General features: G+C 33.9%; 1 protein-coding gene across 1 annotated transcript; it reads right to left on the bottom strand.

Moving 5' to 3' along the window:
• Positions 1-56,728: 56,728 nt before the first annotated feature.
• On the bottom strand, positions 56,729-117,898 carry LOC141552878 (uncharacterized protein C3orf38 homolog). The gene is given in 3 exon segments (XM_074284807.1): positions 56,729-57,389; positions 57,392-57,521; positions 117,850-117,898. Coding segments are annotated over 3 exon segments (840 nt in total).
• Positions 117,899-144,179: the final 26,281 nt, after the last annotated feature.

Here is a 144,179-nt window from a genome sequence, read left to right as displayed (position 1 = left end):
ACTCTAAGCAAGATGGTTAAGCAAAGTCTGAATTTGTAATTCTACCACTTATCTTTTTTTGTGAATCTTTTCCTCATTTTGGCATCTTTAAAAATGCCACTGAGATCACTCTGTACTAAAAGAACCAGATGTTGAAACAGATTGTTATTATCATCCTCATCCTCATCAACCTCATCAAACTTTTATCAGCCTTATGAACTTCTACATCAACTTCATAATCATTTTCAATTTACTTCTTGCCTTTGAGTTTCCTTTACGATTTTAAAAACAATTTCATTTACATATTCTTAATTCTCCAAAACAATCCTGTGTAAGGTAGATAGGAATAGTATACTTCAATTTCCTCAAATGATAAAAATGAAAAGTCAGAGTGATTTAGTGGCTTGTCCAAGATCACATAGCTAATAAATATCAATTTCAGGTCTCAGTTCAAAGATTTCTGAGTATGGTTGAACAAAGATTGAATTGGAGTCAGAAGACTTACATTGAATCTTGAACTCTAGCACTTACTGCTTTTGTGACATTGCCCAATAATGTAATTTTGGGGGCTTTAATTTTCATATTTGTAAACTGGAGGACTGAGATTTTAATAGATTATTTCCAAAGTCCTTTAAACTCTAAAGTAGAGCACATTTTGAGAATATTGTAAAGGTTGAACTAAAAGCATTGGTAACTAATTGACTATATAAAAGGTAGTGAGAGTAAAAAAGTTGAGGAGGACACTGAAATTTTGATTGGAGGTCATTTGGAGGTTGATGATGCCATCAAGATCAATAAAGAAAAGGAAGTAGAGCCATAATTGGCAGAGTAAAGGCAGGTCTTGCCTGAGTTCTCTTTCCAAACCCTCAAAATACCTTTAAATAATGACTCTAAGCAAATTCTAGAGTAGCAGAATCTACAAAATGACAGAGTGAGACAATTTTCCATTCCACCACTTATAAGATTAGCAGGAGAGGTCTGAAGCAAGGATAAAAGTGGATGTGCAATCCAGTGCAGACCATGCCAGCACAGAGCACCCCCAGAAAACCAAGAGTAAGTCTCAGGTTGAGTGAATTAGTGGCAGCAGTGGCAGTTTCTAGAACTCTCAACCTTCAAGGGAAGAAATGTATATTTAATGAAATAGAGAACTTTCAAGCACTCTTGCTGAAAAGACCAGAGATGAATAGTTAATTTGACTTTCAAATACAAGACTCAAGAGAAGAATTAAAAAGGTAAATAGGAAAGAAAAATCATAAGGGACTTAAGGTTGAACTGTTTACATGGGAAGATGTTACTTGTAATTCATAAGAACTCTTTCATTATTAGGGCAATTAGAAGGAGGATATATAAGCAGAGGGCACAGGTGTGAATTGAATATGAAGGGATAATATCTAAAAAACAAAATTAAGGGATGAGAGAGGAAGCATTGGCAGAAAGGAAAATAGAGAGGTAAAATGGAATAAATTATCTCACACAAAAGAGACAAATGGGAAGAAGGTAAAGAGCAGTGAGTGAAATCTTACTCTCATCAGAATTGGTTCAAACAAAGAATAACATGAACATTCAGTTAGGTATAGAAATCTGTCTTAGAGGAAAATAGAAAGGGAAAAGGATAAAGGAATGGAGGGAAGTGATAGAAAGGAAGGCAAATTGGGGAGATGATGGGAAGATTAGGGAGATGGTAGTCAGAGGCAAAACAGTTGAGGAGGAACAGGGTAAAAGAAGAGAGAATAGAATAAATAAATGGTAGGAAATGTAATTAGGAACAGTAATCACAAAAAAATTGCAGGGAGTTTCTTTGCTAAAAGCCTCATTTCTCAAACATATAGAAAACTAAATTAAATTTATAAAAAATAAAGTAAGAACCCTTCATCAATTGATAAATGATCAAAGATAATGGAGTTTTCATATGAAATAATCAAAGCTAATTATAACCATATTTTTTAAAAAAGCTCCAACTCACTTTTGATTGGAGAAATGCAAATTAAAACAGCTCCAAAGTACTATCTCACAACTACTATATTGACTAATAGGACAGAAATGAAAAATGACAAATGATGGAAGAATGTGAGAAAAAAGAGACCTTGATACATTGTTTGTGGAGCTGTGAAGGTCTATTCTTTGCACAGCTATTAAATTGAGGTTCCAAAAGTACTGTCCTCAAGACACTTAAGTGGCTTCTTCTTGCCTTCAGGATAAATAAAGAATTCCTTTTTTGCTATCGAAAGTCCTATTCAATCTCATTTTAGTTATAGTGTTCCAGGAACACTTATGTTGTTGTTGTTTTTGAGTTTTGTTCAACTCTTCAAAATCCCATTTAGGGTTTTCTTGGTAAAGATACTGGAATGGTTTGTCATTTCTTTCTCCAGCTTATTTTACAAATGAGGAAACTGAGATAAACAGGATTAAATGATTGGTCCAGGATCACAGTGTTAGTGAGTTTGAGATTAGATCTGAACTTGGGTTTTCCTTATTATAGGCCCAACACATTATCCACTAAACCACCTAGCTATCTCCAATGTTGCCATTCTGTGTTGCAGCCCAACTGGCATGTTTGCTGTTCCCCATATAAAGCACTGTATCACCTGTCTTTATGCCTTTGCAGAGGCTGCCCTTCATTCCTGCAATATATTATCTCTCTTTTACTTTCTCTTATTTTCAAAAGTCTGTTCATGCCTTCTTCTATAGGAAAAGTAACCTGATACTCTCAGTTGCTGGTGTGTTCCCAGTTATTTTGTACATATTGTGTATATACTTTTCTATGTACACATTATTTTATCTCCTTATTCCCTTCCTCTAATCCCAGGGAAAAAAGGAATGAAAGAAGGGTATTTTAATTTTTTCTCTTTGTATTTTTAGTGACTATCTCACTATTTGCCACATAATAGGTTCTTTAATAAATGTTTGTTCAGTGAATGAATAAATGAATGTCTTTTGAATTATCATCCATGTTGAAGTTTCTTTACTAATATTTGTTATACTAGTATCCTTTACCAATATCTGATTATATTAACTGTTAGAAATAAAAATAAATAAATAAATGACTGAATCAAATTCAGGGGTCCGGTACAATTTGAATTCTTTCCCACTGGTCTAGAACCAAGTCCCTTTAATCACAAGAGGTCCATTTTCTCTAGGATAAACCACATTAAATTGTTAAAAGTTACTTATACCATACTTCAGAAAGTTCCTAAGAGGCCTCAAATCTCACAAAGTATTAGAAAGCTGCAGGTTTATTTATTTATTTTTTTCTTCTCACAGGGAATGACTTGCTTCTAGCTAGAGATATGCTAAGCCATTTGAAAATCATTTAATTTGGTATTCCTTGCTCAGTCAGCTCCTCATGTGAAAGCGATACACACAATGGCTGCCACATAAGGAAAAATTTTGAAGATGTCTTATTGTAGATATAATGAGTGCTTGACCTTGCCTGTTTTAAACAGAATATTTTAGAATCTTCCTTCAATAAAAAATCATTTAATGTTAGGAATTCAAATGACTTTGAAACATTTTGGGTTATCCAAAATATTGTTGGAATTTGTTATTTTGTAGAGTCATAATGATGTGGTGCTAGTGGTAGAAAATTGGGGTGGAGAATTCCCTCTGGTCAGAGATGCAGGTCCAATGTGAAAGAATTCACAAACCCAAAATCAGAATGGCAGAAAAGGAAAATTTATTGGCACTGAGAAGCCAGCTTTGCTAGGAAGACAAACTTCTAAGTGGCAAGATGTAGAGGGCTGAAACTTTGAATAGGTGTACTTGAATCAGAAAATGGAGCACTTAAGGCTAATTACCTATTCAGTATAAGACAATAACTATATTAGCATATGTTTGGATAAATAGCTCTTCTCACAGTTGATGCTAGCTGAATGTTTGGTGTTGAATCTTAGGCAAGGGTTAGAGGGAGGAGGGATAGAGGCCAGAGGCACTTTACAACAGGATGAGGAGGAGAAAAGTTGGTGACTTTGGACTCCAGAATCCAGGATACATCATTGGGAAGCCTCGTGGTAGTTTGTCCATCTCCTTCACTTCTCCCCCTAAAGACCAAGGACTTTTACTTATCCTGATTCTGGCTGACCTTGAGGCCTCCAGGGAGCTAGCCTGGACTTCACATTTTGGTGACCAGCATGTGAGCCAAGGACCATAATTTCACTGAAAAATTCCCTGTGATTAGGCAATAGAGTGATTATTTTAAGAGATGAACAGGGAACTTTGTTAAGAGCTAGACTAGTAAGTCTCATTTTTTAGATGAAAAGATTCTCCCCCACCCCCACCCCCACACCCAATCCCACCCTGGGAAAGATCTACAGGAAGCATACTCAGACTAATAAAGAGACAAGGTTTCATTGTAACTTGGGAGCAGATTGATGGACTCGTGGATACATTAGAATCGATATCCCCTTGGTTCATTAAGGAAGAAGAAATAGAGGCAGATAATTGGAAACTAGTAGGAGATCAATGATGTGAATATTACAATGATAAAGGTTCTGATTCAATATCTAAGGAAACATTCTCTCTATATATATATATATATATATATAAAACCTAATACAATTGGCCTTAAAGAATCCTGCAAGTTCTAGAAAAAAGAAAAGTTTTAAGAACAGCCAGATGAGGAAATGTGAGGAGAAAGAGGAAGAGAAGGGAGAGGTTAATGAAAATCTCACTGGAGCACATGGGGAGTTAAGTGAACTAAAAGAATGTGATTTTTACTCTCATAGCCCAGCTTCAACTCCACCTACACCCAAGCGGTTCTTGACCCTCCCCCATCAACATCACCTTACTGGTGGAGGGAGGAGGAGAAGTGGTAGGGGCAGTGATACTACCAGCACCTCCCCCAGCAATCACCCTCTCTTATGACTCAATTACAAAAGGCACTTAAAGCCAAAGAGGAAAGGCAGTATACAGCTGATATGAGAATAGAAATGTATCCTGTGATTGAACAGCTTGACTCTTCAGGTCAAGAAAGGAGAAGATACACTCCTTTTAATCTAGAAATCATCAAAGATCTGAAAAAGGTTTGCACTCTTGATGGGGCTACATCAACTTATGTTAAGATTTTATTACAGAATTTGGCTTATGAAATTTAACTCCCAGTGACTACAAATCTACAGCAAGGATATGCTTAGAACCTGGACAAAACTTGTTGTGGCTTTCTGAATATAGTGAAATTTGTAGGATACAAGCCCAACGAAATTGGCAAACTGGAGTTAATACTCCAATCACCTGTAACCAACTAACAGGTGTAGGTTCCTATGCAGATACTTCAGCACAGATTAATTACCCCAGAGAAGCATATGAGCAAATTGCTGTTGCTGCTATCAAAGTATGGGGTTTTCTCCCAGGTAAACAGGACAGAGGAGAGGCCTTTACAGAAAATAGCACAAGGACAAAATGAACAGTTTGCTGACATCTGCAGATATCTGTCAAACAGACTATTGGTGAAAATGTAGCAACAGAAATATGATAAGGCAACTTGCTAAAGAAATTGCTAATAAGGTTTGTAAAAGAATGATACTAGGGCTACACAAGGATGTTCCTTCAGAGGAGATTATAAGACACTGTGCCACAATGGGCACAAATACCTTTTATAGCCAGGCTATGAAGCAGATTTCCCAAGATCTGAACATGGGAAAACAGAGTCCCTTTTGGCATGGGACTTCCAGAGAGACTCTTCAATGCTTTCAATATGGTAATGTAGGGCATCTGAAAGCTCAATGTTGGCATACAGAGAGAGTGAGGGAACAGGGTGGGAGAAGAAGAACAAAAACCCCATGTCCAAAATGCAACAGAGGCTTCCATTGGGCATCTGAATGTAGACTGATTCAGGGAAATGGGATGGGGGTCCAGCCCCAGGGCCCAAGGCAAAAAATACTTGGGGCACGATGGCAGCCAATGCTACACCCAGAGAGTCTTTAGAAGTTCAATACCCAGACATGACTAATCAGATAAGAAGCAATCTGGTGGAGAAAGGGATTATATAATCAATCAGTCAGCAAGCAATCAGATGGGAGAAAGGGGTTACAATTGGGGAGAACAGAATTGTATGCAGCTGGGGCTACTGAGATACCCCTTATAGAGGTGAAATCTGTTTCTCTCCAGCCTATGGATCCCTTGCCTCCAGGCACAGTAGGCTTAACCATTTCATCTCCTGAGGGTACTTACTAAACAGTGTTCATCCATACACTAATGTGGGAAACTGGGGAATGTGTAGATAATATCCCAGTCACTAATACACTAATACAGGATCAATAGCAGCTGAAGTTAGTGCTACCACTTTGAAATGGACATTTGAAGGCAAAACAAGAGTTTTTACTCCTTTTATAATTGAAAAAAATTCCCATCAATCTGTGGGGAAGAGACATCTTACAACAGTTAGGATTACAAATGAATACTTCGGTTTAATAGGCAGGACTGCTGTTGAAGGCCAATCAACACTCTCACTTATTACTATTCAATGGAAAACTGATACATCAGTGTGGATAGAACAGTAGCCCTTGACTATTGATGAAATTCAGGCCTTATTAGATATAGTACAAGAGCAACTTGACCAAAGGCACTTACAACCTCTAAGTCCTTGGAATTCCCCTGTATTTGTTGTAAGAAAGAAATCTGGAAAATGGAGGATGTTGAGTGATTTAAGAAAAATAAATGAACAGATGGAAACTATGGGAACTCTTCAGCCTGGACTTCCATCTCCTATTCAATTGCCTAGAGAATGGCCTCTTTGGGTTATAGACATTAAGGACTGTTTCTATTCTATCGCTCTAGATAAGGAGGATATGAAAAGATTTGCCTTTTCAGTGCCCAGCATTAACTTAGTTGAGCATTATAAAAGATATGAATGGACAGTTTTGCCACAGGGAATGAAAAATAGCCCTAATATATATCAAATGTATGTTGCTACTACTTTTACTCCAGTAAGAAAAGCATTTCCAAAAGTAATGTTATTAAATTACATGGATGATATATTGGGAGTGCACTTGAGGAACAAATGTTAGAAGCATGTCTACAAAAGACCATAGAAATACTAAGGAATTACAAATTGCATATAGCTACAGAAAAATTCAAAGACATGCTCCTTTTCAATATTTAGGTGCTTACAGTACAAAATCTTTCCTTAAGAACAGAGAAACTAAACAACTTAAATGACTTTCAGAAATTGATAGGAGATATTCAATGTATGCTTTCAGTGCTGGACTTAACTACCTATCAATTGCAACCATTATATACCATTTTAGAGAGAGACAGTGCTTTAAACTCACCATGCCAGTTTACAAAAGAAGCTCAAGAGACTTTGAAAGAAGTTGAACTGGCTTTATCCAATGTGGTTGAAAGAGTCACTCAAAAACCCTTGGAAATATCAACTTTTTTTACAAAAGAAGCACCCACAGCAGTCTTTAATCAAGGAGACTGTGTGATAGAGTGGGTGAACCTCCCAGCAAAATCAGAACAAAACCTTATTCCTTACCCAGTGCTTGTGGCTAGAATTTTATTAAAGGCCATTAAGCAAGCAGTACTATTATCTGGGATAAGACCTGACAAGATATACACATTTTGTACCAATGCACAAATTAATGTATGCTGTGAAACCATCCCAGAGTGGCAAATTTTATTAGCCACGGCTCCAAATTTTACACACAGGTCTCCTGAATATTACAAAATTGGCAATGGATTCTTGAAGAAAATGTTTCCGGGGGGCGGAGCCAAGATGGCGGAGAAGAAACACACGACTCAGTGAACGTCCTCACTCCCTCACAACCAATTAGATAAATTAAGTCTCAGAATTAGCTCAGGACTGATAGATACCACAAGGACTGGAAGCACGACTTACCAGCTGAAGAGAATCTGGAGTTTCAACAGGAAAGGTCAGTTCTCAGGGGAGGAATAAGAAAGACCAGCACAGACGGTGGGGTAGGGGCACACTGCGCCCATTGCGCTGGGAGGGGTTCTGGGATCAGAGAAGCCACTGAGGTAAAGGAATCTGGCACAGGCTGTTAGCTCTTCTCTGCTAATTATTTAGCAGTTCAGAAGAGAAAGCCAAAATATTTTAAAACTCAGATTAGATTCCCCCCCCCCCACCCTGGGGGTGACTCAGGCACAGATCTCGGCACCAGGGGGTGTGGCCTCAGCTACCTCCTGAGAATAGTTAAGAGACTGACAAGTGGGTGGATACGGCCCAAGGCAACACACACTGCCTAGTTTAGCTGGAGGGAGTGGAACTCAGCTCCAGGAAGTCCCAGAGAAGCGGAACCTTTGAACTAGGGACCGCGGTTTCTGGCAGACACTTCCAGTTTGAGCGCAGGGGCTTCTCACGTCACCTGCTGCAAACACCCACTCCCCACCCGGACACATAGCCTGGGCTTCCTGCAGTCTTCACTATTCTACGCCCTCGAAGCACAATAGTGCTAATCACCTCTGGGGCGCTTCCAGGGAGGGGGTGGGGAACTCTCTCCCAGAGCTCTATCTTAGCTAAGGCCCAGGAGCCGCTGCATCCATCCGGTCTGGGAGGAAGCTGGTAAAGAAGTAAATAATTTCCTACCCCAGGGTCAGACCCCAAAAGATTTTTTTTAAGTATGAGCAAAAAAGCTAGAAAAACTATAGATTCCTTCTATACAGAGAAAGAGCGGGTATCCAACCCCGAGGAAGTTAACAGCAAAGATTCAGAAGATAACAACCTAAAGGGGAACGATTCCTGCCCCCCATCACATAACTCTCTCCTAGAAGAAGCTCTTAAAAAATTGAGGGAGATCGAAGAAAAATGGGGAAAGGAAAGGGAAGTTATGATAGAGAATAACAACGTCCTGAAATTGGAGTTGGAAAAAATAAAGAATTCACAGGAGATGCAGGGAAACAAAATTAGTGAATTAGAAAAGGTTAAAAAAACACAGGAAAGTAGGATTTCTGAATTGGAAAAGATAAAAAAGTCTCAAGAAAATAGAATTTCTGAATTGGAAAAAGAAAATAATTCTCAAAAAAAAAAAATTAGGGAAATGGAAAAAAATTCAATAGAGCAAAATAACTCATTTAAAAACGAAATTGGGCATTTACAAAAAGAACTAAAAACTGTGAAAGAAGAAAATAACTCCTTAAAAGTCAGGATGGAACAAATAGAAATGAATGATTCACAGAGAACCCAAGAATCAGTCAAACAAAACAAAAAAAATGAGAAGCTGGAGAACAACGTCAAATACTTACTGGGAAAATCTATAGACCTGGAAAATAGATCTAGGAGAGATAATCTGCGGATTATTGGACTTCCAGAGGACTATGACCAAAAGAAGAGCCTAGATTCTATTTTACAGGAAATTATCAAAGAGAACTGTCCAGAGATAATAGAAACAGAAGGGAAAGTAGATGTGGAAAGAATTCATCGAACTCCTTCTGAAATAGACCCTAAAAAAAGAACACCACGGAATATTGTGGCTAAGCTGCAGAATTACCACACAAAGGAGAAAATCCTGCAAGCAGCTAGAAAAAAACAATTTAAATACCAAGGTGCCACAATAAGGGTCACCCAAGATCTGGCTGCCTCCACATTAAAAGATAGAAGGGCCTGGAACCTGATATTCCGAAAGGCAAAAGATCAAGGACTGCAACCAAGAATGAACTACCCAGCTAAGTTTAGCATCTTTTTCCATGGAAGAAGATGGTCATTCAATGAAACAGAGGAATTCTATATGTTTCTAAGAAAAAAACCAGACTTAAACAAAAAATTTGATCTACATCCACAAGACTGAAGAGAAACAGAAAAAGGTACACAGAACCCTTGAGAACTGTAACTCTGTTGTGGGTATATAAAAAATACTCAAGGATAATTTGATTTTACTGATATAAAAGAAAAAAAGGGGGGTGTAGTAAAGGGAAGGAGGTCGGTTCAGAAAAAGGGGAAGGAGTGATAAAAAGAGGGAAACTACATCCCAGGAAGAGACATAGAAAATACACCATATCTGAGGGAACTTAGTGAGGGGGAGAATCATTGTGTGAATCTTACTCTCATCAGAAGAGGCTCAAAGAGTAAATAATTAACATATTTGTTTTTCAGAGAATTTTCTCTCACCTCATTAAAAGGGGGGAGAGGAAAAGGGAAAAGGAAAAGGAGAATAAGTGAAGGGACTTGGAGGGAGGGGGGAGGGATCCAAAAAAAAAAAAGAGGGAGGGTTGTGCGGCACAAGGGGGGTCTGTAAATTAAATATCGGGGAGGGGGATCAGGGGGGTCAAGGGAAAAAAGCATAAGCTGGGGATAATACGATGGCAGGAAATACAGAATTAGTAATTTTAACTGTAAATGTAAATGGGATGAACGATCCCATCAAACGGAGACGGATAGTAGATTGGATCAAAAAGCAGAACCCTACAATATGTTGCCTACAGGAAACACACTTAAAGCAGGGAGATACATACAGAGTAAAGGTAAAAGGTTGGAACAGAGCCTATTATGCTTCAGGTAAAGCCAAAAAAGCAGGGGTAGCTATCCTTATCTCAGATCAAGCAAAAGCAGAAGTAGATCTTGTTAAAAAAGATAAGGAAGGAAACTATATCCTGCTGAAAGGTAGCATAAATAATGAAGCCATATCAATACTAAACATATATGCACCAAGTGGTATAGCATCTAACTTTCTAAAGGAAAAGTTAGGAGAACTGCAAGAAGAAATAGACAGTAAAACTATAATAGTGGGAGATCTCAACCTTGCACTCTCAGATTTAGACAAATCAAACCACAAAACAAACAAGAAAGAAATTAAAAAAGTAAATAGAACATTAGAAAAACTAGGTATGATAGACCTTTGGAGAAAACTGAATGGCAATAGGAAGGAATATACTTTCTTCTCAGCAGTTCATGGATCCTATACAAAAATTGACCATATACTAGGACATAAAGATCTCAAAATTAAATGTAGGAAGGCAGAAATAATAAATGCCTTCTTCTCAGATCACAATGCAATAAAAGCTACATTCAGTAAAAAGTTAGGGGTAAATAGACCAAAAAGTAATTGGAAACTGAATAATCTCATCTTAAAGAATGACTGGGTGAAAGAGCAAATTATAGAAACAATTAATAATTTCACCCAAGATAATGATAATGATGAGACATCATATCAAAATCTTTGGGATGCAGCTAAAGCAGTAATAAGGGGAAATTTTATATCTTTAGAGGCTTATTTGAAGAAAATTGAGAAAGAGAAGATTAACGAATTGGGCTTACAACTTAAAAGGCTAGAAAAAGACCAAATTATAAACCCCCAACCAAAAATTAAACTCGAAATACAAAAATTAAAAGGAGAAATCAATAAAATTGAAAGTAAAAAAACTATTGAATTAATAAATAAAACCAAGAGTTGGTTTTATGAAAAAGCCAATAAAATAGATAAACCTTTGGTAAATTTGATCAAAAAAAAGAAAGAGGAAAATCAAATTGATAGTCTTACAAATGAAAAGGGTGATCTTTCCACCAATGAAGAGGAAATTAGAGAAATAATAAGGAGTTACTTTGCCCAACTTTATGCCAATAAATTTGATAACTTAAGTGAAATGGATGACTTCCTCCAAAAATATAGGCTCCCTAGATTAACAGAGGAGGAGATAAATTGCTTAAATAGTCCCATTTCAGAAAAAGAAATAGAACAAGCTATTAATCAACTCCCCAGGAAAAAATCCCCAGGGCCAGATGGATTCACATGTGAATTCTACCAAACATTTAAAGAACAATTAGCCCCAATGTTATATAAATTATTTGAAAAAATAGGGGATGAAGGAGTCCTACCAAACTCCTTTTATGACACAGACATGGTACTGATACCTAAACCTGGTAGATCGAAAACTGAGAAAGAAAATTATAGACCAATCTCCTTAATGAATATTGATGCTAAAATCTTAAATAAGATATTAGCAAAAAGACTTCAGAAAATCATCTCCAAGATAATACACTATGATCAAGTAGGATTTATTCCAGGAATGCAGGGCTGGTTTAATATTAGGAAAACTATTAATATAATTGACCATATTAATAATCAAATTAATAAGAACCATATGATCATCTCAATAGATGCAGAAAAAGCATTTGACAAAATCCAACATCCATTCCTACTAAAAACTCTTGAGAGTATAGGAATAAATGGATTATTCCTTAGAATAATCAGGAGTATATATTTAAGACCGTCAGTAAGCATAATATGCAATAGAAATAAACTGCAACCTTTCCCAGTAAGATCAGGAGTGAAACAAGGTTGCCCACTATCACCATTACTATTCAATATAGTACTAGAAACGCTAGCCTCGGCAATAAGAGCCGAGAAAGAGATTCAAGGAATTAGAGTAGGAAATGAGGAAATTAAACTATCACTTTTTGCAGATGACATGATGGTATACTTAGAGAACCCCAAAGACTCTGCTAAAAAGCTACTAGAAATAATTCAAAATTTCAGCAAAGTGGCAGGATACAAAATAAATCCACATAAATCCTCGGCATTTTTATATATCACTAACAAAATGCAACAGCAAGAGATACAAAGAGAAATTCCATTCCAAACAAATGTTGAGAGTATAAAATATTTGGGAATCCATCTACCAAAGAAAAGTCAGGAATTATATGAGAAAAATTACAAAACACTTGCCACAAAAATAAAATCAGATTTAAATAATTGGAAAGACATTCAATGCTCTTGGATAGGCCGAGCGAATATAATAAAGATGACAATACTCCCCAAACTACTCTATTTATTTAGTGCTATACCAATCAGACTCCCAAGAAACTATTTCAATGACCTAGAAAAAATAACAACAAAATTCATATGGAAGAATAAAAGGTCGAGAATTACAAGGGAACTAATGAAAAAAAACTCAGAGGAAGGTGGTCTAAGTGTACCTGATCTAAAGCTATATTATATAGCAGCAGTCACCAAAACCATTTGGTATTGGCTAAGAAATAGACCGGTAGATCAGTGGAACAGATTAGATACAAAGGACAAAAAAGGGTACAGCAACCTAATCTTTGACAAACCCAAAGATTCCAACATTAGGGATAAAAATTCATTATTCGGAAAAAACTGTTGGGAAAACTGGAAATTAATATGGCAGAAATTAGATATGGATCCACACTTAACACCATATACCAAGATAAGATCAAAATGGGTCCATGATTTAGGCATAAAGAGGGAGATAATAAATAGATTAGAGGAACAGAGGATAATCTACCTCTCAGACTTGTGGAGGAGGAAGGAATTTATGACCAGAGGAGAACTAGAGATCATTATTGATCACAAAATAGAAGATTTTGATTACATCAATCTAAAAAGTTTCTGTACAAATAATACTAATGCAAACAAGATTAGAAGGGAAGTAACAAATTGGGAAAATATTTTTAAAAACAAAGGTTCTGACAAAGGTCTCATTTCCAAAATATATAGAGAACTGACCCTAATTTATAAGAAACCGAACCATTCTCCAATTGATAAATGGTCAAAGGATATGAACAGACAATTCTCAGAGGAAGAAATTGAAACTATATCCACTCACATGAAAGAGTGTTCCAAATCACTACTGATCAGAGAAATGCAAATTAAGACCACTCTGAGATACCACTACACACCTGTCAGATTGGCTAAGATGACAGGAACAAATAATGATAAATGTTGGAGGGGATGTGGGGAAATTGGGACACTAATACATTGCTGGTGGAGTTGTGAAAGAATCCAGCCATTCTGGAGAGCAATCTGGAATTATGCCCAAAAAGTTATCAAACTGTGCATACCCTTTGACCCAGCAGCGCTACTACTGGGATTATATCCCAAAGAAATACTAAAGAGCGGAAAGAAACATATATGTGCCAAAATGTTTGTGGCAGCTCTTTTTGTTGTAGCTAGAAACTGGAAGATGAATGGATGTCCATCAGTTGGAGAATGGTTGGGTAAATTGTGGTATATGAAGGTTATGGAATATTATTGCTCTGTAAGAAATGACCAGCAGGAGGAATACAGAGAGGGTTGGAGAGACTTAAATCAACTGATGCTGAGTGAAATGAGCAGAACCAGAAGATCACTGTATACTTCAACAACAATACTGTATGAGGATGTATTCTGATGGAAGTGGAAATCTTCAACATAAAGAAGATCCAACTCACTTCCAGTTGATCAATGATGGACAGAAATAACTATACCCAGAGAAGGAACACTGGGAAGCGAATGTAAATTGTTAGCACTAATATCTGTCTGCCTAGGTTGCATGTACCTTCGGATTCTAATGTTTATTGTGCAACAAGAAAATGATATTCACACACATGTATTGTACTTAGATTATATTGTAACACATGTAAAATGTATGGTATTGCCTGTCGTCGGGGGGAGGGAATAGAGGGAGGGGGGGCAATTTGGAAAAATGAATACAAGGGATAATATTATAAAATATATATATAATAAAAATAAAAAAAAAAACTGAAAAAAAAAAAAAAGAAAAAAAAAAAAGAAAATGTTTCCAAAATTCCTCTTAAAGGACCAACTATCTTTACAGATGCATCCAAACATAATATTTGTGCTGTATACTCTTGTGACTTAAGTATAAAGTAGTCAGAACTCCTTTCCACTCAGTAGAATGAATTGTATGTAATCATTCTAGTTCTTACTTATCATCTAGGAGATGTAAATATAATATCTGTTTTGACCTGTTCAGTAGGTGTGGTACAAAGAATTGCCACAGCCCAAATAAAATTTTGTAGCCTCTAATATATATCAGCTCTTTAAGGAACTTCAAGAGCAAGTGAGAAAGCATCCGAGTAAGATTTATATCTTGCGTGTCCTTCTTATAGTGGACTTCCAGGTCCCATTTTTGATGGTAATTCAAAGGCAGATAGCCTTCTAACTATGTTGGCCAAAGCTCCTTTATTTCAGGAAGCCCAAGAATCTCATTCTAAATATCATCAGGCTGCTAGAGCTTTACATTTGCAATTTGGGATAACAAAAGAGGAAGCTAGGAGCACAATAAAAGCCTGTCCAGCTTGCCTTCCTTTCCATCCTCCTACGCTCCCTCCATGGAAGAACCCTTGTGTTTTGAGATCTAATGAAATTTAGCAAATGGATGAGACCCATTATAAATCTTTTGGTCATCTGTCTTTTACCCATGCTGTAGTAGACACCTTTTCAGGATTCACTTTTGCAATACCAGCAGCAAAAGAAATAGCCTAAGTAGTCACTGAATTCCTTATACAAGCTTTTGTAATTATGGGTATCACAAGCAATAAAAACAGACAATGGACCTGCATATACTTCTAAACATTTTACACACCACTGGCATACCCTTTAATCCTCAAAGACAGATAATAGTAGAGAGGAGAAACAGAGACATTAAGACACTCCTCCAAAAAAAAAATGGGAGCTACAGATAACCCTAGAGAACTTCTAAAAATAGCTGTTTATACTATTAACTTCTTGATTTTTGACAAAGATGCACTGGCTCTAGCACTCAAGTTTTGTAACCCACAGGAAGGGCAATGTTCAGTGCAGCAGCTCCACTATTTTTAGATAATCGCCAGGTGATGTGGAGAGATCCAGAAAGTAGTGAATGGAAGGGACCAGATAAGTTAACTGCTTGGGGGAGAGGATTTGCTTGTATCTCTATAGATGGAGAAGGAGTCAAATGGGTGCCAATGAGTTGTATTCACCTTGTCCATCAGACAGAGACAGAGCAGACTCTTGAAACCAAGGAGAAGACCCAAGAAACATTGGGTGGTCCATCGCTGATTGTGCCCAGCTCTGAAAGAGCATAGCAGTTATAGCCATTGACTCATGGACATTAAAAATTGTTAATGAGACTGATCCAGGACTTCAAAATCCTCAGGAATCATTGAATTCTCTGAGACATGATAAGATTATTGTAAGACTTGAAAACCTTCAGGAATCATTGGATTCTCTGAGATATGATAAGATTATTGTAGGACTTGAATGCCCTCAGGAATTATTGGATTTTCTGAGAAATGATAAAACTGTTGCAGGACTTCAAAATCTGCAAGAACCATTGCATTCCCTAATACATAAAAAAACTGTTGCAGTACTTCAAAAACTTTCAGGGATCATGAGACATGGAGTAATGGACAATAGATTGGTTTTCTATGTCTCTTGGCTGCCTAAAGAGGCGTATGTGTGATTGTTGTTTTCCTACCCTCCTTCTAGGACTTTGGAAAATCTTTTACAATACCATGCTGATTTATATTGTTTGTCATCTCACCGCTTGTATGTACTATTCATGTTTGTTACATCACATTGAGCCTGTACCGGTTGTGGGGAAAGTCATTGCTGCTAGCCTGTGCTTTATTGCTATGTGCTTGTGTAATACCTCCCATGCTGTGGGTTTGTGTATACTTGGTTCTAGTAAGACCCTTCAGCTCAGAAACCTGCTAACAATATCTGGCTTGACTCCCCACTTCCCTTTGGTGTTTTTCTCTCTTCCTGAAAGAAGGGCATGGGAGGGCATGATAATTTCCCTTTTAGTGCTTTCACTTCCCTTCCTTAGAAGTTGGGGGGCATGATCACCTCCTTTTGGGGGTTTTCAACTCCCAGAGAAGTCAGGGAGGGGATGACCACCTGTGTTCTAAAAACAAAAGAAAGCAGAAGATGTAGAGGGCTCAAACTTTGAATAGGTGCACTTGAATAGGACAACTGAGCTATCTATTATCTAAATGCCCAGAATAGAGAGGTAAAATGTTTTGTTTGAAGAATAGCAAGGAGACTAATGACATTGGACTTCAGAGAACATGGAAGGGAGTAAGGTATAATAAAAGACTGGAAATTGAAGATGAGGCCAGATTAAAGAGAACTTTGAACATCAGAGAGATAATTTTATGTTTGACCCTGAAAGTGATAGGAAGCTACTGGTAATGATTGACTAGAAGGACTAGCATAGTCAAACCTAAACTCCCAATTCTCCTAGCAGTAGTTTTCCTTACTCTTTGAAGGTAAATTGCTAGGCTACATGCAATTTTGAAAAAGACCTAATATCGTAGGACCCTATGGCCTCCTACAACCATTTGCTGATGCTGTAAAACTATTTACCAAAGAACCCCTCTGCCCCCTAACCTCTTCCATTTTAATATTCATTCTTGCCCCTATCTTAGCCCTCTCTATTGCCCTAACAATTTGAACCCCACTACCTATGCCCAATACACTTCTAGACCTAAATCTAGGACAGCAAGACAAATTTGACAATTGAATAGAAAATGGATTGGAGTGAGGAAGGAAGATCAACCAGGACTATTGCCTAGTCCAAATAAGAAGTAATGATAGCCTGTATCAGAGTGTTAGAAATGTCAGAGGAAAGAAAGGGAACTATAAGGGAGATGTTATGGAGGTAATAACAGCAACAACAACAAAAGAACTTGGAATAGAATAAATATGAAAAGGGGAATTGAGAATAATATGACAGTTAGCTTATTTTTGCCGTAACTTGGATGTTGGAAGAGGAGAGGATTATGGAAAGGAAATGGTTCCAGTTTTATATCTATTTAGTTTAAAATATCTATGATACATCCAATTGGAGGTGTGCTATAGGCAGTTAGAGATATGAGAATGAAAGTCAAGAGTGAGGTTATACTTGGACATATAGATCTGAAAATCATCTCTAAAGATATGATTATTGAGTCCATGGAAACTAATGAGATCAAAAAGGGAAATAGTATAGTGAAAGAAGAGATGAGAGTCTGGAATGCTGACCTGGTAATGATCCAGAAAAAGTGACAGAAGAGTAGTCATACATATGAAGAGGAAAACCAGTAAAATGAAGTACCATTAAAATTTTTAGAGAAGAAAGTATCAAGGAAGAACAGCATAATAAATAATGTCAAAGACTAAAGAGGTAAAAAGAATGGGGATTGGTAAGAGTTGATAATTAAGAGGTCATTTGTAACTTTAGGGAGAACAGTTTCCGTTGAATCATCATTTGAAAGACATCCATAAAATTTTAAAAAAGAAGGGAGAAAAATAGTGAAGATATTAATTGTAGATGGCTTTATCTAGACATTTTTGCAGAGATGCAGAGAGATATAGGATGACAACTAGCACCAAAAGAAGGGAAGAAAACAGATTTTTTTTTTAAATCATGAGGAAATATGTATATATTTGTAGATAGATAAGAAACAAACAGTAGCCAGGGAGAGATTTAAGATAAGTTAGAATGGGGATAAGGAAGGTACAATCTTTTAAAGATGTGCATGAAGAGCCTGTTTTCACTAGAAGAAGGTACATCTTTCTTTATTCATTTTTAAATAGCTTATTTTATTTTTAAAACTTTTATCTTCAAAACATATGACAAATAATTTTTCAACATTGACCCTTGCATAGCACTATGTTTCATATTTTCCCCTCCTTCCTTTCACCCTCTCCCTTAGATGGCAAACAATCTAATATATGTTATACATGTTAAAATATATGTTACATCCAATATTTGCAAACATATTCATACAATTCTCTTGTTGCATAAGAAAAATCAAGATCAAAAAGGAAAGAAAATGAATAAAAAAAACCCCAAAATGCAAGTGAATAACAACAAAAAGAGTATGTTATGTTGTGATTCATATTCTGATCCTACAGTTCTCTCTCTGGCTCTCTTCATCACAAAATCATTGGAACTGGCATTAATCATCTTATTGTTGGAAAGAGTCATGTTCATCAGAATTTATAGTCCTATAATACTGATGCTGCTATGTACAATGACGTCCTGGTCCTGCTCATTTCACTTAGCATCAATTAATGTAAGTCTCTTCAGGCCTCTCTAAAATCATGTTCCTGATTGTTTCTTATAGAACAATAATATTCCATAACATTCATATACATACCATCTCTTATTTAGCCATTCTCTAACTGATGGGCATCCACTCAGTTTCCAGTTTCTTGCCACTACTAAAAAGGATACCACAAACATTTTTGCACATATGGGTCCCTTTCCTTCCTAATTTAAGATCCTGTTGGGATATAGGCCCAAGAGAAGCACTGTTGGATAAAAGGGTATGCATAGTTTAATAACTTTTTGATCATAGTTCCAAATTGCTTTCCAGAATGGTTGAATGTGTTCACAGTTTCACCAACAATGTGTCAATGTCCCGGTTTTCCCACATTCCCTCCCAACAGTTGTCATTATTTTCCCATCATCTTAGCCAATCTGAGAGGTGTGTAGTAATATCTCAGAGTTGTCTTAATTTGCATTTCTCTGATCAATAGTGATTTAGATTTTTATATGATTAGAAATGGTTTTAATTTTTTCATCTATAAATTGTTGATTCATATCCTTTGACCATTTATCAATTGGAGAATGGCTTGAATTCTTATAAATCTGAGTCAGTTCTCTGTATATATTTTTAGAAATGAGGCCTTATTCAGAACTCTTAAATATAAATGTTTTCCCAATTTATCGCTTCCCTTCTAATCTTGTCTGCATTAGTTTTGTTTGTAGAAAACTTTTTTAACTTAATATAATCAAAATTATTTATTTGATACTTAATTATGAATTCTAGTTCTTCTTTGGACACAAATTCCTTCCTTCTCCACAGATCTAAGGGGTAAACTATCCTATATTTTTCTAATATGCTTATAATATCACTCTTTATGTCTAAATCATGAACCCATTTTGACCTTATGGTATGTGGTGTTAGGTGTGGGTCAATGCCTAGTTTCTTCTATACTAGTATCCAATTTTCCCAGCACTTTTTGTCAAATAGTGAGTTCTTATCCCAAAAGTTGGGGTCTTTGGGTTTGTCAAACACTAGATTGCTATAGTCAATGATTATTTTATCCTATGATCCTAGCCTATTTCACTGATTGACCTCTCTATTTCTTAGCCAGTAGCAAATAGTTTGATGATTGCTACTTTATAACAGAGTTTTAGGTCTGGCACAGCTAGGCCACCTTCATTGACAATTTTTTTTTTCATTAATTCCATTGAATTTTGTCCTTCCAAATGAACTTTATTTTTATTTTTCCTAGGTCTGTAAAATAATTTCTTGGGAGTTTAATAGATATGGTACTAAATAAGTAGATTGATTTAGGTAGTATTATCATTTTTATTATATTTGCTCAACCTACCCATAAGCAGTTGATATTTTTCCAACTGATTAGATCTGACTTTATTTGGGTGGAAAGCATTTTGTAGTTGTGTTCATATAGTTCTTGACTTCCCCTTGGCAGATAAATTCCCAAATATTTTATACTATTAACAGTTATTTTGATTGAAATTTCTTTTTGTATCTCTTGCTATTGAACTTTTTTGGTAATACATAAACATACTAATGAATTATGTGGATTTATTTTGTATACTGAAACTTTGCTAAAGTTATGAATTATTTCTAGTAGTTTTTAGTTGATTCTCTAGATCTACTAGGTATATATAAGTATATATCATATCATCTGCAGAGTGATAATTTGGTTTCCCCATTACCTACTCTAATTCCTTTAATTTATTTTTCTTCTCTTATTGCCAAAGCTAACATTTCTAATACAATATTCAATAGTAATGTTGATAGTCTGCAACCTTGTTTCACTCCTGATCTTATTGGGAATGATTCTATTTTGTCCCCATTACATATGAAGCTCGCTGATGGTTTTAAATAGATGCTACTGATCATTTTAAGGAAAAATTCATTTATTCCTCTACTCTCTAATTTTTTTTTAAAATAGGAATGGGTGTTGGATTTTATCAAATGCTTTTCCTGCTTCTATTGAGATAATCATATGATTTTTGTTAGTTTGATTTTGATATAGTTAATTATACTAATAGTTTTCCTAATATTGAACCAACCATTACTGGTATAAATCGTACTTGGTCATAGTATATTACTCTGAGGATGACTTTCTGTAATCTTGTTGATAATATTTTATTTAAGATTTTTGCATCAATATTCATTAGGGAAATTGGTCTATAATTTTCTTTCTCTGTTTAAACCACCCTATTTGGTTTAGCTATAAGCACCATATCTGTGTCATAAAAAGAATTTGATAGGACCACCTGGTTAAGGAATATGGGAGCGCCAAAAAGTTCTTAAATTTGAATTAGTGCCCACAAACTAGAACTACTTAGCCATAAGATCTGTTTTTTAATTTAAAATTAAAAAAATTATTTTATTTTATTTTTTACAAAAATTTTATGCATAGATAATTTTCCAGCATTGACAATTGCAAAACCTTTTTCCCCTCCTTCCCCCCACCCCTTCCCCCAGATGGCAGGTTGACCAATACATGTTAAATATGTTAAAGTATAAGTTAAATACATATATGTATACATGTACAAACAATTATTTTTCTGTACAAAAAGAATTGGATTTTGAAACAGTGTACAATTAGCTTGTGAAGGAAATAAAAAATGTAGGCAGACAAAAATATAGGGATTGGGAATTCTATGTAGTGGTTCATTGTCAACTCCCAGAGTTTTTTCGCTGGGTGTAGCTGGTTCAGTTCATTACTGCTCTATTGGAACTGAATTGGCTCATCTCATTGTTGGAGAGGGCCTCGTCCATCAGAATTGATCATCATATATAGTATTGTTGTTGAAGTATATAATGATCTCCTGGTCCTGCTCATTTCACTCAGCATCAGTTCATGTAAGTCTTTCCAGGCGTTTCTGAAATCATCCTGTTGGTCATTTTTTACAGAACAATAATATTCCATAGTATGCATATACCACAATTTATTCAGCCACTTTTGGCCACAAGATCTTAAATATAAATGACTTTAAATGGCTTAACGGTTTGGAATGAACTTAAAAACTTCTTTCTATGAATAAAACTTTTTTTGTAGTTTATCTTTTTATTTCCACTTAAGCATTTTAAATTACTTTTCTGTTGCCTGGAATTGTAGGTTGTTTCAATATGGCCGTTATTAACAATTCAATGATGCAAAAGGACTTTCAAAATCAAAATGATGCAAAAAATATAAGACAGAAATACAAGATGGTGAAATAGAAATAACATTGTGAGGAATTAAAAATCTGGGTGTAAAAATGGGCTCTTGGAATTGCCCAGAGATCCAGAATATCAGAGTTCAAGGAGACCTCTACCCTAATGTGTATAAGACAGGAATCTGATGTAAAATGGTTTTGACCATAAAGTTAGTTGTCCCAGTGCTAGACTTTGAGTCAGAAAGGCCTGAGGTCAAACATTGACTGCTGATACTTTCAGCAAGCAATATTGCGCAAGTCACTTAAACGTTATCTACCTCAGTTTCCTTATCTGTAAACTTGGGATAATATCACTTATGTTTCAGGATTGTTAGCAAGATCAGATGAGATAATATTTGTAAAGTGCTCAGTGCAGGACTTGGCACATAGTGTATATGGGTAGATCTTATGATTAGAAAGGTTTTTGTATTGTTTTTCTTTTGTATAAAACTGAAATCTATATCTTGGTAACTTTCACACTTTATTCTTAATTCTACATTCTGGAGTGAGACAAAATTGTCTTAATATGATTTGTTTATATTCTAAAGTAAATCACATAAAACCTCTCATCATGTTTCCTCACCCATAAACAGCTATGCCATGGTGCTATTGTGAGGGTCAAAGGAGATAAGAGAGAAATGCTTTTATCTAAAAAAAATGGAATTATATAAATGTATAGAGATAATTACAGAACCAGGCTGCTAAATGGTTTAATGGATATCTTGCCTCAGACAATTAGTAGCTGCATGCCCCTAGATGGGTCACTTACTTCACTCTTGGTAAATGAGGTTAATAATAACAAATACAATAGCTTATACAAAATTTTATATATATATATATATATATATATATATGCATATTCACATACTAGTTATAGTATGAGAAGAAAAGTTATTACATATTGTGAAATTATTGTGCTTTTAGCAGGTAGAAAGGAAAGAGTTTACGAATGCTTTAATAACTCTTTTTAAAGGGTCAACTGCAAATTAGAAATATTTTATCCATAATAAAAATATGCAGTCTAATTTGACTAAACTCTATATCCATTTAACGTTTCATAATATTTCTTTCATTTATGCTATGATTGAAAATTGATAATTACTTAGATAATTATAAGTTATTTAGATATATTGTATTATTATTGAGTTGTAACTTCTCAGTGTATTATTAGCAGTGAAGTGAATGGAGATAGAAAACTTTAATATACGATTTATATTTGTAATGTTCTGGCTAGTTTTCTGGAGGTCTCAGGACCAGCCTTGGTCTCAGCAGACTAATAACCATGAGGATAATCAGGGATAAAGGCCAAAGTCTTTATTATCTCCTTCACCTGGGGCCGGGTTAGCTTTCTGGAGATCCTTTGGAATGGATCTTGGTTTCATTGGAGAAATGCAGGAGTCAGGAGAGCCACCATGAGGCAGGTCAAGTCTTTTTTCTCTCTGGCTGAGTTTGTTCCCCAATTTATATGTTCTGTTACAATTACATCATTACAGTATACTGAATATAAACCAATCATTATATCACTAGTGAGCCATTATTTGTTGTAAGATTAAATCAATAATACTGAACTAGAGAACTCACATGCTAAATTGTTGTCTTATCAATTCTACTGACTTAACACTTTGTTGTAAGAATCCTTGTTTCAAATACATTTCTCCAGAATTCTGGCCCATTACATATACTGAATTAAATTACACTTTTAAAGTATCACCAACATATTTATTTTAATGATGCTTCAGAGTAATTTCAATTCCTGACAGAAATGTCTTAGAAAGTCTATTTGAAGCATATATATATTTACACTGATTTTTTCCATTTAATCTTTTGCTTTCTCAACATTCAAAATTTTGCTCTCAACATTTAAAATTCAATTGCAGTTTCATTATTATGAACTCGTGATAAGATTCATGCTTATTTTCCTCCTCTGTCCACATTCCATTATGAAAATCATCAGATATCAAGTCTTATTTTCTTTTTGATACATCTTGTAGAAAATCAGACAGTCTATAGTTCTGAAATTATATAAATGGACTTTAAATTGACTTTGCAGTTATTAGAAAGTAGCAAATAGATTTCTCTTTTCATCATTTCCATACTTGCCTTACAGCTGTTCTTTAACCATTTTCCTTGTAGATTCTCTTTTTCTAAATATCACAAATTTAGAATTTTTAAAATTTGATTTTTTTACTTACCAGATTAAAATAATATCCTGAACCAGATATTGTAGTAATCAAATCTAGAGAAAGAAACAATAAAGTAAGAATAAGCGTGGTTGAAGGAACACTGGAATAGGCAATTAATTAATATTAAAGAAATATACTATTCTAGAAAAATTTCGAGATGGAAGTAAATACCTACACTTTCTGTTGGATTTATACATTTCTTTGCTTAAAAGGAATGAGATGAGATGAGGTAATATTAAAATGCATTTCAAGCTCCAGAATTTTAGATTCTATGCCTATAATTGAAATGTATAATACAGAAGGAAGTGTGATCCTTCAGGTGTTGCCAGAATAACATATATCTGGGGAAATGAAGATCTTAAGTTTCTATTTATTCACTGCTCTGAAATCAACACATCAGACATTGCTGAGTGAAGCAAATACTTATTTTGACTGAGGAACAAGGTTAAAAATAAAATCTCAAGATCTGAAAAGAATGATGAAATTGAAAGTTTCAGAGGAACACTGTATGGTCAGCACATTTCAAATTGAAGAGAAAAAACTGTTTTTGAGCAATAACTGTGAGAGTGTCAGTTTGGGTCCTTTCTTTGCCAAGAGTAGATATTCAATAAATTATTTCCTCTACCTCTCTTTTTATCAACACAAAATTTTGCATTTGTTAGGCACACAATTTCATTTAAAAGAATGGTTTTTATGTAGATCATGGATTTAATGCTGGAAGGGATTATAAAGATCATCTAGTATAGTTTCTTAGTTTGTAGAAAAAGCAATTGAAGCTTAGTTAGGTTAACTGACATTTAATGTCACATAGGTGCTAGAATTAGTATTTGGACCCAGGTTTTCTGATTCAGAATACAATGCTCTTTCTTGCCTCCTCAAGATAGCACTGTTCTTTATTTTGAGTAGTTGTTCAATATATAGTCAGGAAGGCTTCACTAAAAGGGCAATTAAAATAATAACAAAGAGTCCAAGAGACTGATGGTGGCCAATAGAATAATAGCCTTAATTATGAAAGTATCATTCAGTAATAGCTGAAATACTCCAGAGGCCCCCTGCAAAGGAGGTTTTCAAGAAGTTAAAGGAAATCAGCAGGAGTCGGGATCCCTAAATGTCTTTATTCTAGATCTTTTCCGTCGCCAGGTCACGAGTGCGAGAGAGCGTGAGTTCCACCACCCAAGTTTCTCTTCCTCCTCCCACAGAAGTCACTTCCCCCTCTTTGTCCCACCAATCAAGTCAGCACAGAACAGCTGGGGAGGGTCAACCTTCAAACAAGTTAATAGGGAACTGTCCAATTGGCAATTAGTCTCACGTGCTTCATTATCCAAGTGCATTGCTCAGTTCTAGCCCTTTACATCTCCAGCTTTCTTTTGTTTTAGACCACAGGTGGTTGCGCCATCCCTGACTTTTCAGGGAGGTGAGAACCCCAAAAAGGAGGTGATCACGCTCCCCCTGACTTCCCAGGAGGGGAGATGAAAGCACTAAAAAGGAGATAATCACGCCCTCCCTGACATCTCAGGAAGGGAGATGAAAAGCACCAAAGAGAAGTGGGGATGCCCTATGCACTGGGCCACCTAGCTGCCCCTAGCAAAAATGGTTTTCAAGAAGTCAAAGGAAAGAGTAAAATGTTCCAGGCTATAGACAAAATATTTTTTTTGTTCAAAACACTTTGAAGTACTTTCCTTGGCGTCAGGAAAGTCTGAATTCAGATTCTGTCATAGATAGTTTGTTAGCTGTAAAACTGTAAATAGGTAAGTTAATCTCTTAGCCTCAGTTTCTTTATATGTAAAGTAGAGATATTAGCATTTTAATTCAGTGGATTATTATGAGAATCAAATGAGAAAATGTGGGCAAAGTGCTTTATAAATCTGTAAGTTGCATCCACATTACATGCTATTATAATTTCATTCTTATGATAATCATCTCTTTTTCAACTTTTTCAATATGGTTCAAATAAAACATTTTAGAGACAATTCACTTTCTTATTTATTCTTTGGCATTTAATATTCTGTAAACCATTTTACATGTGGATAAAATTATTATATAATTAAATATAACTATTAGAATGTAAGTTCATATACTCTAGGCTCACTCAAAGCACTTTTGGAATAGATTTAGTAGCAGACAGGACTACAGGAATGTTATGGTCTTGTTCCATTTTTCCACATAGTTTTTTTCCCTCCTACAAGGTTTTTTATATTTTGAAAGTTTTTCATTTCTTATGGATTGGAGATTATGAGTATTTGATATGGGGATATTGTTGTGATTATTATCTCAGTTTCTATTTCTGCTCTCCCAGTTTAGTAGCTATAAATATATTATTTTATATAGTATATAAAAGCTAATAGCTAATACAAATCACTGAACACTAAACATATAAATACATTTCAGCAAAGTGCTATGTGAGATCAGAGAGGTTAAGAACATGCTTAGGGTGTGTCACAAGCCACTTTATATATATATACATATATATGCACATATATATGTATATATATACACACTGAAATTAATTATTGATAAAAAAATCTCATAATTACAATTGTCAAGTTTATTAATAGCACCTCAGAAAGGCAAGCAATTAATTTCCACTTCCCCTTTACTCATAGCTATGTAGATTATTTCCAAAGTAAGCAACAATGGAATTAGGGCATATATCTATTTGATTATATACATGTTTGAATTGCTTTAAAATAAATGTCCCTTAGAAAATGATTGTAAGACCTACCTTGATTGTATTTTGTTGTTCAATTCAGTTTTAAGGACATGTTTATAAGTTTATGCAACTTTAATGAAGAAGATACCACAAATTTATATTTAATTCATTTTACTTGAATTGAGCCATGAACTCCCTCTAGTTCTCACTTGTCCTACAGTTGACCTAAAAAATAAACCCTACAAGATAGCAAATAGCTTTTAATACAGGAGTTTTTCAAGATAGTGAAGATGACTCCAAGGAAATCTGGGAAGAAATACATTTTAGATTTAACAGCCTTTTATGCAGTGCTGGTTAATTTACTGCACTGTTCCCAATGGTGTAGTGTAGCATTTAGTTGATGTTTCTCTGGTTGGTACATAATGAGAGGGTCCTTGAGATCAATTTTCTTTCTGTACATATAAAAGATGGTTAAAGCTCTAGGATGTATGCTGTGGTATTTTGTATTTAAACACAATATCTTTGTAGAAAACGCTTTGGAAGAAGAGATTTTTCATTTCTTTAAATATTAACCTGCAAAAAAGCAGCTGTTTGATTTTTTTCCCACTCTACATCTTACTTAATTTTATTTCCCATTTTGGCTCACTAAGTAATTAGTACTTTTTAAAGAAGAATTTAGAAGCTGAAAAGAGCTACTTAAGAACATTGTTGAGTTGTTTTCCTTTAATAGTCCATGCTGTGTCAAGTTCTACTATAGCCCTTAAAATATGAAATTGATTTCTGTGTTTGTGTCTAGTTGAAACTTGCATCTACTAAAAAAAGTAAAATGATCACTGGGAAAATTATATAAAATCAAAAAATGTGAAAATTGGTCACTTAAAATAATTCAACTAAATTCAACATACATCACCTACTTTGTACAAGTCATTGTACTAAGTACTGAGGGAATGAGGTAAGATAAACAAAACATAGTCCCTGACTTCAAGGAGCTTATAGTCTAATAGGATTAATCTACTCAAAAATTAAAACAATCTGGAATACTGAATTACATAAGTGGTCCTGTGAAAATGCTGCAAAAATTCACAGAATGAAGGAATCTTTTCTAACTGGTAGGTTCATGGAGAAGGTGGCATTGGAATTGAGCTTTGGCATATTGGCAAGATTTGGGTTGCCAAATATGTGAGAACATTCCAAAATAATGAGAATTAACTAAAACCAGATTAAGGTGAAGAATTTGTTCAGTAACTAAGATATACTTGTGTAAAATGTAGGGAATGGAAGAGATTGGAATGAGAGAAAGAATTTCAAAGTTGTAAATTTCAAGGATAGAATTTTTCTAAGTGATAATCATAATAGAGGGTCACTGAAGTTGTGTGAAAGTGAACATCCTTGGAATTCAGTAAGTCTTTAAATCTTGGATATTGGAAATATTATTGTGAATAATTAATTGATAATTAACATATCAAGTTATAAATCAATTAATAATTGATGGACAAGATGGTGGGGTGTAGAATAGAAATTAGGATATTTGAGTAAAGGTCAAAATAATTTAGGAAGGTTAGAATCTCTTTTGATGGTTCATAGATTAGTTTTGAAAATATCAGTTTATTTCATCAAAGCTAATTATTGATAAAATATTTTTAGCTGTTTTTGTGTACTCTGAAGTCAACTAGGGCTAAAAATGAGAAAACACATTTTAATACAACTTGTCTGACAGTATATACTTCATTCAGAAAGTATCAATCTTTACCTCTCTGCTGAAAATGAAATATATTTGATATTAGTTCTCTAGAACAAGACTGGTCTGTGAATTGATTTGAGTTCTTATGTCTTTAAGTTTTGTTTTCTTTACATTACTATGGTCATTGCTCAGTTCTTATAAGTCTTCCCAAAGTTTATCTGAATTCTTCATATTTGTCATTTTCATAATCTAATACAGTAATATTCTATTATATATTCTTATCATAAGCAGTATGCTAATGTGTCTCTAACCTCTAAATTGTTTTTTTTTTTTTTTCTGAGACAATTGGGGTTAAGCGACTTACCCAGAGTCACACAGCTAGGAAGTGTTAAGCATCTGAGGTCACATTTGAACTCAGGTCCTCTATTCACTGTGCCATCTAGCTGCCCCAACCTCTCAGTTCTTGAAATATATAATATTTACTTATTTTCATCATTGTTAATCTCAGTATGAACTGAAATATGAACTCTTTTAATTTGAGTTTTCCATTTTATTCATAATTTGAGCACTTTTAATAAGATTTTAAGTCACTTGTATTCTTTCTCCTGAAAACAAATGGTATTCTTTAATTTCTTTTGAAATTTCTCTTTAGTTTATATATCACTTTCCAACCTATCATATTTAATAAAATACTGGAGGTAAATAGTTGGTTATTTTGAGTAAATGTATCCCAAAGTTGTCCTTTGATAATTCCCTGGAGATTTTTTTTCTCTTACCTTGAAATTGGTAGGATTTGATTTTGACATATAAGAAAGTCTCTCTTATCTTGAATTATTCCTAAAATAGATTATGTCTGTTGGAGCTGGTAAGTGTTTTTTTCCTCTTCCCCTTTTTCTTGCTCTTCCAATAAATTGCATCTACCTTTTAGAATCTCATGCTATCTTCTAGAATGGGCTTCTTATGTTGTCACTTAAATATTCTTTTGCATTTTTGTGGTTGAAACATTTACTTTTGTGATAAAAATCTATTACCTATTGACATTGCTAATTTTTGTGTGTATTATTATTGCTGGAATGTAGCAAGAGGACTAATTGGAGAGTAATTAACTCTGTGCAAGTATGAGAGAGTTTAAACCTGTAGTATTTAGCCAGAGTACAGAATTGAGAAAGGGACTCAAAAATGCAGAAGACAAGTATTGATCATTATGTAATTTCACAGGACAGAGAATATAGTTATGCTAGATTCTGTGTATATCTATAGGATGCTAACTGAAGATGGTGCCAAAGCAAAATTACCTTCCTTTTTGTGCCTTGGACTATCTCAATGCACCAAACTCCTCAAGGGCACCATTCTAAACAGATCAAAGTAGTATTACCCTCTCTGTCAACTACCCTAATCCCAATCTCCTCATGACCAATTTGTTAGCCTAAATATCCTCTGGTAGGTAGGGGAAATTTTTCCTCTGGCCTTGCTCCCATTCTGACTAGTTACTGAGAATTAATCGCTATCCCTTATGGAAGAAACCTCAAATTGTCACTTCATTTGACTTCTTATCTTCCTCTTTCCCAGTGGTAGTAAGCTGAAATCATCTAGGCTTTTTTTTCTTAAAGGACAGACAGTCTAATTTTCCCCTTAAGGACCCCAAGACCTTGCTATTTGCCCTGCCAATACACCCTTAGGACCGCCTAGCATTTCTATCTGCTTTGTATATAATCCCACTATGTGTGATATGACCCCAAGAAAGAAACTAATTTCCTTGACAGAAAGGATTGTATTTTTAAAATTTGAATCCTAGGGACTTAGCATGCAGTAAACAATTGAGCAATATGTTTAATTAATTAACGAACTAATTGAATCATTCATTCATTTTTTATACTACCAGGCAGTGATCAGCATTGATTGGGGTAGCAAGTGGAGGAATGACATTCAGATAGAACTTTTGACATTTCCTTCACATTTTCATGGATTGATTTGAGAGGAAAGCCACCATGATAAAGGATGGCTGGGTGGCAAGGAAATGATCAGAAAGAAAGTCACAAACCAGGGGAAAAGTAGCCAGGCTCACAAATGGTGGGAATATGATAGACTGTACTACCTGTCTTCTAACCATTTCAGCATAAAAACAAGCATGATTCATTTAGATATATTTCACATAGATTTAATTTATTAAATTACAATTTTTTTTCTTGTAATTTTAGTTATACTGGTTTTCTTTGTGCAAAAGTTCTTTAGATTTTATATAGGAAAAATAATCTAGGATATCTTTTGGATTCCCTCCATCCTTTTTTTGGTTATAATACTTAGCTAAATCATAGATATACATCTTAATTTCTTCTGGATTTATCTATCTCTTTTGCACTATCTATCATTTTTGTCACATGTGAAACTTTTATTATATGTTTTAATATGTTGTCTAAACCTAATTTCTTTTGAAGTATTTTCCCATTTTCCCAGCAGTTCTTTTCAAAAAAGGAGGCCTTTCCACAGTTTCTTCAATTTCTGGTGCATAAAATAGGGGGAGAAAAAAAGCAAAGAAACCCCAAAGCCCATTCTAACTCTATATTTTGTGATATTGGGAGCCTAAAAGAAGGAAATGTTTTGTTCTATTCTTTTCTTCTGTCAAATGAAGCAGGGTCAAACAGATTGTAGGTTATTTAGCTCTTGTTGAGTAGCATTTCCTCACTAACACACCTTTCTTGTTCAAGCTATACACTGTAGGGTAGCCCATCTTTAGAAAAAAAGGAGAATCTTATTGAGCAGGCATTATTTCCAAGATTTTTAATATCCAAAACATTTGAATTGAATTACATAGTCAGCATTTGTGTGTTCTATGAGTGAATATTCCTGGGCATAAGATGAGAAAGTATCTTTAGAGGAACTTAATCTCTAGAGTCTTAGAGACAGAGCTTATTGATGAGAAGAGGTATCTCTTTTTATAGGGAAATACTTTACAACACAGAAAAATGAAAATGTCCTTATAGACTAAGATGAAGCATATTTTCAAACTACAAGACTGTCACTTTTGGTGGCTGGATTCTCACTCTTTTGCTAATGAAGCATTCTGAAGAGGTGTCACGTTCTGTGTAGTTAACTTCTTTGTAGCAATAAAATTTTCTGTGTTTTCAGACACACCTCAGAGTTATGACTTTCATTTGGATAGAAAGTTGGAATTTATCTTTGATTGTCAAATACTTGGCTTCTTCCCCCTTATCATCTTATAGACCATATCTTTACAAAACCATAGAGTATGACAACTGAAAGAACACTCAGAATTTATTTAATCTAACCTGTCCTTGCATAGGAGTTCTTTCAATCATATTCCTGATGAGTTTGTAAGCTTTGCTGCTACAGATATTCTATTTGTGCTAAGCACCAGTATTTTTTTCATGGAAGATTTAGTGTGTAATTTTCAGTCTAAGGATCATGAGTGTCCACACTTACTTAGCTTTGCCAGAGACTAGTTTAGTGACCATTTCCTTTCCAGATATTTTTTTCAGAGCAGTCTCCAACTACTTAATGTCTTATTTTTAGTATAATGGATTGGGAGAATATTGATAAGTTTAGGTTCATAAGAGTTTAGATTTAGAATCAGGAGAGTCCAAAACAATCATCAAGTCACAAATCTTCTTTTTATGGTTGGGGGGAAAAACTAATGAAGGTGAAATTCCTTACCCAAGATTATCCAGTTTGTAATAAGAGTTTATATGAACCTAATCTCAAATTCAGCAGCACCACTATTAGCTATGTTACTATCCTCAGTTAAATGTCCAGTTGGTGTTTTGATGTCAGACTCCAACATGTATCAGAAATATTTCCCTTAGGAACTTGATATATACATCAACTGAAAAAGAATTTCAGAAACTTTTTTGGTTTAATTCTAGGATCCTTTTCAATTTATCATGTCCTTTCTGTGCTGCTGAGGGTGATTTAGTTTGTCACCATCTAATGGGCTTTGGTTTGTGTACTGACAAGGCACACTTTGGCTGATATTCCCTTTTGAAACTCTGGTGCTAATGAACTGTTCTAATAAGATTAAGAGCTGGAAAGGCAAGTGTATCTTGGAAATAAAAAATGGATTAAATGATTATGTGTTGTGACAGAATGGAAATATTTCTAAAAGTTGTTTTTAAACCTGCTTATTTTTTATTATCTTTAGTTATATGTTCATAATCTGAATTTACTTCCTGACTTGTTCTTCCTCTCTTACTCTTTTTTTTTAGGACAAGCCTATATCAAGTTTTGGGGTGGGATGACTGAATCATCAATGGTCTTTTAATATTTTCAGCCTATAGACAGTAAGGGCATCAGACTACTGGTTAGAAAGAAACTACAGGTAATTCCTTGCTGGCAAGATGAGCAGGTGTCTATTGCTTTTCTCATAGGTGATTCCAGGCCACAACACCAGGGTGAGGAGGAGAACTAACAGGAACAGAGAATTTGGATAGAATTTCAGAATGAGATGATCAATTCTGATGGATTTGGCCATCTTCAACAATGAGATGAACCAAATCAATTCCAATAGAGCAGTAATGAACTGAACCAGCTACACCCAGCGAAAGAACTCTGGGAGACGACTATGAACCACTACATAGAATTCCCAATCCCTCTATTTTTGTCCGCCTGCATTTTGGATTTCCTTCACAGGTTAATTGTACACTATTTCAAAGTCCAATTCTTTTGTACAACAAAACAACTGTTTGGACATGTATACATATATTGTATTTAATTTATGCTTTAACATATTTAACATGTATTAGTCAACCTGCCATCTGGAGGTGGGGAAGGAAGGGAAAAATTGGTACAAAAGATTTGGCAATTATCAATGCTGTAAAATTACCCGTGTATATATCTGGTAAATAAAAACTATAATTAATAAAAAAAAGAATTTCAGAATGAAAAAGTGCTTGTGGTCCTTTATAAACCAGAGTACAAACCAGGAGAGATCAGTGGCCATACCTCTCCTTAGATCATACCATCTTGGAATAATTGAAAACTCACAGGCCCCCCCCAGAACTAGGTCTGAAAACAGCAGCACACATACACACACACACACATACACACACACAAAAAACAACAACAACAACAACAACTAGAAGCTTAGAACAGTGTTCCTTTCACATCAGTAGCAGAATTCAACTTTAATATAAAATTAAAAAGTCAAGAAGTAAGCTGGAAAAAAACAAGCAAACAACAATTACAAAAGAGAGCTTGACCATAGAAAGGTAATATGGTGGCAGAGGAAATAAAAACATACTCAGAAGACAAAAATGTCAAAACATCTGCATGCAAAAAACCTCAAAAGAAAAATGTGAATTGGTCGTAAGGCACTTCCTCCCCCCAACAAAAAAGATTTCTGAAAAGTTCAAAAAAATCTGAAAACTCAAATAAGAGAAGTAGAGGAAAAATTGGGGGGGAAATGAGATTAATCCAAGAAAATCATGAAAAAAAAGAGTGAATTGTTTGGTAAAAGAAGTACAGAAAATTCTGAAGAAAATAATTCCTTAAAAATTAGAATTGGGCAAGTGAAAGCTAATGATTCCATGAAATGACAGGAAACAAACAAAATTAAAAGAAGAAGAAGAAAAGGAAGAACAGAGCCAAGATGGTGGAGTAAAGGTAGGAACTCACCTAATCTCTCCCTGAAACCACTGAAAATTCCTTTAAATAATGAAAACAAATTTTAGAGAGTCAGAACATCCCAAGAGATGGAATAGAATATTTTTACAGCTGAAGGCAAACTAGAAGGACAGCAAAAAAGTCTATGACATCAGGGTGGGAGTCCAGCATACAGTCTTGGTGTAGGACATGTCAGTGCAGCTCTAGCCCCAGCACCATGGAAATAAAGCAGAAACAAATCTAGAGACCTTTGAATCAACACCAGTACTGGCAGTTTCTAGACTTCTCAGCCCAGAGACACCAAAGTGACTTAGAAAGTCAACATGGGAGTCAAGTGCCAATCACAACACAGACCACACCTGTGAAACCCCAGCCCTAGCCCCAGAACATAAGGACTCTGTTTCTTTTGCATACTAGATCCTACAACTACAGTGGAGCAGGGACACTCCTAATGGTTCTAGGTCTCTAGAAAAGAGAGTTTGTGATCAGGTCTCTAGAAGGATCTCTGAAAACAGTTGCACAAAATTTCTGAAGTTTGGGACAGTGTATCTTCCACCATGGAAACAGAATGTTACTTTAACAAAGAGTTAAAAGCCAATAGGCTAGAAAAATAAACAGACAACAGAAAAAGTATCTAACCATAGAAATATTTCACTGGAAAAACAAGTGACCTGGAAAATGGATCAAGAAGAAAGAATTTAAGAAACCTTGCTCTATGAAACTCATGCTTAAATAATAATAAGAGGCAACAAGAAAGAATGAGCCCTAACATTTGGAAGTTGAATTGCACAGAGGCTAAGCTCCAGCAAAGATGCAAATCCTTGAAGAAACCAGTGTGATGATGCAATGAAAGGAGAAAGTACAATGGAGTCCTGTAGCACTGGAAGCATGAATGGTTTTGGTCACAAGTATTTCTCTATGTATATGCTCAATATTTCTGCTGATGCTATGGATATTTGTGGGTGAGTGTAATGCATATCTATTGAAGGGGAATGCTTGTTATGAGCATTCGTAACATGACATTTCAGGAATGCCTTTGCCTTGACCTAATTGTGCCAATTGAATGACTATACAAAGGGAACACTTGTGGGAGCTTGTTAACTATACATTCAAATGTATTTGGGTAGAGTATTTTGAAACTGGATCCACTCTGTGAGTGAGTTGGAAAAGAAAGCTACCACCAGAAAGGATATTTTAGTGAAATAAAATCTTGGCTATAAGTTTAGGATAATAAAGGACAGATATATCTCTCAACCTCAGTTTCATTATTTGTGTTTTTTTTTTTCCCTGAGGCTGGGGTTAAGTGACTTGCCCAGGGTCACACAGCTAGGAAGTGTTAAGTGTCTGAGACCAGATTTGAACTCCAGTCCTCCTGACTTCAGGGCTGGTGCTTTATCCACTGCGCCACCTAGATGCCCCAGTTTCCCTATTTGTAAAGTGAAGTTGTCAATAGTATCTATTTCATAGGGTTATTGTGAGAATCAAATGCAATAATTAATACTCATATACAAATAAAGTGCTCTTTAAGTCTTCAAGTATTCTATGAATATGAGTACTTTATAATTTTTACTGAAATTAAAATCACCATATAAATGGAAGCAATTATAAAAAAATTAAAACAAAATTCATATGATAGCAACCCTGAAAGAGAGAGAGAGAGAGAGAGAGAGAGAGAGAGAGAGAGAGAGAGAGAGAGAGAAAGAGAGAGAGAGAGAGAGAGAGAGAGAGAGAGAGAGAAGAGAGAGAGAGAGAGAGAGAGAGAGAGAGAGAGAGAGAAGAGAGAGAGAGAGAGAGAGAGAGAGAGAGAGAGAGAAGAGAGAGAGAGAGAGAGAGAGAGAGAGAGAGAGAGAGAGAGAGAGAGAGAGAGAGAGGAGAGAGAGAGAGAGAGAGAGGCACACAGAGAACAGAGAGATAGATTTTAGGCACAAAGAGACACACAGAGATACAGAGACAGAGAAAGACAAAGACAGAGATGAAGAGTAGATAGAGACAGGGATGTACAGAGACAAACATACACAGAGAGAATGAGAGAAAGAGAAGAGAAGAAAATAGAAATTTAAAAAACTATATTCTAAATAACATTTAATATTCATTTAATAATAGTGAGAAACTATTGAAGTTGAAGGATAGTTGAAGTTGTGGATAGAGGCTGGTCTTCAAAGAAAAAAGACCAGTTGTTCAAATCTTAATTCTAAGACATTCTAATTATGTGAGACCAGACAAGTTACTTATCCTTTCAGTACTACAAACCACTGGTGTTGAACTCAAACAGAAAAAGAAAACCACATGTTACCTTTTTCCTATATATTATTATAGTTTATTTGTTTTATTAAATATTTCATGATTATGTTTTAATTTGGTTAGGTGGAAAGTATTGGGAGCTTCATTCAGACTGAAGTCTTTTGATCCTTTAAATCTAGGGAAATCTCTTTTTTTGTTTCAGTTGTTCAAATCTTAATTCTAAGACATTCTAATTATGTGAGACCAGACAAGTTACTTATCCTTTCAGTACTACAAACCACTGGTGTTGAACTCAAACAGAAAAAGAAAACCACATGTTACCTTTTCCTATATATTATTATAGTTTATTTGTTTTATTAAATATTTCATGATTATGTTTTAATTTGGTTAGGTGGAAAGTATTGGGAGCTTCATTCAGACTGAAGTCTTTTGATCCTTTAAATCTAGGGAAATCTCTTTTTTGTTTCATATACCCCTTTGGGAGATTTATGAAGCCATGGATTCTTTTTAAAAATGTTTTGAAATGTAGGAATATGGAAGGAACCAATTATTTTGAAATATCTCTTTATTTATTATTTTTTTTTAATTTATGGACCTCAGGGTGAAAATCACTGCTTTTAAGAATATCAGTTGCAGCTGTATTACTCTGGACAAGTTCTTAACTGTAATTGCCTTGCCACAAAATGTGGAATGAAATGAAAGAATATTAGTTGCAGAAGTGCTTATTAGTAGAGGGAGATCTCTTACCTAGGAATTCTCCACATCAATGAAATAACAAATTCAATCCTTATCCTTTTGAAAGCAGCATGCCCCTCTCTTTCACTAGTGTTCCTCTTATTCCATCTGTGCATTTAAATTTTTTCTCCAATCACAGCTGATTTCTCTCTTTATAGTAAGATTTGAATGAACAAATTCCATTTTATAGCTAGTGACAACTATACAGGAGCAAATTTGGGAATAGCTTTAAGCAGTAGAAAAGCCACTTATGACTGGAAATACAACTCAGAGGAAGAAGCTCTTTTATCTTATATCCTATGGCAAATGACCTGCAGTTACTATGACTATGAGAGACATTATGAGTCACATTTGAATGTAAATAGTCCTAATAGAGACATTGTTGCTGACATGGAGGATGGTAGGATTGACAAATGCATTTTACCTGACCATGAATTCCTTCAGTAAAGGCAAATGCTTGAAGGAGAGAAGGATATATCACTTACCTACCTACTTTGATAATTTCTTCACTTTTATTTCAAATATTTTTATCCTCTTTACTTTAGGGGGAAAAAAAACCAGGATTTTAATGTGAGAAAAAAAAAGACCAGGAATCTGAAGAGGCACAAGGGAATTCCAATCTATGTTAAGAGTTTGAAGGATAGGAAAATGTCATGCAGAGGTGAAAAATAGAAAGGACCACTGTAGTTTTGTATCTCAGTAACAGACAGGATCCTCATCTCATAAAGAAGGAAGCTTTCAAGGAATGATAACATTAATCCATAAGTGTCAACTAAGAGAGTACATAGTATAAAAGCCTGAGGAGGTATGGAGGTGGTGGGAGAGGCTCTGCCAAGGGGCTATTAAGTTATTTCTCAGAAATAGCATTCTATCTCTGTTCTGTATTCATTTTTTGCTGGCTGTCTTTTATGTCTAAAATGCCTAGAATCCCTCATCTCAGTCTCTTAGTTTTAATGCCTTTTTTCCAAAATCTCATTTTTTGAAGAAGGCCTTTCACAGCTCTCTGAAGTGACATGTATATATGTAAAAACAATATAAATACATATACATATATATTTATTTATTTAAAATTGAATCTGTCTTTCCTCCTCCTAATGGAATTTGTTTGTGGTACTATATAAGAATGCTGTTATATAGTTTTATTTTATATTTTGTAACTTTGTTGACATTGTTTTAAATAAATTTTTGGTTGACTCTTTACAATTATACAAATAAACTATCATATTATCTTCCCCAAAGCAATAGTTGTCTTTCTTTGCTTGTTTATTCTTTAAATTTTCCTTTTCTTGTTACTATAGCTAGCATTTCTAACACTACATTAAATTATACTTATGATAATGGAAAAGGTTACTTTACCCCGATCTTATTAGAAAAACCTTGAATTTTTCTCAATTACAGATAATGCTAGTTCTTGGCTTTAATTAATAATTATCATGCTAAGGAAAGATGTTTTTATTCTTATGCTTTCTAGTATTATTTAACAAGAACTGTGGTCATATTTTCTTCAAAGGCTTTTTTATGTTTCTTGACATAATTTTGTGATTGTTGTTATTGATATCATTATGGTCAATTGTGTCTATAGCTTTCCTAATATTGAATCAGTTTTATACTCTAGTATAAAATCAACTTGATTATATTGTGTAATCTTTGTAATATGTTGCTGTAGTCTACTTGGCATTTTTAAAAAGTCCATTGATATTTATAAGAGATATTGGTTTAGAGATTTTATTTTTCTGTTTTTAATACGCCTGGTTTTATATTTATATTTATATTTGTATCACAGAAGGTGCTCTTCTTTGGTAATATTTTTCAAAAAGCTTTGGTTTTATTCAAATTAATTGCATTTTAAATATATTATAACATTTGCTTGCAAATCTATTTGGTCATAGATTTTTCTCATTAAAATCACATTCATAATTTTTTAAATTTATTTTTCTGATATATTTTCTGAATCATATTATTTTAATATTTCAAATTATTATTATTTTAATATTGGGCTTTTATATTTTTCAAATATTAATATTTTTATTTTATCATTTTTGTTTGCATATAATAGGGTAAGTGATTTTTAAGACTGTTATTTCTTCTCCATTGGTTATAAATTCATCTTATTTCTTTTTTTTTAAACTAGTGATTTTGCTTACATCTTTCTTTAAAAAAAGGAATTAGTAATTTATTAATTTGATTCCTCCTTCCAAAAAACTAAACCCAACCAAACAATATAAACAGCTGCTAGCTTTATTTTTTGATATGATTTGATTTGATTTTTTTTTATTTTGTTTTAAATTTTGTTCCTTTTTCCTTTGATTTTCACAGTTTCTTTTTTTTTATTTTTGGAGTTTATTGGGAGCTGTTGATTAGTTATTTTTATTCTCATTGTTTTAGATTGTGCTTAGTTGAATACCTAGTGTTGTTGATTTGCATTTGTATAGACATTATATATATATATTACATATATATGTATATATTGAGAAAGATACACACATTCTTTTCTACTAACCAATCAATAAGCTCTAGAATTCTATAAAATCTAAATGTTCTAAAATTATATTTATGGTATTAATTTATTTTTTATTTTTTTTGTTTAGATTTATCTGTATCTGTTATGGGATGAATTGAGGATCCCTGCTATTATGATTTTCCTTTTTTTAAATTAATTTTATAATTATAACATTTTTTTGACAGTACATATGTATAGGTAATTTTTTACAACATTATCCCTTGTACTCCCTTCTGTCCGAATTTTTCCCCTCCTTCCCTCCACTCCCTGCCCTAGATGGCAGGCATTCCCATACATATTAAATATGTTATAGTATATCCTATAGTATATGTGTGCAGAACTGAATTTTGTTGTTGTTGTTGTTGCAAAGGAAGAATTGGATTTGGAAGGTAAAAATATTCTGGGAAGAAAAACAAAAAATGCTAACATTTTACACTCATTTCCCAGTGTTCCTTTTCTGGGTGTAGCTGATTCTGTCCATCATTGAACAATTGGAATTGGATTAGCTCTTCTCTATGTTGAAGATATCCATTCCATCAGAATACATCCTCATACAGTATCATTGTTGAAGTGTATAATGATCTCCTGGTTCTGCTCATTTCACTCAGCATCAGTTCATGTAAGTCTTTCCAAGCCTCTCTGTATTCATCCTGTTGGTCATTTCTTACAGAACAATAATATTCCATAACATTCATATACCATAATTTACCCAAGCATTCTCCAGTTGATGGGCATCCATTTATTTTCTAGTTTCTAGCCACTACAAAAAGGGCTGCCACAAACATTTTGGCAAATACAGGTCCCTTTCCATTCTTTAGTATTTCTTTAGGATATAAGCCCAGTAGTAGCACTGCTGGATCAAAGGGTATTCACATAACTTTTTGGCCATAATTCCAGATTGCTCTCCAGAATGGTTGGATTCTTTCACAACTCCACCAACAATGCATCAGTGTCCCAGTTTTCCCACAGCCCCTCCAACATTCATCATTATTTATTCCTGTCATCTTAGCCAATCTGACAGGTGTGTAGTGGTATCTCAGAGTTGTCTTAATTTGCATTTCTCCAATCAATAGTGATTTGGAACACTCTTTCATATGAGTGGAAATAGTTTCAATTTCATCATCTGAAAATTGTCTGTTCATATCCTTTGACCATTTATCAATTGGAGAATGGCTTGATTTCTTATAAATTAGAGTCAGTTCTCTGTATATTTTCGAGATGAGGCCTTTATCAGAACCTTTAACTGTAAAAATGTTTTCCCAATTTGTTACTTCCCATCTAATCTTGTTTGCATTAGTTTTGTTTGTACAAAAGCTTTTTAATTTGATGTAATCAAAATTTTCTATTTTGTGATCAATAATGATCTCTAGTTCTTCTTTGGTCACAAATTCCTTCCTCCTCCACAAGTCTGAGAGGACTTTTTATATTTCTCTGCAACTTAATTAAATTTGAAATTTAGGCATTTATATATATGCTATGTCATTTGGTATATATATGTATATATATATTCAATAATTCATTGCTTATGATATCTGGCCATGAAATAAATTTTTTAATTTTATTTTTAAATTAAGTTTATTTTTGCTATTGCCTTGTCTGAGATCACAGTCACTATCCTTATTTGTTGTTACTTCAACTGAAGCTGTTTATTATAACTTTGTGTCAATCTTTGTATTCAAATGTGTTTCCTATAAAAACATATTTATAATAATAATTATAACAGCTTACTTTCTAATCCATTTTCCTTCCTCTTCTATTTTATGTGTGAGTTGATTCTATTGACATTCCCGATAATTATTGTTCATGCAATTTTCCCCTCCATCTTCTCTTATACTGTTCCTTCTATTTTTCTCCTATTTCTTCTTTACAAAAAAGAGGATGTTGAAAGAAAAGCTATAGTGTTCTAGGTTCTGTACAATCTTCTTCTGATCCCCTTTCTCTCTTCTCTTTCCCTCATGCCACACTTTAACACAGATTCTTAGTCTTTTTTTCTTTTCTTTTAAACCCTTATTGCATATATGATTTTTTGGGTTAAAGTTTATTTTTCTTAGGAACAATTCTTCTGTTTAGTTTTCCTATGATTACAGCTTTTTAATTTTTTTTCTTGTTTTATATTTAGTAAAATATACTTCTATACCTAACTATGGATTTGTGTATGTTTATTCTTCCTTTCTTTGGCATTACTAGTTAACTATTTGTATGAGTGTTTATTATTTTCTCCTTTGACAAGTTTAGATGAGTGTGAGGTTCATGCCTCAAAGACTCTAATCATTCTTTTCTCTTTGTATAACCTCCTACTGGAACACAAAGGATACATGAAATAATTTTTCCACTATTTCCTGTCCCCTCCTTTTAAAATTTTTATTTTAAGAACATCAACATGAAGTGGGTTGTGGTCCCTTTAAGAAACTGTATTAGCTATTGATTTGTGATTCCTTTCAGACTGATTTGTGATTCTTTTCAGATTCCCAGCCCTTTCTGCATGAGGATGCCAGGGTCTTTGATTCACAAATCCTAGTCAAAAGCACCCCTTTGAATTCCAATAGGAGATCTGGGCTTGTCCCAGACCTCACTGGATCTGGGCTAACTTGGGCTCTCCCAGCCCCCACTGGCTCTGATCTGCTCTGGTTGTCCCAGCCCCCATTCTGACTTGCTTGGGCCCCCCAGCTTGGGCTTCCTAACCCCCATCAAGACAACCAATATAATAAGCTTCCATCAACTAAGGTCTTTGCAGATGGACCTCGGTAGCTTACTCAGCTGCCAGGACTTTCTGTCCACTGAGAACTGCATTCTAAGTGCAAAACTCTATTTTTCCATAGATCTGCCCACTGGAATAATACTCTTTTCTAGTGTTATCCTCTCCTTATCCTTACCTAATTCTCTAAACAGACTTTATGCCTCTCTGTCAGGATTTCTAACCTTGCTTCCAATCCCCATAATAAATCTCTTTTTATCAATCTAGGTTTTTAGGTCTGTAAATTCCTTTACAGAGAACCTCTGCGCTGCCCGAAGGGAGTCCCCCAAACTCCCTATCCTTGTGCTGAATCCCAAGGGGTTGCAGGGGAGCTAAACCTCTCCATTTGGTTCCCTGAACCCCGAACCTGCCACTAGACCTTATCATTTAACTCCCTGACTACCAGAAACCTTAATTTCATTTTGGTTCCCCAAATCTAAACCTCATCAAAAACATAACAGAACTAGTCTAAAACTTTCTATTATGTTGAACTCCATGACCCCTTGATGATAATAGGATTCTGAGGAATATACATAAACACATACACAGAGACACACACACATTAACATCACTTCTTTATATAATATTGTAATAAGCTTATCATTGTTTAATCTTTTATGATTTTCTCAAAGTTTACTTTTTTATTTTAATGATTCTCTTGTATCCTGAAATACAGTTCAGTTTCTTTTAGTCTTTTCAAACAGAAATGTTTGGAAGCTCTTGATTCTAATAAAAGTTCATTTTATTTCTAGTACAATTTTACTAAGTTTTAAGGGATTACATTTTGAAGAATTTCCTATAGCTTTGATAAGAACAACTTGTGATTGGGGAGATCTGCTACATTTCTACTGTTTCAAATTGACTCTGCTTCTTATACTTATGTAACTTTAAAAGCTTATTGTTTTAATCCTTGAAACCAACCAAGTAAGTCTTCCCATATTTCCCCAATGATAGATTCATAGTTAATCATTCAATTGTGCTCAATCAGTTCCAATGCATTGTTAACCTTGACAGAAATCTTTCACATCTTCATTGTTATTCAGCTTTGAGCTAATTGAGGAATATAGAATTCCATATTTTTGTCTCCTTCAATCAATCACCATTCTCAAGGAACACAAAATGAAGATTTGGAAACAGAGGTAGATGTTGACATTTTGTTTCCCTCTAATCATTATCCTAGAACCTTTCAGAATGATTGAAAATTTCAATATACAACAAAAGGGAAACATCTCTTTGAAAGGGGAGGCTGTGAAACCATCTTGGTGGAGAAGCTGGCACATAGCTTTAGAGGAATTTAGAGGGTTGTAGTATCCTTCTCTTACCTCCAATTTCTTGTAAGAATATCTTCTAATCAATTTATTTTAAACCCATGGGGCTTGTGCTTTCACCTTTTCATTTCATGATTGTATGTCCTAGGTTACCACATGATTCCTCATTTAGAGAGGAATTTGCTGACAAATGTCAGCAATAAAGCAAATAAGAAGATTTGATTAAGTGTCCTCATTTTAAAATATTTTAAGCTTGCTCAACTATCTGCAGTGAGTAAACTTAATTTAGGAAGTAATAAACAGATAATTGTTGCCTTGACATTAATAGTAAAGGAATCATGTTTTCTCAGGGTATGAAATTTGCTTTGGAATAATTGACACTTCACAACTGCTTGATGAGATTCTCTCCAAGGATAGAATAACACTAACAAGGGATAGTAAAATATTTTTGCATGGAATCTTTCAAATGTAAAAAAATGCACTTTAAATTACTAAGAAAAGGTGAGTGCAAAAAATCCATGCCTATATATGTTTTCTTCACCAAGTTAGATACCAGAGTAGCCATAGTATAACTGGAATAAGCAGATTGATAGATATAAATCCAAGAAAGGAATAAAAAACCCAAAAAACTCATGACCATAGATGTGTATATACAGGTGCATCCAGAGATAAAAATCAAGCTAAACAAAAGACCTTAATGCAAGTAGGGATTTTAAACTCATGAGTTTCCCAGTTCTCAAGATAGAAAAAATATTTTATCCCATAGGTACAGAACAGGTAAAAGGAATGGAATAGCAAATGCATCTGTTAAGAAGATATGCAAATTCAAATGAAATCCATAAGGAACAAAGGAAAATATGTGTATAAAAATCAGTAGAGGTAAGCAGAGACTGAAATATTTTAATATGAATATACCACAAAGCATTTATATAGAAAGAGGAAATCAATGAGAAGGTATGGAAGCAGATTACAAGCATGGAACAAAGGCTTGTCAAACTAAAAATGGGAGACCACTTATCTAGAAATCTACTAGAGCATTCTATACCCAAGAAACAGCAGGTATTAATTTTTTTTAGCTTGCTTTATTAGTAATTTTATTCTTTCTTTTTTTCTCTTTTTAAAATTTTTTTTAAATTTTATAATTATAAAATTTTTTTGACAGTATATATGCACAAGTAATTTTTTTGTAACATTATCCCTTGTATTCATTTTTCCAAATTTTCCCCTCCCTCCCTCCCTCTACTCCCTCCCCTAGATGACAGGCAATCCCATACATTTTACATGTGTTACAGCATAACCTAGATACAATATATGTGTGTAAATCCCATTTTCTTGTTGCACGTTAAGTATTGGATTCCGAAGGTATAAGTAACCTGGGTAGATAGATTGACAGATAGTTGCATTCTCTGACCTCTCTCCTCTTCCCTCTTGCCTCTGAATAATTTCATTCCCAATTCACAAGCAACATCTGCATCAGTAAAGGTTGATTTGAAATTCCTTCAAGTGTGTTATGATTCATAACTGTGGGGGCTTTTGGAGAACCCAACTGCTCCTTCACACTTAGATGTGGTCCTTAACAGGAAGATGATGGAGTAGGTCAATAAATTTCAAGCTTTTCAGATCCCCCTTACAAACAGATCAAGTTTGCATTTCAGGGAGGACACAGACTGCTAAAAAACAAAGATTTGGAGCAGAACAAGGATCCTCCTGGGACAACCTAAGAAGACCTGAAGAAAGACCCTAGGCAAAAAAAAAATTACATCCAAAGGTTCTGATAAAGGCCTCATTTCCAAAATTTATAGAGGATTGACTCAAATTTATAAAAAATCAAGCCATTCTCCTGTTGATATGTTGTGTCACAGTTCTCTTTTCTTACCCTGACTCACTTTCCCTGAATTGTTCTGCTTCAATTATTCTGCTCAATCCTGCAAAACCACCCTTCCCTCTTAATCATCAGAATATCTGATAAAGATAAAAGATATTTTGGAATATCAGAATGCCTCTCCCCATGCCAATCTATTAGAATATCAGATACATCTTATCAAGATGCCTCTCCCCATCCTGTCAGAACCCCCCTGCCTTGGTCTACCCCCTGTATCTGAGCCACATGTATACATGTCATTGAGAACTCACATTGTTTGCTGGATTCTTGGAGACGATACTCTCATTCAGCCCTGGGACCAAATCATGGATCGATTTGGTCCCCATAAATTTCTCCCTTTCAAGTAAAATATTATAAGTCTCTAAATCTCTTAGTTTCTCCGGCATTACAGATAAATGGTCAAATGATGTGAACAGACAATTTTCAGATGAAGAAATTGAAACTATTTCTAGTCATATGAAAAGGTACTCCAAATCACTATTGACACCACTACACACCTCTCAGATGAGCTAAGATGACAAGAAAAGATAATTATGAATGTTGGAGAGGATGTGGGAAAACTGGGACACTTGATACATTGATGGTGGAACTGTGAACTAATGCAACCATACTGGAGAGCAATTTGGAACTATGTTCAAAAAGTTATCAAACTGTGCATACCCTTTGATCCAACAGTGTTACTACTGGGCTTATATTCCAAAGAGATCTTAAAGGAAGGAAAGGGACCAGTAAGTGCAAAAATGTTGTGGCAGCTTTTTTTTTGGTGGCTAGAAATTGGAAACTGAATGGATGCTCTTCAATTGGAGAATGACTGAATAAATTGTGGTATATGAATGTTATGGAATATTATTGTTCTATAAGAAATGACCAGCTGGATGATTTCAGAAAGGCCTGGAGAGACTTACATGAACTGATGCTGAGTAAAATGAGCAGAACCAAGAGACTATATGATGATTAATTCTGATGGATGTGGCTCTCTTCAACAATGAGTTGATTCAAATCAGTTCCAATTGTCTAGTAATGAAGAGAGCCATTTACACCCAGAGAGAGCACTATGGGAACTGAGTGTGGACCACAACATAGCATTTTTACTCTTTTTGTTGTTGTTTGCTTGCACTTTGTTTTCCTTTTCAGGTTTTTTTTTTCCTAGCTCCCAATGTTCTCTTGCAGCAAGATAACTGTATGGCTATGTATGCATATAATTTAACATATTTAACATGTATTGGACTATCTGCCATCTATGGGAGGGGGTTGGGGGAAGGAGGGGAAAATTTGCAACAGAAGGTTTTGCAAGGGTCAATGTTGAAAAAATTACCCATAGATATGTTTTGTAAATGAAAAGATATAATAATAATAATAATAAAAAGACCCCAGCGAGAGGATTAACCAATGTAAAGTGCAACCACCTCCAGGTTAGCTCTACTGAAACAGCAAGTGGGTACCTATGGGGATAGATTGGTTTAGCTGAAGCTTCAGCATAAACCATAGAAACTTTCAATTCCCCAAGGGTATGCATAGTTGGGGGACTAAGTCTGGGAAGAGTTAATGAACCTCTATTGATTAGTTAGGTCAAGCCCAACTCTGCTACTCAGAAGTGTCCCTAAAAAAAAAAAAAAAAGCATATCCAATGAGTGCAGAAGCAGTGAGGCAGGGAAGCTTCTAGCTTTGGGCACTTGCTGGAGGGTGGAGCTTTTGGTTTGAGGTTCCAGGTCAGAGAGGAGAGCTGGGAGCTAGAAGCATCATCTTTCCACTCCACAATTAAAGGGGCTTACACTAATACTTCTCATTAAAAAAATTGAGCTGGCAAAGAAGAAGGAACCTAACCATAGAAACTTATGGGAACACGGAAGACTAGGGTTTATCTTCAGAGGAGGACAGTGAAGTAAAACAAAAAGGATCTTCTACCCCAAAGAGTTACATTAAGTGGCTCCCTGCCCAGAAAGAATTTGTAGAAGAACTCAAAAAAGACTGTAAAAATCAAGGGAGAGAGACAGGAAAACTAAAAAACAAACAACAATTAAAAAAACTTTAAGAAAGACAAGAAGATTATGAAAAAAAGATTAACCTTCAGAAAAGGACATAAAGTATTAAAAAAATTCTTTGAAAATTAGAATTTATCAAGGGGAAGCCAGTGAAGCAAAAGGGACCAAGAAGTAACAAAAATATAAAGAATGAGAAAAAAATAAAACAGAACGTGAAATATCTTGTAAGAAAACAATAGATCTGGAGAATAGATCAAGAAGAGAAAATATAAGAATAATTGGGCCACCTGAAAGCTGTGATGAAAACAAGAACCTTGACACAAAAATGCAAGAAGCGAGACAACAAAATTGTACTGATGAAACAGCAAGAGATACAAAGAGAAATTCCATTCCAAACAAATGTTGAGAGTATAAAGTATTTGGGAATCCATCTACCAAAGAAAAGTCAGGAATTATATGAGAAAAACTACAAAACACTTGCCACAAAAATAAAATCAGATTTAAATAATTGGAAAGACATTCAGTGCTCTTGGATAGGCTGAGCGAATATAATAAAGATGACAATACTCCCCAAACTAATCTATTTATTTAGTGCTATACCAATCAGACTCCCAAGAAACTATTTCAATGACCTAGAAAAAATAACAACAAAATTCATATGCAAGAATAAAAGGTCGAGAATTGCAAGGGAACTAATGAAAAAAACCTCAGAGGAAGGTGGTCTAAGTGTACCTGATCTAAATCTATATTATATAGCAGCAGTCACCAAAACCATTTGGTATTGGCTAAGAAATAGACCGGTAGATCAGTGGAACAGATTAGATACAAAGGACAAAAAAGGGTACATATATAGCAACCTAATCTTTGACAAACCCAAAGATACCAACATTAGGGATAAAAATTCATTATTTGGAAAAAACTGTTGGGAAAACTGGAAATTAGTATGGCAGAAATTAGATATGGACCCACACTTAACACCATATACCAAGATAAGATCAAAATGGGTCCATGATTTAGGCATAAAGAGGGAGATAATAAATAGATTAGAGGAACAGAGGATAATCTACCTCTCAGACTTGTGGAGGAGGAAGGAATTTATGACCAGAGGAGAACTAGAGATCATTATTGATCACAAAATAGAAGATTTTGATTACATCAAACTAAAAAGTTTCTGTACAAATAATACTAATGCAAACAAGATTAGAAGGGAAGTAACAAATTGGGAAAATATTTTTAAAAACAAAGGTTCTGACAAAGGTCTCATTTCCAAAATATATAGAGAACTGACCCTAATTTATAAGAAACCGAACCATTCTCCAATTGATAAATGGTCAAAGGATATGAACAGACAATTCTCAGAGGAAGAAATTGAAACTATATCCACTCACATGAAAGAGTGTTCCAAATCACTACTGATCAGAGAAATGCAAATTAAGACCACTCTGAGATACCACTACACACCTGTCAGATTGGCTAAGATGACAGGAACAAATAATGATGAATGTTGGAGGGGATGTGGGGAAACTGGGACACTAATACATTGCTGATGGAGTTGCGAAAGAATCCAGCCATTCTGGAGAGCAATCTGGAATTATGCCCAAAAAGTTATCAAACTGTGCATACCCTTTGACCCAGCAGCGCTACTACTGGGATTATATCCCAAAGAAATACTAAAGAGCAGAAAGAGACATATATGTGCCAAAATGTTTGTGGCAGCTCTTTTTGTTGTAGCTAGAAACTGGAAGATGAATGGATGTCCATCAGTTGGAGAATGGTTGGGTAAATTATGGTATATGAAGGTTATGGAATATTATTGCTCTGTAAGAAATGACCAGCAGGAGGAATACAGAGAGGCCTGGAGAGACTTAAATCAACTGATGCTGAGTGAAATGAGCAGAACCAGAAGATCACTGTACACTTCAACAACAATACTGTATGAGGATGTATTCTGATGGAAGTGGAAATCTTCAACATAAAGAAAAACCAACTCACTTCCAGTTGATCAATGATGGACAGAGGTAGCTACACCCAGAGAAGAAACACTGGGAAGTGAATGTAAATTGTTAGCACTAATATCTGTCTGCCCAGGTTGCATGTACCTTCGGAATCTAATGTTTATTGTGCAACAAGAAAATGATATTCACACACATGTATTGTACCTAGACTATATTGTAACACATGTAAAATGTATGGGATTGCCTGTCATCGGGGGGAGGGAATAGAGGGAGGGAGGGATAATTTGGAAAAATGAATACAAGGGATAAAAAAAAATTGTACTGATGATGGAACATGAGAAAACAATGTTAACTGGTCACATAGAAAAGATGAAGTGGGGACCACCAGAATGCTTCCCTGGGACCATTATTATGTTGGGGAAAAGCAAAGTCTCCAATATATTAGAGTGATCCCTTTTGTATCTTTATGGGAAGATAGAGTATCAGAGGAGAAATAGGTATTAATAAATTGATACCTGCATTATTGGAGAGTATTGCCAAATTTATGAAATCATAAATCCATTTTAGTTTTTTGATATAAAGGATTTGCAGTAAATAATATTTGGAATTATAATCTTTAGATACTCTTTAATCAATCAGCATCATTATTTAATGAGTTAGTCAATAACATTAATTAGATGCCTACTGTGTGAACTCTGTTAAATACTGGGAATACAAAGAAATACAAAAGATAGTCACAACTCTCATAGTCTAAAAAGAGAGATAATATATAAACAACTTTATGCAAATAAACTATATAATTGATAAATAGTAAATAATAAAGAAAGCATTAGAATAAAAAAAGATTAGGAAAGGCATTCCATAAAAGGTAGAATTATATTCAGGATTTGAAGTCAGTCAGGGAAGCTGGGGGAAGTAGGGATGAGGAAAGAAAGCATTGTTAAGGATCTATATGTAACATACAATATTCAAGGCATTTATGTTATAAAAGTTAATCTCTAACCTTAAGGAATTTAAATCTTAATAATGGTATAACATATTTTCTGCAGAGTAATGACTAGAGAAGGAAGGTTTAGTCTAATCAATTACAGAGATTGGGACAGAAACCATAGGGCAATAGATAGCACACCCTTTCTAGTAACATTCATAAGACTGATTTGATTAATTTTCTTTAATCAAAAGTTAGAAAGTAGGGAAATGTCATACAAATAGAAAAATTGCCATGTTGGCTAATCAAGATGCTCTGGTATTTTGATGGATGATTGGAAATGATTAACCATGGGGGAAGGGAATGTTAAATGTAGATTTTTCAGAAATCTTGCTTTTTGTATGCTTTCTGCAGTTATAAGAAACTGAATTCTCAGGAGAATAAGATCAAACATTGCTAAGAGCTTCCCTGATTGTTGGATGAGGAGGTGAGGTTTCCTAGGTTACCAGCATTAAAGAAGAAGGAAAAAAAGAGAAAATGTTTTGGTTCTTTGATTTTTGAAGCAAAAATACAATATAAAATGTACTCCATATTGCCATGTGTTGTTGATATGTTATTTTGAATCTTACTTAGTGGTTTTTTAAGCACAAAAATTCAAATAAATATATTTTAAAATATTCTATTTATGTGGCAGTTAACATATTGCTAAATTAATATATTTTAATTAAACAAGTTTTTGCTCTATTTTCTTTTTTTACATTTCTGTACTTAGTAGCTTATTTTATTGATTTGAAACAAATTACTAGATAGAAAAAGTTAAGAGAAAAAAATTTCAAAAATCCTTGTTTGTATGTTAGTATTTGTGTTAGTTCTATGATTACATTTTCAATTCCAAAGGACAATCCCTGGGTTATTAAATGAAGAGTTGTTATGGGTAATTGCAATATTTGCAAGTTTATAGGATGTATATCAGAATCAAAAGTGAAGAAAATTAATTAGATTTTGAGTTAGAAAATCATAGTAACTGCTTAACATTTCAGATTATTTTAAAGTTCAAAGTTGCAATTTATTCTGAGCTGGAATCATTTTCATGTTTCTCCTTCTTTAATGCTGGTAGCCTAGGAAACCCAATCTCCTCACCTAATAATCATGGAAGCTCTTACTTCTCAGAAAAAAAAATGATTTTTATTCTCTTCCCAATTCAGTTTCTTCCCAAAATCAAGACAACATAAAAACACAAGTCTTCCTTCTTCCCTCATCCTCTGTCACATATACACACCCCTTTCTTAATAGCTACCTAATGTGATATAATGAAAAGAGCACTGGATTTGCTATCAAAGAAGCTTAGTTGTTATTCCCAAGTCTGCTACTTACTACAGTGTGACTTTGGGAAAGTAAATTTCCTTTCCTCTAATTCTCATTTCATCTGTAAAATGAAGAAGCTTGAGTGGGTTATATCTTGTTTCTTTAGTTTCAGAAATTATGATTCTTAACTCTCAGCTTGTAGGTTTCCAGTCTGATTTTGTTTCTGCCACAGGGAATTATTTCTTTATCTTGGGCAACTTACTATAAGTTATGATGAACTGAGAGATCGAGGACCTTGATTTTATTCCCAAACTTGCCACTAACTATGGGCATAACTTGCTTCTCTGTTCCAGTTTTCTCAATCCCAAATAAGGTAATTGGACCATGTAATACTTAATACCTCATTCAGCCCTCAAGAGTCTATGATTTCATTCTAAATTGAGCTTTATCTGAAATAATGAATATGAAATTATTTTGGATAGTATAGAAAAAAACACAGAAATATGAGTCATTATTGTTGGAATGATTTGACCATATGCTATCAAAGGTCAAGTATATTTTAGTAGAAAGTAGTAAAGATTTGTAAATTTATTTACTTTAATAAACATTTGTTTCTGTGTTAGGATTAATGGATTACACAAAAATATATGACATACAAGTAACTTGCCATCTAGCAAGGATAACTAACTGAAATAGATTCATGGGGATTCACTTAACCTTGACTGAATGGCACATATCAGAATTAGTTTTTTCTTTAATATTCTATTTATTTGGACAATTTTTAATGAGAAACAATGATTTTTGATTTGATTTGATTTGCATTTTTATAGGTTTAATAATGCTTCACAGAAGGGAAAATTAATAGATTAACAGTTAATATTCACTAACACCTAGTCTATCTTTTGTTGGGCCAGAACAAAGGGAAGAGAGGAAAAAAAAGGGGGGGAAATGAGTTCAGAAGTTTGTAATAGGGTCTGACATCACAGTTCTAATTTTATTCATGCTTAATCCTCTGACTTTTTTGTTAATTCTTTGGAGACATATCTTTTATATGGCAGCACTTCAGTTAAATTGGAGTTCACCTCTATATTTTCTGTCAACCTTCTTATTTTGTTACTTTCCATTTATCTATCTATATTTATTGATAAAAACTAATGTGAAACTAACTATAATAGGAATATTTTGCTGACAGATTCAGATTTCTTCCTCTATTGTCTTGTCATTTGTTCTCAAAGAGGACCATGACATCAGATACGTGATACCATTAGTGAATTGTGATTTAAGTGAATTGGATTTAAGTGAGGAAGGATTGTGCAAAGTCACCTGCCTCACTTCCCCCTCCAGAGTCATCCATGTCCAGTGGCAAGATATAGATCAAGATGACTGGAGATGATATATTCAGATAAATGTTAAAGTTGTTGATTATAAAGCATGACATCCAGTTTGCTGAAGATGTTCAGTATGTTGCCATTCATATTGATTTCATTTTTGTTGTATATTTTGTTGAGAAAGATGACAATAGCACAGCCTTACTTGGAATTAAAAAATCAGTCCCCCAGTTCTGCCTTAAATATTACTGAAGGAGGTTAGCCTTCTAACTCTTTGAATAATTGTTAAAGATTTTTTTTTTCAAATTTTATTTGAAATGAATTTTACTTGAAATGTTGGAGTTCTTTAATTCTTTCTAGATAATTTTTTTTCAAATGTAGGGATAATGATCTATTATTTCATTACTATAGAGACATCCAAGTATAGAAATATCCTTTACCAATACAGATTGGCAATTGATTTGTAAGTTAGGGACTTAGAAAGTTATCTAGAGGAACTAGGAAATAAACTAATGTGTTAAAAGCAGAATTTGAACCTAGGTCAACCCTCTTTATCTAATCTATTTTTAGCTTTATAATATATATATATATATGTATATGTGTATATATACATATATATGTTATTTCAATTCAAATTCTTGACAACTCCAAAATATGTTATTATTACCACTATTTTATAAATATCAACTTTCAATCTCCACAGTGACTCTTCAGAACTTTTTGTGTTTCCTCAAATCTCCTATGGCTTCCCCTTTACTCATTTTAGCATCTGAGGACCTAGCCTCATGTTTTATTTTTTTATGTTTATGTTTTATTTTTTATTTTTATTTTTTTAAAAATTTTGTTAATTTTATAATTATACATTTTTTGACAGTATATATGCATGAGTAATTTTTTTATAACATTATCACTTGTATTCATTTTTCCAGATTTTCCCCTCCCTCCCTCTACTCCCTCCCCTAGATGACAGGCAATCTCATACATTTTATATGTGTTACAGTATAACCTAGATACAATATATGTGTGTAAATCCAATTTTCTTGTTGCACGTTAAGTATTGGATTCTGAAGGTATAAGTAACCTGGGTAGATAGACAGTAGTACTAATATTTTACATTCAATTCTCAGTGTTCCTTCTCTGGGTGTAGTTGTTTCTGTCCATCATTGATCAGCTGGAAGTAAGTTGGATCTTCTTTATGTTGAAGATTTCCACTTCCATCAGAATACATCTTCATAACAGTATTGTTGTTGAAGTGTATAGTGATCTTCTGGTTCTGCTCATTTCACTCAGCATCAGTTCATGCAAGTCTCTCCAAGCCTTTCTGAATTCATCCCACTGGTCATTTCTTACAGAGCAATAATATTCCATAGCATTCATATACCATAATTTACCCAACCATTCTCCAATTGATGGACATCTATTCACCTTCCAGTTTCTAACTACAACAAAAAGAGCTGCCACAAACATTTTGGCACACACAGTTCCCTTTCCCCTCTTTAATATTTCTTTGGGATATAAGCCCAGTAGTGTAGCACTGCTGGATCAAAGGGTATGCACAGTTTGATAACTTTTTGGGCATAGTTCCAGATTGCTCTCCAAAATGGCCGGTTTCTTTCACAACTCCACCATATGTTTTATTTTTTTAATGTTTTTTCATGTTTGCTTTTTTATCCTCCATCCTGAAAAATCCTTACTTGATCCTTCTATCCCTGATCCTTCCATCACTTTCTCTCTTCTTAACCTCTTAAAATTCAGCATCTCAACCATATTCTATTGAAACCGCTCTCTAAAGTTATCAGTGACTTATTAGTCACCAAATTCAACGGCATTTTTTTCAATTCTTATTCTCCGTAATCTCTTTGCAACCTTTTATCACTATTGAGCAATCTTTCCCCCTTGATAGTCTCTAGATTTCTGGGATACCAGTCTACTCTGGTACTTTTCCTGTATGTCTGTCCACTTTATTTCAGTGACCTTTACTGGATCCTCATCCACACCATACCCTTTAATCACAAGTATTCTTCAGGGTTCTGTCTTGGCCCCCTTTTTCTACTTTTATTATTTCACTTGGATTCCATGAATTTAATTATCATTTCTATGCTGATGCTTCTTTAATCTGTCCCAAACTTTCTATGATCTCTAATCTTACTTTTATAACTGCTTTTCATTCCTCACAAACTCAACATGTCCAAAATGCACTTATTAGTTTTACTCTTGACCCCTCTGTCCCAACATTTTCTTTTTTAATGTAGAGTACACTATCCTCCTCCCAGGGCATCAGGCTTTTGCTTAGGAGTTAGTCTGACCTCCCACTATCACTCACTTTTTCTAATTGGTAGTCAGTGTCTACTGATTTCATCTTTGCAAGATCTCTCTAAAATGGCCTCTTTTCTTATTTGACAAAACTACCTTTCTAGTATAGACCTTCTTCTCTTCAGAGCTGGGTTATTATTGGTTATTGCAATAGTCTCTTGGTGGGCCTGGCTTCCTTAAGTCCTTCTACTTTAACCCATTCTCCATTCAGCCACTACACTTGATTTTACTAAAGCACAGGTATGATCATGACATCCTCCCTACTCAATAAACTCAAGTGACTCCCTATTGCCTTCAGAGAAATTTCTTAGAAAATGCTCTGTTTGGCATTTAAAAGCCTTTATAATCTAGCCTCCTACTGTCTTTCCAATGTTCTTATACTTTATTCTTTGTCATTCATTCCTTGATATAATATTGGTCTCTGAACTGTTCCACAGACAAGATATTTCATCTCTCACATTCCAGTACTTTCTTGGGCTGTTCTCCATTTCTGGAAGACTCTCTCTCTTTTGCTCCAACTACTAACCTTCCTGGTTTTCTTTAAATACTAACTAATATATATTCTACAGGAAGCCTTTTGTAACTCCTAATTCTAGTGCCTTATCTCTGTCAATTTTTTCCTATTTATCTTTTAAATAACTTTACTTTTTTTTCTATTTTCATTAATCTATTCCTGGCAATTGAAGTGTATAATCCAAATCAAATAAAAAATTAAGCAGGGAAAAAATATCAATAAATACAAAACACACCGGAGTGAAATTTACTATTTAAAAAAAAAACAACTTATACCAATCAAGATGACTTTGCAATAGGAATTTTCATAAGTGTAGTGAAAAGATGCATCTTATCAAGTAGGCATAAATAAGGTTCAATGTTAATTCATTTTGAAATTAACATTTGCCCAATGCCAGAATAGTTTGGGAAAATAAGTTTTGATGTTTTTTGAAAGGTATATAACTTGTACTATGAATAGCCATATAATAAATCACTAGCATTTTTTTTCTTAAATACAATTAAATACAAGAGTTTATCATCCAGCTGGCTCAAGTATTTGATTTTGCATTAAGGTTACCAACTCAAGAGGAAAAATGATTTCCATTATAGCTGTATACCCTATTTTGTAATAACTGCTCAATAAAATATATCTAAAATAAAAATCAGTAGGAAATCATGCAAATTATTGTACTCTTTTTTCTATTACAAAGTAAATATTTAGAAAGAATTAGAATTTCTGCAAAATAAAATGAAAATATTGCTTGATTTCTAAGGCACATTATTAATCATGAAATCTAAAGTGAAATTTATTTGATGAATGGGGTCAAGGTTTCATATTTGTCCAAACTGAAGTTGAAAGAGATATTGCATTGACATAAAATTTTAGTTTGTAGTCAACAACAGTATCTGAACTGAAATATGCTAACCCTGCAACCCTGAAATCATCTGATCAATATTGGTACAGCTTAAGCTGAAGAGGTTCTGAATAAAAAGTTTTTTTTTAATTTGATATACAGTACTCAGTATTTTAGATTAAATAATTCCAACTCATATGTTGTTACATGATGCCTCATTTTCATGACACAGTGCCTGGTTTCCACTTCTACTACATAAAATAGGGGTTTCAGTAAGCAATGCTTCATTTCTACTACATGTTGCTCCATTTCCATTATATAGTGGTTCTAATTCTTTGGATTCCAATGTAATTGAAGGCTTCTCCAATGTCACTCCAGGTTCAAGGGAATTCTTTCCAACAATACTTAGATTGACAAACTTTATTTTCCAAGTGTTTACTAGAAAAGGGCTGCGGATGAGGCCAAATACTTGTTCAAAGATGCCTAAACACATACTGCCTCGGTGGACAGTACCAGTAACTGCAACTACAACTAATCCATGTGGAGAGGATACACACTTCAATCTATTGCAATCTAAATTGAGATTAAGAAATAGAAACTCTTCTTTCACCAGAGACAGTAAACGAAGGCTCACCAGTTCTGAACCATGATAGTCCATCACATTTTGTTCTGATGTATTGTAACAAAATTTTAGCTTGACATCAACCCAAAAGTGCTGTGGTCCCCATTTTTCTTGGGGTGGTCTAAAGAAAGGATTCTGAGAGTTGAGAAGCTCAAAGAACCACTGGCAGAATTCTTCTCCTAATTTGTAACAATCATCAAATTGTTCAGGGTTTTTTTCTCTTTTTTTCCTTGGCTGTCCTGGGGCTGAACCAGGCGGTTGGTGATGGTGTCGAATAGTGCGAGGATTTCGGAAGTTTCCATTAGGCCTAGCAGGTCAAGACAGCCCTCCAGCTCTATCTTGTTGAGCCCCGACATGTTGACCCCTGGACGGGGGAATGCATAACTACTTTTTACGTTTTATTTGTATATTATCTCCTTCATTTGATTATAAAGTACTTTAGGGCAATGATTGTTATTTGTCTCTAGATGTAGCATTAGTGCTTAGAGTCCAATTTGATAGATAGCAGACATTTAATAAGTAAATATTTATTTATTTATTGAATCAAATCCTTAAGGACTTTAAATGCCAGAGAAGCATTTATTAAAGTCTTGTATTTAGGACATTGTATTGGTGGTGGATGGACCAAAAGAAATAGTCTATGACCTTAAGCTCCTTAGAGTCTACAAGGGTTCTCTGTGTTTTTATGATCCTAATGCACTCAGTGTATTTGACCTACAATTTGGCAAAATCCACAAAAGTGCAATTGATATCATGAGACTATGCATTCCTTAATGAAAAACTTCCTTAAGAAAAGTATACCTTTTCTTTCCCACCATCCTACCTCCCCACCCCCCATGCCTCATATTACAGGATTGTTTCTTAGAGAGCATACTTGATAGCTTGGCTCCTGGTTTGAAAAGTAATTATTTTGGCATTAACTTCCATATCTCTTCATTTGCCATCTGTTGGCACCATTACTTAAATGATCTAAATCTTCCCAAGTTAGTGTATATTTTTGTCCCATTTGCTTGAGTTCCCATACAAACACCATGGAAGAAATAAGGAAGGCTTTCTGTCCTGCAGAGGGGACTGAGAGACCTTGAGAGGAGTGCTTATTTTGGATTAGAAGGACTTTAGTTCAACTCCTCATTCTTCTTCCTATATGTATGACTTTGGGCAAGTCCATTTTCCTCCTTTCTTATTTTTTCATCTGTCAAATGAAGTATCATCTTTGAGGTGATAATTAAATCCATAGACACTGATACCAAGTGACAAGGTTAAAAAGTTTTTTTTTTGTTTGGTTTTTTTTTTTTTACTTTTCAATTTAAAATCACAGAAAGGGACTTAACCATTGAAAATATTGAGCATAATATGTAGTTTTATGGGATTTAGTTAAAAAAAACTTTTCATGAAAAAGCAAAATAAACTGCAAAGCTCTTCTTATTATGATCAAGGGGAAAAACAAATAATGTTCATAGTTTTAATCAGTTCACTTTAAGAAAGTCTTTGTTTTATAATTTTCAAGTTATATGAGAAATGTCCCTTTTCAACAATTTCTATTTTGGAAATGACAGTGATTATTGACTATAGAAGACTCCTTGAAAGGTCCATTTCTTATTCAAAATCCTCTTGGACTTCAGCAGCTGTATAGCACTGGCTTCTAAATTATTCTTCCTTTAGATTTCATCATTTGCCTGTTATTTTCTTAAAATTAAATTATTGTCAAAATAGTTCATTTCATTCTCTTACAAGAATGTTGGGAGAAGAGAGCTTTGTAAAGTGTTTTTCTAGCATCATTAATTATTATTATTGACCATTGATAATTGGTGAGCCTTACTTTAAATTTTTTATTTTAATATTTCAAGGATTCATTATATTGTCAGAACTTTATTTTTTATTTTTATTTTTATTTTTTTGAGGCTGGGGTTAAGTGACTTGCCCAGGATCACACAGCTAGGAAGTGTTAAGTGTCTGAGGCCAGATTTGAACTCGGGTCCTCCTGAATTCAGGGCTGGTGCTCTATCCACTGCGCCATCTAACTGCCCCCTTGTCAGAACTTTAGCAGAGGATCAAATTATCTTCTTTATCTATGAGTGAGTGAGAATCCAAGCACTCCACTATATCTAGCTTATTCCCAGACCATGTATCCAACCAACTATTCTGAGAAGTCTGTCATTTACCTTGAAGCTGTCTTTTTAGCATCCTCCTCTCTCCCTTCTAACTTGATATTTCTTGTTTTAGAAATAATAATCCATTCACTGCCATCAATTAATCATTTGACGAGCAATTATTAACTGCTTAGTACATGCCAGACATTCTGCTGACTTTGGGAAATGCAATGCAGGGGATGAAACAATTCTTATTCTCAAGGAATTCATATTTTAATAGGATAACTGTAACATACATAAGAACCTAAAAAATGAATCGATACAAATAATGCTACTCCTGGCAAAGTAATGACATTCATTTATCTCATGACAGAGTACAATCTCATGCATTTTTACATGTATATGTTTCTTTCTCTCTCTCCATACACATATGCACATGCACATATATATACACATGCACAAAAAACAATTGATGCATAAAGACAAGAAAAGTCAATCATTTTTTAATGGCAGAACTAACATCTGGAGGATCAAAAAAAAGTTATAGAAGTTTGCAAATGCAAGGATAAAATGGAAATGTAATCTTGGTATGAGGTATTGTAATGCCAGAGAAACTGGGGCAAGATAGCGATTAGAGAGTTTTTAATTTTATCAATTGGAGAGTATAATTGACTGGACAGGACTCTCATCTCAAAGTATTCAGTGGCAAATGTGAGTTCTCAATGACATATATACCCACATGGCTCAGCGACTGGGGTAGACCAAGACAGAGGCAGAGTCAGAATGATGAGGAAACCCCAAAACTCTTAAAAGAGAAAACCTGCCTTGGACTCTGCCTCAGGGAGGGGGACTCCATTCTAAGTACAAACAGTTTTATCTTTATCTGGCTCAGTCCTGAAACGCATTGAATTCAATTCAAATTCTAACCCTGGCTATAACCCAGCCCAATCTGGGACTCCACCCACAAGCCCCCTTCAGCTTGTAGCCAAAGCCTCCTATTATAAAAGAGCCAAGCTGGAGTCATCTCTTTGCAGAGATCTCAAACATGGCAGCCTTACACCTGCCATGTCAAGGGATTTCTGCCCACTGGAACTCTGGTTCTGGTGCCTTTTATCTCTACCTTCAACTTTACTAACTAGATTTTACTTTTAAACACCATAATAAACCTCTTTTATCAATCTAGGTTTTAGGGTCTGTAAATTCCTTTACAGGGGACTCTTGCATCACTACTAGACCTCATTTAACTCTGTATCCTTGAGCCAAATCCAAAGGCGTTGCAGGGGAACTCTATTTGATTCCTGTACTCCGAACCTGCCACTAGACCTCAACTAAACCCTAATTTCATTTAGGTACCCCAATTCTAGACCTTATCATGTAGAATGTGTTGGACAATATCTAGAGAGTTATAGAAGCAATTTTAGATGCTTGAGATAATTTTCTATAGAAGGATAGCATGATATAGTAGAAAGAACAACAGAGTTAACACTCTGAAAATATGAATTTGGATCCCATTTTTATCACATCAACTTTAAGAGGCAATAGGGCCATGGACCTGAGTCAAAAAGACTTGTGTTCAAATTCTACCTTTTATTATCTGACCCTAGACAAATCATTTAAGCTTTATGTTTCCTTACCAGTAAAATGAAGAAGTTGTACTTGAACTCTAAGCACCCTTCTAATTTTAAATTTATAATCCTAGTTGGGCAACCAAGAGAAAGATTTACTTCAATAAACTTCAATTTGTTCTTCAGAAAAATGAAGATAATACTTGCACTACCTACTTTACATTTCTATTGTGAGGAAAATACTCTGAAAGTTGAAAAACACACACATAAATACTAGTTGTTATTATAGGATAAATTTCTAACTCAGGTGAGTATATTTGTGAAGCATCTGAAACTGAGGAAAGGTCATAACTATGACATCTAATTCATTTTGTTGGTAGTCACTCATAAAATGAGTAGTTAATATGAGAAGAAAAAGATGCATCTTAAGAGAGAGATCATGAGAAAGATCAAGACATTGATTCTTTTGGCTTAAATCTCTACAATACTATTGTAATCAGAGCATGATGATTTGGATGGAATCACTTACTGAATCTCTTATTCACGACTATCTATGTGTACATAGTTCAGTGGGATGATTGTTATCATGTCTTCATTATTGATGAGATTTCTCCAATTGTATCCTAGAAGAGTTTGTCAGCATGTTTAATCATATTGTTTGATGTGATAAGAGAGATAACAGTCAAAACAAATGCTGCTGTACTATGTAAAATTATGTCCAATACCTTAGAAAAAGGTAATGATGGAAGATTTAGAAGAACATCAGCTCAAAATATTGAGAAACATTGGAGATAAAAGCAAGTTTGGAGAAAGGTGGAATGAGCTTCTATTAAGTCATATTAACTTAAATATTGTAGGACAAAAATACAAACACATAAACTATTGAAAAAATTAAAATGATCTTTTCACATTTCTATAAAAATGAAAAAAATTAAGAAAAATTCTAATGATTGCAAGATGATGACAAATATCAAAATGACAAATGCTTCAAACATTTCCAAGGTTCCTGGTTTCAAAGTTATATGAAGAAAAATTTTCTTGGTTTAATTTAAGAAATAAGAAGATTGATTTTCTCTGATGTGCATGTCTTATGTGACCTAAAAATATATGGCAATTATTTATCGTATGCTTCATGGCAATTAAGTAATTAAGACCCAAGGGACGGTTTTTTCAAATAAGTTCACATAGTTTCTCACTCTATAAGTACAATTAACCATTCTGCTGCTTGAAGAAGTATGAATAAAAATAATAGATTTCTTATTCCATCAACACTTAATCTGAAGAAAAGTCTCAAGTCATCTAGTAGTTGTCATTTTTTACTGATTCTTTTTTAAAACAATATTTGCATATATCACTGAATTAGTAAAAAGGAAAAAATGTTTTAGAAGGCTAGAGGAAAATTCTAAGGGATTCAAACATTCATAAAAGCATTTGTGTTTACCAGTTGATTTATTTAGATAAAGGATAGACACTTAGAGAAAAGACCTGGTAATTTCACAATGAATAACATCACATATAAAAATGGACAGCATCTTAACAGGTATGAAGTAAATGATTATCAGATTGGATATTTTCTGAATAGCTGTCTTTGTAGAGTAAAAAATCAATTTATGAAAGCAAAGATAAAATTTTCTATGAATTAGGGAAGAGATAAGAATAAGAAAACAATTAAGCAAATAGTCTGACCTTTTATCCTATTTTAGTCAACCAAATCAACAAGTATTTATCACTTACTATATATAATCAAAAATGGTTGGATCTGTTAACAGTTCCACTAAAAATGAATTATAATCCCAATTTTTCCACATCCCTCCATTTGTCATTTTCCCATTCAATAATTTTAGCAAATTTGATAGGTATAAAATGACATCTCAAAGTTATTTTAATTTGCATTTCTCTAATCAATAATGTTTTAGAGCATCTTTTTATGTAATTTTAATTTTTGATTTCTTTTATTTCGAAAAACTGCCTGTTCATAATCTTTGACCATTCATTAATTAGGGAGTGACTTGTATTCTTATAAATTTTACAAAGTTCTTTATACATTTGAAATATTAGATTTTTAAGAATCTGTCTATAAAAATCTTGCTTTTAACAGAAAAAGAATTAAAGTAAACAGGGTTAAGTGACTTATTATCATGGGAACTTTTCAGTTTTCTTCATGCAGATATTTTAAAACTGTTACTTGGTCAGAGGTTGAAAATGAAAGCATTCCCTTCAAAGGATCAGCTCCTTTAGGTGATTTTGTTTGTGAATAACATTATGCTAATTACCTTAAGCCAGGAACATTGTAGTCCTTGTTATGTGAGATATGTAATCATTCAAATGAGTTTGCTTTAACTATCCACACAGAAGCAAACAAAATTTGAATGAAGAAAACCTGTTGCCAGTGTTATGGAATTCAGTTTGATAGACAACTTCTAAAACTAGTAAATTGGTATACAGAATTTGTACATACATTGTTGTTAGACAATCAACTAAGTTCATCAATAGAAAGAATAAAGCAGGTTGGCTTATATTTGGGAATGCAAATATTTTTAATGACTCTAAGCTTCTCCAACAAACATTTTTTTTTAAACTCCAATGTTCTGTAAGTGATATTTATGGCTGCAATTAGCAGAGCACCATAATCTTTGAATTATGTAAACTTCCACAAAGGTAGAAAAGTATGGTAGGAGCATATTGATCGCATATAAAAGGTCTTCTATAAACATAACCAAATATTTCAGCTCAACAAATATTTGCTGAACATGTACTATGTGCTAAGTACTGTATTGATGCTGAAGATGCAAAGATAAAAATGACATATAGTTCTTATCTCTAAAGATCTGATTTCCAACCATAAATGGAAGAATTAGGGATGCAGTTATGGTAATTAGAGTTCTAAGATAATTGAGAAAGCTTGTCTTCCTTTCCATGCTCCTACACTCCCTCCAGGGAAGAATCCTCGTGGTTTGAGACCCAATGAAATCTGGCAAATGGATGTGACCCATTATAAATCTTTTGGTCGTCTATCTTTTATCCATGTAGTGGTAGACACCTTTTCAGGATTCACATTTGCAATGCCAGCAGCAAAAGAGACAGCCCGAGTGGTCACTGAATTCCTTATACAGGCTTTTGCAATTATGGGTGTGCCACAAGCAATAAAAACAGACAATGGACCTGCATATACGTCCAAACATTTTACACACTTTTGTGCACAGTATAAGATTTTACATACCACGGGCATACCCTTTAATCCTCAAGGGCAGGCAATAGTAGAGAGAAGAAACAGAGATATTAAGACACTCCTCCAAAAACAAAAGAAAGGGGGAGCCACAGGTAGCCCTAGGGAACTTCTAAATTTAGTTCTCTATACCATTAATTTTCTAATTTTTGACAAAGATGCACTGGCTCCGGCAGACAGGTTTTATAACCCACCAGAAGGGCAGTGTCCAGTGCGAGCATCTCCACTGTCCTTAGATAATCGCCAGGTGATGTGGAGAGATCCAGAAAGTGGTGAATGGAAGGGACCAGATAGGTTAACTGCCTGGGGGAGAGGGTTTGCTTGTATTTCTTCAGCAGGAGAAGGAATCAGATGGGTGCCAACGAGTCATATTCGCCTTGTCCATCAGAGAGAGACAGAAAAAGAGAAAGACCTCAAAATAAAGGAGAAGATCTAAGAAACATCTGACACTGAAAGAGCATGGATAATAAGAAGACTGTTAAAGAACTTTAAAAAACAGCAGGAATCATTGGACTTCCTCACACAAGATGAGACTAATGGACAATGGACTTATGGACATTTATAAATTTTCAATTTATGATTATTTGATTATGTTATATACTTCTAGAATGTATTATGTTACTATGTTACTATGTGTTTATGTAATTTATGTAATTATCTGTAATGCTTCCCATATTGATGGATTTATGTTTCAAGGTCATTTATGTAATTATCTGTAATACTTCCCATATTGATGGATTTATGTTTCAAGGTCATGACTGTCCTATGTTCTAAATCAAAAGAAAGGGGGAGATGTTAGGATTACTAAGTGAGAACTCAGGTTTTCTGGACAATTACAAGGTGAGAACTCAGGTTGACTTGATAGAGGGGGCAAGCTCATTGGCTGGGGTGGTTCTTCCCAGAAGCCCTTGCATTATCCCACGCCCATTCTCTGGGAGAATAAAAGAGAGGACTCCCAGAGATAAAAGGAAGACTCTCTGCATTACATCAGGCCTGACGGGGCTCTCTGCAGGAAGGGAAGTCACTTCTAAGGACAAGAGTTAACAGCAACTGCCTGGAGACAACGGTTCACTACAGGAAGAAGAATCTGTCTTAAAGATTTGAGTAGACACAGCAGATCTCTTCCCAGAGAGCGATCCGGCAGCTTCTAGAGACGACAGCTCGCTACAGAAAACACCAACATATGGAACAGTTAGAGGTTTCATGAAAGAGTTAGTACCTGAATTAAACATTGATGTAAAATTAAGAGGGAGTAAACTACCATTGCAGGAGGTAAGCCTCATTTCAATGCAGGAATGAGGAATGTCTTGAAGGTATACAAGAAATAGATTTATAAAGAGAAATGGTATGAAGTAAGTCTGGAAAGATTTAGTGAACCAGATTAGGGGGACCTGAAATACCAAACTAGGGTGTTGTATTTTATATTTTAGACAATGGAGAACCATTTAAAACTTTTTCCCCCTTCCATTTAACAAGTATACCTTCTCATTTTCACACCTGGATATCTTAGAATCAGCTGAGTCAGGATAAGCAAAAGTCTTTATTCTTGGTCTTTTGGAGTCCCTCTCAGGGGATTAAATATAGGAATCTCTATACCTCATTCCTCTCTCTCTACCACCAAAGAATGAATCCTCTTTCTCTTACTCCACCCGCTGATCTCTCCTCCCTTCTCTCACCACACCTCCAGATCGCTGGAGTTGAGTAGGGTCATCCTCCAAACATGTTAATAGAGAATTGTCCAATTGGTAAGTAGCCATAAGTGCTGGATTACCTTGCATCTAGGTCAAGTACATCCACTCAGTTCTAGCACTTTACATCTCCCCCTTTCTTTTATTTTAGAACATAAGTGTCACGCCATCCCTGACTTCTCAGGGAGGTGAGAATCCCAAAAATGAGATGATCACATCCTCTCTGACTTCTCAGGAATGGTGGTGAAAAACACCAAAAAGGAGGTGATCACCCCCCCCCCCCCGCCCTGACTTCTCAGGAAGGGAGATGAAAGCACTAAAAAGAAGATAATCACGCCCTCCCTAACATCTCAGGAAGAGAGATGAAAAGCACCAAAGGGAAGCGGGGATTGCTAGTGGATTTTTGGGCTAAAGGATCTTAGAGACAGGTATGCACAAACCCATCAGCATGGGAGGTATTACACAAGCACATAACAATACTGCACAGGCTATTAGTGATGACTCTCCCCACAGTCAGTGCAGACTAGATGAGGTGTAACAAACATGAATTGTACATGCTAGTAATGATATAACAAACAATATAAATCAACATGGTCTTGTAAAAGATTTCGAGAATTACTAGAAGGAGGTTATGTAAACATCAGTTGCACATACACCTTCTTCAGCAACCAAGAGATAGTCCAAAACCAATCAATTGTCCATTGTGTCATGTGTCAGAGAAGCCAATGATCCTCCAAAGTTTTTTAAGTCCTGCAACAGTCTTTTTATTTATTAGGGAATCCAATGATTCCTACAGGTTTTGAAGTCCTACAACAGTCTTATGTCTCAGAGAATCCAATGATTCCTGAGGGCTTTCAAGTCCTACAATAGTCTTATCATGTCTCAGAAAATCCAATGATTCCTCAGGGCTTTCAAGTCCTACAACAGTCTTATGATGTCTCAGAGAATCCAATGATTCCTGAGGGTTTTTAAATCCAATAATTTTTGATGTCCATGAGTCAAATACCATAACTGCCATGATCTTTCACTGGTGGGCACAGTCAGCAACAGAACTGACCAATGTTTCTTGGGTCTTCTCCTTCATTTCAAGGGTCTGCTCCGTCTCTCTCCAATGGACAAGGCAAATATGGCTCATTGGCACCCATCTGATTCTTTCTTCATCTGTAGAGATACAAGCAAATCCTTTCCCCCAAGCAGTTAACCTATCTGGTCCCTTCCATTCACCACTTTCTGGGTCTCTCCACATAACCCGGTGATTATCTAAAGACAGTGGAGCTGCTTGCACTGGACCCTGCCCTTCCGGTGGGTTATAAAACCTGTCTGCCGGAGCCAGTGCATCTTTGTCAAAAATTTTAAAATTAATGGTATAGAGAACTAAATTTAGAAGTTCTCTAGGGTTACCTGTGGTTCCCCATTTCTTTTGTTTTTGGAGGAGTGTCTAAATATTTTCTTCTATTAATATTTCCTTCTCTCTACTATTGCTTGACCTTGAGGATTAAAAGGTATGCCAAGTGGTATGTAAAATCTTATACTGTGCACAAAAGTGTGCAAAATGTTTAGAAGTATATGCAGGTTCATTGTCTGTTTTTATTGCTTGTGGCACACCCATAATTGAAAATGCTTGTATAAGGAATTCAGTGGCAATTCAGGCTGTCTCTTTTGTTGTTGGTATTGCAAAGGTGAATCTTGAAAAGGTGAATAAAAGATAGATACCCAAAAGATTTATAATGGGTCACATACATTTGCCAAATTTCATTAGGTCTCAAACAAGGGTTCTTCCCTGGAGGGAATGTAGAAGCATGGAAAGGCTTTTACTATGCTCCTAATTTCTTCTCTTGTTATTCCAAATTGTAAACATAAAATTTGGGCAGCCTGGTGAAATTTAGAATGAGATTCTTGGGCTTCTTGAAAGAAAGGAGTATTGGCTATCTGCCTTTGAATTACCATCAAAAATAGGACTTGAAAGTCCACTGTGAAAGTGGACATGCAAGATATAAATCTTATCTAGATGCTTTTTCACTTGCTCTTGAAGTTCCTTAAGGAGCTGATTATATTGGAGGCTACAAATTTTATTGGGCTGTGGCAATTCTTTGTACCATACCTACTGAATAGGCCGAATCAGATATTATATTTATGTCTCCTGGATAATAAGTAAGAGCTAAAATGATTCATTCTGCTGAGTGGATTGTAAAGTTCTGACTACTCTTTTTATAGTTAAGTCATGAGAGTATACAGCCAAATATTATGTTTGGATGCATCTATAAAGACAGTTGTTCCTTTAAGAGGAACTTTAGAAAATTCAGAAATTAGAAAGTTGTATAAACTTGCTATTGCTGGATACTATGTTCTCCTGGTTCTACTCACTTTGAATCAGTTGAAGCAAGTCTCTCCAGGTCTCTCTGAAATTATCCTGCTGATCATTTCTTATAGAACAATACTATTCCATAACATTCATATACCATGATTTGTCTAGCCATTCTCCAACTGATGGGCATCCATTCAGTTTCTGGTTTCTTGCCACAATAAAAAGGGCTGCTACAAACATTTTTGCACATATAGGTTCTTTTTCCTTTTTTGTGATCTCTTTGGGATACAAGCTCAGTGCTGACACTGCTGGAACCAGGGTATGCATTGTTTGATATCCTTTTGTGTATAGTTGCCAAATTGCTCCGCCCAAATGGTTGGATCATTTCACAAGTCCACCAACTATGTATTAGTGTCCCAGTTTCTCCCACAGTCGTCTTGAACATTTATCATTATCTTTTCCTGTCATCTTAGCCAATCTGAAAGATGTGTAGTGGTACTTCAGAGCTATCTTAATTTGCATTTCTCTGAGATGATCTCTTGAAGAATGATATCCAGTTTCTCTCTCTCTCTCTCTCTCTCTCTCTCTCTCGTCTCTCGTCGCTCTTTCTCCTCTCTCTCTAATGTTCTTAAGGGTATCATCAAATTAAACACAGTGAATTCAATAACTAATTTAGAGTAGCTATTGAATCCTTACTGATGCTTTATCAGGTTAGTGTATGCTGAGATAAAAAGAGATAAAAAGTATTTAGCATCATATGTAATTCAAGTATGAATGATTCAGTGTTCTAAGTGTTCTATTGCCTGTGACATATTGGAGCATAGATTTAGAACTAGAAAAGACTCACATTATATAATCAAATATCCTTATCTTATAAATGAGAAAATTGACAATGACTGCAATGATGTCTATGCCACTTGTTAAATTATATGTAGCAGTTTTGGGAGGAATGTTTCCTGCTTTTCACTTTTAAGCATAATAAATACTGAACAACAGTAATCATTTCTCTACATCTTAGATGAATTATGTATCATATATCTAAGAGTTCTCTAAATTCCCAAATTATGTATTCTAGAGTATATAATTTAGGTTTTGTTTATCTATTGAAGCATGGGGGGGAAAAAGTAATGGATTTTTAGCAGAGGACTTGCATTTAAATCTATGCTTTACAGCTAATTTTATCTATGCGACTCCTAGCAAGTCATATTTTAGCAAGTTCATATTTTAAAAATCTTTTGGGGTCTGTCCCTGGGGTAGGAAATTATTTATTTACTTCTTTACCAGCTTCCTCCCAGACCGGATGGATGCAGCCGTTCTAGCGCCTGAGCTAAGATAGAGCTCTGGGAGAGAGTTCCCCACCCCCTCCCTGGAAGTGCCTCAGAGGTGATTAGCACTGCTGTGCCCCGAGGGCGCTGTGTTTTAGGGCTTCCCTGAGGTTGAGACTGAACAGTAAAGGCAGCACAAAGCCTAGCCTATGTGTCCCGGTGGGGCGTGGATGTCTGCAGCAGGTGACTTGAAAAGCCCCTGTGCTCAAACTGGAAGTGTCTGCCAGAAACCGCGGTCCCTAGTTCAAAGGTTCCGCTTCTCTGGGACTTCCTGGAGCTGAGTTCCACTCCCTCCAACTAAACTAGGCAGTGTGTGTTGCCTTGGGCCATATCCACCCACTTGTCAATCTCTTAACTATTCTCAGGTGGGAGCTGAGGCCACGCCCCCTGGTGCCGAGATCTGCTGAGTCACCCCCAGGGTCCTGGAAAATCTAATCTATCTGAATTTTTAAGGTATTTTAGCTTTCTCTTCTGAACTGCTATATAATAAGCAGAGAAGAGCTAACAGCCTGTGCCAGATTCCTTTATCTCAGTGGCTTCTCTGATCCCAGAGCCCTTCCCAGCACGATCGGTGCAGTATGCTAGCACCCAGCCATCTGTGCTGGCCTCTCTTCTTCCTCCCCTGGGAACTGACTTTTTCTGTTGAAACTCCAGATTCTCTTCAGCTGGTAAGTCGTGCTTCCAGTCCTTGTGGTATCTATCAGTCCAGGGCTTTTTCTAAGGCTTAATTTATCTAATTGGTTGTGAGGGAGTGAGGACGTTCACAGAGTCGTGTGTTTCTTCTCCGCCATCTTGGCTCCGCCCTCATCTTTGTTTTTTTAAATCATCCATGCAGGACATGGAGGAATCCTATAATGAGAATGAAAAATAATAAATGAGCTAAATTTCTGTGCCATCCAGGAAACATTAAAAGCAGTAGTAAAGTAGTGACTTTTTCTTTTGGATTTTCCTATGCATCCCAAGGTTCCCAAACACTGGACTTCAAAAACTTGTCTCTCCCAAAGACAAAAGATAATGTGTGGGGCTAAGTAGAACTTATCTTGAAACTGGACCAACTTTGATGAAAAATTGGTAACTTAATTTATTTAACTATGCCAGAGATAGTTGTCTCTATTAGAATATTTCATAAGGTTATAGATCTAGAGATGGTTGTAAAGGGTATAAAGGGGAGATCTGGGATTTGAATCTAGATCCTCAGACTTTAGATTCTTAATGCCATGATACCTCCCTTATTACTTTTTCATTTGTATCCCCAGAAATTTTCACAATGCTTTGAACACAACAGGCAATTATCACATGCTGTTTAACTCATTCATTCATTCATACATGGCTTCCATCTTATGCCAACTGCCAAGTTGGGATTGGCATATGAACAAAAAACTTTTTAGGAACACTTAGTTATTTGTTTAAAAGTCTTTAGACATATAGTATTATTTGGAAAACTTCAATATTTCAAATAAAAAAAAGAATGCTGATTTCATCACTATGGATATTGTTTCCACTCTTGTAGAGCGTATCTACTCCATAAATTCCTATAGAAAGAAAAAAAAAATCATTCCTAGGTAATGTATCTCTTCACACTTAGCTAGTCTAGTCCCCTAATGATAGGCATGATTTTTTTTTTTTTTTTTTTTTTTTTTTTTTTTTTTTTTTTTGTCAAGAACATACATAAAGCCTTTTTAGCAAAGTGGGACTGGATAGAGTTTGATTTCTCCTGCTTTAGTTCAGGAATACCTGAATTTATCAAAGATAGTAGAGTAGAATTTGCTCTATCTATTATATTTTAAACTTTAAAAAAGTTTCAATACATTGTGTATGGAGCCCCCAGCTACTTCCTGAAAAACATGATCAGTTGTTTGTTTGTATCCCTTACTCCATACAGTATGGAATATGAAACCAAAATATACAATTTCAAATCCTAGCTTTTCTACTTTCTATCTGTGAGAGCTTAGGAATTTACTTAATTTCTTTGTGCTTCATTTTCTTAATTTACAAATTGGGAGATTTGGATGAGAGAAGTTGTAAATACAGCTTTGGATTTATGATTCTATAATCCTGTGAAACCTCCCTCACCTTGGGCCTGCCCACATGGAATTTTCTATTAAAAAATAACTAAAAATAGACAAAATTTCAATTGTGACTAACAGTATATGTAACTGACATTTTGTAGTTTTCCATATTTTAAGAAAAATAATGTGTGTTTTAACGTAAAACACAGTTCATTTTATTGAGCTTCACTTTATGGAGCTTTGGAAATATAGCTTTTCTTTTCTTCTTTCTTTCTCTCCTTCTCCTCTTCCTGTTCCTCCTCCTCCTCTTCTTCCTCCTCCTTTTCCTTCTTCTTCCTCTTGTTCTTGTTGTTCTTTTTTACTTCTTTCACAAACTGAAGTTTTGTGATACCCTTGCCTCAAGCAAGTTTATGGATATAATTTTTTTCCAACAGCATATGCTCACATTGTCTTCACAATTTGGTAAGGCTAAAAATAGTTTGAACTTTTGAACTATTATCTGTTATGATGAACACTGATCACAATAACAGATAATAGATGTTTGATATTATTATAATTGTTTTGAACAGACTTCCGGACAAGATGGCGGCGTGGAGGCAGACAGCTGCTTGAGCTCCTCGTTTTCTCTCAGAACTTACTTCAGGACAAGCCTCAGACTTAATGAGTGAAACAAGGTTGCCCACTATTACCATTACTATTCAATATAGTACTAGAAACTAGAAACTTTCAATATTATTGATTTCTCCTTTTAATTTTTGTATTTCAAGTTTAATTTTTGGTTGGGGGTCTGCTTGTCATTCTTAATAGCACATACAACAAATATAGTATTTTATCACAATCATATTCCACAACTTGTCCATTCTCCTTTTGATTGTTATTAAATATCCAATTTTTTTTCTTGAAGGATTACATTCAGTTACTCTAGGTGGGTTATTCTTGGTTATAATTCCAACTATTTTGTTTTACAGAATATCCTATTCCATGTCCTCCACTTATTTTACAGTAGCTGCTAAATCTTGTGTAATCCTGATTATGGCTGTGCCACATTTGAATTATTTCTTTCTGATTGCTTGTTCATTTTGACCTGGGAACTTTGGAATTCGAGATCTCTTTTATGGAGTGGATTCTTTAAAATTTTATTTTACCATTTGGTTCTAGGATATCAGGACAATTATCCTTGATAATTTCTTGAAATATGAGGTCTACACTTTTTTTTTTGATCATGGTTTTTAGTCCAATAATTCTGAAATTATTTCTCTTCAGTCTAATTTCCAGGTTAGATGTTTTGCTGATGAGATATTTCACAATTTTTTTTCTTAAAATTTTTCTTGAATTTTTAAAATTTTTTCTTGATGTGTTATAAAGTTATTAGCTTCCAATTGTAATTTTTAAGGAATTATTTTCATCAGAGAGCTTTTGTACTTTAAAAAAAAATCTGGCCAATTCTATTTAAGGAGTTTTCTTTAGGTTTTTTTTTGTGTGTGTTTTTCTAAACAGGTAATGGTCTTTTCATAATTTTCTTGCTTTGCTTTCATTTCTTTACTTAATTATTCCCATTCTTATTTGGTTTTGAAAAAAAATACATTCCAGAGAATCTTGGGCTTATGACTAATTCACTTATTTTTTTCATTTGATGCTTTGCTTATAATCATTTGTTTTCTGAATTGTGTCCTAATCTCTCCTGTTGCCATAGTACTTTTAGTTCTTTTTCCTTTTTATTCTTTACTCATTTCCTCCATTTTTTTCTTTTTTGCTTTTAAACTATATGTTAAACTTTATGTTAAAGTCAGGCTTTATTCCCCTGGGGAAGCACTGCCTCAAACTTTTGATTGTGGGTTTTTTTTTTCTCTCTAGTGTCTTTACAACTAGTACTGGGTATTTGGAATTTTTCTGGCTACAAAGTAGTATGATTTGGGGTGAGGTATGAATACTGTTCTCCTGATTTTTTGGTCCTTACCCAAGAAAAGACCCTTCATTCCTTGAATTTGTAATTGATACCATTCTTCAGGATATTTTATCCCTCAAGATTTTAAGTGATACTGCTCCTCAGGAGCCTTGCTCTTTGGGGAGCAGAAATGATACTGTCCCTCAGTGTCTCTGATTTCTTGAAATCCAAAATGATACTTCTCATGGGTCCTGCTCCCTCTTGTTTGAAAGTACTCCTCCCTGCCTTTGAACTGTTATTCAGAAATGGATATAAGTGATAAATTTGTCAAAAAAAAATCTGCTCCTATATCTTTTGCTAGCATAGGGATCCCTTGTAATCTTTTTCTGATTAGTTGCCTGGTCCCCTTAGCATCTTTGCCTGAACATAGAGATTCCTGAAGCTGCTGTAACTACCACTTAGTCCCATCATTAGGGTTTCAATCATCTGGGCTCTGAGTGAGCTTCCCCTATATCACAGAAAATTTCTCAACCTGACATTTTGTTGATCCTGCCACTCCAGAATTTGGTTTGAGGCATTTTTTTTCATACTTCAAAAAAAATGGCATTTTATTCCCCCTTCCCCAAATTATATCAATATTTTTTTGCTTCATTTTTACAAGATTTTGAATTACAATTTTTTTCTCCTTCTCCTTTCCCTTCTACTCTTCTTAAAATGACAAGCAATTTGACATAAATTATACATGTGCTGTCATGTACAGAATGTTTCAATATTAGTCACAGTTATGAAAGAAGAAACAGATGAAAAGGGGGAAAAGGGCATGAAAAAGAATAAAATACGTGAAGATAAATATGCTTTGATTGGTAATCAGAGTTCATCTGTTCTTTATATGGATAAGGATAGCATTTTTCTTTGTGAGTTCTTTGTACCTGTGTTGGATCATTGTGCTGCTGAAAAAAGCTGAGTCATTTATTGTTCATTCATTGCACAAAGTTGTTGATATTGTGTACAATGTTTTTCTGGTTCTTGTCATTTCATTTTGCATCAGTTTATGCATGTTTTTCCAGATTTTTTGAAATCTGTCTGTTTATTATTTCTTACTGTACAATAGTATCCCATCACATTCATATAATCCAGCCATTCCCCAATTGATGGGCATCCCCTCAATTTTCAATATTTTCCCACCACAAAAAGGACAGCTATAAACATTTTTGGACATGTAGTAATTTCCCCCTTTTTATTATCCCTCTGGGATACAGAATTCATAGTGTTATTGCTGGCTTAAATAATATACACAGTTTGGTATAGTTTGAAATTGTTCTTCACAATGGTTGGATCATTTAACAACTCCATCAAAAAGCATGAATGTTCCAGTTTTCCCACATATTCTTCAACATTTATCATTTTCTTTATCTTTTCTTTGTCATATTAGCCAATTTGATTGATATGAGATGGTAATTCAGAATTGTTTTAATTTGCATTTCTCTAATCAAAAGTGATTTAGAACATTTCTTCAGGATATACCTATAGATAGTTTTGATTTTTTTTTTATCTGAAATTGTTTGTTCATATCCTTGAACTACTTACTTATAGGGTATTGGCTTATATTCTTATAAATCTGAGTGACTTTTCTATATATTGTAAGATCCTTATCAGAGACACTTACTGCAAATATTTTTTTCTCCAGCTTTCTGTTTTCCTTCTAATCTTGTTGCATTGATTTTGTTTGTACAAAAGCTTTTTATTCTAATGCAATCAAAATAATCTGTTTTTTACATTTCATAATGTTCTCTGTTGCTTCTTTGGTCATGAATTCTCTCATTCCCCATACATCTGACTATATTTTGATCTTCTAATAGTGTTACCATTTATATGTAAAATGCGCATCTGGCATATAGTAGATGCTCAATAAATGTTAGTTGATTGATTGACAAGTGGGTTATTTAGATGACATGAACTAGTTATTGCTTTGAACAGATGCAAAATTAAATGTAAAATTAAAAAAAAAGCAACTCCAATTTTTTTCACAATATATTTTTAGAAACTGAGCATAAAACTGATTACTATAAAACAGATATTTTTTTTTTCTATCTGAAGATAGCATTTCTCATCAAAGATTCTTACTAGAACAATAACATGTGTCTGCTTTAGCTTATTCATTTACAAAAATGGAGACAATGGTAGAGCCTACCCCAGGATTGTTGTGAGTTTTTATAAAATGAGATTCTGCAGATCTTAAAATGCTAAATAAATGTCACTTTTCATTATTATTTTTGTTATATTTGGGCACTTTAAGTTAGGTAATTTCTAATAGAGAATTCAGAGATTTAGACAGAAATTATATAAATAGTCATGTATTTTAAAATTATCTTTAATTAATATAGAAACTCCATTTTTTCCTCTTTATCTAGACCATGCCTACTATCTGTGTGTACTCTCAAGGTTTTGTCCTGGGTCTCCTTCTATTTTCTCCTTATACTCTTACATTTGGTGTTTTCAATGACTTCCATATATTCTCATTTCTATGCAAATATATCATATCTATCTCTGTGTCTATTTTTAGATCTATACTCATCCCTAGTGTCTTGCATTTCAACTCCATATCAAAAGGGACATAAAATAACCCATTTTCTATGTATTACTAACAAAATACATCAGGAAGAGAGAAATTCTATTAAAATAACTGTGGACAATATTACTTAGGAATCTACCTGTCAAGACAAATTCAGAAACTATATAAATAAAATTTCAAAATACTTTTCATACAAATAAAGACATATCTTAAAATTAGAGAAATATTAATTGCTCAGGGGTAGGCCAAGCCAATATAATAAAATTTTCAATTCTATTTAAACAAATTTCATTATTCAATTCAATGTAAATTAGCCTTCCAGAGAATTATTTTATAGAGCTAGAAAAATAATAAAATTAATTTGGAAAGAATAAAAAGTCAAATATATGAAGAGAATAAAAAATGAAGGAAAGTCATGTGGCAATATCAATTTTCAAATTATATTACAATGTTATCATCACACAAACAATCTGGCATGTTCTAAGAAATAGAGTGGTGGATCAGTAGAACAGATTAGGTACACAATCCCCAGAAGTGAAGGACCACAGTAGTCTAAAGTTTGATAAAAAAGCAAAGATCCATCATCTTGGGTCTTGGGTAAGAACTCACTATTTAACAAATATTGTGGGAAAACTAGAAAGCTATTTGACCAAAACTAGGCAAAGACCATTATTTTACCCTCTCTACTAAGATAAGGTCACAAATAATAAATGATTTAGATATAAAGAATAATATCATAAATAAATTAGGGGAACATGAAAAAATGTACCTATTATATCTATGGATAAGAGAATAATTTATGACCAAAAGAGAGACAGAAAGATTCATGGAAAGTAAAATGTACAATTTTGATTACATGAAATTAAAAAGCTTTTGCATAAAAATAATGTAGTCCAAAATTAAAAAAAAAACTAGGACAAATGTTTCAGCAAGTTTTTAAAATAAAAGCTTCATTTTTCAAATATGTAATGAATTTAGCCTAATTTATTAAAGACATAATTGATATATAGTCAAAAGATATGAATAGCAAATTTTAGAAGAATCAAAGCTATCAATAGTTACATGATAAAAAGCACTAAATCATTAGTCATTAGATAAATGCAAACTAAAACAATTCTGAGGTACTACCTCAACCTCTTAGATTGGTTAAAATGACTGAAAAGGAAAATGACAAATGCTGGAGGAGTTGTGAAAAAAAATGAGACACTAATACATTTTTGGTGGAGTTGTGAACTGATCCAATCATTCTGGAGAATAACTTGGAACCTTACCTAATGGGCTACAAAACTGAGCATACTCTTTGAATGGGCAATACTATTACTAAGTATTATTACTTGAAAATATGAAAGAATTAGAGATGAACACAAATTTGTAAGGTTTGAGTATTTTTATCAACCCCAGCTTTTATTATCAGTCATATTAAAGTTTGCAAAGACAGTTGGATTCCTGCTTTTAAAATACAATCTGGAAGGAACATTTCTCACATACAACACTGATGATCATTGATGAAGTTTTGAAAAAAAATTCAGAAGGGGGTTGATTCAACAGTTGGGAGAACATTTAATACTGACTGTCATTTTAGGGACTGATTTGATTTTTCCCTGTTTTTTTCACACTTAAAAAAAGTCTTAATTTTCTTATTTAAAAAGAGGGAGGAGAATGTTTTTCCTAATTTTAACCAGGTTGAAAGTATATGTACATTGCTAAGGTAAAATGAGTGCAGATTGTCAGAAAGATTGGCCAATTGTAAGATTCAGGGCTGGAGAGATTTTTCAAATTCATAGAGTTCCCACACAGTTCACTCACTATTAAATGAGTATTCCTGCTGGGGGAATAGTGAATGATTGTTTTAGCATATTTTATTACACAAACTTCTTTCATAGCTGAAAATTAATAAAAAGCTCATTTGCTTCTTCAGAGCAGGACACATGTGATTCAGTGTGTTGCTTGGATTCAGGTAAAGTCTTAGGATAGTGAGGCAAACTTAATAGTAGGTTCAGGGACTTAGAGCCCTGTGTTGCTTCAAAAAATCTACTGTCCTCATATGATGACGGAGAACACAATGACAGCTCATAACAACAGAGAATTAGGTCTTGACTAGAGGTTTCACATACTGAACTGATCCCCCAGAGAATAAGACAATTTATATCAATTATTTGCAGCTCAGTGGCTCTAATTGATACCCACATCATCTTCTAAAATATATGCAGCTTTCTTTGCTAAATTGTTCCCTAATGTTTATTGTTTTTTCAGAGACAGATAAAATTAAAAACAAATTGATTTTGAAATCTAGTGATTTCAATTAAAAATAATTAATTAGGATAATAAAATAAGATATGATACACTCACAGAAAGATTTGCATTCTTACATACTAATGAAAATTAGCAACTTATTTTATCTAAAAATTTTAAAATCACAAAAAATTCACAAATCAATTTGTGAATGGATTTATCAAGTTTTTAGGAAGATTTATTGAAAAAACAAGTGGATGTAAAGTTTGTATTTTTTATTTGATTTTCTCAAAATGTTATGTATAAAATCATATGATTTCCTAGAAAGATGCCTGTCTTTTGACTGTGTGTATCCTTTTAAGTCACTAGCTCCATTATTAAAACATGAGTATGGAAGGGTTATCTACACTCATTATTGCATTATGCTTCCTATAAAACTGAGATACTGAATGAATTGGTTCAGTCACACAGTTACAGAGTTGGAACACTTGAACAAAGTTGGAACCAGAACTCAGATGGCTTGTGTTAGGATTCTTACAAGGTGCTAAGTCACTGGAATGGATATAATTATCTAATTTAGCATAGTACTTCACAATTCTCTAGTTCAGAGTTAACACTTTTAAAGGAGTTCAAACTCTTAAAGGAGTTTACACCTTTAAAAGAGTTCTCTCATTGTCCTTTAAGGAGCTCCCACAAGTCCAGGGAGCACCCACAAGCCCAGGGAGCACCCACAAGCCCATTCTCTGGGAGGATATAAGGAGCCAAGATTCAGTGGGGACAGTCAGTCTGGATTGGGCAAGGAGAGAACTTCCCGGGAGAATTTCAGGGAAGCTCAAGGAGATTCAGAGCCAGGATTCAGTGGATCTGCAAATCCAACAGATTCACAAGTCTAAAGGAAAAGTCTGCTCATGGACTTCTGGGAGATTCACAATCCCACACTCTTAGAGGCAGAGTCTGATTCAGTCCCACGTCTACCTTCATGCAGCTTGAAGCTTTGGATTCATAGGGAGCTAGAGGCTGAAGCTGGCTGGTGACATTCTGACAAGAGCTAATCAGGAACCAAAGAGAGAGGAAGGTCTACAGAAAACTAGCCGAGCCCCAGGTGAAAAAGACAAGACTTGAAGGAGAAAATAAAGGATCTGGATATAAGATTTGGAAAGAGACAGTAAAGGACTTTAACTCCTGGCTGCATTTTGGGATTATTAGAACTGACCTAAAGCCAAGGCTGCCTACAGAAGCTCCCCAAAGGATATGCTCCTAGAGAAGGATTACAATCTAGAGAAACAGAACATCACATGCTTGCTCCCACAAAGTAACTCTTTCCACTATATTGTTTCATCTCATTACAAAAATGTTAAATATCCATAGACTAATTTCTCCTCCATTTCAGTTACTATATACTAGAAAAATCTGTGGGTTTTCATAATAATGAAAACTTTGAACCAAGTTCTGAGGATTATGATGAATGGTTCTTCATGTAATGTAACAGAACACTGAACAGAAAGTTGCTTATTCTAGTGTCTAGTATAATAACTGGCATAGATTTAATACTTTAATAAATTTCAATGTATCTTAGTCTATCAGTTTATAGAATAAAAATGTTGGAACTTCTAGGAGTTTGCAAATTTCTAGGTTTCCCAGTACAGAAAATATGTAATTATCTAAATTTTTTCCCCTAAGCCTTACATACTCACCTTTTCAGTGTTTTCTTATTAGTATGGATTGGACATTCAAAACACATTAAAAATGGGAATAAATAGTGGGAAGATCTTATTTAGTAGAAAAGTAGTGATGGAAACAAGAAAGGATAAAGGCAGAGAGGAGGAAAAGTAATAGGAAATATATTGAAAAAAAGAAAAAAGAGTCATGACAGGAAAATAAATTAAAGACATTAACTGGAAATGAGGAGGTCAAAACACAATTCATTAGAGATGACATGACTGACTGCTCTGAAAATTCAGTGATCCCAACTAAAAATAACTAATGGGAATAATATAATAAGTCTAAAAATTTGGAGGATATGATACATTCTCACAAAAAGATTTGCATTCTTACATACTAATAAAAATTAAGACATTTTATTTTTATTTTTTTTCCAATTAAAGCAAACATTTCTCTATTAAATTATTTAGACAAACACTTTATAAGTATAAAGATACCATAATGATATGAATAAAAATAAAGGTAGAGCTGAATATTTCAATTAAAATGTTTATATAATGAATAATCTCTGCAATGCACTATGTGGATTCGGGAGAAACAGAGACAAAATTCTTGTACTGAAGGTGCTTATATTCTACCCTGAAGTTAAAGTATTTAACAAAAATCAGAGAGGTACTTTAACATAAGGAAAACTATTAAGATAATTAATTTTATCAGTTACAAAAGTAACAAAACTCATATTATTATATCTATAGAGGCAAAAAAGCTTTTTGACAAAATACAACACTCATTTCTATCAAGACAATTGAAATCATAAGCATAAATGTATTTTTCCTTAAATGATAAAAATCATTTACCTAATACCACCAGCAAGCATTATTTGTAAAAGCAATAAGTTAAAAGTTTTTTCCTATAAGATCAGGAGTCAAATATGGATGGTCATTATCACCAATAAACTTCAATATTATATTAGAAATTCTAGCAATAGCAATAATAGAAGAAAGAGAAATTGAGGAATTAAGAATTGACAGTAGAGTTATAAAACTATTTCATTTTTCCCAATTGATATGATAGTATACTTGGAAAATGTTAAAGATTCAATTAAAAAGATAATTGAAACAAGTTTATCTGAGTTGGAGCTACATACATTATCAGCTTTTCTATGTATTACCAACAAAATCTTGCAAGAAAAGATAGTGTGATATACTCCATTTTAAATAACAATAGACTTTATAAAATACCTGGAACCCAACTGCCAAGGCAAAGCAAGAAAATACATGAATATGATTATAAAACACTCTTTTATATATGAATAAAGTCAGAGTCAAGTAATTGGAGAAATAAAAATGTTTATATTGGGGCAGAGCTAAAATAATAAAAATGGCATTTCTGACTAACCTACTCATTCAATTATACCTCATTTAAATTACCAAAATATTATTTTATTGAGTTAGAACTTTGTCAAATTTATAAGAATATGAACTATTTGCCAGCTGACAAATGGTAAAAGAATATAGAAGGCAGGACAGAGCCAAGATGGCGGAGATGACACACATTTTTCTCTGATCTCTTTTTCAAGTCTCACAATAATTATGTAATCCAGTCTGAATTAGTCTGGATGGGCAGAAGCCACAAATATTGGAAGTGCTACTAATTATCAGTAGAAGATAATTTCAAAGATTGCCAAAAAAGGTCTGTTTCAATTGGAAATGGGAAGGAGGCAACCAGGGCAATCAGTACAAATGCCAGCACAGACAGCTTAGAGTCATGGGGCAGAGAATTTTGGGGAGAAAACAGACCAGAAAAGATATGTTAAAATCAAAAACAGGAGAGAGGCATTGAAGCACAAACAGCTGACCACAAGCCAGTGCAGACAAAGCAGAGCCCTGGGGCAGAGCAGTTTCAGTGTAATGGTGCAATCACCTGCCCCAAGGCAGAGAGTTTATGGAGGAAGTGCACTGGATAAGTTTTGTTTCATTTGGAAGCGAGAGAGAAACAGTGAGGCCCAGCAGCTGACCACAAACGCCAGTACAGACAGCTTAGAGTCCTGGAGCAGTGCAGTCTCAGGGTGCCTGAGCAGACTTCAACCACAAATGCCAGCACAGATAAAACAGAGCCCTACCCTGGGGTATTGCTGACTCCATGTGGCAGACCCAACACAGGAGTGAATCAGCACTGACCCAGTGCAACTGCAGTTGCTTGGAAAACCTCTTCCACTGTAAAGACAAATTTTAACTTAAAAAAAAATAATGAGTGGGGACAGAGCCAAGATGGTGGAGAAGACACATGCAACATTCTAAGCTCCTCATATACCCTCACTACTAATTACCAAATTCAGCCTGAAAAATAGTGCTTGACTGGTAAAATTCATGAAGATTGGAAGTACAATTTACCAGCTGAAGATAATCTGGAAGACCGCCAGAAAAGATTTGTCCTGAGCCATGGGAGCAGGCCAGTGCAAGCAGGGAGACAGAAGGAGAGGCTAGTATACTGAATGGACCAGGGTGGGGGCAGTTTCCATGCCTGGAAAATTTACAGGGAGGACTCTACTAGTCCTATTAGTTGGCTGCTCTGCTTTGGTTGCTAAGCAACCAAAGACCAGCAGAGAAATTAAAGCCAAAGGTAAAATGTACTCCAAAAAACACCAGAATCTAACAGGATCTGGCTACACCCACCCAAAACTGGAAGTGAGTGACTGAGTACAGATCACAGCACAGAAGTGCAGCTGCACTTAGCAGCATGGGGCTTTTTCCCAGGGCAGTCACCAATCTGCATGGCAGGGGGGCTCAGCCTGGGGCAACCTCTAATTTGCAGGGGAGAGGTTCAGCCTGGGACAATAGAATATCTGTGGCATAGCAGGCAACTGCTAATCTCCACATTGGGTTTCTGCATTTGTTGTTCAGCCTCTAGCCCCAGGGCAGTCACTAATCCCCCCAGTGGGGCTCTTAGCAGGGCACTTCCCCAGGTTGGTTTGTGCTAACCAGGGCAGAGAGATTTCCACTGCGGAGATTTTCCTAGAGCACTTCTGCAGCTCAGTCACTTTTTGCAGCCTGTTTGCAGGATAGTTACTGTCAATATATCTATCCCTTCTCTGCATAGGAAGCTGGTAACCTCTTTGCCCTGAAGACAGACCCTAAGGGCTTTTTATAAAAAAGAGTAAAAAAGCCAAAAAGATCATAAATACCTTCTATACACAAAGAGAGCAGGTTTTCAACCCCTAGGAGACTAATAGCAGACAGTGTCCAGACAAAACCCTGAAGGGGGATGTAACCTGAGCCCCATGACACAAGGCTCTCCTAGAAGAACTTAAAAAGTATCTTAAAAGAGAGCTAAAAGAAAAAATGGGAAAAGGAAATGAAAGTTTTGCAAGAGAGTTTGGAAAAGGCAACACCAAATAGACATAGTCAAATGGAAAAAGCATAGAAAAAAATCTTAAAAGAGAGCTAGAAAAAAATGGGGAAAGGAAAGAGAAGCTATGCAAGAGAGTACAGAAAAGTATAATTCACTTAAAAAATGATAAGGTGGAAAAAGAAAACAACTTCCTCAAAGTTGAATTGGAAAAGGTAAAGAACTTCCAGGGCAACAGATAAAGAACTACCTGGAAAGTAGGATTTGTGAACTGGAAAAAGTAAAGAACTCCCAAGAAAGTACAATTTGTGAATTGGAAAAAAATAACTCAGTAAAAAAAAAATTAGTGAAATGGAAAAAAATTCCATAGAGCAAAACAACTCATTTAAAAACTCAATTTGGACATATAAAAAAAGAAGTAAAAAAAAAAAAACTAATGAAGAAATTAACTCATTAAACATCAGAACTGAATAAATAGAAATGAATGATTCGTTGAGACATCAACAATCCAGTCAAGCAAAACCAAAAAAAAAAAAGAAAAAAGAAAAAAAGAAAAGAAAAGAAAAAAGAAAAAAAGTTAAATATCTACTAGGAAAAACAACAGACCTGGAAAATAGATCTAGTAGAGATAATCTGAGGATTATTGGACTTCCTGAAAATTATGATAAACAAAAGAGCCTAGATACTATTTTATAGGAAATCATCAAAGAGAACCGCCCTGATGTAATAGAATCAGAAGGCAAAATAGACATTGAAAGAATCTATCAAACACCTTCTGAAAAAGACCCTAAAATAAAAACTCTAAGGAATATTGTGGCTAAATTTTAGAATTATCAAACTAAGTAAAAATATTACAAGCAGCCAGAAATAAACAATTCAGTTATTGAGGAGCCATAATAAGGATCACTCAAGATCTAGCTGCTTCCACATTAAATGATTGAAGGGCCTGCAATCTGATATTCCGAAAGGCAAAAGAACTTGGAATGCAAACAAGAATAAACTACCCAGCTAAGCCGAGCATTTTCTTCCAGGGAAGAAGATGGACATTTAATGAAATGGATGAAGTCCATTTGTTTCTAAGGAAAAAAAACCAGAACTAAACAAAATATTTGACTTCCCACTATAGGACACAAGAGAAATTAGAAAAAGGAAATCTATCATATCTGAGGGAATTTAGAGAGGGGGAGGAACATTGTGTGAATCTTACTCTCACCAGAGTTGGCTCAAAGAGAAAATAATTGGCATATTTGGTTTACAGAGAAACTTCTCTCATCTCATTAAAAAGTAGGAGAGGTAAAAGGAAGAAGAAAAGCATAATAAGAGAATGGTACAAGAAAGGGAAAGGCATTCAAAGGGGGTGGGAGGGAAAAAGAGAAGAACAGATTTCAAACCCCAAGGAGACTAAAAGCAGATTGGCTCCAGATGAAACTCCAAAATATGATATAACCTGGTTTCCACCATACAAGGCTCTTCTAGAAGAACTTAAAAAGTATCTTAAAAGAGAACTAAAAGAAAAATGGGAAAAGGAAATGAAAGCTTTGCAAGAGAGTTTGGAAAAGGTACACCAAATAGACATAGTCAAATGGAAAAAGCATATAACTCATTAAAAGATAGATTTGATAAAATGGAAAGAGAAAACAACTCCCAGAAAACAGAATTTGTGAAACAGAAAAATAAAATAAATTCTTAAGAAACAGAAGTTGTGAAATGGAAAAAATATTCTATAAAATAAAACAACTCATCCAAAAATTCAATTGAACAAATACAAAAAGAAGTAAAAAAAAGTAAATGGAGAAAATAACACACTAAAATTCAGAATTGAACAAATGGAAATGAATGATTCAATAAGACAACAAGACTCAGTCAAACAAAACCAAAAAAATGAAAAAAATAGGAAAAAACATAAAATACCTAATAGGAAAAACAACTAACCTGGAAAACTTATGAGAGACAATCTATGGATTATTGGCCTCCTTGAAATACATGATGAAATAAAGAGCCTAATACTATCTTTCAGGGATCATCAAAAAGAATTGCCCAGATAGTCTAGAATCAGAAGGTAAAATGACCATTGAAAGAATTCACCAAACGCATCCTGAAAGAGATTCCAAATTTAAAACCCTAAGAAAAAATGTGGCTAAATTTGAGAACTATAGGACCAAGGAAAAAATATTACAAGCAGACAGAAAGAAACAATTCAAATACCAAGGAGCCTCAGTAAGCATTACTCAGGATCTAGCAGCTTCCACTTTAAAGGCTCAAAGGGCCTAGAAACTGATATTCCAAAAGGCAAAGGATCGTGGAATGCAGCCAAAAATAAATTACTCTGCTAAAACTGAGCATTTTCTTTCAGGAAAGAAGATGGACATTTGGTGAAACTGGAGAATTCCATGTATTTTTGATGAAAGGACCAGAGCTAAATAAAAAATCTGACTTCCAAATATAGAACTCAAGAGAAGCTCAAAAAGATAAAAAGGAAAAAAAATTCTTGAGAACTATATTTCTGTTATAGGTATACATTGAGAATACAAGTATAACTTGATTTTACTGTTATACTACAAAAAAGAAACCAGAGATGAAAAGGGAATTGTAACAGAAAAAAAGGGGAAATTAGAGGTAAAATGAGGGAAATTATATCTCAGGAAGAGGCAAAGAAAATGTATAACTGAGAGAAAGAAGGAAGGTGATGAATATTGTGTGGATCTTACTTTCATCAGATTTGGCCCAAAGAAAGAATATTAGATATTCTCAGTTTCACCGAGAAACATCTCTCATCTCATAGAAAAATGGGAGGGGATAGTGGAAAAGGAAAGGGGTAGGCTAATAGAAGGGAATACAGAAATAGTAAGGGAAGGTATAAGAAAGGGGAAGGGTCTCTAAAGGGAGGACTGCTTGAGGGAAATAGCATTCATAAGTAAAATACTGTGGAGGAAGGAAAGGGGAAAAGGAAAGAAAAATATATAATTTGGGGTTAATAAGATGGCAGGAAATAGAGAATTAATAGTTTTAACTGGAAATATGAATGGGGTGGACTTTCCCATAAAATGTAAATGGATAGCAGACTGGATTAAAAGCCAGAATTCTATAATAAGTTGTTTAAAAGAAACATAGGGGTAGTCATCATCATCTCAGATCAAGCAAAAGCAAACGTTGATTTGATTAAAAGAGATAAGGAAGGAAATTATATCTTGTTAAAGGATACCATAGATAATGAAGCAATATCAGTATTAAACATATATATGCCAAGTGGTGTAGCATCTAAATTCCTAAAGGAGAAGTTAAGAGAGTTGCAATAAGAAATAGACAGCAAAACTATAATAGTGGGAGGTGTCAACATTGCTCTCTCAGAACTAGATAAACCAAAGAATAAAATAAATAAGAAAGAAGTTAAAGAGGTAAATAGAATATTAGAAAACCCAGATTTGATATGTCTTTGGAGAAAATTGAATGGAGACAAGAAAAGAAAACACTTTTTTGTCGGCAGTTCATGGAACCTATACAAAAATTGACCATATATTAGGACATAAAGACCTCAAAATCAAATGCAGGAAGGCAGAAATATAAATGCATTTTTCTCAGATCATGATGCAATAAAAATTGCATTCAATAAAGGTCCAGGGAAAAGTAGACCAAAAAGAAATTGGAAACTAAATAATCTCATCCTAAAGAATGAATGGGTAAAACAGCAAATCATAGACAAAATCAAAAAGTTCATCCAAGAGAATGACAATAATGTGACAACATACCAACATTTGTAGGATGCAGCGAAAGTCCTAATAAGAGGAAATTTTATATCTCTAGAGGCTTACTTGCATAAATAGAAAAAGAGAAGATCAATAAATTGGGCTTGCAACTAAAAAAAGCTAGAAAAAGAACAAATTAAAAAACCCCAATCAAATACCAAACTTGAAATTCTAAAAATAAAAGATGAGATCAAAAAAATTGAAACTAAAAAAAATTATTGAATTAATAAATAAAACTAAGAGTTGGTTTTGTGAAAAAACTAATAAAATAGGTAAAACTTTAGTTAATTCAATAATAAAAAGGAAAGAGGAAAATCAAATTGTTAGTTTCAAAAATGAAAAAAGAGAACTATCCACCAATGATGAGAAAACTAGAGAGAGCATTTATTGGAATTTACTTTGCCCAACATTATGCCAATAAATTTGACAACCTAATTGAAATAGAGGAATAGCTACAAAAATATAGATTGCTTAGATTAACAGAAGAGGAAATAAATTATTTACATAGTCCCATTTTGGAAAAATAAGTAGAACAAACTATTAATCAACTCCCTAAGAAAAAATCCCCAAGACCAGATGTATTTACATGTGAATTATACCAAACATTTAAAGAACAATTAACTCCAATACTATATAAACTATTTGAAAAATAGGCAATGAAGGACTCCACCAAACTTTTTTTATGATACAGACATGGTATTGCTACCTCAACCAGGCAGGACGAAAATAGAGAAAGAAAATCAATCTATTTATTTAGTGCTATGCCAATCAAACTGCCAAGAAATTATTTTACTAAACTAGAAAAAAATAACAAAATCATCTGGAAGAACAAAAGCTCAAAAATTTCAAGGAAACAATGAAGAGAAAAACAAGTAAAGGTGGCCTAGCTGTACCAGATCTAAAACTATTATAAACTATTATAAAGCAGCAGTCATCAAAATCATTTTGTACTGGCTAAGAAATAGACTTGTTAATCAGTGGAATAGATTAGGCTAACAGAACAAAATAGGCAATGACTATAACTATAATATTTGACAAACCAAAAAGCCCCACCTTTTGGGATAAGAATTCACTATTTGACAAAAACTGCTAGGAAAATTGGAAACTAGTATGGCAGAAAGTATGCATAGATCTACACCTAACACTGTATAAAACAAAATAAAGTCGAAATGGGTTTATGATCTTGACATAAAGAATAATGCTGTAAACAAATTAGAAGAACATTTGTGGAGGAGGAAGGAATTTGTGACCAAGAAATTTGTGATTCAAGATTTCTGATCTATCTATCATAACATAGATACTTTTGATTATATTAAGTTAAAAGTATTTTTGTGTAAACAAAACTAATGCAGACTAGATTAGAAGGGAAGCAATAAATTGGAAAAAACATTTTTACATCCAAAAGATCTGATAAAGGTCTCATTTCTAAAATATATAGAAAATTGACTTAACTTTATAATTCTCCAATTGATAAATGGTCAAAGCATATGAACAGACAATTTTCAGATGAAGAAATTGAAACTATTTGTAGCCACATGGAAAGGTTTCTCTTTTTATCAGAGAAACATAAGTCAAGACAACTCTGAGATATCATTATACTCCTGTGAGATTGGCTAAGATGACAGGAAAAAGATAATGACAAATGTTGAAGGCAATGTGGGAAAACTAGGACACTAATACAGTGTTGTTGGAGTTGTGAATGGATCCAACCATTCTGTAGAGCAGTTTGGTATTACCCTCAAAAAGTTGTCAAACTGTGCATACCCTTTGATCTAGCAGTGTTTCTACTGGGATTACATCCCAAAGAGATCTTAAAAGCAAGAAAAAGACCCTTGTGTAAAAATGTTTGTGGCAGATTTTTTCATAGTGGCAAGAAACTGGAAACTGAGTGGATGCCCATCAATTGGAGAATGGGTGAATAAATTATCATATATGAATGTTCTTTCTGTTCAATGCTATTGTTCTGTAAGAAATGACCAAAAAGATGTTTCCAGAGAGACCTACATGAACTGATGCAAAAGATACCAAGGTACCAAGATAGACTATATGATGATCAATTCTGATGTACTTGGCTCTCTTCAACATTGAGATGATTTGGACCAGTTCCACTTGTGCAGTGATGAAGAGAGCCATCTATACCCAGAGAGAGAACATGAAAACAGAGCGTGGAACACAGCATAGCATTCTCATTCTCTCTGTTATTATTTGCTTGAATTTTGTTTCTTTTTTTTCTTTGTTTTTTTCTTCTTTCTTGATCTGATTTTTCTTGTACAACCGGATGGCTGTTTGAATATGTATACATATATTGGATCTGGTCTGCATTTTGGCATATTAGTATGCAATGGACTGCCTTCCAGGTAGAGAAAGGGATGGAGGGAAGAAGAGGAAAAATTTTGGCAGGGGATTATACAAGCTCAATGTTGGAAAAATTATACCCATGCATATGCTTTGTGAATAAAAAGCTTTAACAAAAAATAATATAGAAGGCAGGTTTTTGATGAATAAATTAAAACAATAATCATATGAAAATGCTCTAAATTGTTTTTATTAGAGAAATACAAATTAAACAACTTTGAAATATCATTTCACAACTATCAGATTGATCAAAATGATAGAAAGTAAAAATGAAAAATGTTGAAGGAGATATGGAAAATTGAGATAGTAATGTACTCAGTGGAACTGTGAACTGATCCAACCATTTTGGAAAACAACCTGTAATTATGCCCAAAGAGTTATAAAACCATATTATACACTTTGACTAACACCACTAAAATAAAGTGCCAATAAAAATTGTTCCCAAGATCATAAGAAAAAAGGAAAATAAAACCTGTTTGTTCTAAAACATAGCAGCAATTTTTGTGGTGGGAAAGAACTAGAAACTAAGGGGATATCCATCAATGGGGAAGTGGCTAAACATATTGTGGTATATGGTTGTGATTGAATACTACTGTGGTATAAGAAATGATGAAATGGTTGATTTTAGAAAAAATCTGGAATGACATGTAAAATAACAAAAGTGAAATGAGTCTTTGGAAAGAATGTTGTATACTGTAAAACAATACCATTTGAAGAACAATTGTGAATAATAAATTTATTCTGGGCATTATAAAAATCAACTTAAATAAACTATTAAAGACCCATGAGGGAAATGCTATCTATCTCTAGAAAAAGAAATGATAAATAAAAGTCTGTAGAGTATTTTTTTTAACATATAGTTATAAATAGGCATCAAATGTTGGTCTTCTCTAGTGTGAAATGGGAAGGGAGGGAAACAGTTCAAAACTTAAAATTCAACAAAATAAAGAAATAGATTATAATAACAGATGGTGTGAAATAAAAGATTCAAAGTTGAGCTAGACAACAAACTCCAGGAAGAAAACAAAATAAAACAAAATGAAATGAAATACCTTAATGGACACATTTAATGAATGGGTGAGATCAATATAAAGATATACCTCAGAAATAGTATGGGGTTGGTTCTAGACCATTCTGGTAAAGCAAATTTATTTTTATTTTTAATAATATCTTTTAATTTTCAAAATGCATGCAATAATAGTTTTTAATATTCTTCCTTGCAAAATCTTGTGCTCCAAAATTTTCTCATTCCTTTCCTCTTACCCCTTTCTCTAGCAGCAAGTAATCAAATGCATGTTTAATATGCAATTCCACACATATTTCCAATTTATCTTGCTGCACAAGAAAAATAAGATTAATAGAGAAAAAATGAGAAAGAGAAAAAAAGCAAGCAAACAACAAAAAAAGATGTAAATATTATGTTATGATCCACAGTCTTCTTTCTGGAAGCAATTTTCTCAATCAGAAGTCAGTTGGAATTGGCCTGAATCATCTCATTGTTGAAAAGAGTCAAATCCATCAGACTTGATCATCACATAATTTTGTTGCCACTGTATACAATATTGTCTTGGTTCTACTTCCTTCAGTCAGCATCAGTCTATATAAAGTCTCTCCAGGCCTTTCTGAAATCATGTTGCTAATCATTTCTTGTGGAACAATAATATTCCATAACATATGTTTATCATAACTTTTTCAGCCATTTCCCAACTAATGGGCACCTTTTCAGTTTCCAGTTCCTTGCCACTGTAAAAAGCATTGCCACAACCATTTTTTGCACAAGAATTTTTTTGATTTACTTGTAATACATACCCAATAGAGAAACTGCTGGATCAAGGGGTAAGGCAAATATTTAATGATGAATTTTTTTTGTAGTACACTATGCTATAGTCTAGTGAGGGTGCTAACCCTTATGTGGCCTTCAACCTCCTTTTATTGTTGGAGTGTCTTATCTTAATTTTGATGGCTGCTTGCAATTGCTTAAAATAAGACACTTAGTTTTGCTGGGTAGGCTATTCTTGCTTGCAATTCTAGCCTCTTTGCTGTATTCAATATTATATTCCACGCCTTCTGTTCTTTTCATGGGAGCTTCTGAATCTTATGTGATCTTGACAGTGACTTCGTGATAATTGAATCCTTTCTCAAGTTTCTGGCAGTATTTTCTCTTTGACTAGGGATTTATGGAATTTGATTAAAAATTCCTGGGAGGCTTCATTTTGAAAACTTTTTCAGGAGGGTAGATTAAATGCCTATTTCATACTCTACATCCAAGATATCAGGGTCTTTCTTTGATCATGACTTTCAGACAGTCCAATAATTCTTAAATTATATCTATAAATTCTATTTTTTCATGTCAGATTTTTTTAAGGTGAGATTGATAACATTTTTCTATTTTTCAAACTTTTGACTTTGTTGTATTGTTTCTTGATTTTTTAATGGGAATCATTAGCTTCCACTTGGCCAATTTTAATTTTTAAGAAATTATTTTCTTCAGTGAGCTTTTGTACCTTTCCATTTCATCTGTGCAATTCTACTTTTTAAGGAGTCATTTTCTTAAGTGAATTTTTATACTGCATTCTCCATTTGGCCAATTTTAGTTTTTATTTTTTCAAGGCACTTTGGCAATTGACTTGCTCAGAGGCATACAACTTGTTAGTGTCTGAAGCCAAATCTGAACTGAGGGCCTCCTGACATCTAACTCCAGAGCTGATACTCTGTCCACTATATCATCTAGCTGTCCCCAATTTTTAAGATATTATTTTCTTCGATATTGTGTGTCTTTTTTAAACAATCATGCTGTGAATTCTCATTTCACAGTTTTTTAGGCATTACTTTCATTTTGCCCCTTCCAACTTTTCCTCTCCCATTTATCTTGTTTACTTTTCCAGAAATTCTTCTTGGGTTTGGGTACAATTAGAATTTTTATTTTGAGTATTTATTTTTTTTTGATAGCCTTTTTTTTCATATTGTTGTCTTCTTCTGAGTTTATTTCTTAGTCTACTGTGACACTCTAGCAGCTTCTTAATGGTTACATTCTTTTGTTGTTATTTGCTAACTTTTCTAGTCTATTTTTAAATTTTTGATTTTTTTATTAAAGATTTTTATTCTTAAAACATGTACATGGATAATTTTTCAACCTTAACCCTTGAAAAATGTTGTATTCTAATTTTCCCTCCTCTTTCACAACCCCTTCCTCATAGGGCAAGTAATCACATATATGTACCATGTTTACTTTATGTGTTAAATCCAATATATGCATACATATTTATACAATTATCTTGCTGTGCAAAAAAAAAAAAAACAAGTCAAATAGGAAAAAATGAGCAAGAAAATAAATGCAAGCAAACAACAACAAAAAGAGTGAAAATTTTATGTTGTGAACCACACTCAGTTTCTACATTCTTCTCATTGAATATAGATGGCTCTTTTCATCACAAAATCATTGGAACTGGTCTGAATTATCTCCTTCTTGGAGGGAGCCATGTCCATCAGAATTGATCATTATATAATCTTCTTGTTGCTGTGTACAATGATTTCCTGGTTCTGCTCATTTCACTTAGCATCAGTTCATGTAAATCTCTCCAGGACATCTTGGAAATCATCATTTTTTAAAGAACAATAATATTCCATAACATTCATATACCATGACTTTTCAGCCATTCTCCTACTGATGGGCATCCACTCAGTTTCCAGTTTCTTGCCACTATAAAAAGGGCTGGCACAAACACTTTTGCACCCTTGGGTTCCTTTCTCTCCTTTAAGATGTCTTTGGAATATAAGCCCAGCAGAAACACTGCTGGGTCAAAAGGTATGCACAGTTTGATAAGTCTTTGGGTATAGTTCCAAATTGCTCTCCAGAATGGTTGGATCCATTCATTATTCCACTAACAATGTGTTAGTGTCCCCACCACATCCCTTCCAACATTTGTCATTATCTTTTCCTGTCATTTTAGTCAATGTGAGAGATGTGTAGTGGTATTTCAGAGTTGTCTTAATTTGCATTTCTCTGATCAATAGTGATTTAGAGCAACTTTTCATATGACTAGAAATGGTTTCAATTTCTTCATATGAAAACTGTTTATTCATACCCATTAACCATTTATAAATAGGAGAATGGCTTGAATTCTTATAAATCTAAGTCAATTCTCAATATATTTTAGAAATGAGGCCTTTATCAAAACCCTTAAATGTAAAAATGTTTTTCCCAGTTTATTGCTTCCCTTCTGATTTTATCTTCATTAGTTTTGTTTGGATAAAATCTTTTAAACTTAATATAATCAAAACTATCTATTTGGTGTTCAATAATGACTTCCAGTTCATCTTTCTTCATAATTTTTTTTCCTTCTCTGTAGAGAGCCAGAACTCTAAAGAAATATACTTGAAACAAGGTATTTACTCAGTGGAATTGACGAGATAATGGTTCTCTAGTTCACATATATACTTAGTACTTAATATGATGTAATGGTTTTCTAGTTCACAAACATTCAGTATGAGGTAATGATGTAACTGTAATAGGGTACATAAGGGCTAAGAAGGACTGGAAGTTAGACATTCTATCTTTGACCAGCCTCATGGTGTCTCTCATGTCTCTTGCACTAAGATCAAGACTGAGCCAGAATAAAGAAACTAAACTCTATTCTTGACCATTCTAGTGGTTTTTCCTGCTTTGACCTGCTGAAGGACCTCCAGAAAGCTAGTCCAGACATTACACTTCTCCACAGATCTGAGAAGTGAACTATCCTATGTTCTTCTAATTTGCTTATAATATCACACTTTATGTCTAAATCATGAACCCATTTCAATCTTAACTTGGTATATTGTGTTAGATGTGGGTCAATGTCTAGTTTCTGCCATACTAGTGTCCAATTTTCCCAGCAATTTTTGCCAAATAGTGAGTTCTTATCCCAAAAGCTGGGGTCTTTGGGTTTGTCAAACAGTGGATTGCTATAGTAATTGATTATTTTGTCCTGTAATCCTAACCTATTCCACCAATCAACCATTCTATTTCTTAGTCAGTACCAAATGGTTTTGATGACCACTGCTTTATAATATAGTTTTAGATCTGGCACAGCTAGGCCATCTTCATTTACATATTTTTTCATTAATTCCTTTGAAATTCTTGACTTTTTGTTCTTCCAGATGAACTTTATTATTATTTTTTCTAGATCTATAAAATAATATATTGGGAGCTTGATTGGGATGACACCAAATAAGTAGATTAATTTTGTAGTATTGTCATTTTTATTATATTTGCTCAGTATACTCATGAGCACTTGATATTTTTCCAACTGATTAGATCTGACTTTATTTGTATGGAAATTTATATTTGTGTCATATAGCTCCTGACTTTCCCTTGACATATTTTATACTATTGACAGTTATTTTGAATGGAATCTCTCTTAATATCTCTTGCTGCTAGACTTTGTAGGTAATATATAAAAATGCTGATGATTTATGTGGATTTATTTTATATCCTGAAACTTTGATAAAATTATGAATTATTTCTAGTAGTTTTTTAGTTGATTCTCTAGGATTCTCTAAGAATACCATTATATCATCTGCAAAGAATGATAATTTGATTTCCTCATAATGTACTCTAATTCCTTTAATCTCTTTTCCTTTTCTTATAGCCAAAGCTAACATTTTCTGTCCCAGCTCTTTGCCCCAGGCTCCCTGTGCTGCTGATCTGGATTTGGCAGACTGTTCCATTGCCCATTTGCAGCAGACCTGTTCTGAAGGTCTTCCAAGGTGTCCTGCTGTGAATGTGTTGTACTCCAAATATTTGGGGATTCTTTGACTCCAAAACCAGTTTAGAGGCTTAATCTGCTTGGGGTTTGAGAGAAAGTCAGAAAAGGTCCCAGAAAGTCATGTTTTCTCTCCACCATCTTGGCTCCACGCCTAATCGTGAATTCCATGTACTAATTTGAAAATGGAAATAAAAATAGTAAATATCTCACAACATGTAAAGATCAAATGATTTAACACATGTAAAACACTTTACTATCCTCACAGAACTATATTAATGCTGCTGCTGTTACTATTAACATTAATATTAATAATTATTATTTTTATTATTGTGAATACTTCATTTAAATGGTATCTAAAATTAAGTCAAAAAACATCCCTGTGGACTGCCAGAAATTAACATGATATAATATTGTATTTTTATTCATTTTATTAGACATTTCATAATTATATATTTCATCTGCTTCTGGATACACATAGGAGTTTTCCTGGCAACTTGTCACTTAGAGATCAGGAATCTGACATGTTTGCCTTAAGTGAGTTTGTGCTTCTTTGTTTTATGCCTCTTTTTTGATGTAGATTACTGGGCAAAGGACTACAATTTTGAGTTGAACTAGGAATTTCTTTGGATGGGTCAGGAAGAGGTGCACTCAACTACAGTTCTGTCTTGTAATTTGCTGAGCTACTGTTAAAACTCCTATGAGAAACCTTTCCTAAATCTCTCAATTTTTAGCAGTTCTGCTTCCTCCTACTCACATGGAATTATTTTATTTTGTAAAGATCAGTGTTTCTTCTACAACTTCATGTCTTAGAGAGTAGATTGAAACATTTAGAATTAAAGCAATTTGCCAAATTTAAGTAGAGAGTATATTTCAGCAGTAAGATTCAAATTCAAATGATTTTTGAGAATGACTTCTTTTTATTGCCAAAACAAAATGCATGGGTAATTAAAACTTTTGTTCCAATTTTTCCTCATTACCTCCATCCCCTCCCCTAGATGGCAGGCAGTCCCATAAATGTTAAACATGTTAAAGTATATCTTAAATACAATATATGTGTACATATTTATACAGTTATCTTGTTGCGCAAGAAAAACCAGATTTAGAAAGAAGGTAAAAATAACCTAGTAAGAAAAACAAAAATTCAAGCAAACAACAACAGAAAGAGTGCAAATGTTATGTTGAGATCCACATTAATCTTTCAGTGTTCTTCCCACTGGGTATAGCTGGTTCTGTTCATCACTGATCAATTGGAATTGATTTGGATCCTCTCATTGTCAAAGGTAGCTACTTCCATCAGAATTGATCATCATATAGTATTGTTGTTAAAGTGTATAATGCTCTCCTGGTTATGCTCATTTCACTCAGCATCAGTTCATGTAAGTCTCTTTAAGCTTCTCTGTATTCATCCTGCTGGTCATTTCTTACCGAACAATAATAGTCCATAGGATTCATATACCATAATTTATTCAGCCATTCTCCAATTGATGGGAGAATTTCCATTCAATTTCCAGTTTCTAGCCTCTACAAAAGGGCTGCCACAAACATTTTTGCGCATACAGGTCCCTTTTCCTTCTTTAATATCTCTTTGGGATATAAGCCCAGTAGTAACACTGCTGGATCAAAGGGTATACACAGTTTGATAACTTCTTGAGTATAGCTCCAGATTGCTTTCCAGAATTTTTGAATCCATTCACAACTCCCCCAACAAGGCATCAATGTCCCAGTTTTCCCACATCCTCTCCAATATTCATCATTATCTTTTCCTGTCATCTTAGCAAATCTGAGAGGTATGTAGTGGTATCTCAGAATTGCCTTAATTTGCATTTCTCTGAATTTCTCTGATCAATAATGATTTGGAACACCTTTTTATATAACTAGAAATAGTTTCAATTTCATTATGTGAAAATTGTCTATTCAAATCCTTTGGAGAATGGCTTGATCTCTTATAAATTAGAGTCAATTCTTTATATATTTTGAAAATGAGTCCTTTATCAGAACCTTTAACTATAAAATATTTTTCCCAGTATATTGCTTCCCTTTTAATCATGTCTTCATTCATTTATACAAAATATTTTTAATTTTATATAATCAAATTTTTCTATTTTATGATCAATAATGATCTTTAGTTCTTCTCTGGTCACACATTCGTTCTTTCTCCGCAGGTCTGAGAGGTAAACTATCCTATGTTCTTCTAATTTATTTATAATCTCATTCTTTATGTTTATATCATAAACCCATTTTGAATTTATCTTGGTATATGGTATTAAGTGTGGGTCAATGCCTAGTTTCTGCCATACTAGTTTCGAATTTTCCCAGAAGTTTTTGTCAAATAGTGAATTCTTATCTCAAAAGGTGGGATTTTTGGTTTGTCAAATATTATATTGTTATAGTCACTGGCTATTTTGTTCTGTGAGCATAACCTATTCCATTGATCAACAAGTCTATTTCTTATTACTTTTGCACTTCTATCAACCATCTTAGGAGGATGAGGAGGCCTAAACCAAACCCACATATACCAAATGTTTTTTATGACCAGTGCTTTATAATATAGTTTTAGATCTGATACAGCTTGGTCACCTTCATTTGATTTTTTTTTTCATTAGTTCCCTTGAAATTATTGACCTTTTTTCCCAGATGAATTTTGTTGTTATTTTTTCTAGGTCATTAAAATAGTTTCTTGGGAGTCTGGCACTTGGGAGTATAGCACTAAATAAATAGATTAGTTTTGGGAGTATTGTCATCTTTATTATATTTGCTTGACCTATCCAAGAACACTTAATATTTTCCCAATAGTTTGGATCTGACTTTATTTATGTGGAAAGTATTTTGTAGTTTTGCTTATAGAATTCCTGACTTTCCTTTGGAGATAGATTCCCAAATATTTTATACTATTATAAGTTATTTTAAGTGGAATTTCTCTTTGTATCTCTTGCAGTTGGATTTTTTAATGATGTATAAAATTGTTGAGGATTTATGTAATTTATTTTGTATCATGTAATTTTGCTAAACTTGTGGCTTATTTCTAATAGATTTTTAGTAGAATCTCTGAAGTTCTCTAAGTATACCATCCTATCACTTGCAAATAGTGATAATTTGGTTTCCTCATTACCTACTCTTAATTCCTTTAATCTTTTTAAAATCTCTTATTGTCAAAGCTAGCATTTCTAATACAATATTGAATAGTAATGATGATAGTGGGCAACCTTGTTTCACTCCTGATCTTATTGGGAATGGTTCTAGTTTATCACATTAAGCATGATACTTACTGATGGTTCTAATTAGATGCTACTGACTATTTTAAGAAAAAGTCCATTTATTCCTATACTCTTTAGTGTTTTTAATAGGAATAGCTGTTGGATTTTATCAAATGCTTTTTCTGCATCTATTGAGATGATCATGTGTTTTTTGTAAATTTGGCTATTGAAATAGTCAATTATTTTAAAAGTTTTCCTAATATTGAACCAGCCCTGCATTCCTGGTATACATCCTACTTGGTCATAGTGTATTATTCTGGGGATGATTTTCTGTAATCTTTTTGCTAATAATTTGCTGTTTCACTTAATCATTCTTTAGGATAAGATTATTTACATTCCAGTTACTTTTTGGTCTATTTCCCCCTGGCTTTTTATTGAATGTAGTTTTTATGCATTGTAATCTGAAAAGGCTACAGTTGCCTTTCTGCATTTGAATTTGAGGTCTTTATGTCCTAATATATGGTCAGTTTTTGTATAGGCTCCATGAATTGTAGAGAAAAAAGTGTACTCTTTTCTCTCTCCATTTAATTCTCTCCAAAGATCTGTCATACCTAACTTTTCTAGTGTTCTATTTACCTCTTTAACTTCTTTCTTATTTATGTTGTGGTTTGATTTATTTAGTTCTAAGAGTTTAAGGTTGAGATCTCCCACTATTATAGTTTTGCTGTCTATTTCTTCTTACAACTCTCTTAACTTCTCCTTTAGTAATTTAGATGCTATACCATTTGGTGTATATATGTTTAATATTGATATTGCTTCATTATCTATGCTATCCTTTAGCAAGATATAGTGCCCTTCCTTATCTCTTTTAATTACCATCCATTTTTGCTTTTGCTTGATCTGAGATCACATTGTTAATATTTTTTAAAGTTTCTTCCGGAGAAGTCCTAAATGACAAGATATTCAATGAACCCCAAGGTATCATAACCAGTTTTACTCTAACAAGTAAAAACAATCTCCTTTTCTTTGTTGAATATACAGCAGCAGTGTTTTCTCAAAAAAAACCCTGTACTTTGGTGGGTCATTTAGTTCTTTCATCATAATCATCCATCCTATTTCATGACTTTGTCAACATTGAAGTATGTCTTCTTGTCATTATCACCATTTTAATTAGTAGGATAATTGGAAATATCTATCAAGATTTACTTAGTTACACCTTAGGGGCTAGTTTCCTTAAATAAACAAATTTGAAAAGCAAGGGAAAATTCTTTAAAAGTCTGTTTAACACAGCTTCAAGGTGGTAATCTCCAGAATGTTAATTAGATTTGATTCTTTAATGAAAGAGTAGGCATCGCCATTCTCCACTATTGTTCTAGTCTATTATGTAGTAGTAACTGTTCATTTGTTGAAGTGTGTTGAATGCTCATGATTATGTTTTGTGCTATATACAAATAACAGTACTATATAAATCCAATCCAATCCAAGAAGGATGTATTATGTGCCTGCTTTATATTTGACATAAGATTGGCATTAGAAATACAAAGATAAAAAAATGAAAGAGTTCTTATCGTCAAAGAGATTTTATTTTAACAATGTGAATTACACAAGCAGATAAATACATATAACATATATATATGTATTTATATGTTTATATATGTGAAAGTATAAACACATAAAAAAGTAATTTTGAAAAGGTAGATGTAGAGACCACTAAAAGAAAGACATTTTACAGCAAGTATAATTGAACTTGAAGATAGCTTGTTGTTATTGTTGTTCAATTGTGACTGACTCTGTGACCCCATGTGTGGTTTTCTTGGCAAAGATACTGGAGTGTTTTTCCTTTTCCTTCTCCAGTTCATTTTATACATGAGGAACTGAGTCAAACAAGTTTAAGTGATCTCCCCTAAGTCACACAGTTAAGAATTATCCAAAGCCAGATTTGAACTCAGGAAGATGAATCTTTCTGATATTCATAGTGCAACCTAGCATCTCTGGAAAGTAGCAAGGCTTTTTAAAAGACAGAGGTATGGAGGAAGACCATTATTGATCTGTGGGACAATGAAGGAATGGAGTCTGGAGATGGAATGCTGGATATTATAAACAGGAAATATATCAGTTTGGTAGAAGTATAGAGAATAAGAGGAGGAACAATAAAAATAGTTTGGAGCTAGATGGTAAAGGGCTTTAAATGTCAAAATGGTTAGTACATAATCTTAGAAACAATTGGGAACCTCAGAAGATTCTTAAGCAGGGAACTGATATGGTTAGATCTGCAGTTCTAGACTACAAATTTGTGTAGCTATGTGAAGGATGGATTACACAGACAAGAGTCTAGAAATAAGAATAATTAATAGAATATTGTGATAGTCCAGGTAACAAGTGATGAAGGCCTGAGTAAATGAAAAAAATGAGTGAATGGAATTTTTTTCAAGTATTTTTCCAATTGTTCAAGACTGATTTTGATTTTTAAATATTTCCACATATAAGGAATATATGGTAATCGCCAAACATTGAACTTCTCTATAAAGCATAGTCATCATGATAGGAAATGTTGAAATGACTCACCAATTCCTGTTTATCATTTTCAGAAAGTAAATTTAGTAAGTTGGTTGTAATCAAGATCAGGAAGAATTTACCTTTTGCTATAAGCTGTAAGAGAATGGAGTTAGTATGCCTTTGGCAGGTGATTTGATATCAATGTGAGAAAATCAAATGTTGAGAGGACTACATGGATATTCTAAAGCAAAGATATATTCTTCTGAATTGTGGGCACCACAATGTTGTACAAACTGTTATTGTTTGAATTTAGGGAGATAAATTATTCATAATTTCAGGATGACATTTCCAGACAGTGTCTCATGATAATTTATAGTTCTTTCTGTGAGAGAAAGAGGTGAGGACTAGAAATCAGTAAAGATGTTCTAATACTAATTTTGTTGGTATCTAGCTATGTGATCTTGAGTTAGGTACTTAGCCTCTCTGCTTTTCATTTCTTTTCTATCCATGAAATGGAGATGAAAGGAATATTTATGAGACTAAATGGGATGTTTCTGTGGTAGAAGGAGGGCATTGGAAGTCATTTTTTGAGGGGTAGGGAGTGTTTTGTGATCTAATAATTTCGTGATCACAAGGGATCATGGATAATAAAAGCAATGCAAAATTACAATTGCTCTTCAATTTATAGTCTTGAAGAGTTGTCTGAAGGTACTGGAACGTTATGTGTCCAGGATCATAGTTTGTGTCAGAGACAGTGTTCAGAAATAAGATGACTCCAACTATGAGGAGGACTTTTTATCCATTATGGCATGCTAATTCTTTTCCTCTTATTTTTGCCATAAATAAGGAATTAACTCCTGTAGGTAAAACAAGGTAAATTCCTATCATATCATGTTGATCAGTAATTTAAAAAAACCCTATATTTCTCCCTTCCCTTTCTGACAAGAAAGGTATATTGCTAGAAAGGGAAGCAGGGCTTTAAGTCAGAATTCATCCACCAAATAGCACATTATAATCATCTAATATTATTTTTTTTTCTCTAGAGAAAACAATGTATTACTATAGTGATATTATGATGCTGTTTTCAGGAAGGCATTAGACAAAGTATCTCACAGCACTTTTTCAGACAAGATGTAATGATACCTTCTATATGGTAAAACACTTATACATATTTGAAACTGGTGAAATGATGGAGTCTTCCAAATGCTAATTAATGAATCAGTATAAATCAGGAGAGAAGACACTAACATAACTCTACAGAACTTCTCCCTAAACCTTATTGAAAGTACTTTTCATTTTTTAAAATTTATTTTATTATAGCTTTTTATTTACAAAACATATGCATGGGTAATTTTTCAATATTGACCCTTGCAAAATCTTCTGTTCCAAATTTTCCCTTTCTATCTCTCACCTCCTCCCCTAGATGGCAGGTAGTTCAATACATGTTAAATATATATGTTAAATCCAATATATGTATACATATTTATATAGTTGTCTTGCTGCAGAAGAAAAATCAGATCTAGGAAGAAAAAAAACTGTGAAGGAAAAATAATGAAAGCAAACAATAACAGAAAGAATGAAAATGTTATGTTGTGATCCACATTCAGTTCCCATAGTTCTCTCTCTGGTTGTAGATGGCTCTGTTTATTACTGAACAATTGAAACTGGTTTTAATCATCTCATTGTTGAAGAAAGCCATGATTGACAGTACTTTTCGTGGTGATTTAGATTAAGATATAGATGATATGCTTATCAAATCTGTTGATGAAATTAAGCTAGGATATAAAGTTTATATAACATATAATTTTTAATTTATTAGGTTGTTCTTTTAAGGTTTGTGATTGAGTTATCTCTTCAGAATTCTAAAAGAAAGAGTTTCTATGAGAAATAGTTGCTGTGGGAATTTGTTTAATTTATTTCCCTTTCTTTAATCTTCATCCAAATGCATGCTCTTTTTTCTCCTTATCCTACTGGTTTAAAGCTTTCTATGCAGAAGCATATCTTTTTATTATATAATACTAGATCTTTATCTGCTTTGCATAATCTATTCCTTTTCAATAATTTATACTCTTCTAGTTTCATATTCTAGTGATGGATCATATTTTAATAAGTCTTAGTTATGAGCCAAAGTTTAGCTACCTGTCAAGTACATTATTAGAGTGTCAATGACTAATGAGACTCATTTTTTCATAGATATGTCTTTTTGGACCCCCATTTTGAAGTTCATCAGTTTAAGATTAAGGATCTACATTTTGTCAGTGGAGTGGGAACCACCTTAAGCTCTCCTCTGCACTTTGCACTGAATTAATCTCTCTGAATTAAGGATGTATACAGGCAGAGGTAATTTATTACATGTTTTTATTGTAACCTTGAAGTCAGACCTTTGTTAACCAATTTCTTTAACTTCTCTACCTTTATTCCATACCAATTATTTATAATAAAATTCTACATTTTCTTGTCTTTAGAATTCCTTAGCAATTCTAAGGATTCAGGTATCTTGGCCTATTTTCTATGGAACATGTTCACAGAGTATTGGTGTGAAATTGAGGTGTGTGCAGATGGTTCCTGTGCTATTCATTGAATCTAAAGGAAGCCAAATGTGGTCTCACAGGAAATATCTATGCACAGTGGTTCACAGGTTTCACAGTGCTAGTTTATTAACACATCCCAGAAAGGGTAGGTCAATATGCTTGAAAAGCTTATAATTTTTACCAAAAAACCACAGTACTTAAACTTTCAGTTGAACTCATCTTAAAGATATTTGAATTTATTTTTTACTTGCGATGCAAAGAAAAAATATCCTTTTTGGTATCTTAAATGGAAGTGGAAAACAGATTTAAAATAATAGCAATATATTGATTAAAAAGATATGTTAACCACAGACCAAAAGCCAAAGGATACAGAAAATATCCTGAAAATTACTCTATCTTACTTAAGTGTTTGACTACTGGGTGAGAACATCAAGGCAATAGGAAGGTGATTTGGCTCAAGATAAAATCACTCATGGCTGATTATTTTTGCTTTTTAATTGTGTGGAAATATTTTCATAAAATATTGAAAATTAATACAAATCAAAGAATAGATAAATCCAATGTAACTACCTAAATAGGAAATCCACCCCTTCCTTACCACATTCCAGCTATTTTGCATACATATCTAGTTAAACCTTGACAAACATCTGTATTTTTATACATTGATCCTGACATTTATGTAGCTAAAATGCAGAAATGTATTGTGTACTTTTGCACATGAAGTTTAATAATAGTGCAGGAAAGGCAGATGAATAGAATATGTAGGTCACCTATGTATTGAAGTTCCATTGGCACATCAAAGAAAATCAAGAGTGGACCAGAAGGTATCATTAACCACACTTTATTTTATTTTATTTTTCTGACCGCATAATATGATTTCATTGCCATTTCTCTCTCCTGAGCTCTAGTCATGCATCTCCAGCTGTCTGTTATACATTTCAAACTTGACATGTCTATGCATATCTTAAATCAAGCTGAACAAAGCTGAATTGTCTATCACTCTAAATCCATTTATCTTTTGAACTTCATTTTGTTGAGGGTTCCATTATTCCTTAAGGCATCTAGATTCAAAATCTTAGCATTTTCCTTGACTCCTTATATTTTTCTATATCATATAACCAATTAATTGCTAAATCTTATCTTTTCAACACATCACATCTATGCTTTTCTTTCTAACCCCTAATTGAAATTTAATATTAATTTCAATTATGAATGAAAGCAACAAAACATTATTCTGAGAAGGGATCCATGGGTTTTACCAAGTACCAAAGGGACTCATGACACAAAAGGGACTCCTGACAGAGAAATTTTAAAATATTCTTATTTATTGCTCTCCTCTTCATATTCTTCCTATGACACTGATAATTATTGTTTATGAGCCTGGGTCTTCTCTAATAAATGAATTTATTCTTTCATCAGCTAATTGATTATAACTTGAAATCATAGTGAGTTTGGCAAATGGATCTGAGGGGTTTCTTCTATTTCAGAGAATGTATTAAGTATGATAACTTTTTGAGCATAGTTCCAAATTGCTCTCCAGAATGGCTGGATCCATCATGAGTTTATTTCTATTCCCAATACCTAGTACCATGTATGACAAATAGTCATTCAGTATCCAAAACCTCAAAGAGTTTGATATATAGCGTGCCACACAAGATTTCCTCAGGGACAATCATAAAGGAAAACATAGGGAAAATCACCAGGCTATTTTAGCTGCCATTAATTAAATGACCTACCACTCATTTTACTAGGTTAGATGTCTTAGGCGTCTTATTCTATTAACACTATGAGGTATGATGTTGAGGAACACTTTTAGTATAAACATTTTCCTCCATAGCTTTCCATAGTACTTGAACTTATAAAACTTATACTTCAGAAAAACTTTATTGTTGTGTAGATGTATTATCTGGTGACTCATCAACCACTTACCTCCTACAGCTAAGTTCTTCATTTTTTTTTTTACTTTAAAAAAATGAAGTAAATACAAAACAATAAAAAACAAAATTAGCCAAAAGAAAAAAAATATAAACCATTGTGTACCCAGCAGAATATCAGGGAGTATTCAAAATATATAACAATAAATTTCCATTTCAAGAAAGCATATATAATAACAGAAGAGATTATATTAATGAGTGTCCATCTTTTCTTTGTTTCCTTGTAGGTTATTCTTTTATTCTCTGATGTGAACTTTTTGCTTTATTCTCCTTCCCCTCTTCCCTCCCCCACCCACTTCACCCATCTCCTCCAGACAGCTTACAGTTAAGCACAGATGACTTTGTCTAAGATTACTGTTTACCAGTCCTACTTTTTTCTAATAAATTCTACTTCTGATCTTTATTATAGAGTTTGTGTATATTTCTTATTTCCTATTCATGCTAACTTTTCTATTTAAATTCTGCTCCTTAACTTTTCTTGCTATTATTTAATTTCCCCCCACCCATGGATCCCATCCTTATCTTCTCCCCTCATCCTTTTCCTCCCTCTTCATCCTGTTCCCACTAAACTACACACATTGTCCCTCTCCTATTAATCTAAATACTCTTCTGTACTCCACCTTATCCTTTGCCACCTTCCCCCCTCTGTTTATTCATTTCTCATTAATCTACACACCTTATCCCACTACTATAATTCTATACATTCTTTTAATCCAACTTTATCCTGTTTCTTCCCTCTTTATTTCTTTATAGATTTTGAAAAATGATATATCCTTTATGGTAGATAGATAGATAGATAGATAGATAAAGTTGCCTTTTTAAACCCATTCCTGATATGAGTCTCAATAGTACAAATTCTCCCTCCTCTAATCGATCTATTCTTCTGCACCTCATTTATATAATATATTACTATTTTTATGTTTTTCTAGGCAGTTTTGTTTGTTGAGTCAGATTATTCTCAATTATATCCCAATCATTCTTTTCTTTTCTTTTTAATTAGAGACTTTTTATTTTCAAAACATATGCATGGATAATTTTCAACCTTCATCTTTGCAAAAGCTTGTGTTCCAAATTTTTTCCTCCCTTCCCCACACTCCCTCCTGTAGACAGCAAATAATCCAACATGTTAAATATGTGCAATTTTCTATACATATTTTCACACAAAAAAATCAGAAGAAAAAGGAAAAAATATAAAGCAAACAACAAAAAGATTGAAAATACTATTCTGTAATCCATACTCAGTTCCCACCACCCTTTCTCTGGGTGCAGATTGCTATCTTCATCACAAGACCATTGGAAACTGGCCTGATTCATTATTGCTGAGAGCCACATCCAGCAGAATGGATAATTATATAATCTTGCTGTTGCCATATACAATGATGTCCTGGTTCTCTTACTTCACTTAGAATTAATTCATGTAAGTCTCTCCAGGTCTCTCTGAAATCATCCTGCTGATCATTTCTTATAGAAAAATAATATTCCATAACATTCATATACCATGACTTATTCAGCTATTCTTCAACTGATGGGTATCTACTCAGTTTCTAGTTTCTTGCCTCTATAAAAAAGGGCTGCCACGAACAGTTTTGCCTTGAATGTAAAAAAAATGCCCACTTTATTATTACCTTCTAATATTGTCTGCATTGACTTTGTACAGAAGTCAATATAATTAAAATTATCCATATTGTATTCCATAATGTATTCCAGTTCTTTTCTGGTCACAAACTCCTTCTCCACAGATCTGAGAGGTAAACTTTGTTTTTCTAATTTGCTTATGATATCACTTTATGTTTAAATCATAAACCCATTTTGACCTTATCTTGGTATAAGGTGTTAGATGTGGGTCAGTACAAAATTTCTGCCATAATAATTTCCAATTTTTTTTCCAGCAGGTTTTGTCAAATATCGAGTTCTTATCCCAAAAACTGGGTTCTTGGATTTGTCAAACATTAGATAACTACAGTCTTTGATTATTTTGTCCTGTGAACCTAACCTATTCCACTGAGCAAGAACTCTATTTCTTAGTCAGTACTAATGCTTTTGATGACTGCTGCTTTATAATATGGCTTTATGTCTGGTATAACTAGGCCACCTTAATTTGCATTTTTTTTCGTTAATTCCCTTGGAATTCTTGACCAGATGATTTTTTTATTATTATTTTTTCCTAAACTCTGTAGTGTTTTTAATAGCAATGTGTCTAAATAGGATTTTGTCTAATGCTTTTTCTCCATCTATTGAGATATCATATGATTTTTGTTAGTTTGATTACTATTCAATTTGATTACTAGTCAATTATGCTAATAGTTTTTCTAATATTAAACCAGCCCTGCATTCCTGGTACAAATCCTCCTTGGTCATGGTGTATTATTCTGGGGATAACTTTCTGTAATCTCTTTATAAGTTTCAAAAGAAAGTCATTTTTTCTTTCCTTTTTATCTTTTCAATTCTTTTCTTGAGTTAGGTATTTGAAGATCAAAATTTCTGTTCAGCTTTGGTCTTTTCATCAGATAAATGATATTCATCTGTTTCATTGAATGCCCATATTTTCCCCTGAAAAATAATGCTTAAATTTTCTGTATAAGTGATTCTTGCCTGAAATTTAAGTTTCTTTGCCTTTCAGAATATCTGATTCCAGGCCCTTTGATCCTTTAAAGTGAAAGCTGCTTAGTTCTGGGTAATCCTGATTGTGGTTCCTTAATATTTGAATTTTTTTTTCTGGCTACTTACAGTATTTTATCCATGATCTGATAATTCTGAAGTTTAGCTACAATATTCCTTGAATTTTTCATTTTCGGGTCTCTTTCAGGAGGCAATTAATGAATTCTTTTAATTGCTATTTTACTCTCTGATTCTAGAACATCAGAGCAGTTTTCCTTGATGATTTCCTGAAAGATGCTGCCTAGGCTTCTTTTTTTTCATCATGGTTTTTATCTCCTTTTGCATTTGGTCAACTAAACTTTTAAATGAGGTATATTGTTCATTGGTTTTTTCCAATTCATAAATTCTGCTTTTCAATGAATAAATTTCTTTTTGAAATCTATGTTTTAAGGTGTTATATGCTTTTTCCATTTAAGTAAATCTATTTTTAAAGAGTTTTCTTCAAAAAATTTCTGTTGTTCCTTTTCCAAACTCTCTTGCTCATTTCTTTTTTTCCCATTTTTCTTCTAACTCTCTTTTAAGATCCTTTTTGAATTCTTCCAAGAGAGCTTTATAATATGAGGACCAACTCATATCAGACTTAAGGGCTTAATCTGGAGATGATTTGCCTTTGGGATCCTGTTATCTTTCTCCATAAAAGCTATCTATGGAAGGAGTTATTTTGACTTTTTTGCTCATTTTTCAAAAGGTTGAAAACTTCCTCTAGGACAAAGGGGAGATTATCCTAAACTTCCTCTACAGGTGACAGTGGCTTTACATTGCTTTGGCTGATGCTGCAGACTTCCTTCAAGTTCTGGGTAGTCATGGCCAAGCTCTGCATTATTCTGGGGTTCATAGGTTCATTATTTGTCTTTTATATTTGCATTGGATGTCTCACAACTAATCAGCTGATCCACTGGCTTACAACCAGAAGAGAATAGTCAATGCTGCTGTATTTTGGCTAAGACCCTCCTGGTAGATTCCCCAGCCTGTGAATATCATACCACCTTGGGTTCTTGTGCTACACCTGCCAAATATTTGTTCAGATATTCTTTGGAGTAAGAGAAGTTTGTTATATATATATATATATATATATATTACTTCAGTATTCTCTGAAGATGAATCCCAGTCTTCCTTATTCCCATAGTAAGTGTCTATGATTGAATTCTTTCTTTTCCAGTTAATTTTTTTTTCATGAGAAGTATTAGTGGAAGCACTTTTATTGCTAATCATGGGATGGGAAGATGGTGCCTCTAATTTCACTTCACCTCTCCCCTCCAATCTGGAGCCCAAAATCAAAAGCTTCACCCTCCTGAAAGTACTTACAGCCATGAGCATCCCTGCCCCAGTGCTTCTGCATTCAACTAGTATGCGGGTCCCTTCTTTCCCAGGGCTAAGTTTCTGCAGCACAGCTGGGATGATTAGGAAATCAGTTCAAGTTCCCTTAGTCTTCACAGCTGATTCTTCATATTGTCTGAGAGGTGAAAGTTCCTGTGACTTGGACTGAGATTACAGTCAAACTCATCTAGGCTCAAAGTTCCCTGCTTCCCATTTCTGTGGAGCTAGTTTGGAGTTGTTTGAATATCACACTGGTTATTCCATGGCCTGGCTTTTTTCTTCCATTTTTTGGGGCTGATCCAGAAGGATTCCTGTTCTGTACATAGTCTTCTTTGTTTTCCATTAGTCTCTAATTTCTCTGAGGTACAAATTTGTTTTATTTATGGGAGAAATCTGGAGAGCTTGAAATTTTCTGACCTACTTTGACATCTTCCCAGAATCCTCCTCTCTAGGTAGGTTCTTAATAATGTTAATGATGAATGCCTTTATTTTAATTTCTTTTGTTTGAAGTTCCAGCTATTTAAAATATATTAATTGTTGCTAATAAGTTGGTCACTCAATAGCCAACCAATAAACATTTATTAAAAGCCTACAATGTATCAGCCACTTTGCTAAACACTGGGGATATGAAAAGAAATGAATGATAGATTCAAATCTCCAAGAGACCCCAATCTAACAGAGAGACAACAAGCAAATAAATATGTACAAGCAGGATATAGAAAAGATAGATAGGAGACAAGAGAAGAAAGTACTAGAATTAAATCCAATAGAAACAGTAGTGCTGATATGAATAATAATAATAATAATAATAATAATAATAATAATAATAATAATAATGAATTCAATAGAATTCATTATTCTCACTAATCACAATTTGGATTTATTACCTGAAAAGAAATCAGGATACTTCAAGAAAGGAAGAGGTAAATTCTAATAGAGATTAAAAGTAGAAGTTCAAAACAAAAACTTTGGTTAGGGAAAGAGAAGGGGGTTTTGGATAACTTGAAACTTGAAAGCAGCATTAATGTTCTCAGCAAGGATAGATAAGGAACAAAGAAGAATAACAACCAAGTTACTCCTGGACACAGGTTAGGAAGTGAGACTCACTAGGAGATAACATTCTTTGACTTGAGTTCATACTTTAACCTATAATAAGTTGACATTTTTAATGTTTATATTAGGAAACAAATCTACTTTTTCCAGAAAGGAATTAAATGAATCCCTGAGAGTTAAATAAGAATGGAAAATAGTCAACCCTCAATCAATTACCTATTGCTCATCTCAGAAAGCATAGTTTTATTCTTTCAGCAATATGGTAAAAGCTATTTCCTTTATATGCATAGAAACTATAATGCCTAGAAAGTATAAAAACTCTCTGGTGTATTGTGTGAAACTCTAAAACAGGTTTTCTTTGTCTGACTTTTATTTCTGTTTTATGTGAAAAATAAAGTCCCTGTGAATATGACCTGATTCTGGAAATATGAATATACAGTTAATTTAGGTTATTGGCATGAGAAGATCTAAGGTTTATATCCTTTTTATGATTAAGCATTTTTAATAAGGCTTTCATAAATGTGCATATTTTAGTTCTGGAAGATCCTGTTCTTTATGGCATGCAAGTATCTATTTTTTGATAAATCTGTAAAAGCTTCAAGCCCCCAGGAGACAGTAACCTGCAGGGGCACATAATTTTCAAAGAAAGGCAGATCAATGTTGAAATCTAGCTTAGGATCCATAGATGCTTTGTCATGTACAGTAGAGCACTGTTCTTGGAGTCAGGGCAACCTGAGTTTAAATCTGGATTCAGACATTCCCTAGCTGTATCATCCTGGGCAAGTTACTTAATCTCTATTCGCGATTATTGCCTTAGGATGAAACATGAAAGGGGGGAAAGGACAAAGAGAAACATTATAATAACTGTAGTGTTAAAGGTATAATTTGAAAAAAACGTGATTCTTTTAAAAAATGAAGTATTAACTTTAGTTATGACTTCCCTGTGTTGTAATTGCATCACTGATTTTTTGATCCCAAGTGAAGGGCTTTATATTTAGAATGAATAAATTTCATCTTATTAGATTTTACTCATTATTTCATCCTGTCCCAGTCTCTTAGATCTTGACTCTATTAGCCAACTTCATGTCATTTCTAACTCTGAGGAGCTTAAAAATCAATATTTTTATCTGAGTCTTTGATAAAAATGTTGAAGAGAACAAGAGTAAGAATAAAGTTTTCTCCATCTGAAACTCTTCCAGGCTAACAGCAATTCATTGATCAACATTATGTCAAGACAATCAATTAATTCTAAATCTTTATAGCTTTACCACCATCTAGTCTACATCCTATAGAATCATAGAATCACAGCTTCTAGTATGAGAAGTAATCTCAAAGATCATTTTGTTCTACTGATACCTGAATAAGGATCCCCCCAATAAAGGATATAAATGTTTATCCAGCTTTTACTTGGAGAATTCCAGGATGGAAGACGCTATACTACCTTTGAAAATACTTCTTTTCACCTTTGGACTGGTCTAATTGTTACAAAGGTTTGCCTTTGATTGTTTTTTTTTTTTTTTACATATACATACATACATACATACATATATATGTATCTGTTTATTCAACATATATGTTGTACAAGCTATATAACAGAATTTTTCAGTAATCTAAGTAAAATTTTAATCTTTGAAGATTTTATTTTTTAAATTAATTTTTATTATAGATTTTTATTTATAAAACATATGCATGGGTAGTTTCTCAATACTGATCCTTGCAAAACCTTCTGTTCCAACTTTTCTTCTCCTTTCCCTCATCCCCTCTACTAGATGGCAAGTAGACCAATACATGTTAAATATGTTAAAGTATATGCTAAATACAATATATGTATAAATATTTATAGACTTATCTTGCTTCTCAAGAAAGATCACCTCTAGAAAGAAGGTTAAAAAAATCCTGAGAAGGAAAACAAAAATGCAAGCAAACAATAATAGAAAGAGTGAAAATACTATGTTATGGTCCACTCTCATATTTCACATAGGTCTCTCTCTGGGTGGAGCTGATTCTCTTCATTACTGAGCAACTGAAATGATTTGGATCATCTCATTGTTGAAGAAAACCATCAGAATTGATCATCATATAGTATTGTTGCTGAAGTGTACAATGATCTCCTGGTCCTGCTCATTTCACTCAGCATCAGTTCATGTAAATCTTTCCAAGCTTCTTTGTATTCATCCTGCTGGTCATTTCTTATTGAACAATAATATTCTATAACATTCATATACCACAATTTACCCAACCATTCTCCAACTGATGGGCATCCATTCATTTCCCAGTTTCTAGCCACTACAAAAAGGTCTGCCACAAATATTTTGGCACATAAGAGTCCCTTTCCCTTCTTTAAGATGTCTTTGGGTTATAAGCCCAACAGTAACATTGCTACATCAAACGGAATGCACAATTTGATAACTTTTTGAGCAAAGTTCCAAATTGCTCTCCACAATGGTTGTATCCATTTGCAATTCCACCAACAATGTATCAGAGTCCCAGTTTTCCCACATCCCCTCCAACATTTGTCATTATCTTTTCCTGTCATCTAGCCAATGTGAGAAGTGTGTAGTGGTATCTCAGAGGTGTCTTAATTTTGATTTCTCTGATCAATAGTGATTTGTAGCACTCTTCCATATGAGTGTAAATAGTTTCAGTTTCATCCTTTGAAAATTGTCTGTTCATATCCTTTGACTATCAATTGGAGAATGGCTTGATTTCTTATAAATTAGAGTCAATTCTATATATATTTTGAAAATGAGGCCTTCATCAGAACTGTAAAAATGTTTTACCAGTTTGTTGCTTCCCTTCTAATCTTGTTTGCATTAGTTTTGTTTATACAAAAGCTTTTTAATTTGATATATTAAAATTTTCTATTTTGCGATCAATAATGATCTCTAGTTCTTTTTGGTCACAAATTCCTTCCTCCTTCACAAGTCTGAGAGGTAAACTATCCCATGTTCCTCTAATTTATAATCTTGTTTTTTATGCCTAAATCATTGACACATTTTTGATCTTATCTTGGTGTATGGTGTTAAGTGTGGGTCCATGCCAAATTTCTGTCATACTAATTTCCAGTTTTCCGAGCAGTTTTTGTCCAATAATGAATTCTTATCCAAAAGTTGGCATCATTGGGTTTGTCAAACACTAGATTGCTATAGTTATTGACTATTTTGTCCTGTGAATTTAACTATTCCACTGATCAACTAAACTATTTGTTATTCAATACCAAATGGTTTTGGTGACTGCTGCTTTATACTATAGTTTTAGATCAGATACAGCTACGCCACCTTAATTTGATTTTTTTTCCATTAATTCCCTTGAAATTCTCAACCTTTTGTTCTTCCATATGAATTTTATTGTATTTTTTTTAGGTCATTAAAATTGTTTCTTGGGAGTCTGATTGGTATAGCACTAAATAAATAGATTAGTTTGGGGAGTATTGTCATCTTTATTATATTCTCTCAACCTATCTAAGAGCAATTAATATTTTTCCAATGATTTAATTCTGACTTTACTTGTGTAGAAAGTATTTTGTAATTTTGCTCATATAATTCCTGACTTTCTTTTGGTAGTTAGATTATCAAATATTTTATGCTATTGACAGTTATTTTGAATGAAATTTCTTTTTGAATCTCTTGCTGTTGGATTTTGTTGATGATGTATAAAAATGCTAAGGATTTATATAGATTTATTTTGTATCCTGCAACTTTGATAAAGTTGTGAATTATTTCTAATAGCTTTTTAGTAGAATCTCTAGGGTTCTCTAAGTATACCATCATATCATCTGCAAAGAGTGATAATTTGGTTTTCTCATTACCTACTCTAATTTCTTTAATCTCTTTCTCAACTCTTATTGCCAAGGCTAGTGTTTCTAATACAATATTGAATAGTAATGGTGATAGTGGGCAACCTTGTTTCACTCCTGATCTTACTGGGAAAGATTCCAGTTTATCCCCATTACATATGATGTTTATTGCTGATTTTAAATAGATGCTCCTTTCTATTTTAAGGAAAAGTCTACTTATTCCTATACTCTTATACTTTTTATATACTCCTATACTTTTTATTAGGAATGAATGTTGGATTTTATCAAATGCTTTTTCTACATCTATTGAGATGATCATATGGTTTTTGTTAATTTGGTTATTGATATAATCAATTATGCTAATGGTTTCCCTAATATTGAACCAGCTCTGCATTTCTGGTATATATCCTACTTGGTCATAGTGTATTATCCTGGGGATGGTTTTCTGTAATCTTTTTGCTAAATTTTTTAAAGATTTTAGTATCAATATTCATTAGGAAGATTGGTCTATAATTTTTTTTCTATGTTTTCAACATATCTGGTTTAGGTATCAGTATAATATCTGTGTCATAAAAGGAATTTGGTAGGCTTTCTTCATTCCCTATTTTTTCAAATAGTTTATATAGCATTGGAATTAATTGTTCCTTAAATATTTGGTAGAACTCACAGTTATATCCATCTGGTCTTAGGAATTTTTTTTTAGGGATTTGATTAATAACTTGTTCTAATTCTTTTTTCTAAGGTGGGACTATTTTATCAATTTACTTCTTCCTCTGTTAATCTGTGCAAGCTATATTTTGGAAGGTATTCTTACATTTCATTTAACTTATTGAATTTATTGGTATAAAGCTGGGCAAAGTAACTTCTAATTATTGCCCTAATTTCCTCTTTATTAGTGACGAGTTCTCCCTTTTCATTTTTAAGGCTGAAAATTTGACATTCCTCTTTCCTTTTTTAAATCACATTTGCTAAGGGTTTATCTATTTTTTAAAAAATAGAACCAACTCTTAGTTTTATTAATTAATTTAATAGATTTTTTACTTTCAATTTTATTAATCTCTCCTTTAACTTTTAGAATTTCAAGTTTAGGGTTTGACTGGGGGTTTTTAATTTGTCCCTTTTTGAGCATGTTTAGTTGCAAGCCCAATTCATTGACCTTCTCTTTATCTATTTTATGCAAGTAGGCCTCTAGAGATATAAAATTTTCCTTTATTACCACTTTGGCTACATCCCACACATTTTGCTATGACATCTCATTATTGTCATTTTCTTGTTATTAATTATGTCTATGATTTGCTGTTTTACCCAATCATTCTTTAGTATGGGATTATTTAGTTTCCAATTATTTTTTGTCTGTTTTCTCCTGGCTTTTTAATGAATGTAATTTTAATTGCATTGTGATCTAAAAAAGGATGCATTTACTATTTCTGCCTTACTGCATTTGAATTTGAGGTTTTTATGTTCTAATATATGGTCAATTTTCATATAGATTCCATGAATTGCTGAGAAGAAAGTCTATTCCTTTCTGTCTCCATTTAGTTTTCTCTGAACATCTATAATATCTAACTTTTCTAGCATTCTATTTACTTCTTTGACTTCTTTCTTATTTATTTTGTGGTTTGATTTTTCTAATTCTGAGAATGCAAGGTTGAGATCTCCCACTATTATAGTTTTGCTGTCTATTTCTTCTTGCAGCTCTCTTAATTTCTCTTTTAAGAATTTAGATTTTATACCACTTGGTACATATAAGTTTAATATTGATATTGCTTCATTAGCTATGCTACCCTTTAGCAAGACATAGTGCCCTTCTTTATCTCTTTTAATTAGATAAATTTTTGCTTTTGCTTGATATGAGATCAGGATGGCTACCCTGCTTTTTTGACTTCACCTGCAGCATAGTAGATTCTGCTCCAATCTTTTATTTTACTCCATATGCATCGCCCTGCTTCAAGTTTGTTTCCTGTAAACAACATATTGTAGGATTCTGAATTTTAATCCGGTCTGCTAACCACTTCCTCTTTATGGGAGAGTTTATCCCATTCACATTTTTGGTTAAATTTTCCAATTCTCTATTACTTGTTATCTTGTTACCCTTGCTTATGCTTTTCTCCTTTCCTTGCCACTTACCTCCCACAGCCTTCCCTTTTTAGTATCCCTCCCCTCACTTCAGAGTTCTTACCCCTATTTTACCATTTTTTCTCACAATTTCTATATTCCCTTCCTCTTAGCTTACTCTTTCTTTTTTCATTTTTCCCTTCTTACTTTTCAATGAGGTGGGAGAAGTTTCATCACAAATCAAATATGTCTAATATTTTTTCTCTTTAAGCCAATTCTGATTAGAGTAAGAAACACATTATGTTCACCCCCTCCATTCTTTCTCTGAGATATAATAGGTTTCCTTTGCCTCTTTGGGAAATGTAGTACCCTCACTTTACCCTTTTTCTGGTACAATTTCCTTTCTACCTCTAGTTTCTAGAATAAATTATACAGGTGTTTTTTATATATCTTTATAGCAGAAATATAGTTCCCAAGATTTCTTTTTATCTTTTTAGATTTCTCTTGAGTTCTATATTTGGAGATCACACTTTTTGTTTAGTTCTGTTTTTTTCATTAGAAAAAGATGAAATTCACTTATTTCATTGAATTTCCATCTTCTTCCTTGGGGAAAAATGCTCATTTTGGCTGGGTAAATTATTCTTTGCTGCATAGCAAGTTCCTTAGCCTTTTGGAATATCAGATTCCAGGCCCCTTGATTTTTTTTAATGTGGATGCTGCTAGATCCTAGGTAATCCTTATTGCAGCTCCTCTATATTTGAATTGATTTTTTTTCTAGCAGCTTTTAGTATTTTTTTCCTCCATCTGATAGTTCTGGAATTTAGCCACTATATTTCTTGGATTTTTGATTTTAGAGTCACTTTCTGTAGGTGATCAATGAATTCTTTCAATGTCTATTTTACCCTCTTTTTCTATAGCATGTCTTTTTCTATAGGCAGTTCTCTTTGATAATTTCCTGGAAAATAGGGTCCAGGCTCTTTTTTTCATCATATTTTTTCAGGAAGTCCAATAATTCTCAGATTATCTCTCCTAGATCTATTTTACAAGTCTGTCCTTTTCTCAAGAAGATATTTGACATTTTTCCCATTGTTTCATTTGTTTGGTTTTGCTTGACTTATTCTTGGTGTCTCCTCAAGTCATTCATTTTCATCTGTTCAATTCTGATTTGTAATGAATTATTTTCTTCACTCACTTTTTTAATATCTTTTTCTAATTGTTCAATTGAGTTTTTAAGTGAGTTCTTTTGTTCTATGGAATTTTTTCCCATTTCACCAATTTTATTTTTTGGAGAGCTATTTTCTTTTTCTAGTTCACTAATTCTGTTTTTTTTAAGGATTTGATTTCTTTATCCACTCTATCTTTAAATGAGTGGGATGAATTATCCATACTCTCTTGGCAAGCTTCCCTTTCCTTTTCCCATGTTTTTCTAGCTCTCTTGTGAGAGCCTTTTCAACGTCTTCTATGAGAGTTTTGTGTGTTGAGGACCAGATCATATCCCCTTTTGGGGATTCATCTAGAGATAGTCTGTTTTTAGTCTTCTCAGGGTTTAAGTCTGTTTTCTATCCATATAGAAGCTATCAATAGTTAAAGTCCATTTTAATTTTTTCCTCTACAGAATGCAGGGGCAGCAGTGAGGCACTAGCAGGACAACAATGACTGTGCTGTGTCTGCTCTCTGAGACTGTGAGAGCATGCTGAGTCACTCCACGTGAGTGTGGCCAGGTCCCAAGAGATCATAGCTTTTTAGGGTTACAGTCTTTACCTCCTGTGTTTACAGCTTCTTTGCTAATCTATTATTGGCTTGCTGCCAGGGCAAAGTAGCCACACTGTGGTAAAGATCTCCCTGAAGAAAAGGCTAAGATCATACCCCACCCCCCTCAGGTATGCTCAGTGTGAGCTACCTTATTTACTCTCACTATCTGCTGAGCTGCCACTTCCTGCCTTCAGTCTGAGTCCCATCTTACGGTCCCTACCCAAAAGTAAAAACAGGCCTTTTCTGGCAAATTTTGAGGATATCTTCTGTTGGTAATTATTTATGGGTTTTTGGTTTTTTTCATTCAAGCACTAATTCTGAGGCCTTGTCATGAAATAAAGTATTTTGAGAGCAAAGATGGATTTAAATAGATGTGTCCTCTCCACCATCTTGGCATGAAGTGAATGTAGTTTTTATTACATCGTGATCTGAAAAGGATGCATTTACTATTTGTCTTTCTGTATTTGAATTTGAGAACTTTAGTGTCCTAATAGATGGTCAATTTTTGTATAGGTTATATGAACTGCTGAGGAGGAAGTGTACTCCTTTCTGTCTCCATTCAGTTTTCTCCAAAGACCTATCATGCCTAACTTTTCTAATGTATTTACCTCTTTAACTTCTTTCTCAATTTTGGGGGGATTTGATTTATCTAGTTCTGAGAGTGCAGGGTTGAGATCTCCAACGATTATAGTTTTGTTGTCTATTTCTTCTTGCAACTCTCTTAACTTCTCCTTTAGAAAGTTAGATGCTGTGTACCACTTGGTGCATACATGTTTAGTAGTGATAGTGCTTTATTAGCTATGTTACCCTTTAGTGAAATAGTTTCCTTTCTTATCTTTTTTAATTAGATCAATTTTTGCTTTTGCTTGATCTGAAATCAGGATGCTTTTTTTTTTTTTACTTCACCTGAAGCATAGTAGATTCCACAGCAGCCTTTTACCTTTACTTTGTATGTATCTACCTGATTCCACTGTGTTTCCTGTAAACAACTTATTTTATTCCAGTCTGCCATATGCCTCTGCTTTATGGGAGAGTTCATCACATTCATATTTGTAGTTAAAACTACTAATTCTGTATTTCCTGCCATCTTAAGATCCTCAGATTATGCTTTTCTCTTTCTTTTTCCCCTTATCCCCCTCCCCAGTATTAAACTTAGGGGCAAAATATGCCTCACACAGTCCTCCCTCTTTAGGATCCCTCTCTCCCCCTTAGAGTCTCTTCCCCTTTCTTAAACCTTTCCCCTACTATTTCTGTATTCCCTTCTGTTTAGCCTATTCCTTCCCTTTTCACTTTTTCCCTCCCACTTTTCAATGAGATGGGAGAAGTTCCTCTGTAAAACAAATATGTCTAATATTTTCTCTTTGAACCAAATCTGATGACAGTAAAGTTCATGCAATGTTTGTCCCTCTCTCTTCTTTCCCTCAGATATGATAGATTTCCTTTGCCTCTTCATGAGATATGGTTTCCCTTTTTTTCCTTTTTCCGATAAAATCTCCTTTTTACCTCTAGATCTTTTTTTTTATATTATAATAGTAAAATCACATTATACATGTACTCTTTATGTATTTCCATAACACAAATACAGTTCTCAAGAGTTCTTTTTATCTTTTTATGCTTCTCTTGAGTCCTATATTTGGAGGTCAAATTTTTTTATTTAGCTCTGTTTTTTTCCATTAGAAATAAATGTAATTCATTTGTTTCAGTGAATGTCCATCTTCTTCCCTGGAAGAAAATGCTCAGTTTAGCTGGGTAATTTATTCTTGGCTGCATTCCAAGTTATTTTGCCTTTTGGAACATCAGATTCCAAACCCTTTGATCCTTTAATATGGATGCTGCTAGATTTACAGTTTTTCAGGGAATTGTTTTCTTTTTCCATTCTATCTTTTAATGAGTTCTATGCATTATCCAGACCCTCTTGCAAGGTTTTCATTTCTTTTCCCCATTCTTATTCTAACTGTCTTTTAAGATTCTTTTAAATTTATTCTATGAGAGCATTGTGTCTTGTGGACCAGTCACATCCCCCTTTGGGGTTTCATTTGCAGATAATCTGCTTTTAGTCTCCTCAGGGTTTGAAATCTGCTCTCTTTCACATAGAAGAGCCCACTTTGTTAGTTAGAGCCCACTTTGCCTTTTTACTCATTAAAAAACAAAAACAAAACAAAACAAAAAACATTGGTGTCTGTTTTGGGGGCAATGGGGCTTTCCAAGGTTCGACAACAGTTTGCAACAGGAAGTGGTAGTGGAGTTGCAGCAAAACGGGAGAGCCTGCACTTGGATTATGTTGAGTCACTCCTGGTGTTTGGTGGATGTGGCCAGTTCCCTTGAAACTCAGGCGCTTTGAGGCACACTCTTTACCCTCTGTGTTTATGTTAGAAATTTTATAACTTCTCTGCTGTTCTACTGGCTTGTAACCAGAGTAGAGTAGCCGACACTGGGCTAGAATCCACCCCACAGATTTACTGCCCTCAGAGACCTCACCTTGCCCTTGTTCTGCTCAGCATGTGCTGTCCTTTGTGCTCTGCCTACCTGCCTGCCCGTGCTTGTGCCTGGCCTGGCCTTCTCCCATGCCCACCCTCATGATCAAAACAGACCTTTTCTAGTGATCGTCAAGATTATCTTCTTTTGATAATGCATTGTACTCCCAATGTTTATGGGTTCTGACAGTCCAGCACTAATTCAGAGGCTGAATTTTGTAAATAGTTTGAAGGTAGTAGGGGAGTTCAGAAGCATGTGCTCTCTCCTCCATCTTGGTTCCACCCCCAGTTTACAAACTTAAAGTAAGACTGTAGACAATCTCTTTTATCCTCTATTTTTTCATGTGTAAAATGAGACTTCTATAAGAATCCCTAGGCCCTTTCAAGCTTGAAATTGGTGATGTTATGTAATTAAGCTATTGGTTTTGAGGACATTACTTGCATTTTTTTGCTAATTTCCAGAATATTTGTTTTATCTATGAGTGTTTATTTTGTTAAGAATGGTCATTAGGCTGATACATAAGGGAAAAGAATGTCATTAATCAGAGGCCATTGAAATCCCAGCTACCTGGAAGAAGAGGCTTATTTAAGGCCTGTAGTACATGGCTGATCAATAGGTATAACCTAAGGCAAAACACTCCATTCACTTTAGATTAAAAACAAAAAAGCCAGTCATTAAGGATTGATACAGGAAAGCAATTGGCTTGTATTGCTCTTGATGCTTTCATCTTGAACATGCTATTTGTTTTCCTCACTTCATGGATAATGAGAACAATGATTATAATGACAACTTTACAGATGCAATCCAAATTGACAATACTGTCCAAAATATTGTAGAAGCAATCCAAAGCAATCCAATAATTAGTAGTGATGAAATTAGCATGGTTTGAGAATTGGAATGATTACATCTTAGTTTAAATCCAAGACTTCTCTTCAGGGTTTCAGAATTAAACTAGACAATTAATAATATTCATAACTATTGGATCCAATGTAGCAACCCCAAGAGCTTTGAATAATTTTTTAAAGTTGTAATGTATATCCTGTCAATCATATACCCAATGGTCATAGTGTCACAGAGCTGTGAGGAATCTTGGAGACTATTAAGTCTGATAAAATATAAACATGGGCTATAGTCCATAAACTATTGTCCCAATGCCAAGTCCTTTCATTTTACAGATAAGAGAAATGGGACTCAGAGAGTGTAAGTGATTTGATGTAGTCACAGAGAATGTCAAGAACAAGATATGAGCACAGATTCTCTCACACTGAAACCCATGCTGTTTGTCCTTGGGATGCAGCTTAATCAATTCCTTTGAACTTTATGCATTAGTAAATGATCATGCTTTGGATATAATCTTACATGATAAAATTAATTTATTTAGTAAATTTACTTAGTAAAACTATGAAATATTAAAAGAAGAAGTGTGTTGCAAGAAATAAAAGTTATATTGACTTTTCTTTCTAATTCAAATGAACATAACTGTTCTTATTTTAATATTTAGCATAACCTATATGTAATTGAAATGATCTTTTTTGTTATCTATAAATATTATTTGGTTCCACTTGAATTCTAAAAGTTGTATGTAACATCTGATTCCTCAGTTTATGTTTTTGCCTGGTAATTTTTTTGTTTAAATTTTATTTATTTATAAATTTTTTTTGACATCATATATGCATGAGTAATTTTTTAATACCATTATCACTTGTATTCATTTTTCCAAATTATCCCCTCCCTCGCTCCACCCCCTCCCCTTGATGACAGGCAATCCCATACATTTTACATGTGTTACAATATAACCTAGATACAATACATGTGTGTAAATACCATTTTCTTGTTGTACATTGAATATTAGATTCCAAAGGTATAAATAACCTGGGTAGATAAACAGTAGTTCTGACAGTTTGCATTCACTTCCCAGTGTTCCTTCTCTGGGTGTAGTTGTCTCTGTCCATCATTGATCAACTGGAAGTGAGTTGGATCTTCTTTATGTTGAAGATATCAACTTCCATCAGAATACATCTTCATACAACATTGAAGTGTACAGAGATCTTCATTTCATTTCACACAGCATCAGTTGATGTAAGTCTCTCCAAGCCTCTCTGTATTCTTCCTGCTGGTCATTTCTTACAGAGCAATAATATTCCATAACCTTCATATACCATAATTTGCCCAACCATTCTCCAATTGATGGACATGCATTCATCTTCCAGTTTCTGGACACTACAAAAAGAGCTGCCACAAACATTTTGGCACGTACATGTCCCTTTTCCCTCCTCAGTATGAAATGATCTTTTAATAATTAATAGTGATGAAATTAGCATGGTTTGAGTTAATAGATCAATGAAAAGATCACTGACTTTGGAGGCAGAGGTTCTAGGTTCAAATACCCTTTATAGTTATTACTTATTGATTTTGGGAAAATTATTTAATTGATTTGGACTTCATTTCCTCTCATGTTAAATGAGAAGGTTGGAGTAGATGGTTTCTGAAGTCCCTTGCAATTCTAAATCTGTGAGCCTTTTTACTGACTATTTGTTATAGTAGTAAAAGTGTCGAGAGCTGACAAAGATAATTCTGATAGATAGATAGATAGATAGATAGATAGATAGATAGATAGATAGATAAAGGAATGCAGGTTAGGCAGTGGAAGATAGTACCTTTGCTCTGGGCCTTAGCTAGGATTCTGTGCCTTTTCCTTTGCTCAATCTACTTGGGAGAACAGAATGGGTTATAGAATTACAAAGCCAGAAGAACCTCAGAAAAGCATGAGTACTTAACAATTTGTTTGAAGGATAAGGTCAATAGTAGCTACATATTACACATAATCTAGCCACTAGAAAATAAACAAGGGAGCATAAGACAGTCATATCCTATGATAGAATAAGATCTTAAATTAAAAAGCTTTTGTACAAACAAAACTAATGCAAACAACATTAGAAAGGAAGTAACAAACTGGGGAAACATTTTTACAGTTAAAGGTTCCAATAAAGGCCTCATTTCCAAAATATATAGAAAACTGACTCTAATTTATAAGAAATCAAGCCATTCTCCAATTGATAAATGGTCAAAGGATATGAACAGACAATTTTCAGAGGATGAAATTGAAATTATTTCCACTTATATGAAAGAGTGTTCCAAATCACTATTGATCAGAGAAATGCAAATTAAGACAACTCTGAGGTACCACTGCATACCTATCAGATTGGCTAAGATGACAGGAAAATATAATGATGACTGTTGGAGGGATGTGGGAAAACTGGGACACTGATACATTGTTAGTGGAGTTATGAAAGAATCCAACCATTCTGGAGAACAATCTGGAATTATGCCCAAAAAGTTATCATTCTGTGCATACTCTTTGATTCAGCAGTGCTACTACTGGGCTTATATCCCAAAGAAATACTAAAGAAGAGAAAGGGACCTATATGTGCCAAAATGTTTGTGGCAGCCCTTTTTGTAGTGGCTAGAAACTGGAAAATGAATGGATGCCCATCAATTGGAGAATGGTTGGGTAAATTGTGGTATATGAATGCTATGGAATATTATTGTTTTGTAAGAAATGACCGAGGGGGCGGAGCCAAGATGGCAGAGAAGATACACACCACTGTGTAAGCTCCTTTCTTCCCTCACAACCAACTAGATTTAATCAGCCTCAGAAATAGCGTTGGACTGATAGAATCCACAAGGACTGGAAGCACGACTTACCAGCTGAAGAGAATCTGGAGTTTCAGCAGGAAAGGTCAGCTCCCAGGGGAGGAAGAAGAGAGGCCAGCGCAGATGGTGGGGTAGTGGTCGTGCACTGGTCGCGCTGGGGAGGGCTCTGGGATCAGAGAATCCACTGACATAAAAGAATCTGGCATAGGCTGTTAATTCTTCTCTGCTTATAAAACAGCAGTTCAGAGGAGAAATATAAGCCACTTTAAAATTTAAAACTAGATTGGATCTTCCCGGATCCCAGGGGTGACTCAGCAGATCTCGGCACCGAGGGTGTGGCCGACATAGGCAATCCAGGCTTTCGCCTCAGGGTAATTAAGAGATTGAAGAGTGGGTGGGGCGGTAACTCATACTGCCTGGCTCAGCTGGCTGGAGGCTCTGGAACGGAAGTCCCAGAGAAGCGGAACCTTTGAACTAGGGACTGCGGTTTCTGGCAGACACTTCCCAGTTTGAGCGCAGGGGCTTTTCACGTCACCTGCTGCAGACATCCACACCCCACCAGGACGCATAGGCTAGGCTTTGAGTCGCCTTTACTGTTAAGTCTCAACCTCAGGGAAGCCGCTAAAACACAGCGCCCGTGGGGCACAGCAGTGCTGGTCACCTCTGAGGCACTTCCAGGGAGGGGGTGGGGAACTCTCTCCCAGAGCTCTCTCTTAGCTCAGGTGCAGGGGCCGCTGCATCCATCCGGTCTGGGAGGAAGCTGGTAAAGAAATAAATAAATAATTTCCGACCCCAGGGACAGACCCCAAAAGATTTTTTAAGTATGAGCAAGAAGCCCCAAAAAAACATAGATTCCTTCTACACAGAGAAAGAGCGGTTATCCAACCCCGAGGAAGTTAACAGCAGAGAGTCAGCAGATAACAACCTAAAGGGGAACGATTCCTGCCCCCCATCACATAACTCTACATGAAAAGACTATTAAAAAGTTAAGAGAGTTTGAAGAAAAATGGGGAAAGGAAAGGGAAGCTATGATAGAGAATAAGAACGTTCTGAAATTGGAGTTGGAAAAAATAAAGAATTCACAGGAGATGCAGGGAAACAAAATTAATGAATTAGAAAAGGTAAAAAAAAAATCACAGGAAAATAGGATTTCTGAATTGGAGAAGATAAAAAAGTCCCAAGAAAATAGGATTTCTGGATTGGAAAAAGAAAATAAGTCTCAAAAAAAATTAGGGAAATGGAAACAAATTCAATAGAGCAAAATAATTCATTTAAAAACAAAATTGGGTATTTACAAAAAGAACTAAAAACTGTGAAAGAAGAAAATAACTCCTTAAAAGTCAGGATGGAACAAATAGAAATGAATGATTCACAGAGAACCCAAGAATCAGTTAAACAAAACAAAACAAAAAAAAAAAAATGAGAAGTTGGAGAACAATGTCAAATACTTACTGGGAAAATCTATAGACCTGGAAAATTGATCTAGGAGAGATAATCTGCGGATCATTGGACTTCCAGAAAACTATGACCAAAAAAAAAGACCCTAGATTCTATTTTACAGGAAATTATCAAAGAGAACTGTCCAGAGATAATAGAAACAGAGGGGAAAGTAGATGTTGAAAGAATTCATCGAACTCCTTCTGAAATAGACCCTAAAAAAAGAACACCACGGAATATTGTGGCTAAGCTGCAGAATTACCACACAAAGGAGAAAATCCTGCAAGCAGCTAGAAAAAAACAATTTAAATACCAAGGTGCCACAATAAGGGTCACCCAAGATCTGGCTGCCTCCACATTAAAAGATAGAAGGGCCTGGAACCTGATATTCTGAAAGGCAAAAGATCAAGGATTGCAACCAAGAATAAACTACCCAGCTAAGTTTAGCATCTTTTTCCATGGAAGAAGATGGTCATTCAATGAAATAGAGGAATTCCATATGTTCCTAAGAAAAAAACCAGACTTAAACAAAAAATTTGATCTACATCCACAAGACTGAAGAGAAACAGAAAAAGGTACACAGAACCCTTGAGAATTGTAACTCTGTTGTGGGTATATAGAAAGTATGCATGGATAATTTGATTTTACTGATATAAAAGAAAAAAAAGGAGGGGGTGTAGTAAAGGGAAGGGGGTAGTATCAGAAAAAGGGGAGGATGTGATAAAAAGAGGGAAACTACACCCCAAGAAGAGGCATAGAAAATACACCATATCTGAGGGAATTTAGAGAGGGGGAGAATCACTGTGTAAATCTTACTCTCATCAGAAGAGGCTCAAAGAGTAAATAATTGTCATATTTGTTTTTCAGAGAATTCTCTCTCACCTCATTAAAAAGGGGGAGAGGAAAAGGGAAAAGGAAAAGGAGAATAAGGGAAGGGATGTGGAGGGAGGGGGGAGGGATACTAAAAAAAAGGGCTGTGCATCACAAGAGGGGTCTATAAATTAAATATTGGGGAAGGGGTTCAGGGGGGTCAAGGGAAAAAGCATAATCTGGGGATAATATGATGGCAGGAAATACAGAATTAGTAATTTTAACAGTAAATGTGAATGGGATGAACTCTCCCATCAAATGGAGATGGATAGCAGACTTGATCAAAAATCAGAACCCTACAATATGTTGTTTACAGGAAACACACTTAAAGCAGGGAGATACATATAGAGTAAAGGTAAAAGGTTCTAGCAGAATCTATTATGCTTCAGGTAAAGCCAAAAAAGCAGGGGTAGCTATCCTTATCTCAGATCAAGCAAAAGCAGAAGTTGATCTAATTAAAAGAGATAAGGAAGGAAACTATATCCTGCTGAAAGGTAGCATAAAAAATGAAGCCATATCGATACTAAACATATATGCACCAAGTGGTATAGCATCTAACTTTCTAAAGGAAAAGTTAAGAGAGTTGCAAGAAGAAATAGACAGTAAAAATATAATAGTGGGAGATCTCAACCTTGCACTCTCAGATTTAGACAAATCAAACCACAAAACAAACAAGAAAGAAATTAAAAAAGTAATAGAACATTAGAAAAACTAGGTATGATAGACCTTTGGAGAAAACTGAATGGCAATAGAAAGGAATATACTTTCTCTCAGCAGTTCATGGATCCTATACAAAAATTGACCATATATTAGGACATAAAGATCTCAAAATTAAATGTAGGAAGGCAGAAATAATAAATGCCTTCTTCTCAGACCACAATGTAATAAAAGCTACATTCAGTAAAAAGTTAGGGGTAAATAGACCAAAAAGTAATTGGAAACTGAATAATCTCATCTTAAAGAATGACTGGATGAAAGAGCAAATTATAGAAACAATTAATAATTTCACCCAAGATAATGACAATGATGAGACATCATACCAAAATCTGTGGGATGCAGCTAAAGCAGTAATAAGGGGAAATTTTATATCTTTAGAAGTTTATTTGAAGAAAATAGAGAAAGAGAAGATTAATGAATTGGACTTACAACTTAAAAGGCTAGAAAAAGACCAAATTAAAAAAATCCCCAACCAAAAATTAAATTTGAAATACAACAATTAAAAGGAGAAATCAATAATATTGAAAGTAAAAAAACTATTGAATTAACAAATAAAACCAAGAGTTGGTTTTATGAAAAAGCCAATAAAATAGATAAAACTTTGGCACATCTGATCAGAAAAAGGAAAGAGGAAAATCAAATTGTTAGTCTTACAAATGAAAAGGGGGATCTTTCCACCAATGAAGAGGAAATTAGAGAAATAATAAGGAGTTACTTGGCCCAACTTTATGCCAATAAATTTGATAACTTAAGTGAAATGGATGACTTCCTCCAAAAATATAAACTTCCTAGATTAACAGAGGAGGAAATAAATTGCTTAAATAGTCCCATTTCAGAAAAAGAAATAGAACAAGCTATTAATCAACTCCCCAGGAAAAACTCCCCAGGACCAGATGGATTTACATGTGAATTCTACCAAACATTTAAAGAACAATTAGCCCCAATGCTATATAAACTATTTGAAAAAATAGGGGATGAAGGAGTCCTAACAAACTCCTTTTATGATACAGACATGGTACTTATACCTAAACCAGGTCGATCGAAAACTGAGAAAGAAAATTATAGACCAATTTCCTTAATGAATATTGATGCTAAAATCTTAAATAAGATATTAGCAAAAAGACTTCAGAAAATCATCCCCAGGATAATACACTATGATCAAGTAGGATTCATACCAGGAATGCAGGGCTGGTTTAATATTAGGAAAACTATTAGTATAATTGACCATATTAATAATCAAATTAATAAAAACCATATGATCATCTCAATAGATGCAGAAAAAGCATTTGACAAAATCCAACATCCATTCCTACTAAAAACTCTTGAGAGTATAAGAATAAATGGATTATTCCTTAGAATAATCAGGAGCATATATTTAAGACCGTCAGTAAGCATAATATGCAATAGAAATAAACTGCAACCTTTCCCAGTAAGATCAGGAGTGAAACAAGGTTGCCCACTATCACCATTACTATTCAATATAGTACTAGAAATGCTAGCCTCGGCAATAAGAGCCGAGAAAGAGATTCAAGGAATTAGAGTAGGAAATGAGGAAATCAAACTATCACTCTTTGCAGATGACATGATGGCATACTTAGAGAACCCCAAAGACTCTGCTCAAAAGCTATTAGAAATAATTCAGAATTTTAGCAAAGTGGCAGGATACAAAATAAATCCACATAAATCCTCAGCATTCTTATATATCACCAACAAAATACAACAGCAAGAGATACAAAGAGAAATTCCATTCCAAACAAATGTTGAGAGTATAACGTATTTGGGAATCCATCTACCAAAGAATAGTCAGGAATTATATGAGAAAAATTACAAAACACTTGCTACAAAAATAAAGTCATATTTAAATAATTGGAAAGACAGTCAGTGCTCTTGGATAGGCCGAGCGAATATAATAAAGATGACAATACTCCCCAAACTAATCTATTTATTTAGTGCTATGCCAATCAGACTCCCAAGAAACTATTTTAATGACCTAGAAAAAATAACAACAAAATTTATATGAAAGACTAAAAGGTCGAACTAATGAAAAAAAAAGTCAGAGGAAGGTGATCTAAGTGTACCTGATCTAAAGCTATATTATATAGCAGCAGTCACCAAAACCATTTGGATTAGATACAAAGGACAAAAAAGGGTACATCTATAGCAATCTAATCTTTGAAACACCTAAAGATACCAACATTAGGGACAAAAATTCATTATTCGGAAGAAACTGTTGGGAAAACTGGAAATTAGTATGGCAGAAATTAGATATGGACCCACACAACACCATATACCAAGATAAGATCAAAATGGGTCCATGATTTAGGCATAAAGAATGAGATCATAAATAGATTAGAGGAGCAGAGTATAGTCTACGTCTCAGACCTGTGGAGGAGGAAGGAATTTATGACCAGAGGAGAATTAGAGATCATTATTGATCACAAAATAGAAGATTTTGATTACATCAAACTAAAAGTTTCTGTACAAACAATACTAATGCAAACAAGATTAGAAGGGAAGTAACAAATTGGGAAAATATTTTTAAAAGTAAAGGTTCTGACAAAGCTCTCATTTCCAAAATATATAGAGAACTGACCCTGATTTACAGGAAACCAAACCATTCTCCAATTGATAAATGGTCACGGGATATGAACAGACAATTCTCAGATGATGAAATTGAAACTATTTCCACTCATATGAAAGAGTGTTCCAAATCACTACTGATCAGAGAAATGCAAATTAAGACAACTCTGAGATACCACTACACACCTGTCAGATTGGCTAAAATGACAGGAACAAATAATGATGAATGTTGGAGGGGATGTGGGAAAACTGGGACACTGATACATTGTTGGTGGAGTTGTGAAGGAATCCAGCCATTCTGGAGAGCAATTTGGAAATATGCCCAAAAAGTTGTCAAACTGTGCATACCCTTTGACCCAGCATTGCTGTTATTGGGATTATATCCCAAAGAAATACTAAAGAGTGGAAAGGGACCTGTATGTGCCAAAATGTTTGTGGCAGCTCTTTTTGTTGTAGCTAGAAACTGGAAGTTGAATGGATGTACATCAATTGGAGAATGGTTGGGTAAATTGTGGTATATGAAGGTTGTGGAATAATATTGCTCTGTAAGAAATGACCAGCAGGAGGAATACAGAGAAGCTTGGAGAGACTTGCATCAACTGATGCTGAGTGAAATGAGCAGAACCAGAAGATCACTATACACTTCAACAACAATACTGTATGAGGATGTATTCTGATGGAAGTGGAAATCTTCAACATAAAGAAAAACCAACTCACTTCCAGTTGATCAATGATGGACAGAAATAACTATACCCAGAGAAGGAACACTGGGAAGCAAATGTAAATTGTTAGCACTACTGTCTATCTACCCAGGTTACTTATACCTTCGGAAGCTAATAATTAATGTGCAACAAGAAAATGGTATTTACACACATATATTGTATCTAGGTTATATTGTAACACATGTAAAATGTATGGGATTACCTGCCATCGGGGGGAGGGAATGGAAGGAGGGAGGGGATAATTTGGAAAAATAATAAAAAAAAAATAAAAAGAAATGACCAGCAGGATGAATACAGAGAGGCTTGGAGAGACTTACATGAACTGATGCTGAGTGAAATGAGCAGAACCAGGAGATCATCATATACTTCAACAACAATACTATATGAGGATGTATTCTGATGAAGGTGGATATCTGCGACAAAGAGAATTCAGTTCCAATTGATCAATAATAGACAGAATCAGTTACACACAGTGAAATGGAAAATACGTATTAACTGTGCGTTTTTGCTTTTCTTCCCAGGTTATTTTTACCTTCTGAATCCAATTCTCCCTGTGCAACAAGAGAACTGTTCATTTCTGCACACATATATTGTATCTAGTATATACTATAACATATCTAACATGAATAAGACTGCTTACTATCTAGGGGAAGGAGTGGAGGGAAGGAAGGGAAAAATCAGAACAGAAGTTAGTACAAGGGATAATGTTGTAAAAAATTATTCATAACTACTGATAGTATAAAATATTTAGGAATCTATCTGCCAAGGGAAAATCAGAAACCATTAGAGCAAAACTACAAAACATTTTCCACACAAATTAAGTCTGATCTAATCAACTGGAAAAATATCAAATGCTCTTGGATAGGGCATGCAAATATAATAAAGATGACAATACTACCTAAAGTACTCTATTTATTTAGCACTATACCAATCAGACTCTCAAAAAACTATTTTAATGACCTAGAAAAAATAACAATAAAATTCATATGGAAGAACAAAGGGTCGCAAATTTCAAGGGAATTAATGAAAAAAAAATCAAATGAAGGTGGCCTGGTTATACCTGATCTAAAACTATATTATAAAGCAGCAGTCACCAAAACCATTTGGTATTGATTAAGAAATAGATTAGTTGATTAGTGGAATAGGTTATGTTCACAAGACAAAATAGTCAATAACTATAGCAATCTAGTGTTTGACAAACCCAAGGACCACACCTTTTGGGATAAGAACTCAATGTTTGACAAAAATTGCTGGGAAAATTGGAAATTAATATGGCAGAAACTAATCATTGACCCACACTTAATACTGTACACCAAAATCAGGTCAAAATGGGTTCATAACCTAGGCATAAAGAATGAGATTATAAATAAATTAGAAGAACATAGAATAATTTACCTCTCAGACCTGAGGAAGAGGAATGAATTTATGTCCAAAGAAGAACTAGAGATAATTATTGATCATAAAATAGAAAAGTTTGATTATATCTAATTGAAAAGTTTTTGTACAAACAAAACTAATGCAGATAAGATTAAAAGGGAACAATAAACTGGGAAAATATTTTTATAGTCAAAGGTTACAATAAAGGTCTCATTTCCAAAATATATAAAGAATTGACTCTAATAAGAAATCAAGCCATTCTTCAATTGATAAATGATCAAAGGATATGAACAGACAATTATCAGATGAAGAAATTGAAACTATTTCTAGCCATATGAAAAGATGTTCCAAGTCATTATTAATCAGAGAAATGCAAATTAATACAACTCTGAGATAACACTACACACCTGTCAGATTGGCTGGAATGACAGAGAAAGATAATGCACAATGTTTTAGGGGACACTGATACATTGTTGGTGGAAGTGTGAATACATCCAGCCATTCTGCAGAGCAATTTGGAACTATGGACATTTAGAATTATTCCTTTTAGAATTCCTTTTAGAATTATTGGTGCACTATCTGCAATTGATTAAGCATCTGGAAAATACTAGACAGAATAAAGTCCTTATAGAAGCCAATGTGGTACAGGCTTTGCGTGTGCAGTATGATGACATCGCTGGAAGGAACTACTATCTTTTCAATATTGGAGGTATGACTTGCCTCCTCAGTTGGCTCCATTTATACCTGTTCTTTATACCTGTTCTTTATACCTGTTCCCTTTTCCTTACATGTTTACCCTTTAATATATGTGCCATACATCCCTATGTGTGTGTTCCTCCATACATGTTGTTTGTAAGTGTACTCTCCCTGCTGAAGAAATGTTTTGGGGAAACACTTATTTTTCCTACCATTTCATTGCATGCCTTCCCTTTGAGCTAATTACATGTTCTGTATGTCTTACATGTCTGATAAAGTTTGAACAAATAAACAACAACATAGGTAGAGACTGATGACATGATTGAATATACTAGACACTGTATATTTAGCCACTCTTAACTTTTTCATACTAAATTGGAAACATCACAGAAAATGGGTCATGTGTTTTATTTCTTCTATATTTCCTATAAACTCAAGTGCATACCACTAAACATGACAGAGAAATATTTATTCAGAAAAGTAAAATCAGCAAAAATTTAAGATTCTATTATGTACTAGGAATCATTCTAATTTCTGGGGATATAAAGGGAAAAGTTCATCCCTGTTTTGAAGAAGCTCATGTCCTAAATGAGAGATAAGCCAATGAACATGCATGAAGTATTTTGTGCAAGAAATAGTAATGAGACCAATGTGGCATAGTTGTGGAATATGTGGGGGGGAGATGGGGAAGACTGTTTATGACTTGACTATTTTGAGTAACTTAATTGGTAGTTATTATTTTTGTGTCCAGTCATGTGAAAACTAATTTTATATATGTATATGTGCAAATATAGATATATGCATATATGTAGTGTGTATATGCACATATATATGTGCATATAAATTATGTGTATAGGTGTACATATGTATCTATATAGACATATGTAGAGATAAAGAGGCAGAAAGAACAAAATAATTTTAAGTTAAAACAATTTTCTAACATGTGCAGATTAACAACTTAGAGTATAAATAATTAATCTTTCAGTACGCTCAGAGAACAAATTATAAGCTGAATTTGATCCAGGAAAATTGATACAAGGCCATTTGTTTGAATGATTTGGAACTTAGACTACTAGTTTCAGTTTTTCCTCAATTATCAGAAAACCCATGAATATCTGAGCACTTTAAAATATGATGCCAAATCAGTCAATACATAAATCATTGGTAGACTCTAGGAAATTATCCCATAATCAACAGTTTGAAGTTTTTTGAATAACATGGACAAAGTGAAGATGAGTTACTAAAAAGACATGGAATAGTAGCTGTGGTTATGCACATTATTTAACACTTAAGATTAAACCAACAAACATAACATTAAATTTAAGAAAATTAGAGATTCTAATGTGATAATGTACACATATACCTGTTTTAATGTGCAGTACTTTGCCATTGTACCAGGATTTAATGTTACCTTGAAGGATGTTTCCAAACAGTTCAGTCATTGGGTCTGTTAATTTCTCCTCCTCCAAACTTACCTATGACTTATTGTCTTCAGGACTCTCAATTTTTAGGATCATAGGATTTTGACATTGAAGAGGACTTTAATGACCATTCAATTTAAATCTTTTCATTTTGTTAATCAGGAAACTGAAAAGAGGAAAATAGAGAGAACAAGTGATTTGTCCAAGATTACATTGAAACTAAATATCAACAGCAGAGTTTTAAGCCAGGTTGTCTGACTTCCGAAATAGTAGTCTGCTTTTTTCTTCATGTCTTATATATCTAATAAGATTTCAAGTACTACAATTTGGAATTCTGCCCAAAGGACAGATACAGCAGTGCTACTTACTAGCTCTGTATCCCAAGGAAATCATAAAGGAGGGAAAAGTTCACACATGTACAAAATATTATAGTTGGTTTTTTTTGTGGTGGCAAAGAATGTGTAAGTACCCATCAACTGGGGAATGACTGAATAATTTATGCTATATGAAAGTAATGGAATATTATTGTTCTATAAAAAATAATGAACAAATTGATTTTAGAAAGGCCTGGATAGCTTTACATGAATTGATGCTGAACAAAATGAGTACAATCAGGAATACATTGTACACAGAAATAGTAAGATTATTCCCTGATCAACTCTGAAAGACTTGGTTCTTCTCAGTAGTTCAGTGATCCAAGGCAACTCCAATAAATTTTATATGGAAAATGCTGTTTGCATCCAGTGAGAGAATAATGGAGCCTGAACGTAATTCAACACATGCTCTGTTCCCTTTTTTTCTTTTTTCATATTTTTTTTCTTTTTTACTCTTGTGATTTTTCCCTTTTGTTCTAATTTTTCTCTCAACATGATTCATAAAGAAATGTAATTTAAATGAATTAATATACTTATAAAAATGATTTCAAGCTTCAAGGTGGAAGAGATTTTTTTTATTATTCCTAGTAGCGCTTTACACAAAGTAAACCTTCCAAACTTTAAAAATCTATATAAATGGCAGCTATTATTATTATTATCTCATTATGTCATCATTGATAGGCCAAAAATGTTTTCTTTTTATTCATGTGCAGATATATTTTACAATTTTGGAAATTTAGGTGGCATTATAGATAGAACTCTAGTCCTGAAATCCAGAAGACCTGAGTCCAGATACAGTTCATACTGTACTGAGAGACCCTGTATGACGCTGGGTAGGTTGCTTAATTCTGTTTGCCTTTGTTCTTCATTTGTAAAACAAATTGAAGAAGCGAATGTCAAACCATTGTAGTATCTCTGCCAAGAAAACCCCAAATAGGATAGCAAAGAATTAGATATCATTGAAAATAATTGGACATAAATTTTGGAAAATTTGTCAGTATTTCCCAGACTTAGTTTCTCCAACTCTATATGGAATAGTGGAAAGAACAGTTAAACTTAGAGTTAGAAGAATTATTTTTGAATATTGACTTTATTTTTTATCAGGTCTGTGACCTCATAACAGATTACTTAATTATTTTAGCCTGCTTTCTTATTTGTAAAACAGGGACAATAACATTTATCTCCTGAAAATGTTATGAGGGAAGTGGTGTTGTTGTTGTTGTTGTTGTTGTTGTTGTTGTTGTTTTAACATAGTATTATTTAGATGTGAGATACATATTTATTATTTATTTTTCAATTCTATAATAGCTTTATTCAATAAAACTTAAGTATCTATTAGAAGCACCAAATCAGAAGGCAGGAATAATAGGAAAAAATATTGGCAGTGAGATAGGAGGGAAAAAAAAAACATGAAAAAGCAGTCATAGGAAACCAAACAACACAGAAGACTGGGGTATCGTTAGATGAGCAAAAACATCAGACACTTTTCAGTAGGTCCTGACTTCATGACATAGTGTAATAATTGATCACTGTAATGAGGAATCTTCAGCAGCAGAAAATATATTATGTATAGTGTGTACAACTTTAAAAGTTGGAAAGTATATTATTCATCCTGCAAATTTTTTACTTAGAATTATTAAGAAATATCTTAGAAAACTTTTTTTAAAGAGAAAACTGGGGCAGCTTAAATGGTGCAGTGGATAGAGCACTAGTTCCACCAGAGTTAGGAGAATTTGAGTTCCAATGTAACCTCAGACATTTGACACCTAGTAATTGTGTGATCCTGGGCAACTTACTTAACCTTAATTGTCTTGAAAAAGAAAAAAAAAACAGGAAAACTTCAATTATCTGGAAAATGACAGCATTCCTAAGTTAGAGAAATGAGGCATTGCTGTATTTGCTTTTCTGCTATTTTCTAAACATAGTAAAAGGCTGGCTCAACTATATCCTTTATAAGACATGTTATCTATTATGGTGAGTTATGTTGATCTTCTAGAACATTTATGCATCAATTCAGAATGCTTAATAATTTTCTGCAGTTCCCTTAATAATTTGCATAATTTCTAATTTTCTGGATGGAAATAATTACCTAGCTCAGAATCAAACTGTCTATCCAATATTCACTCGAGAAGCATCATTAAGTATTGCTATTTCATTAAATTAATATATTCTTTTTGATATATTAGGCAATTTCTCACAAAATCCATCAGCTAATAATTCTATTCATTAAGAAATTCTCCATACAAAAGTTGTAATAATAATAATATTAATGATAACTTGAATTTTAAAAGTACTTTATATTTACCAAATTTACAGACCATATTTAGTCCTCATATGACTATGAAATATGTAAGGCAAATAACAATCTTATTTTGTAGACGACAAAGGAAAGTTATAGCACTTGTCATTGGTCCAAAGGTAATAGGTCAGCTAATTATGATAACAAGACAACAGCATATTTCTTCTGACTCCTACCCTTTTATAAATTTCTATTATACAAGCAGAGCCATAACAAAGAATAAGTAACCAAAGCTTTATTACAGAGGCTCCTTTTTGAGTTACACCAGAAACTACTGTCCTCAAACTTTAGAGTTCTTTGTCAGTCTGCATGAAATAGGGTTCTTCACTGACTGATTCTGAGACTGTTCCCACCAGGGGGCATATTATCATGATGTCCTTTTCCTGGCACTCTCCTTCCTTCTCAATCTTCACAAGGAGATGAGTCAGGCTCTTAGGATAATGAGATCATATATTTAGAGCTAAAATCTGCCTCAGAAGTAATTTAGTCCAAAGCTTCTTAAACTGTGGGTCACAACCCCATATGGGGGTCACATAATTGAATATGGGGGTCAAGGAAAATTTTGCAACAGTAAAAGGTATCAAATATTCTCCCAAGATTTAATTCTTTCTGCAAAAAGTAAACAAGCACATCCCTCTCAGTATGCAAATTTGCTTTCATCTTTAATAAATGGTAGAAATAAATATAAACCAAAAAGCTGTTTCAAAATAATTTTTTCACAATTTTATCATCAGTAAATATTTGATTTACATGCCTATTTTGCATACCTATATACCTGGAGTTGTGTAAAAAAGGTAAAAAAAATGCTGAGAGTGGTAAAACTTTAAGAAGCCCTGATCTAGTCCAACCTCATTATTTTATACATAAGGAAATCAACACCTAGAAAATCCAAGCAGCTTGCCCCATGTCACACAGGTAGATGGTAAGTGATAGAGTTGAAGTTCAAAACCAGACCCTCTAGTTTTTAATATATTATCCTTTCCATTGCAATATGTTGTTGTCCAAGGAATTTTTATCCTAAGAATGTTTACTGTTCTTTTTTCTCTTGAAGTTATTGTGCATATACTTTTTAAAATTTACTTATCTGTGTACATATTGCATCCCCTTTGGCTTCTCTGCTGTAAGTCTCTTGACAACAGTAATGTTTTATTAATTACCTTTATTCTCAGCTCTTTGAACAATACCTTGCAATAGTAGGTCATTAATAAGTGTTTGTAGATTTGAGTCATTCGATTGAAATGTTAACTCTGTTATGATTACAAGGATAAGTTTTGTGATCCTAGAATACTGATGAAAGAAATTTGTTGGAGTAGAACTTTTAAGGTGACATGTTATTTTACTGAATTAACATATTAACAAATAACAATTACAATTGGATCTTATATTCACTGCAGCTTTTAGTAATTTAGATTAATATAAAATTTTGATCTTCATAGGATATCATTTGATGATCAGCTTGTATGTGATTATATATGTGTAGTATATGTGTGTATACGTGTGTGTATGTGTGTGTGTGTGTGTGTGTGTGTGTGAGTTTATATATGGGAAAGGTTAAACTAAGTGAGATCAAGTCTGGCCTCATGAATTAATTTTTCTTGTCTCAACTAGGAAGTAGTTGTATGTATGTATCCATCAGTATTATAGATGATTAATTATATTTATAATGGAACATAACAATATGTTGTTATATACATATATATGTACACATATGGTATACATACTTTATATATCTTTATTTCTGTATCTATCAGTATATCTATGTCTCTTTGGATTAGATTTTTGGTTTGATGTGTATAATAAGCCCTCTGAATGAGGGAACTCCTGCTAATTCAGTTATGAACCTACCCTGCAATCTCCAGTTTTCCGTAACAACCTAGGGCACTCAGAGATTAAACAAATTGTTCATATTCACATATTGAATAGATATTAAAAGTAGAATTGAACCTACAATGTTAAATTATCTCTGAAAGAAAAATAGATTTATACATATATGTGTATATATAGTGTACATATGCACACACATACACACAAATATATAAATATTATACACATGTACATATATATGTGCATACATATGCATAATATGAAATAAATGCAAAGTAATCTTAGACATAGAAGAGGCTTGGAGATTGGAGAAATCTCATGGGACCTCCAATGGCACATATCTTGAATGTTTAAGGAAGCTAGGAATGCTAAGGGGTAAATGTAGGAAGAGAGGACATTTCAAGGATAAAGAACAACTTTTGAAAAAGGTCATAAAATTGGAAGATAAAATGTCATGTGTAAAGAATAACAAATCACAGTTTGATCATAGAGGAGTGAAATGTGTATTAAACTCACAAAAGTGAATTAGAGCTACATTGTAAAAAGCTTTAGTTGTTAAGTAGGAGACACTGTGTTTTATTCTAGAGGCAATAGGGAGACACTGGATTTTGAGCAGGGGAGTTTACAAAAATCTCTTTAACAATTGTATGGAGGAAGGATTCAGGAGGGAAAGACTTGAGGCAGGGAGACCAATGAGGAAGCTATTTCTATTCTCCTGGCAAAAATAACAAGGATCTGAAATAGGATACTTATGAGAGATGTTGTGGAATTAAATTAAAAAAAAAAAAAACCACAGCCTTTCTTCAAGAAACTTAAACAACTGTTACTCCTAAGTATGATATGTTACATTGTGATAAATGCAAACTTGGATCCAGAAGAAATGCTATAGCAATTCTGAAAAGAGTTTCTTGAATGGATAAGTTGGATCATGAAGGAAAAGAATAATTTCAATAGGAAGAGATATAAATGAAATATGTATTAGATACTTGCATGATTAACTGGAATGATTTAGTAGAAATAATTAAGTGCAGAATGAGGTCAGGAAGGAATCTATTTCAGTTAGAAAATAAAAGTGAGAGATATTGTGGAGACAGAGATCCAGTATTTAGGAGAATTGAAGTATTATTAACAGAATTAGTGAAGGTGAGGAGAGGGAAATCTTTTGGAGGGGGGGGAGAATGATAATTGGGCACATTGAATTTCAAATGTTGGCAGGCTATCCAGACGGAGATGTCTAGCAGATGGAGGCTGGATTTGAATGTATGCGTGTTATATATAGTTTAGGAATGCATCTATATTTGGATTAGGCATGTGCTTTCATTGGTTGAAGGGAAATTCTTCTAGCCCTGCAGATCATTACTTTCTTTGTAAATTTTAGCTTTAGGGAATTGATAAGAAAACTAAAGGGTCAAATGTCTTAGCTAGTAATATGTAATTAGTGCATGTCAAATGAGGGACTCCAAGGCCTTCCTAGCTAGCTATGGGCCACTAGTCCTCCTACCCTCCTGTTCTGCCCTACTCTGTCCTGTCCTGCATTGTCCTTCTCTGTCTCTCTCTGTGTCTCTGTCTCTCTCTTCCTCTCCTCTCCTCTCCTCTCCTCTCCTCTCCTCTCCTCTCCTCTCCTCTCCTCTCCTCTCCTCTCCTCTCCTCTCCTCTCCTCTCCTCTCCTCTCCTCTCCTCTCTTCTCCTCTCATTTCCTCTCCTCTCCCTTTTCCTCCTCTCCTCTCCCCTTTCCTCTTCTTTCCTCTCCTCTCCCCTTTCCTCTCTTCTCTCTTCTCCTCTTCTTTCCTCTCTTTTCTCTCCTCCCTTCTCCTTTCCTCGCCTTTCCTTTTCTTTCCTCTCTTTTCCTTTGTTCTCCTTTTCTTTTTGATCTCTCTTCCTTCTCCTCTACTTTTCTCTTCTCTTTCTCTCTATCTCTTCTTCCATCTCTCTCTCTCTCTCTCTCCTTACATATTCTAAGTATACATTTTTACATGTGTATAAGAAGAGTGCATGTTGATGTATATGTTTGGGTGTCAACTACATAGAGGGGATAATTGAAGGTTTTACTACAAGGAGTGCTACTGACTATTTGCTTGATTTTCTTCAGCTGCATGGGTTGGACTCCTACAATTTTCTCAGATCAAAAAGCACTAACTCTTTCTGGTTTGTAGGCAAATCCAAACAAAGAAAGTGAAGGAACATAGTTTAATGTTCATATTCAAACCTTCTATCTTCTGCTCCTCTTATTACAAAGAAGAAAAAAGTGTTCACTATTCATAAAATCTCAGTTGCTAAATGGTAGAATTCACAGCTTTTCCCCATTCCAGATAATTTACTCAATATTCTTTGCTACTCATTATTGTAATACTGGCAAATTAAAGAGGGTTTAGGTTTTCTCTAATTTCCTTCATACCAGTGAGTTTGAGGGGAATAATCTCCACAGGGCATGTTTGGCCTAAATATCTCAGTCTCATTTAAGTAGAGAGAAGGGAAAGAAAGTACCTCTTATTTAGAGACATTAGACATTTCCTTTAATAAAATATAAGAACAATAGGTAAGAGGGCTAGTGTGATACATCATCTCTGACTATCTTATCCTTAATCTCCAACTCTGTTTTTTTTTTTTTCTGAATCCTCTCAGCTATGCAACTGAGTCAACAAGAAAAGAGTTCTATTCTTAATTTGTTGTTGTTGTTGTTTTCCAATAGGCTTGCTTCCTCCTTCTCCCACTAATGCAAATTGGGAAATTATCTTTATATTATACTTTTATAGTCTTTATTTTATGAAGAAAGTATTTTTAAAATCTCTAAATGCTATACAAATATGCCCCATTTTATTGATTGAAAGAAAGGCTGGTGTAGTAGATGAAGTGGAAAAAAAACTTGTAAGCAAAATTAATTTAAAGCAGAAGTAGTCAGTTTAAATTACTTGGGCATGAAGTACAATGTGATTATTTTAAATGAGATTTATTTATATGATTTAGAACTAGAAGGCACTTTATTACTCACCTCGAGACCTAGAAATGACTAACCAAAGTTCATATAGGAAGAAAATGATGGGATTTAAATTTGGATTCTTTGAATGTTAATCTAGTATTTTTTACTACTATCCTTTGAAAGTGGTTCTAATGAGAATAAATTATTTGGGATATATTTTAAAATTTAACCATTCATTAAGTTCATTTGTCAAGTATCTACTTCATGAATGGAACTAAGTAAATAAGACTTTATTTACTTAAATATCACTTACAACCTTGATTAATTCTCCTACTTATTTTTATTTAATGACAATCTCCTAATAAGACTAATTTTCATCAACATGAGATATGTTCAAATTTGAGCAATATCAATAACACTTAGCATTTTACAATCATTTGTCTTTTTGTGTGTTTTTAGGGTAAATATTTGTTAATTTTATTTCATAGTAAAGCTTTTTATTTTCAAAGTATATGCATAGATAATTTTCAACGTTCAATCTTAAAAAAACTCACATTCCAAATTTGTTTCCTCCGTTCTCCCCATCCCCCATCTAGATGTCATGTAATCCAAGATATATATATATATTTCTACACTTATTATGTTGCACAAGAAAAATAAGATCAAAAAGGGGGAAAAATGAGAAAAAATGCAAACGGACAACAATAAAAAAGTGAAAATATAATGTTGTGATCTATACTCTGTCTTTACAGTCCTCTTTCTGGGTGCAGATAACTCTCTTCATCAGAAAATGATTAGAACTGGTATGAATCATCTCATTGTTGAAAAGAACCACATCCATCAGAATTGAACATCATCTACTCTTGTTGTTGCCATGTAAAATGATCTTACTTCTGATCATTTAACTTAGCATCTGTTCATAAAAGTCTCTCCAGGCCTCCCTGAGATCCCTGCTGCTGATTTCTTGTAGAACACTAATCATAAATTCATATACCATATCTTTATCACCCATTCTCAAATGATGGACATCCACTTAGTTTCCAGTTTCTTGTCACTATAAAAAGAGTTGCTACAAATATGTTTATGCATATGGGTCCCTTTTCCTCTTTTATGATCTCTTTGGGATATAAGCTCAATAGAAAACTACTGGATCAAAGGGTATGCACAATTTGATAGTCCTTTGGGCATAGTTCCAAATTGCTTTCCAGAATGGTTGAATGAGTTCACAACTTCATCACTATGTATTAGTGTCCCAGTTTTCCTATAGCCCCTTCAACAATCATCAATTTTTCCTGTAATCTCAGCCAGTCTTAGAGTACTGGTACCTCAGAGTTGTCTTAATTTTCATTTTTCTGATAAATAATTATTTAGAGTACCTTTTCATATGATTAGAAATGGTTTCAATTTCTTCATCTGAAAATTGTTCATATACTTTGACCATGTATTAGTTGGAGAATGGATTCAATTCTGATAAATTTGAATAAATTCTCCATGTAGTTTAGAAATGAGACCTTCATCAGGACTATTGAATGCAATTCCCACCCCCCCAGTCCATTCCTTTCTTTTAATCTTGTCTGAATTGGTTTTATTTGTAGAAAAAAAAATTAACTTAATATAATCAAATTATCCATTTTGCATTCCATGATGTGCTCCAGTTCTTCTTTGGCCACAAAATCTTTCCTTCTCCACAGATTTAAGACAAATTATCTTTTGTTCTTCTAATTTGCTTATAATATCACTCTTTATGTTTAAACCATGAACCCATTTTGACATTATCTTGATATAGGATATGAGGTGTGGGTTAATGCCTAGTTTTTGATATACTAATTGCCAATTTTCCCAGAAATTTTTGTCAAATAGTGAGTTCTTGTCCCAAAATCTGGGGTCTTTCAGTTTATCAAACACTTGATTACTATAGTCATTGACTGTTGTGCCTTGTGAATCTAATTCTATATGACTGATCAAGTACTCTATTTCTTAGACCAAATGGTTTTGATGACCACTGTTTTATAGTAAACAGTTCTGGTACAGCTAGGCCATCTTGATTTGCATTTTTTCATTAATTCCCTTGAAATTCTTGACCTTTTGTTTTTCCAGATGCATGTTATTTTTTCTAGATCTGTAAAATAATTTCTTGGGAGTATGATGGGCATGTCACTGAATAAGTAACTTAATTTAGGTAGTATTGTCATTTTTATTCTATTAGCTCAGGCTTCCCATGAGCACATGATATTTTTTCAATTGATTAGATCTGACTTTATTTGTATAGGAAATGTTTTGTTATTGTGTTCACATAGTTCCTGACTTTGCTTGTGGCAGGTGGACTCTCAAATATTTTATATTATGGAATTTATCTTTGTATCTCTTGCTACCATATTGTTAGTAATATATAAAAATGCTGATGATTTATGTGGATTTATTTGGTATGCTGCAACTTTGTTAAAGCTGTAAATTGTTTCTAGTAGTTTTTTTAGTTGATAATCTAGGATTTATGTATATCGTCATATCATCTGTAAAGGATGATAATTTGGTTCTCTCCTTATCTAGTCTAATTCCTTTAATCTCTTTTTCTTCTCTTATTGCCAAACTTAACATTTCTAATACAATATTGAATAGTAATCGTGATAGAGGGCAATCTTATTTCACCCCTGATTTTATTGAGAATGGTTCTAGTTTATCCCCTTACATATAATGCTTATTGATTGCTTTATTTTTATTTATTTATTTTTATGGAAGTTTTTTTTATTATCAAAACATATGCAAGGATAATTTTTTTCAGCATTGACCCTTAAAAAACCTTGTGTTCCAATTTTCTCCCTTTCCCCCCACTCCCTCCCCTAGATGACATATAATCCAATATATGTTAAACACACATGGTAACAATATATGTTAAATCTAATATAGGCATATATGTTTATACAATTATTTTGCTGTATAAGAAAAATCAGATCAAAAAGTTTAAAAATGAGAAAGAAAATAAAATCCAAGCAAACCACAACAAAAAGGGTGAAAATGTTATGTTGCAATCATGCTCAGTTCTTAATAATTCTCTCCCTGGGTGGAGATGGCTCTCATTATCACAAGATCAGTGGAAAGGGCCTGAATCATCTCAATGTTGAAAAGA

The sequence above is a fragment of the Sminthopsis crassicaudata genome, chromosome 2, assembly GCF_048593235.1.
Source record: "Sminthopsis crassicaudata isolate SCR6 chromosome 2, ASM4859323v1, whole genome shotgun sequence".
Taxonomy (NCBI): Eukaryota; Metazoa; Chordata; class Mammalia; order Dasyuromorphia; family Dasyuridae; genus Sminthopsis; species Sminthopsis crassicaudata.
The sequence above is the reverse complement of the archived record's forward strand: the minus strand, read 5'-3'. Positions and strand labels throughout refer to the sequence as shown.